The sequence below is a fragment of the Castor canadensis genome, chromosome 4 (assembly GCF_047511655.1).
Source record: "Castor canadensis chromosome 4, mCasCan1.hap1v2, whole genome shotgun sequence".
Lineage (NCBI taxonomy): Eukaryota > Metazoa > Chordata > Mammalia > Rodentia > Castoridae > Castor > Castor canadensis.
In genome coordinates this window covers 164,656,263-164,800,441 of record NC_133389.1, presented here as the reverse complement: position 1 = coordinate 164,800,441, position 144,179 = coordinate 164,656,263, and the positions used below count along the sequence as shown (strand labels likewise).

Genomic DNA, 144,179 nt, shown 5'->3' with positions numbered 1-144,179 from the left:
TAAGTTTTGGAAGTAGAATTACAGGGTCAAATAGTAGAATAAAGCTTTTAATTGCAAAAGAGAAAGCATGATATCAGAAAGATTAAATATGGCTCTTGCTATACTTGGTCCATTACACCAGTAAAACCCATGAAGGCAAGAATCCTTCTGTCTTATTTATCAGTGATCCTATCCTTGGCATCTAGTACCATGCATAGACCAGGGCCAATGACTAGTGGCTAACAGAGAGAGGGAGGAAGGACTGTCTTGAATGGAGGCTAGGCCCTGTATATTGTAAACCCCAGAGTCCTACCCACCGAAACCCTCTGATTCTGTGACCACATAGAATAAGAAATCATCAGGCTCTCAAAAAGTCTGGTACTTAGTTGTGTGGCTCAAGTGGTGGAGCACTTACCTTGCAACTTCAAGGGTTTAAGTTCAAACTCCAGTACCACCTAGAAAAACAAAACAAAACACTCCGAAGTACACCAGAAGGAAAAATAAGAGTAACTGCACCCCTAGGCCAAGTTGTAGGAGAGTGATCATACTTCTTTCTGAAACAAGCAGCCATGTTAGATGCACCGTCCTAGTGGGACTGAGTAAGGACAATGTGGTAGAAATCAGCCTCTCTCCACCCCAGGACAGGAAAAGTTGAGATGGAAAGATGGTCCATCAGAAGTAAAGATAACCAACCCTCAACCCTCATTTTAATTTTAATTAGATTCACATTTGCTCGCTGGCTTGGCAGAATGATGTTGACAAATGCCTGTCTTTCTCATCTAGATAGTCCACACATGGCTTCAGGGTCACTGAGTATCCTGGCATAAATCTACCCACAGGAGCTCCAAGAGGTCTTATCCCTAGGCAGATTCAGTAAAACAAACCGAAACAAGTCCTTGGAACTAACTGGAATTCTCTCCAAACCCAGTATTGAGGCCTGATGTACTTTTCAAAAATGAAAGCCACACGTAGGCCCTCAGTAGAATGTGTTGAATGAATTAATGCATGAAGGTAGAGCGTTGAGGTATAGAAACAGTGCATGAAGGGTTTGAGAACCTGTTTCTTCCCAACCCAACAAAACCAACCAGGTTGGAGAAGAGGAAGGACAAAGGGAAAGGTGAAATGGAGGGAGAGGAGACAGGAAGTGGGTAGAGAAGAGTTGTTCCTGACTGAAGAGAGGTGAATGAGCCCAGACGAGAAGCAGGAGAGTCACAAGGCGTGTTTCCTACATTCTAGTTCAGGGGATGGAGAGGAAAGGAAGGGAACAGAAGGGGAAGCAGAGGAAGGTTGGGGCAAATGGAGACCTACATGGCTGCTAAGCACCTTCTTTGTGGACTGGGAAGAAAGCATGCTGAAATCCCCTCAAATCTCCCTCATGGCAAAGAGAGGTCTTTCTGGGGGAAGATCACAAAAGTCCACCAACGGCTGCCTCCTGAGAGGTTATGGAAACTGAGGTTGTGGGCAGGCAACTGGAGAGGCCTTTCATATCAGTTTGCCCTGGTATGTGAAAAATGTGTCCTGCTTGGATAGCTGGCAAACATTTTAGAGGCAAAAATGGAATTTATTATCAGAAAATATTTGTCAAGGATTGTTTTCTCTTCCCCTCTATGTTCTTTTTTTCTTCTTCTTTCTTTCTCTTGTAATCTTCTTCCTAGGGTGGAGGACATCAACAAGATTCTTTCATCATTCTTGTGGTTTGGATACTTGAGCCAGGCTTGAAAGAAGAGAGAGATGGCTTTGGCCACACCCAGAATGGCTTCCTTCTCTAAAGGCAGGTGTCAACTTTCTGCCCTAGGAAGCGCTTGGGTGGACAAAACATTGTCTTTCCAAAGGAATTCATTTTGTTCACCTTGACATGAGCTTAGGATCTGCTGAGCAGACCCACAGGTCTGAGTCTGAATCCATAATCCACAACTTATCAACAGTGTGGCTTTCATCCTTTTAAGATTCCATTTCCTTAGAAGGAGAGTGAGGAGAAACTAATACTGAACACTCACCATTGTTGTGGGAGTTAAATGAGATAGTATATGTTCAATGTCTTGCATTGGGTCTGGCCCAAAATAAAACTTCAATGGGTGTCATTTCTGGTCCTTCTGATAGAGGACAGAGGCCTGGTGATAACTTGCTCACAGTTGCTCAGCCAAGGATTAGGATGTGGCTATTTTTGGCATCACTTAATCAAGGCAAGGAAAGAGCCCAGCCTTCGTGAAACCTACAGTTAGCCGGGGGCAGTGAAAATAGATGACGTTCATTGAGGGTTTACTAAGGATCAAGTGTTCTAAATGTGTTACCACTATGACCTTACTTAACCTTTGCAAGTCTCCTACTGTTACCCCTACTATTATGCCCAAAGCAGGAAGACAACTGAACCATTACTGGAGCCCAGGCCCTCTGGCTCACCAGTCAACTTCCTTAATTGTAGTGAATACTGCTCCACTGCTCCAATGAGAGGGAGTCACAGAATTGAGCATTTTAGAAATGGAATGGGCTGAAGAGGTTGCCTTTTCCAAACCCTCATTTTGCAACAAGCGAAAGGGAGCCCAGAAAGGTTGGGTAACTGGTGGTGGTAGGGCCAGCTTCTAGAATCTCAGATGAGATCTCCACACCAAGGAAGGGAGGAATGGCCAAATGTGGGGGTCAGCCACACTGCCCATAAGAACTGCAGTTCTTCACTTAAATTCCCAAATGGAGTTTCATTCAAAAACCAATCTTTTTTTTTTTTTTTTTTAACCTCCTTCCTTCCCCTGACACCTTGAGGAAAACATCAGAAAGTACCTGGACCATAGGGGAAACTGAACACAGAGGATCCCTCATTTGTGGAACTGGAAACATGCTCTGGGTCATGTTCATCCCTAATGAAGTGGAATATGGAGATTGCTGGAACACAACTCCAGAAGCCAATGTTAGGCTCTGCATGGAGGTGTAGCAGAAGAGGAGCCTATACCATGCCTCTTAAGGTATTGGGAAAAACAGATTTGCAATAGCCTTAAGAAACCATAGGCAGGGCTCCATTTTTTTTTCCCAACCAGGCAGAGACCCAGTCATGTCTGTATGAATCAGTATGGCCATATCAGTTCTTAAAAATATTGGCAAACTTCTGTACCCCTCAGGAAATACTCCCTACCCTGAGCCACTAGTACCATTGACCATCCACTCACTCTCTCCTGACTTCTTCAGACTGCCCTAAATCCAGTAACTGAAGAGGTGACACCTGTCCCCACAGAGACCCTCTGAAAGTTGCTCCTGTCTTTTGTGTTGGCTGTCAGTTCAGATTGGTCTAGGACTATATTCATCCTTAGAGTCTTTAAATAGCTTGAAGGTCACCCTCAGGTGAAGCTACCCACATGGAATGAGGTATCTAAACAGAGCCACATGGGGTGCATCTGGGGGAGCCTCCTCACAGGACAAATCATGCAAAGGAAATCTGAAGGGATAAAAGATGCAATTTAGTGGCAGGAAGAATGAGGGTTTGAACAAAAATTTTGGTTAAGGAACAATCCTTCTGTGTCGTGCAAGGGTTTAAACACAGGGTTCAGAGTGGCATGCGTGTCCCTCTGCCCTCGGCTGCCCTCTGTGGCCCTTCCCTGCCATCAACTTCGAGGACAAGTCTAGCAGCCAGTAGCCACATTAATTGTCCTTGATCTGCTGGACACCCTGTGGTTTCCCCGCCAGTGTTGACCTCCCTCTCCTTATTGCACATGCTCAGTGCTTATGGTTCCTAGAAGGGATATGCTAGAAGAGTACAGGTCAGAAGAGCCATGAGGTGCTTCCCAGTAACCCATGAAATAAATCTTCTGCCCAGTAGGGTCCCAAAGGTCATTCAGGCAGAGTCAACTTCAGATGTGGAAGGGGAAGCTTCACCCTGATCCAGACATTTTATGGGGAAATAGATCCACTAACTTCCTGTGGGATGTTGTCCCATATCTTGTGACAGTTGGGGAGGTGTTCCTTGTCTTCATCTCAGTCACTTCTATTAAGGCAGGAGAAAGAGAGGGGAATGCCATTCACTTTTCTCTGTATTGCTATAGAAAGGTAGGGGCCATACTAGTGGTTTGTTTCATTGCCTCTATAACTGGACAGTCCTGGTCCCTCATCTAGGGTCCCCTCTTAGCAGCTGTCTAACCCTAGACATGTTATTCAACCCCTCAGAGTCCACTTTCTTATATGTAGCACAGAAATCATCATAATTCATGGCCCTTGTGTAGATTAATGAGGTCATGTGTGGAACACATCTATCCATGTGACCATTGTTAGTTGCCTCCTTTTCCTCATCTTATTAGGTTGGAAAGATAAAAACAAAATCTATTTCCTAGGCCATTCAAATATTTGTAAACTAAGTTTGGAAGTTTGCTTTGCCAGCTACATACATTCTCCCACATGTTTACCTGGTCTTTTCTTCCCTTGGATTCCCCATCCCCTGGTCCTTTCCTGCGAACAAAAGAGTAAGAGATGCCTGGTGATAAGGAAGGAGATGATTCCTGGAGACAATAGATATTCAGAAAGGCTTGTTTCTGCCATTTTGTACCATGTATCAAGAATCGAAGTGAAGCAGCTGGGTATGGTGGTACACACCTGTAATCCCAATACTCAGGAGCCTGAGACAGTAAGGTATCGAGTTCTAGGCTAATCTAGACTACATCTCTAGTTCAAGGCCCTGTCTCAAAAAAAAAAACATATCTCTATCTACCTATCTATGTATACATATGTATATATGTGTGTGTGTGTGTGTGTGTGTGTGTATTATAATCTAAATGTCAAATTCTGCTAAATACAATACTATATACACCAGGTCACTATAAGACCATCAAAATAAGGCTTAAAGCCAGGCGCCAGTGACTCATGCCTATAATCCTAGCTATGCAGAAGGCAGAGATCAGGAGGATTGAGGTTCAAAGCCAGCCAGGGCAAATTGTTCACAAGACCCTATCTCAAAAATGCCCAACACACAAAAAAGATAGGGCTGGTGGAGTGGCTCAAGGTGTAGGCCCTGAGTTCAAACTCCAGTACCCCCCAAAAATAAATAATAATCAGGTTTAGGAAAGTATTTAGTGAAAGAGAAAGAGACTCCTAACATATAAAGGACAGTGAAAAGTATTTATGGCATGTATTTATGGCATGATCTCAAATATGCCACAGATGTTTGAGTATAGATGAAAAGTGAGAAAGAAATTCTACAGGATATGAACTCTAATGAACTATGAGCATTGGCATTGGATGGGAGTTTTATTTTCATCATTACAGAAGCAACCTATACCCATTGTAGAAAAATTAGAAAATGTAGAAATGCATACCCAGAAAAGGTTCAAAAGAAGAAAAATAGGTCTCCAACAGACCCACCCCAAAAAAATCAGTAATCACAATGATCAGTTTTCTATGACCTGCTAACAACCAGCAATGTCTGTGACACTGTCCTCAGCACACACCCCCACACACCCATGCATACCTGGGGATCCTACTGCATGCAGTGAGGTCTCTGTGGGGAGGGTTGCAGGAGGCTAAGAAGAAGCATCTGCTAGAAGGAGGAGGAGGAAAAACTTGGAGGGGAGGACTGAATGAGAAGGAGACAAGTGGGCTTCTAGGAGTTAAATTTCTGTTCATCACCATCTTCACTCAGAAAGAAGGACTGAGAGTTTTAGGGTAGAGTAAGACAATTTTACAGGATGGCTGGGTGGATTCTGTTTTAAGAAAAATATCAGCAGCCATCTTCTGGGCCTAGGGAACGTGCTCCACACAGCCAGGTGCTCCAGGTTTCTATTGTGGGTAACAAATCACCCCTGGATTTCATGGTTAGAAGGTAATAATCATCTATTTGTGCCCATGGACCTGAAACCTGGTTCAGGGTCCGTGGGGCAGCTCACCTCTGTTCCATGCAGAGTTGGGGTGCTTGACTGGATGCATTCAGAATGGCTGACCCCAGGGCTGGCACACCAATGCTAGGGTTGGCCAGGAGCTTGGCCAGGGCTGTGGGCTTTGAGTGTTAGCCCCTCTCCACGTGGGCCTTTCCTCCCCATGGGCTGCTTTGGCTTCCTCTCAGCATGGTGGCTGGGTTCCAAGAGCAAGCGTCCCAAGAGACAGGAAGTGGGAGCTGCCAGTTTCTGATGGCCTGAGCCCAGAAACTGGCACAGCACCTTTTCCACTCTATTCATCTGTCAGAGTCCTGAGGCCAGATTTAACGGGGTGGGGGAGAGACTCCCACTTCTCAGTGGGAGGAAGGTCAAAGAATTTGGGGGCCACGTTTTAAAACTGCCACAGAGGGGACAGGTAAGATGGATGCTGGGAAAGCTGCTCTGGTTCATGCTGCTCATATCCTGTGCTCATGAGGGACAGAGGGGATGAGAGGTTGGGGGTCAGCAACATCTCACCATACCCCATCAAGACATGGCCTGCTTTGACCAGGAAAGAGAAAGTCAAATTTCTCCCCAGCACACACAACATGGATACCTTCAGTCTTTCAACCCCTCCTTTCACTTCTTCTGTCCCTAAACTCTGAACAACCTCTAGCTCCTGAGGATTCCCAGACCTGTGTGAGCAAACAGAAACTACCACGACTCCTCAGAGTATCTCTGGCTGGGGCTCTAGGAGCAAGTTCTAAAAGCTGGAAGATGTCAGGGATCACTCAGACACCCATCTTGTTCAGTTCTCCAAACCATCGTTGGAGGGCAGATGTAGGCTCAGAAAAACTACCGGATCACAGGATGGTCAGGGGCCACATTGTGATGTGATCCTGGGAATATATGTACTTACAGCCCACTCTGTTTCCACTATGCCACCTTCTGTAAGGAAGGCTTTTTATTTTAGGGAACCGAGTCACTTTTACTTACTTGCAGCTACTGTACAGGACACATTGTCTGACTCATTATCCGATCATGATAAATGCCTACCCTTTGGTCATCAGCCTTGACAAAAGCAAACCACAAAGACTCACTCTTACCAATGAACTGATCCCTCACTTTCCCTTCTTCTCAATGCCCCAGAAGGGCTGTGGGTTTTATGAGATAGTTAGAGCCCAGAAGAGAGAAATAGTACTTCAAGGTAGATCTATTACCTCACCTTCTCAGGTTCCTGTGACTTTGAGTCCTCTTTTCCTTGGAACCAAAAAACAATGGACTGAGAAGACACATACAGAAATACCCAGGGGCTAAGCATAGCAACAGGTACCATTATAGACACAGAAAGCTCTGTGTAAGTTCTATGGTTATGCCCTAGAACTGTTTTCTGGAGTTAGGGCCATGGGGATCAGGTTCAAAAGACCAAGATTTCCTAAAATGGAATTACTTCACCATATCCTCTCTCTTCCCCCTGCAGTAGAGGGACCAAGAGAAGGCCCGAACTGCACAGAGACTGGCAAGGTAGAGCTCAGGTCTTGACCTGTCAGTCTACAAGTTCCAGCATGGAAGCAGAGAACACTGACCCACTAGCTCAACCTAAAGCCCAAACCACCAGGCCCTGCATCCACCCTGCAGAAGTGTAAAAAAGGATTTGAGGAGAGTTAGTGCTTAAGACAAAAATCACCTTCCTTTCCAGTTATGAAGATTTGAGACATGTTTTTCATCCATTTAATAGAGGAAACGTCTACCAACCTTTCAGCCTTCTTCTATTCCTTATCTGTATTCTCTCCCTCTTCCTCCTCTCTCCTTCCCCCCTCCTTCCTCTTCTCTACAATCTAATACAAAGGGATATTTTTTGTTCGGGGGTCATGGGGAATTTCTCATATCTGAGCCTCTGTCTTAGAGATATGTATTTATTCTATCTGATTTCTTTTTCTGGAATTTGCTTCATGACCCTGATCCTTTTATTACAATCTAGTCTTATGCAAGGTTGAGCACATTTTCTGCTGTGGCATTGTGTTAGTAAGTTTTCTGTTACTGTAACAAATACCTGAGATAAATCAACTTATGAAGACAAATGTTTATTTTGACTCACAGTTTTGGAGATTTCAGTCCATGGTCAGTTAGTCCATTGTTTGGGAGCCTGTAGTGAAGCAGTACATCATGGTGGGAGTGTATGGCAGAGGAAGCTGCTCACCTCATGGCAGCTAGGAAGCAGACAGAAAGAAAGAGAAGGAGCCAAGGTCCTAGTATCCTCTTCCAGGGCACACCCCCAATGACCTAACTTCCTTCCACTAGTCTCCATATCCTGAAGTTTCCACCACCTCCTAAGGCTTGGGTACAAAGCCATTCACACATGGACCTTTGAGGGACACTTATCAGAATTACAGCAGGCACCAGCCTTGAGGGAAAAGCAGCACCATCTTTCACAGTTTATTCCTTGGTTGACCAATACAGAGAATGCTGTACAGGGGTGTATCAGATATCCCTGGGCCATTTCTAAAAGCAAGATTTTTAGAACTCTTCTTTTAGAAAAATAAATAAGACATGTTAAAAGAGATATTAATCATAAAATTTGTCTGTAGCTTTTCTGGAAAAAGAAATGAGCATTAGAGTACAATAGTCTAGGATATAAGCTTTCAGAGTGTGATCAAAATAAACACAGAAGAGTTCAGTGCTAGCAATGGTTCTAAACACACATCAATTTCATGTCGCAAACTGTTTCTTCTTGGTTGGGTTCATTTAAGAATACCCTACACCCAACCTTGGAATAGCGGCATGGAGTAGTGAAAGTGCTTTGTTACCAAGCAGTCCTTGTTTCCAGTTCTAACTCAGCTTCTTAGGGATGAAAAGATACTTCTTAGAGCTTCAGCTTCCTCATCTGTAAAATAGTGGCAAAACTATTGAACTCTGAAAGTTGAAAGGATTCTTGATATAATGACTTAAAAATGTTAATTTCCCGCATCCCCACATCACTGCAGTGTGGTAGCTAAGATGATGCGAACAGATGCTACCAGATTCCTACCCTCAAGAGTACAGCCTTGTGGAAAATATGACACTTAGCCATATATAATAAATGACTTAGCTGGTACTAGTTTGGAACTAATCAACACAACATCAGTAAGGGCATTATAGAGATGGCCCTGAGAGTAAAGGCTTTCAGAGGAGATGGGCCTCCATGGACAGAGAGCATGGAGCAGAACTGAGGCTGGCCAGAGTTGGGGAAGGCTCAAGTCTGGAGGAAAGAATCAGACTGACATGTTTGTAGGACATAGGAAGACAAGATGAGACTGATCTGAGAAGAGAGACCACGGAGGAGAATAGCACAAAGTGATGCAACAGTGAAGGGCACTGGCATGGTGTGTGGACACTAGAAAGCCAAGCAGAGGATGGTGGCCATGATTTCATTGGAATGTGGTTAGTTATATGTTCTGATATTATCATTAGATCAGAGTTTGATGGAATAGAACACTAAAGGCCTCCTCTCTCCCCAGACAAGAGGCAGGCCAGAGAAGCCAGAGAGAGAATCATCAATAGATGAGGGAATGGTGAGGCTCACCAATGGATTGGATGTAGGGGATACAAATGAAAATGAATCAGGGATGCTTCCTGGTTTGAGTCATAACAGCAAAGATGTATATGGACAAAATTAGGAACTGAGAAGATAGAAAGGGAGTTTCCAGAAGAAAAAAAACATTGAGCCAGTTTTGGACAAGTTTATGTGAGACACCTGACTCCTGAATCAGAGCCCTCCATGTGGTTGGGAGACTGCATACCGCAGAAGGGACAGAGCCTGGCTCCCCTTCTATCCCTGCCTCTTACTTTATTCCTCTATCATCTTTCCTAAAACCTCAACTAAATTCATAACTAGATCTTCCTGGAGGCAGAGAATTATGCAAGCTGTCCAGAAGAAGGAGGTGTGCTCAACACCTGTGTTTCCTTTAGTCTGAGTCAGATTCCTGAAGCCATTAACTAGTGAGCCCCAAATGCTCTGTTCAGACTCCTCTGTCTTTTTTCAGAAGAGTAAGTGAGCAAAATCTCACATCTTAGGGGAAATAAATACTATAGAGAATATTAGAATCATTGAGTCCAAAGATAACACGAGGTGCTCTTTATATGCTTTTGGTAATACTGTTTCTGGATTATATGTATTTCAAACAGCTTCTCCTAGTTTGCAACTTGTTCTTTCACTTTCTTTAAGGCACTGTTTGATGAGCTGTCAGAGGTGCCATGGGTGAGTATCCTCCCATGCATTTTGCCACCAGGGAAGCCTACCTCTATCTGGTGCTGCAGTTTAGTAGGGCTTTGGCTGGCAAAGCTGTATGGGTTTCTGGGCATCAGAATAGCAAGCAAGTCTGGAGGCAGCCAAGAACAGGAATTGAGGAAGGAAGTTCCAAATGGAAGCAGTGGAGTATGGAAGATGCTTGACTGCAGGCCAGCCCTGAGATGTGGAGAGAGGTGCAGGGGCTTGGAATGCCCTAAAAGATTCCAGACCAGTAGAGAAGCAGCTAGAAAAGGCAAAGTGTATCAGTGTGCAATTACAAAGGAACGGCTGGTATTTAGCTCCCATGTTAATAAGATTGAGGGAATTACAGACTTTCCAGGATTGAAATCACCTTCACCATAAAAATATCATGTCCACCAACCAAAGTACTGTTCTCAAACAGAGATTGTAATCTGATTCATTCAGATTCCTTAATAATTCTACTACCTTCTATGCAATGTTGAGAAGGAAAGGAAGCCCAACTTCAGACTTTTCTGGACAATTTGAAGGAAACAGACAAACAGAGAGGAAGTAGATACAGCAATGAAATAGATGAAAGATAGAGAGCAGAAAGAATTTCTTGGGAGTCTGAGACAATGTGAGACAGTCTCAACAGTGAGTCTTGGTGTTCTTCTGTGGAAGAGACAACTACTTGGGACCTCTGTTTCCTCATCTATAACATGGGAAGACCATTCTCTGACTTGCCTTACTTAACATTACAGGGAACAAAATTTATTTGAGATGCTAAAGACCATGGTACATGGTGGAAATCTATGAACTAAGAAGTTGAGTAAGAGGTTATCCAACAAGAGATAGGAAAATGTGAGCTCTTTGCCCCAGATCATCTTCCAGAAGCCCTCTGCAGATGAATGGGGCCAGAGCCCTCTAACATGCCATCAGACTATACTTATCTTTTTAGCTGCCAACACTCCTTCTGCTTTCAGATAATAACCTACTTTCTTCCCACTAAAAGAACCATGACTTAATTGCTCCCAGAGCTTGGTGACCCCATGTACTCTAAGACCATCTCCTACCAGCCTCCACAAGAGCTCCCAAATAACAGGCCAGAACCAGTCACATGCCCAAATGGAGGTAAAGAGAGAATACCATGACACTGGTTTACCTCCAGGGAAGCCTGAAGCACCATCTCAACCTGTGGATTTCAACAGCAGCCCCAGAGAGCCCAGGAGTCCCACTAAGATGAGCCAATTGGGGAAGGATAAAGATTCATTTGGGGTCTCCCACTCCTGCATCAACTACAGTAGCTCTGATGTTATTGGTCTCAAATATCAGGTGCCATGTATGCTTTCGTTTGCGAAAGGGGGTTTTCCAGCTGTAAACTATTTATGAAGCATTTATATGCCCTAATAAATTTTATAATGAAACCAAAGCCTAAAGAGGAAAAGCTAATCATACTTAAAACTTCTTTGGAATCAGCTATTAGATCCAACAGAAGAATTCTACTGAGAAATGCACCCAAGCTATTGACCCCAAGTTACTGTAACATGTACATAAACCCCACCTACTCTTATGTTCTTATTGTTTTTTTTTTTCCTCAGCTCTGCCATTCCTTTAATCCCTAAGCACTTCTAGGACAGGTAGAAATGTTGTTATTTAGGAAAATGACCTCGGGTTATCCTCCCTTTATTATACTGCATACCCTCCTCTCAGCTCTGCTTTGAGCATCTGCCATACTTGGTACTCTGTACTGCTGGTAGAGCTAGACTGTGAATATCTTGAGGACAGTAGTCATGTATAATTTCATTAGTCTGAGTGGTCACGTTAAACACAATGCCAATAATAATTCACAGAGCTCGATGTACACATACATGAATGAATGAATGAAGACAATTCTGCATAAACACAATTCTCTTCCCAAAGTAAGCCAACATTCTCTAGAGTTTTTTCCTCTAGGTTGCAGAGGACTGGTGCTATAAGCTCTCTCTCAGGGGAATGCTGGGCAGATGTACTTGGGAACATTTTAAAAACTAGGTTGGCATTGGAGAGGAAACAGCCAATATATTTAGCCACCCATGGCATGCCAAGGCCTTATTGAGACAGAAATAGGCACTGTAGGAGGAATCTTAATTAAATATTTTTCTAAGCAGACAGTTCTGGGCTTTGCCTGAACATGGATACAGAGCTGGGGTGAAGCATGGGACTGAAGGCCAAGAGGATTTTGAGTGGGGCTTCTGAATCATGGGGGACTCTGCTTTTTGCAATGCAAAGCTGGTGACCCCCTGGGGCCACAGGTGCCACTCCACAGTCCAAAAAGGACACCCTCCTTGCAGGCACTTTTCAGGATCTCCTACATTTGGGAGACCCATTCTGTGACCCCACACAAACTCCCAAGTTGCGCCATATATCTGAAATATTCTTCCTACAAGCTTCACCCAACCATTTCTATTAGTCAACATTTCTTAAGAATCTTCCCTCATCCAGAAAGTTTTTCTGAAATTATTTGAGGGGAAACAATGACACTTTGGGCATGGAACTTGACCACGCATCATGCTTCTCTTTCTTTTGTTAAAACATGGAGCACTTTGAGCCAGAAGCATTGGAACAACCACTCCAAACTGAGGGGGGTGGAGAGGCAGGTGCGTGAGAATGGGCTCTCACACTAGGCAGGGTGAGGTGGAAGATGGCACCCGATGGCGATATAGTACAATTCATCTGCCAACATTTGCACATGTGAGTAATTAAAAATATCTTTCTTGTATCATATTTGGGCTCATATTGTTTGGAAAATAGCATTTCTCACTTAAAAATACATCATCCACATTTTCCCATGTCATCAAGTATCCTTTTACAAGATGAGCTTAAACATCTATATAACATGGTTTTATTAGGAAATCATATTGTCTTCAGCCAATCTCCAGCTGTTAAGCATTTAGGTTGCTTCCTGTTATTACAACATTAAAACGAACATCCTCAGGGCGAGGGTTGTGTTCATTTCTAATCATTTCCAGGGGCAGGACTGCCTGGTGGTTAAGAACAAGGGCCTTGCAGCTGTTCTCCCTGATCTCAATCCCAATGTCACAACTCATTAATTCTTAGATTTTGCTCAAATAACTGAGCTTCTCCATGCTTTAATCTCTTTATTTATAAAAAGTACCAATAGTCCTTACCTTATAAGGTTGTCTTAAGGATTAAATAAGGTAACCAATGTAAAGTGCTTAAAACAAGACAATCCTTAACACTGTGTTATTGGTCTAGAAAGTACTTAATAAACTTTAATTATTACATCTTTAGGGTTATGCTTCTTGAAGAATTTCTGGATCAGCAATTTTGCACATTTTTAAGGCCTTTCAAACATATTGCCCAATTGAAGAATCATGCCAATTTACATTTCCAAAAGCAATTTATGAAGACATTCGGTTGTCCACAGTTTTCTAAATTCTTTTAAAATATCCAAAATGTTTGCTTTTGGCAGCCTTGACTTCTGTGAAGCAATAGGATTTCACCCTTCTGACCCCTTTTTCCTCAATCTCTCAACTCCCTGGTGTCTCCCTCCCTGTCTTGTGTGTTCTCCTTGTATATCTCTGACCTCTCCTGCCTTTCTTTTCTACATCCTCTTTCCTGTGACCCGGTTGATACTGCTGGTTCCTGAATTCAGACTTCAGTAGTCTTCTCTTTCTCATTATCCCCTGTCTCGCAGAGTTCATCTACTCCACTACCCCTCAGCTTCCTAACTGGTGCCTCTGGTTCTCTCTTGTCACTAATGTCTTTATCCTACACTTCCACTTAATTATTAATTCCAAGTGGATGTCCTGTCATTTCAAATATCCAAATCTAACATAAATCTACCATATTCTGCTCCCTCTCCTCCATCTCCCTCAGACAAATTTTTAGTTTCCATCTTCTTGTCACCAAAGCTTAAAACTTCAAAGGCACTTTGCAAGACTTCTCTAGGATCTAAGCAGTCATCAGATCCAATGTGATATCTCCTGGTCTGTCTTTCCCTTTCCATCTCTAATCCTATCACGGGGTTCAAGCTTTTTGCCTAAGGCAGGTCCTCTTGCCAAAAAGTTCTCCCTCATACTCCTCACTCTTTCCTTTGATCATCTTGAAGATGGATCTCTCCACACATTCAGCACTCTTGCTCAGGGATCCTCCCCAGATTTCATGGCCTGAATAAAGCCCATACTCCTCCATGTGGCTCTCAAGGACTTCAAAGGCCTGACCCCATTCTTCATTTCTAGTCCTATCTTCTGAACCTGACAATGTCTATTTGCTTTAAATCCTATCCATCTTTCAAATAATTTTCTTCCCTAAAGGCTTTTCTAACCACTCCAGCCCACGATAATAACTCATCGTAGTTAGGAGAGTTGAGAAACACTCAAACTGGCTTCAACCATGAGGATATCTGTTGGCCCACATCACAGGAAATCTATAAGCAGAAGATCCGAAGGGGTAGATTGTCACAATGACAATATAATCAGTATCTATTTCCCCTTCCTCTTTCCTAACAGAAATTCAGTTTTGTTCAAATCTACACAGGCTTGTGCTTCAGGGACGTTGACCCCATTCCTAGCCCTACTGAGAAGTTAAGGACACCAGTGCTGGAGCCAGAGTTCGAAACATAGTTCTGCCGCTTCCTAGATGGGAGTAGCTCCTGGACAAATTATTTAAACTCCATACTTCAATTTCCTCAGTATAAAAAGAGGCCATGAATAGTACTCCTTCTGGAGCCTTATTAAGCACATTAGATGATATCATATGCATGAAGCACTTGTAACAGTGCCTGGTATATAATCAAAGTTGGATTTATGGGTATAAACAGTTTTTACTCTGACTAGCCTAGCACAATCACATTCCCATATACCTTGGCTTTGCCTGGTTCAGTATAACCATGGATTCACTGCTGGCCATAACTCATGAGGAGAACTGATGGGGACCTTCTTAAGATATGTCCTAACGCTTGAGAAAGAGACTAGAGATTATCTGTTCCTTTTATTTTCTGAAGTCTGCACACAGTGATCAGGTGTGCAGCCTGGTAGAGCATGATGTCATCAGGGACTGAACTCTTTCATCTCTGCTCATCCTCTTCTATGAACTAGCTTCTTCCTAAGTTGGCTACACAGTCCCAGCTATTGTGTGCCAGGCACAAAAGCAGAAAAATGGAGTTTGCCCTTTCCTGTGTCACTCTTTAGGAGAAAGAGTTTCCCCATGGGCTGTTCAGAAGGCCCCCATTCTTCCTTATTATTTAGAATTATGTCACATGCCTTTCTACAACCATCAAGTGGTGAAGGAACTACAGCCCCATCAGGGCAAGAGGAGCACTAAGAGTTGGGTTATTATTTCTGGATACAACAAAGGTTCCAGCAGCTTCTCTACTGGCACCTTTGTCCACTGGCAGTGATGTCAAGATGCCTAATTTCCATAGAGAACACAAGAGACCTGGGTTCTGGCTGGCACTGCTGCTAGCTACCTGGGTGCCTTTGAGCCAGTCATCCAACTATCTGGGTCAGTGTCTGAATGTCTAAAGTGAGAATGGTAACCATGTCTTCTTATAAAAATCTAAGAAAAAGATGCAGAGAGCACCTTGTCAGCTTGAAGTGGATATGCAAATATAAAGTGCTGTGAATGTTGAAGGGCTACACTCCTCCTTTGGAGGAACCCGATTTCCTAGGCAACAGCTCTAGAGCCAGCCCTAAGCAGGGAAGTGGATCAGGAACTCTGTCCCCTTCCTGAATCTTGCGCTCAGGGCTGTCTTCTCTCAAAGACCACTCTGGGATCAGCAACCTCACCATGGGTCATCTGGCCTTCTCCACTTTCCATAGCCGCAGGCCTCTTTTGACTGAAGATTTTTTTTTTTTTGCAGTACTGGGGCTTGAATTCAGGGCCTGCATGTTGACCCACTCCACCAGCCCTTCTTTATGAAGGGCTTTTTCAAGATAGAGTCTCACTGAACTATTTGCAAACCAGGATTCTCCTGATCTCTGCCTCCTGAGTAGCTAGGATTACAGGCGTGAGCCACCAGCACCTGGGTTGACTGAAGAATTTTTAGGGAAGAAAAATGTCTGGCCTTCCTCGGATGCCCATGCCTTCCTGCATCAATAGTCCCTGTCAAGAGAGCTGGAATGCTGCATTTTCATCAAAAAGTTTGAGGCCATCGGTTTTTGACCCAGTCTCCTGAGGTCTATAAAGATTTTAGAAAACAATTGTTAAAAGCTTAAGGTACAGAATCAGTTTGAGTTAGAATCTGGATTTCATTTGCTTTCAGTGGTTGACCTAAAGCTAATTTATCCTTTGAACCTCCATTTACCAATCTTTAAAATGGGGATCAGGATGTCTACCTCACAAGGCTGCTCTGACATGAGATAAAACATAGGAACAATTTAACACTGTGCTGGTCTTGGTGAGCAACAGCTCACCAAGCAGAAGCCAGGTTCTCTATCTTATTTATAACAACTATTGGAGAAAACTTAAGAAGCCTAATTCTAGCTCCTCCCCAACCCTTGCTAAGGTAGGAGCCTTGGAAAGAGAATAAGGAGACCTGGGTTCTAGTCCTGCTACTACCACCATGAACTGTGTTGCCTTGGTCACCTTGTGACCTTCCATTTCTTCACTTATCAAGTGGCAGTATCTGCATGCAGTGACCTTGAGGGTCTTCTTTATACTGAATGTTCACAAGCTTACTTTTGTGGCCTTTTAGTTCTCTCATGACAAGACTTCTAGAGTCTCCTCCTGTCTTTCTGGTTTTCACTAGTGGCCTCGTGGTTGTCCATCCAGGCATTTACTCCAAGGGGTTCCTTGCTATTTGTTGGTGGCTGGGGGAGAGGAGGAATATAGACACTTCATCTCTGGATCAAATTATCATGCTGCTGACCTTTCACTTCCACTTGGGGCTCCTCCTAGATTTCTGGGAAAGCCACCCCTCCTCTACTTCCCATTCTGTCCCCACCAACCCCCCTCCCTCCCAGGCCTCTGTGTCCTCCTACTTTCTTGTCTCTTACCCAAATTCCTGGTTCCCTAGGCCAGGTAGGAAAGCAGTTTAGTTTGACCCAAGCTGGCACTTTTTCAGAACCTCCTCTGCCTCTGGCACATTCCTTGCATTTGGGCAGGACCCAGAGAGCTGGAGAATTCCTCTCCCTCCTTAGCGTGGGTCCCCGTGTTGGCATGCCAACAGCCCCAAATATTTAAAGCAATCATGAAAATGAGCTCAGAGTCCCATGCCAGAGTCTTGAAAAGAATTAGGCTAAAAACAGGACAAAGGAAGAGGTGAGGCCAAACGGAAAGTGCCATGAAAGGCACTGCCCAGCATGGCCAGGGCCCAGAACTCTCCTCACTGGCTTCATTCATTTGTAGCCAGTCACTGTGCTGGGCACCAGGAGGCAAAGTTGAATGAATCACCATCCCGGCCCTCGAGGAGCTCCCAGTCCAGCCAGTGAAACCATATAGACAACTGCAGTGCAGTGCACTAAGTATGACTATGAAGCCACCAAAGGCACAAAGGAGCCCTTGAGATGGAGCCAGTGGCTCTCCTCCAGGGTCAGTGATACATCTCTGAGGGCCTTGGTACAGGTCTGACTTAAGACTGGTCTTCTGCCTTCCTCATGGGGACCAGGAAGAAGACGTGTTTCCAGGCAGAGAGGAGGCAACAGATACAAAGGCACAGAAGCATAAAATGGGGTTCAAGAGAGAGAGGAAAGTGCTCAGGTATGGCTGCTTTCTAAACTGTAAAGACCCAGGCTCTTCACTGAGCATGTCTATGCACATCATACATAGAACAGAGAATGGAATTCGACCCAGATTTGGAGACAGAAGCTAAGTTTTGAGCAGAAAGCTTTTATCACAAGGTGCTCTGACTACAAGCCAGACATCCATGATGAGGAGAGGAGGTATGACAGAGTCGTGTGCCTGAACAACAGCACCTTTCTGCAGTTGATCCAGGGAGACACTCTACTGGAGGAAGATGGGGTTTCCTATGTCACCCGAGTGATGGAAGAGTCAGCTTGGCAGGCTGGGAGGCCTGGCAGTACCTCACGCCCCTGGCATAGCATAAGGGAGGAGCCAAGGTCAAAGCAGATGCCTCTGGGAGAGCGAGCTCTGACTAAGGGAGCCCCAGGGCCTCCTGGTTACCTCATAATGGGAGAGGAGTGCCTGGTCCTATTAGAATACATCACAGTCCTTCTTATGGCAGGGAGTGGAGAGTAGCTTTGGCCTGAAACTGGGGTGCTGGATAGCCAGTGATAATGACTCCTGGAGAGAAATGAGCAAAATGAAAGTGGCACAAGTCGAATGATCACCAGGTGCTGTAGAAACCCATTTGACCAAGACATCTGCTCTGAACAGTGGTGTTTATCATCCTCTTTATTGCCATTTTTATTTATTTAAATACTTCTAGCAATTACTAAGCTCTTATGAGCCAGGCTATATTAAGCCTTACCTGCAACACTTAATCTTCACAATAACCTGAAGTGATCAAAATTCTTATTAATCCCATTTTACAGAGAAAATGTTCTCCAGGAAGGCTAAATTAAGCTTCAAAATGCCCTAAAACTAGATAATGTGCACTTAACAAGTAGAGAGTGTGAGGGACTAAATTGTGTCCCCCACAAAATTCGTATGTTAAAGTCTGATTCCTGGCACCTCAGAAAGTGATTGTCTTGGAAAAGGGGTCTTTAAAGAGGTGATTTAGATAAATGAGATCATTAGAGTGAGTTTTAATTCAATCTGATTGGTGTCCTTACCGAAAGAGGAGATTAGGACCCAGACCCACAGAGAGGCCATGTGAGGACACAGTATGCAGGTGGCATCTATGCACCAAGGAGACAGGCCTCAGGAGACACCAGTCCTGTGACACCCTGATCACAGAATCCAGCCTCCAGAACTATGAGAAATCTCTTTCTGTGTTTAAGTCCCCAGCCTGTGGTGCTCTCTTATGGTGATCAAGCAGACTATTATGAAAAGCAGTGACCAGAAGGGCATTAGAGAAACAGGTCTGCCGGGAGCCCATGGTGCCTCCCACTAAGCAGGGGAAGATCACTTGTGTCTGTGCCCTCACCTCCCTGTCAGAAACCTGAGGACCCCTTACCATCCTCAGCTGAGCTCTGAGAGAGAGGAGCTCCTGAAAGCAGCAGTAGTGAAATTGATGATGTCTTCTTTGACAGGCTCAGAGCTTGAAAACAATGAACTTAAAAACTGAGGTTTAAAGAGATTAAGATGAAAAACCAAAAACAAAGCAAAACCATCATAACCTTTCCACTTTATAGACCTGCCCATGAGAAGTAGGGTCAAGGGGCAGACCAATATTTCCACCTGGCTTGAGAAGCAAAACTGATGCCCCATTGGAATCTGGGGACTGAGCCTGAAGGATGAACCCTCATGGGAGACATCATTAGGAGGGGTCAGTACCCAGGTCAGCAGCCACTGAGTCTGGGCTCTTAGATTCCTCGAAGCCAGTTAATCATTAAAGGGAACAGGCAAAAAATAGAGTCTTGAGGCTGGGTTAAACTAAATTTGGTCTAGACAAAGAGTTGGGTGGAAAGGGGATTTTGCGAATTCCACTTTGGGCCCCTGCTGCGGGTACTGTGGAGAGCCATGTTGCCCTGGAATCAGCAGTCGATATGGAAATCACCAGAAGTCCAGAGGAGTGAGGGCTTAGGCCTGGATATACAGAAAAAGGCATCTGGCTACTTTCATGAACTTGCATTTCTGTGTTGAAAATGGACTTTAAAACAGGTACAGGCCATTAAGACAGGCAGAAAGCTAGCCACAAGCAGGGTCTGAAATACGCACTTTCTGGAGAAGGTGCCTGGGTTGCTGAGCTTTGAGGAGGAAACACACAGAGCTCAACAGATAGAGGAGGGTAGCTTGTCCCAGGGAAAGTGTAGGAGAGGAACTCGAGAAGGCACAGTTGACAGCAGGCAGAGGAGTTTAGAGCTGGATTGGAGTCTGGGCAGCACCTGTAGGGCATATGTGTGCATGCGTGGTTCAGTGTGGTGTGTGTGCACGCATGCACATGTGTAGCGTTTGATGTATACGATGCGTGCACACACAAAGGTGTGCATGCATGTATATGCAGTATGTGGTGTGTGAGGGCATGTGTGTATGTGTGTAGGTGTGAGGTAAAAGTCATGTATGCATGCATGTGATGTGGTATGTATGTGGCAGCTGTGTATGTACACGTACATGTGTGGTATGTATCCTTTGTGCACGTGTGGATGCATGCATGAATGTGCACATGTCCTGACACTTTACTGATGAAGATAACTTAGTCAAACATTTCTGGTGAAGAGAAGCTAGGGTAACACAGCCAGAGCTAACAACAGTGGGATTTGGAGCAAGCTGTGGGAGTCCAGCAGGCGCCTTCCATGGCAAAAGGAGAAGCCAGAATACAGGGTCAAGACAGAGGCCTGCTGGATTTTCAGTTAGATCCATGGTGTCAAGTTTCAGCTCAAGTGATATTCAAATGCCTCGTATTTCTATTTTATCATTTCCATACTTACTCCCAATAAGCAGAGTTTACCATCTGCACAAGGTCCAGCCAAAGAAATAGAAACCAAAAGGAAATTGCACTACAGTGCAGCATAATCAGTGTGCTCTGCCAGGATATTGGTAGAGACATGTGTGTCTTCATTCATCTGAGTAGTAATGTTCTGATCGTTTCTCAGCAGGAAGTTTCCCATTTGGTCTGGCTGAGAGGCCACTCCAGAATGAACCATGGAGAGGCAGCTTTCCGGTCTCACCAAGCTTCCCTCCCCTTCTCCTAAATCCCATTGCTCCCTAGTGAGCAAATGATTCTCACGTGTTGACAGGTTATAGAGTTCACGACAAGACATCTGCAGGAGCTTGGATTTGAGCAAGAGCCAAACAGTACAGGAGAGGCAATGTGAGGTGGATGTTAAGTGACAGGGGCAAGAGGTGACCTGCCTGCTCCTCCCAGTTCTCTCCCTTCTGGCCCGGTTGACACGTTCTCTGTAGCCATTGAGGGCAGTGACACATCTCAGGCAAGTCACGTAAGCTCTGCAGATCTTAGCTTCTTTGAATGAAAAGCAGGCTCAGTACTGCCCATCTTGTAGGGCTATAGGGAAGATTAATGTGTCATATAGGGAAAGCTGCTCACACAGCTCCCGGCACACAAGGAATGCTTTGAACAATGATAATAATAGCAAAATCTTCCATTGTGTTCCTTACATGCTATGAGTGGTTTTGAGCACATTAGAGATATTAACCAATCCTCACAAGCATGTAAGTCAGCCTTCATGGGCATGCTCATTTTACAGAAGAATGTAAGGCACAGAGAGCCTCTGTAACTTGTCCATGCTCACAAAGCTGGGATTCAAATTAAGACAGTTTGGCTCCAGAAGCTAGGTGTGAATAAATAAATGAATGAATGAAAAGTTGATGCATTGCAGTTGGATGGACAAAGAACACAGATCCCATGGGCATCAACAAGAGGTAGGAGGTTATGCAAGCTGCACATTGGCCACTGGAAGGCTGGGAGTGCTAACTCCCCTCCCCCAAATGTGCAGTTAATCACTCAGTGCTGTACACCATGGCCTCACCTGTCCTAAGCCGGACTCAAAGACTGCCTCCCTCACTCAAACAGGCTGAGTCTGCCATAATTTAGACTCAGAGGTCATCTAATTCCTAATTTCGCACTTGAGGAAACTGAGGAGAGGGCCAGGGTCACTCAGAGCCTGCCAGGACAGGAGCCATGTCCTGGTGTGGTTTGCACCACACCACTCCGTCTTTCCTTCACAATCAGAAAAATTGCATCTGGAAGTCGGGGAGGAATTATGAACCTAAAATCAGGTTTAAGGAGGCCATGACCCTATATAGCAAATTGTTTCAAAATGAGAAGGTCTTACTTTGTTGCAAGGAAGTTCTTATTTATGTGCCTGTGGTGAAGTCATTGGACCTGCCTCTCCCCCACCTCTGCCTGAATTCAGGCCCACAGAAGACAGGACAGAGGGGGCACTGCTGGCGCATACCCTATGCATTGGCCAAAGGGCTGCTTGCTGTTCCCCAAACACTTCTAGCACATTCCACATTCCTGCCAAGGGATATTTGCTAATGCTGATCCTTGAGTCTATGTCCTCAACCAGCATCTAGAGAAGGCCTTCCCATCTCTGCAGGGATAGCTGGAAAGCTGTCCCCTCTCTCTCAAACATCCCCAGCCACCAGGGCCAGAAAAGATTCTCTGAGCTCCAGGAGCACATTGAGTAGCAGGTGAAGTTCTGGTTCCCCATCCGCCAGGCCCATACTCTGTCCTCTGCTCACACAGGTGTGACCTTTGGCAACTACCTTCACGGTCTTCCCAGTTCCATTTTCCCACTTATCATAATAACATTCCCTCGTGTGGGCTTATGTAAATAAGATTAACATTTGTACAGGAAGACTTTGCACAGTGCCTGCTGCCAAAAAAATGGGAGTCACTGTTGCTTCCCTAGGAGGTCTTATTGCACATGCTGTTTTGATTTATGCTTGTTTGGGTTCGAATCTTATTATCTTATTTCCCCTCCTAAGGAGATACCCGTCTGTTGTCAGGGACTATGTCAAGTTCATCTTTTCCTTCCTGCTGCACCTGAGCCTGTACAAAGTCCATACTCTGTGAGGGTGTGTTAAATTGAAGTGATCTAGAAACAAAAAAGATGAGTTAATTGCAGCAAAGAGCAGAAGGCTATAGTTTTGGTTAAAAGCATATTGTGTCTGCCCTTATAAACAGACATCACAGGTTCTGGGTAGAAATGGAGAGTGGAATATGAGTTTCCACTCTCATGACTAGTGTGCTCAAAGGCTCAGCTGAGAAAAGCAATTATAACAACATCTAGCTATCGAGGACTTCCAATTGTCCATGTCAGGGTATTTGTACTCGTTACTTCATTTATTGCTTACTAAAATACTAGGAGGCAGATATTATTATCCCTATGTGTGGATCAGAAAACTGAGGTGCAGGGAGATTAAAGCATGAATCAAAGGCCAGATGCCAAGTGTGTAGCTAAGCCCAGGCCTGTCTGATTCCCATATCTAGGCTATATGCTATGGGTATGCAACCTACCTCTGTTGTCTGGCTGGGGACTGCTTTGGTATGACAGTAAAACTAAGATGGATTTTACATTTTAAAATAATTTTTAAAAGATTAATATTTTATGCCACATGATATCAATTTTTTTTTTTTTGGTGAAGCTGGGGTTTGAACTCAGGAGCTTTCACTTGCTAGGCAGGTGCTCTACCACTTGAGCCATGCCTCCAGTCCTGAAATCAAATTTTAATGTCTATGAAGTTTTATTAGGACACAGCTATATCATTGAAACAATGTCTGGCTGCTTTTGTATTCCAGCAGGCAAAGTGGAGGCTCCTGCCCCTCAAAGTCTGAAATCTGTGCTCTCTAGCTTTTAACAGAAAAGCTGCCCTGCTATATGTCATGCTGACTCTTACAGAGAGACTTCCTGCAAAGAAACTTCCTTTTCCCAAAAACTTGTGCTACAGAAAGAGCACCTGGCCCCATAGCAGTAAATCTTTATGTTGAAATTCTGACTTTATGCCATCCTTGGTTCTAGCTGTCACCCAGCTCCCAGTACAATTTGGAAGGCATTGCTGAGGGAAAGCCACCAGCCTCAGGGATGACAGGCCAGAGCAGGCCTGGAAGCAAAGAGAAAGGGATTTAGGCCCAGAAGCCAGCTCGGCTTCACGACGTCCTTCGCCCCCTTGATTCATGGTTTCCTGCCACATCTTGTTCAGCTGTAGACGTGCCTGGGCCCCAAGCAGGGGTGGGTAGGCTGGAAAGGATGAAAGCACAGGGCCTCCAGGCCCTGGATCCTATATCCGGCCTCCATCCTGGCTATGGGATGGAGAGGCCCGGCTCACAGATCCCTCCCCTCTGGAGTCCTCACTCTCCTCATATGTAAAATGAGAGGTTGGCGCAGTTGTTCTGGGCTGGGTGCCTCTCACACCTGCCCAGAACAGGCTTTGTCCTTTAGCTGCACACATACTCCAGGGACTCTGCAATACCCTTTGTCCCTCCAAGGTCTCCCTGTAGGGTAAATCCAAAGAGCAGAGCTGGCTCTGTGGCATTCCTTCATCCAGCAAGGGCTTGAGCACCTGTTCTGTGTCCAGCTCTGTGGCGATATGAAATACGTAAAAGTAAGAGAGGAGCTTTCTATTTGTTTCAGGATCCAAGTTGTTTAGATAGTGAGCTACAGAACAAACTCAGCAAAGTCAGATTCCCAAACAAATGCTAAGCACTAGGTATAAGCTGGTTATGGGCTCTGTATATTCCAGGTGCCTTCACCTCTATGCTTTTACTAAAGCACACCTATGGCCCAGACTTCCTTAGACCTATTTTATAGATAAGAAAACTGAGACTCTGGGAAATTGCCGAGAGATCAATGGCTGTTGACTTGTTCCAAAACTGATGTGTCTAGGCTGTCCCCTTTATCAGGATGTCATCGGGCATTTCTGTGGGTGCCAGATAGAGATGTTAAAACAAATTTATTGGGGGGGGGGAAACTTATATAAGCCCTTACATAAGAAAGAACAAATCAGCACTCAAAAATTCTTCTAGAAACAGCTCGTTTAATGAGCCATGTATCTCTGGGTGAATATTTTTTCTTACCTACGTCTTAGTTTCCTCAAGTGTAAAACTACAGAGGAGAGGTTGGAAAGGTGATCACAAAGATCATCAGATCTTGATTTGAAATACCTCTGTCCAATCAAAAGAACTGGGGACATGTCTGATTCTAATGCAACTGTGGCAACAAATAGGCAAGATAATTCTGGAGTATCTTGTAAGCCAGAAAGTAAGGAAATATTTCAAAAAATAGAAAAATAAATGTAAATTTAAAAAATAACCTACAACAAAGGAGAAAATATCACAGAAAAACAAGAGCCAACCAAAAGAGCTCCAATGGACAAAACTGGAAATATTTGAGCAGCAAAGTAAAGTACTAGGGCATAAAATAAATACCCATGAATTCATACTGGTAAAAATAAATGACTGAATAAATAAACGAGGAGGGACCAGAGGAGTGGCTTAAGTGGTAGAGTGCCTGCTTCACAAGTGAAAAGCCCCAAGTTCAAACAGCAGTACCGCAAAATAAACAAATAAATAAAATGAAATTAAATAAAAAATAATTCGTAGAAGAAGGAAATCTCTCATAGGAGAATCCCAAATAATTTATGTGGACATTCCGCCCTGCAGAAGGAAATACTCTCTAGTAATTCTCTAGTTCTTAAGTAAGGGCCACACAGATTGACTTCTTTCCAAAGAGAAGGGAAGGGAGAGTGACCTTACAATGGAGAATCCTGAAAAACACCATCTCACCTGGGTGATTAAGATCAACATCAACTGTGGTGAGTCATGTTGATAGTACCTACCCTTGCTAGCATGTGATAAAAATGGTACTTTACCTCTGTAACCTTCCTCCTAAAAACCCCAAACTCAAATCTACTCATGAAATAAAACATCAGACAAATTCCAACACAGGGGCATTCTACAAAGTGCCTGACCAATGCTTCTCAAGACTATCAATGTCATTGTAACATTATGATATATATATATTTTTGTCTTTTGTCTATGGTTCCTGGTTCATAACTCCCTCTTTAAGGCAGACCATAAAAACTAGAATTTCTCTTCCCCAAAGCCAGGTCATAGAAATCATAATGTTCCCCTGCCTTTCTGTCTCAGAGGTGGCCATGAAAAGAAATTCTTTAACCAACAGCGTCTGATAGTTGGTCATAAGACCCGTAATTCAAAATGGGTCCTGTCCCATACCCCAGAGGAAAGAAGACTGCATAAGTGACCAAGAAGAACCTGAACAGATCTTCCCAGGTTTCTCCACCCAGTCTATTACCACTGGATCACACCCTTTTTGTCCAACCACATTTCTACAGGGTTGTCTGCTTTGATCATGCTTATGCAGTAAAGGCTCTGTAAAGGATGGGGTACAGAAAGCTTTCAGAGAGTTTAACACGTGGAAGTACTGGAGGGCGGCATCCCCAAAGGTAGCCTCTATTCCTTACCCTGTGCATCTCTGTGTCCTTTGTCATTAATTGGTAAATGAGTTCTGTAAGCTACTGGAGCAAATTAACCAATCCTGAGGAGGGGTTGCAGGATTCCTGATTCATAGTCGGTCAGTCAGAAGCACAGACCACTCTGGGGCTTGTGACTGGCATCTAAAGTGAGCAGGCCAGTCTTTAGGACTGAGCCCTCAATCTGTGGGATCTGATGCTGTCTCCAGGAAGAGCGAGTCTGAATGGAACTGGATTAGAGGATGTGCAGCCAGTGTCAGCTGCAGATGTGATGGCTTACTTGTTGGTGGAGAGAAGTCTCCACACCTTCAGGATTTCAGAAGTGATCTGTGTTGTGAGTGCAGACAAGGAGAAAATGAGTTGCCATCAAAACAAGGCAAGTTGGAGAAACTCACAATAAGAGTCTGAGTAGGTATGACAAGTGAATGTAACATGATTTCCTGGATGGGACAATCATGCAAAAAGGAAGAAAAAAAGTCAATGCCAGAAAAATCACCTGTACTGCTTTGCTAGTTTAACATTGTTCCTGGCTGGGAGAAATACATTTTCCTGCCTTTTTTTCCATGGCAAAAATCCAGTTATTTATACTTTGCTCAATTGTATATGTATAATTGCTAACAGATGGAACCCATGAACAGAAAAAGACAGATACAAAACTAAGGAAATCTGAATAAACTATAGACTTCATCACATAGTAATGTATCAATATTGGTTCATTAATTGTAACAAATATAGTACTCTAAGTAAGCTGTTAGTAATAGTTTGAGAACTTGGCATGCTTATCTGCTCAATTTTTCCTTATATCCAAAATTGCTCTAAAATATAAAGTCTACTAACATAAAAGTGTCTTGAATCAAGAAGCTACCGGTGGCAAGCACTTTGTCAGAAACTTGAGGTTCTTGCCCCTGGAACTGGAGGCATACACCCGCTCCCTACCAGAAGGACAAAGCCGGCTGGTATGAGCCTCAAGGCTGCTCCAGAGAGCCTGTGGGCAGATCAAGCCTTCTTTGTGTCCATGCAGACAGCCTTGTGCAGAACTACCTAACAGATGCCCCACACCACCTCACTTAGCCATTCCTAACCCAAAACTCTAAAAGTCTGAAAACATTCACAATCTGAAATTTGTAGAGCGCTAACATGATGCCAGGAGAGGACTATGCCATACCTGACTGCCATGGGATGAGTTGCAGTTAAAACGCAGGTGCACTAAAACTCACATATGCAGGCTGTGTGCATAAAGTATGTATGACACATAAATGAATTCCATGCTTAGTCTTGGGCCACATCCCCAAGGTAGCTCCTCATGTACTATCAGCAAATATGTCCAAAATACAGAAATCTGATACTGGAAACCCTTCTGGTCCCAAGCATTTCAGATGAAGGATATTCAACAACTGGATGGCCTTAGCTACACAACAGCAGCTCGGGTAGGAAGGTGGAAGTTAAGAGTCTGGGACTAAAGTGAGGTCCACAGACCTCTGACTGATTGCATCAACAGGAACCTTCAGTTTGGGCCTACTTTCAACATCCCTTTAAACTTCTTGATCTCTCTCTCTCTCCTGGAAATAGAAATAGGACACCCATCTCCTCCTGCCATTGATGTCAGAACATCAGTCTCCTGCTCTTTAGACACTGGAACTTACATGTAGCCTACCCCAGGTTCTCAGGCTTTCAGTCTTGAACTGAGTATGCAAACAGCTTCCCTGGTTCTGAGGCCTTCAGAATTGGGCTGAGCATGCTATTGCATTCCAGGGCCAGCCTCCCTAATCACATTAGACAATTCCTTCAATAAAGCACCCCCAACACACACTTTTGGACACTAATACACGGGCTAATTCAGTTCTGGGTGAGGGCATTGTTCCTGGCGTGCCTTCCCACTGAGGCCTCACAAAGAGAGATCTATGATGTCTCTTCCTTTTATAAAAGCACCAGCTCTGTCCTGTTATAGCTGCACGGTTATGACCTCATTTAACCTTTATCACCTCCTCCTTACAGGACCTATCTCCAAATGTAGTCACAGTAGGTATTAGGGCTCTAACATATGAATGGAGAGTAGCACAAGCATTCAACCCATAAGACATGTACAAACCAAATGACCATATTCAATTTTATGGGCTGAAAAATGCAGTGATAAAACTAAAAAAAAAAAAAAAAAAGCCAGGCACTGTGGAGTGCCTGTAGTGTCAGCACTCAAGAGGCAGAGGGTGGGGGGGTCATCACCCAAGCCCAAGAGTTCAAGTCTAGCCTGGACTACGAAGCAAGACCCTGTCTCAACAAAAACCAAAATAAATTTATGGTCACTTTTAATTCTTGGGTGTTTATCATGTGTTCTTTGGGATTCCTGCAAAGTCTGAAAACCTCAGCTAAAAGTTTTCACAGGATTTTATGCGTTTGTGTGTGGGGTGGTGCTGAAGTAAATACTCTAGCCCCAGCCCTTCATAGGAAATTTTTAAATACTAAATTTAATAGTTAATAGAGGTATATGGAGAAGTGGAACTAGGGTTTGAACTCAGGGCTTTGTGCTTGCCGACACATGAGCCACACCTCCAGTCCATTTTGCTCTGGTTATTTTGGAGATCAAACCTCTCAAGCTATTTGCCTGGGTTGGCCTTGAACCACAATTCTCCCGATCTCAGCCTCCCAAGTAGCTAGGTTTACAGGCATGAGTCACTGGCATCTGGCTCAACATTAATTTTGTCTTGCAGTTTTCTTTTGCTACTTTCTTTCTTCAGGACTTAGAAGTTTTCCTCAGCCCAGTTAAGCTCATAAGAAACAGGTGTTATGCCCAGTGACAGCAGAGCCCACACCCACTATCTCCCAAAACAAGGCACCTCAGAGAACATCAGGAAAGGAGGATACATACACACACACACAGAGGCACCATCAAAGAGACGGCTTCCTGCCCACCCCACCTATACAGATGCTGTGCGCTGGAAGTGACAGGAGAGCAGAGGGTCTCTCCTTGCCCTGCTCCAGGTTCTGAACTAACCCACTAGGGAAGGGGTCACCCCTCCCTCTTTAGCACCTCACATTAACATTCCAGCAACTCCATAAATCTCTAGGGCTCTGCCCAAATCCCTTTCCAAGTCTTTCCAAGGCTTCCAAAGAGAGTCACTAGTTAGTAAAGCAAATGGGGAAGGGATGCTTCTCAGAAGCAGATCCAGGCATAAGTAGAAAGAAGTTGTTTTTAAGCTAAGGGGTGCAAACTCACGCTAACCCAACTTTGTTTTCAAGAATACAGTACAGCAGCTTTCCAGCAGCATCATTCTCATTTTCTTTTGGGATGGGCAGTAGGAGGAGGGACATTGAGAGGGCTTGAAGCTGCAAATACACATATGGATGAAGATGAGTCAAGGCTAGAGGTGGCTGGACGGCTGGTATAAAGTGCTTGTAGTCACTCCTTCTTTTTCCCTCTGTGGAACCAAGGGAGGACTGCAAGGCCAGCAGTCTATGTTATAGGATGTAGCAGTGCATTTACTGCTGTGTGACCATCCCTACCCATCCGTCTCAGAGAGCACACAGGAAACAGAGCCACTCAATCAGATGTGCACATAGCCATCCGTGGTATGTACAAGAATCAATGCATTATTCATTGATCACATGTGATTATCCAGCTAATTTATTCTGTCCTGCTCAATGCCTAGCCTGTGCCTGGCAGGCCCATCTAGCATAGGCCCTGTGAGCATGGAGAAAGTAGTGTCCTTTATTTAGTCTGTGCAATTTAATGTAATATTGATGATAATAACAGCCAATACCCATTGACTTTGCTGGGTATTCTGATGAGCACTCCACTTGTCTTATTTAATTCTCAGAGAAACTCTTAGAGATGGAGACTTTTATGATCTCCATTTTACAGATAGGGAAACTGAAAGTGAGAGGAATTAAACATCTTGGAGTCACAGAGCTAGGGAGAGTTAAGAGTCAGGATAACCCAGGCAGTCTGGCTTAAGACCACCCTCTGAATCAGGCTCCTCTTCTGCCTTATTGTGTATCTTCTGACTGCTTGATAGGTAAGCTGGTGACCCCTACTCATGCTCATCACAGGAGGAGACAGAAATCCTCCACTAGACTCACTGTTGTCATTTATGAAGACTAGTACTGAGGGACTCCTCACCTCCACTCTGCCTCTGCACACTTCCCTTTGGGACTTTCACACTGTGCAGCTGGCACTCATTTGGCCAGCTGTACATCTCCTTTGTGTCTCATAGCCACCCTATGGTGTGGGCAGGACAGGCTTTGTATCCCCACTCAACAAATGAGGGAATGGAGCCAAACAGGAATGAAGAGACTTATTAAAGGCCACTGCAAGCATTTGGTGGAGTTGGCATTCCAGCCCAGCTTTCTAAAGCCACAGCCATCTCTGATTAATGGTAATGCAACAAAGGACATGAAAAAGCAAAGGAAAGTATTTCTTCCTCTCATCAGAGGTCAGAAAACAGTTGTAGGGAATTCTCTCTGCTAAGATCTGAATGTTTGTGTACCTTCAAAATTCACAGGTTGAAAATATAACCCTCAAGGTGATAGTACTTGTGGATGTGGCTTTTGGGAGGTGGTTAGGCCATGAGAGTGGAGCCTTTATAATGGTTATTGTCCTTATAAAAGAGACCATAGAAAGCTATCTAGCCATGTAAGGATACCACAAGAAAGTCCTATCTATGAGCTGTAATCAGGCTCTTACCAGGCAGTATATTTGCCTTGATTTTGAACTTCCTAACCTCCACAACTGTGACAAATAAGTTTCTGTTCTTTATAAACTGCCTAGATTATGGTATTTTGTTTTAGCAGCATGAATGGACTAAGACATTCCCTAGTGACAGACAACAGCGATTCCTTTCTAGTCAAGACTTTCCCCCAATCATCTGCTCCTTTGTATTATGCAGCTCCCAAAAGAGGCCCTGTGCTCAAAGCAAGAACATGCCCCTGGGAAGAGCAACATCAGCTCCTTGATTTTTTTCCACGTTGAGAGAGTTTACAGCTCCTTTGGTAGTCAGGTGCTGGAAGAAGGGTGAGGGAGACAGTTGTGGGAATGAAGTTTTCAGACCATATGAAACTGCTTTATAGTTTTTCCAACATTGGTCCAGTGGGCTCCAGACAACCTGCTGGGTTTAGGTAGGGAGAAGAAAGCCTCCTTCTTCTGACCTTTTCTTCGATCATCTGTTCTGCTTTATCTCCCTCACACTCACCAGGACAGCCTCATTTTTTGCTGATCTGTAGCAGTGCAAAGGGATGCCAGGATCCAACAAGGAAGATCATTTGATCAAGGTGGGGTTGTGGAACTTGCGTGAAGGAGTGTCTCTCCCATTCACTCAGGATCATTAAAGACAATGAAATAGTCCCAAAGCCTGAGTTCTCAAAGAAGCCCATCATTTAGCAGCACAGCTAGGTTACCAGCTACCTTACATGACTTTGGGCAGACTGTCCCTCCACATCATTTGCTTAACTGCAAATTGAGGCTAGTAAGATGAATATCCCCATGGTATTGAGTAAAGATCAAATGAGACAATTTAAGATCTTTGTAAGCTCTAAGCCAACAGAGAGTTGTCATTATTCCTCATTCACTAATCACCTTTCCCTTAATTGGCTGTTCTACACAAAGCATGCACCAGATTCTGCCATTAAGTTGTTTTATTGGAAGAGATGAAAGGGATGAAAGGCAACAACTTAAAAAAAAAAAAAGAAACACGTAGGCATCATAAGGTAGGCTTGGAGAGATGGTGCTGAACTGAAGTCAACAGCAGCCCTGGAAAGGAATGCCAACTTCTCCAACCTTTGCACAACACTACCAAGGGCATTGGCCCTGACCCATAGATAACACAAATATTTTTTACTCCAATGTATTTCTCTGTTCCATACACTCATCCCATTTCTCTGAGTCCTCTTCAATGCACCAACATTATAGCGATTAAGCAGTGACTTTTTTTAAAACCAACTCTGACAAGTTTTATTAAAGAAAAATTCTGCATTGTTTACTTTTCGCTGGTTCTGGCATGCTTTGAATGATATCAGAATCACCTGGATCAATGACAGCTGTGTACCTACTCTGTAGTATTTTCCACATGCTGTGCCCAATTCAATATTATTGCCACTGTAGCAATGGACACAGGTTGGTCAACATAACATGGTCATCTATTTCAGATTTCCTCAAAGCCAGGCAATTGTTGGTGAGGACAGCCAGTTTCATTTAGCCCATCTGGTCATCTTCAGATTCTGCTTATATTCCAGCATATACTTTCCTCAATAAATTGGAGCATAGAGTTGATTAGTTCCAGAGACTTTTTCATCTTCTTTGCAGCCACCATCTTCCTGTTTTAGTTGTGGAACTGCCCCCAACCAACAGCAGCTGGCAAGATGGCCAGGAGTGAAAAAGGAAGGAGTTCCCATGATCTTAAGCAGTAACTCTTAAACTTGGAGTATGATGAAAACATCACAGGCACTTGATTAAAATGCCAATTTCTGGGTCCCACATTTAAAGATTCAGGCCCCACAAATCTGCATCATAAACAAGCTTCCTGGGAGATTCATCTGTTCTTTGGGATCATTCAAGAAAAACCTATTCTTTGAAAAAAAAAAAGTCCTTAGCCTCAGCTAAGTCCAAAAGGGTATTGACTGTGTCATTTAACTGCTTGGTACATCACCAATGCTCAACATGTAGAAAAGATGCTGTTAATAAGTAAGAAATATCAGTAAGCCTGAACACTTACTTATTAAAGAATGTACCTTTTTGTCCCCAATATCATTTCATAACTTCAACCAGTTGCATAATTCCACCCCTTCTTAAGAATGAAATTCCAGCAACCTCAGCTTTTCCAGATCAAACTTTTCTGACACTCCCAGGCTAGATGAAATGACATTCCTCTGTGGTTGCATAGACCCAGCCCACACCAGCGCTCATCTTCCATCTATTTGTTCACTTTGCTGCTTGCCTTGCCCCGCTAGAGAGGAGTTTCTCCCTTCCCTGAGGATAGGGGCTATGTACTCTTCTCTCTCGTGTTTCCACCATCTAGATCTTGGGCTAGCACTGCACAGGCAAAGTTCATAGAACGAACCATGAGGAAGACGGAATAGCATGGAATACTTGGGAAGACCTTTGGGATGGGAGAAGAAGGTGAGCCCTCCATGATGTCTTTTTACTAGGACCTGTTCATCCTACAGTGAGACATGTAACTATGAGTTTGGTTTCCAATGGCCACACTTTCGAGATTTTGAGAAACTATTTGAAGAAGTGAACATCAGAAGACACTCCTTTTAAAGCTGGGGAAGAGGTTTCTTTAGTACTTTGTACTGATTTTGACATCTCATCGCTGGTGTTTAAATTGGTTCCTGTCACACCAAGATCATTTTTGCTTATGCAGAAGACCGTCATAAATCATATTACTCTTCACCAATACCTGGTTACCTCCCTGTAAGAAAATCATGCTTACTCATGCTTTTGAACTCACATATGGCCATGTGGCTTTCTTTGGCCATGAAATGTGGGCAGAAGTGATCTGAGTCACTTCATAAGGATTGGTTGTAAATATCATCTGATGAGGTCCTAGAACAAGGACAATAATAACACTGGAGCCCACAGCTGACAAACATGGACGTGGAGTATAGGCAAGAAGTAGATATTTGTGAGTCATTACTGAGACGTAACCTGACCTTTCCTGCCTGGTGTCCACATGCCCACCTAGCCCCTTACTTTTAATCATTGAAAAAAATGTTCACACACAACTAGGTTGTGTGATGGCTGTCAGAAATATATATATATATACACACACATAATCTTTTGGGGCCTCAGTTTGATATCTATGAAGTGAGGGAAAGAATAACAACACGATAATAATAATAGTATCAAATAGTAATTTAATGTTTATGGGTAAAGCTAAGCACTTTAGAAAAATTATCTCATTTTTATCTTTATAGCAATCCACCCCTTTATAGCAACTGAGGTGAGTATCTTTATTATACTGTTTATAGACCAGGAAACAGAGGCCTGGAGGTTAGGAAACTTGCCCAAGGATACTACAAATACTTCAATACTAAGAATAATCTAGGATACTGAGAATTATTGATGGAAGGCGAATGGTCTAATACTAGAGCCCCATCTCTTGACCTCAGCACTGCACTAGGGCATCTCTAAGACCTTGTCTACCTGGAACATGCTAAGACACTGTCACGTTGCCACCCAGGCACAATTTACCACATATTCAATTTTGTAAGCAAGATCTGGTTTCACCACTGTCCTACTCTCGCAGGGTGAAGAAAACCACATGTGGTGTGCTCTGAACACCTTGGAGGAAGGCTCTGGAGAAACAGAGTGCCTGCCCTGGCCCACAGAGGAGGCTGGGCCTCCCTGCTGAGGGCAGAAGTCCACTCCAGCTACATTCCTCTCCAAAGTCGCTGTCTCACTGTGTGAGAAATGTGCCGCCAAAGCAGAAAGTCTTCCTGCTCTTGCCAGGGGCTTTTTATAACGGGTTGAAAATCACTTACTCAAGAAGTGGGGGAGGCTGGAGTTTAGAAGTGTGGTCTCAACATGGTGCTCTAGGCACAGGTTTGCAGACCCTGGTCACAAGGAATTTATCCTACTAATCCTCACAACAGGTGTTTCTCAGCCCCCTAAGAAAGGACCAAGGGACAAGAGTGGCCCCAGGTCCTGCTCCTTTCCCAGAATAGTACTGGTGGATCACGAGGAGACTTCCTGTATCTATCTGTGCAGCTCCCCCCCTGTGTTAGGCAGAAACCCAAGATATTTTTAGGAAACATGTTCACTCTCCAGACCCTCTCCCTTGATGAGCCATCTCTTGATAATGAAAAAGATTTGAGTCCAACTGACCTGAGAAGAGACTGCTTACTTCAGAAGAACAGAAATGTCAAACCAAGAGCCCCAGGAACTCTCAGTCCTGGCAGCAATGAGGCCCTCATCCTCAGCCCTGTGCCCAAAGCAGCCCTGAACTCCTCTGAGTCCTATTGCAGATTTGGTCCTGCATCTGGGCATGGACAGACCCCAGGGTTGAGGCTCTAGCATCGTAAGTTGTATGACTGCACAAGTCACCTCATTTTTTTCAGCATGTGCATCTTTCTTCACATGATAGCACTGGATGAGACCATCTCTGACTATGTCCCCAGAAAAATGAGTCTAGGTTGCCTTGCAGTCTATATTGGCTTAACTGTCTTGCCTGGTTGTTGCAAGAATAGCACCATTGGTTTACCTCTTTCCATTCAATCTTTTCCTAAATGTTATTGGAAAGGGTGATTTCTCTTAAATCCTGTCCGTCTACCTATCTTCCAGGCGTACCCAGTTCTCCTCTATCTCCTATACCCAAGGATACAACCTGTGGATGTGGAAGTACAGAAGATGCCAACAAATGATATCAGATACTTTGTTTTGATCCTTAGCAGCCCTGGCAAAAGGTCATGGCTGAACTACTTTGGGGTGTATCTGATAATTCCACTCATCTGCCTTCTCCTTGTTTCCCAGCAGCATAGTTCATAGAGATCCGTTCCATTTTATCTCTCAGAGGTAGAGTTAAAGCATGGAAAGAACATGATTGGAATATTTTAGGGCTCCTAGCAATATGATTTGAGTAACCTCTTGTATTTTCCTATCAGAAAGGGTTCCACTGACACCATAGGTCAGAGAGGTTACGTTTCTACTCGAGCCCTTTGGTCAGTACTGGCCCTTCATTTGGAGACTCCTCATCATGCCTTTCTTTGAGCTACTAAGTTCTTATTCCCTCCCCAGTTTCCTGCAGTCTTTCCTGGGCCCCCAACTGACCTTGGCCCTGTTTCATTGGTGCTGACTCAACAAAGAAAAGCAGACCCCTCAGGCAGCAGGATAGTGGACTGGGGCCAGAGCCTGTAGGAGTAGGCAAGAAGGCAGGCAGAGGCGGGGAATCCATCAATCGGCTTGTCACCAAGTCTTTGCTGAATCCCCCTGAAGACTTGGTCCCATGCTGAGCTGCACTGCGGGGGTCCCAGAGAAAGTAGGAAAAAAGACAGGAGCCTTTATTTTGTGGTGGCTAAGATCTAGAATTAGAGCTCCTTGACTTTGGGGGTCCTTAGTCAGCTTGGTCACATTATGATATTACGGACATTTAAAAAGAATTTTGCACAGCATAGCCTTACCGTATTGCAGTAGTGGTCAGCCCTAGTGTGCTTAGGGAAGGTTGGAAGATGGCGGCCAGGGAAGAGTTTTGAAGCTGTGTTTGCAAAACTTTGGACATAAGATTATGTCAGTTGTTTATGAGATAGGAGAAAGTTGAATGGAAGTTATGGGGAGATTGTAAATTCCCAAATTCACACCCTGGGTCCTGCCATTATCATGAGCCTCTACATTTCTCCCTTACAGGCCTGCTGGGTACAAAACACATCCTTGAAGCAAAGCATTGTGTTTCTACAATGTCTCTGCCAAAATGAAGCTTCTATGTTACTGAAAAAAATGTCTTTTTAAACTCTATTTGCATATGCAGAGGGTGTAAGGGACCATAAAGATGTGGGGGCATAGAACATGGGGGATGAGAAGGTTGTACTTTGGGACCTATAGCCCTAAGAATTGGAATCTTGATGCAACTACTTACCATTCATGTAACTGAACTTGGGGGGGGGGGGCGGTCATTGCATTCCTGGCCTTACTAACCCCATCTCACAAAAAGGAAGTCAGCAGCAACCTCACATGGCATTGTGAGAGGCGGAACTGCTAGTACACCATGGCCACTTCTGTTAGGGAATTAATATGTGGTCACTGCATAAGACAACAGTGGGGAGAAATAAGCTCTTGATCAATGGTCACCAGAGAAAGTCATTTTTCTCACTCTGAGTCCATCCAGACTTAACAGCTGAAACTTAACAAGGGCTCCCTCTGCTGTCCATTGCCTATACTACTCCTCTTATGTAAGCTATGATGCCCATCTTCCTTAGTTTGGAGCACAGAATGAGCATATGCTCTGGGCTAATCAGCAGAATCCTGTTTATACTTTAACATTATCTAGTAAGAGCATCATTTCCTTTCCATTCTGTTGTTCTTCCTCTAATTTTATGCCTTCATCACATGCCTGGGTTGACCCTCCCATTATCGAAGTCTACCATATGTCAGTTAACGCTTCAGTCTCCTTATCTGTAAAAAGAGAATAAACCTCTGTTTTTCTAGCTAGTGAACAACAGAGATAAGTTGGATAACACAACTCCTGGGTCTAAACTTATCCTTTCTCCACATTTATTATCCCTCTCTGGAGTGCAATCTTAGATATGACATTTAACTCTTCCCTAAGTGTTTTTCCTTATCTGTAAAATAGGGAAAGCAATCATATTAATCTCATTAATTTGGTATGAGAAGGGGAGAGAGTGCAGGAGAAGAGATTTGGCACCAGAAAGAGCACTATAAATACTAGCTATAATCTTAAAGCACAGAATGTTCGAGTTCTATAGGACGTGATAATAGATGGGATTATCAAGGTAAGCCAAGAATCAAGTTATAGAGTCTTGTAAAATATGGTTCCACAGTTACCTAGTGCAGGACTGTTGTGAGGATGAAATTAATTTACATAGTTCAAGTCCTTAGAATGGAGTCCGGCTCATGGCAATTGTTAGGTATTCCTAATAAAACCCTCACCAAATTAATCATGACAGGGAAGTATATGAGCAGAAGAACCCCCTTGAGTTATTGGGCTAAAAGAATCGTTGCTTGGGGGGAGAAGGGTATAAAACACTTAGAAGAAAGAACATAAAGAGAAATGAGGCACACATCACCCCTATGACACTGGTCTTTGATCTTCGCAACTTTCACCACTTCATGTAAATGCTTGTGCGTGTGCACATGTACAAAAATGCAGAATCCCCCACTGACAGAAATGGCCCCTCTCCTACTGGCTCCCTTCAGAATTAGGTTTCCACTGTCTCTACCCAGTAGTGCCACTAGTGTGTCTCCCTGCATCAATGTAACCTCTTAGAGACCCACTGTAGGGGGCCAGGCTCTTACTTAGCTTCCCCCATTGCTCATATATTCATTTCTCTAGTAGTTACTCGATTACTAAGTCCAGTGTTTACGATGGTATATTTCAAACTTTCCTTCTGTTATTTATTTATTTTTTTTGGTTGTATTGGGGACTGAAGTCAGAAACTTCTGCTTGCTAGGAAGGCATGCTACCTCTTTAGCCACTCTGCCAGCCCTGTACTGATCTTTTCTTTTAAAAGGGAAAAAAATCTTGACGACCTCAGCAATAAGGTCAGAGACCAGCACATTCCAATTTGAAACTTGACAAATAAATCTTATTCAATTATGTGTATTTTAATGGTGCATTATCACTACAGAAGTGTTTTGTTTATAAAATTTGCAACAATAATTTCTAATATTATTAACAAATAAAAACTAGAAATTAATTTTTTCCAACTAGCAGATACTGGAAAATATACCCAAGTTCATCTTAATTATGCTTTTAATAGGGGATTTGTCCCAGAAGGCTTAGAATTATTAACTCCGTTTGGTCTCTTTTCTTTACCTTAGTCGGGTTGGTTACATTATGACATTAATTATTAAACCGTACTTTTACACATGTTGTTAGCTATTTGGTAGATGCCCTCAAGATAAATCCTCTAATACTTATCCTTGATTACCAACAGGCTATGTTCCTTTCTTTGGCTTACACTGTATCACCCCCTAGTGTTATGTATGATGCTTGCAGTCAATACATATTGACGAATTTCTCTGCTTTGTTGAAGGAATCTGTAGATAAACACCTTCCTGGTTTACAGATTAGGATCCCAAGAAATTTATCTAAATTCATTAGATTCCAAGGTCAAAGGGCAGTATACATATAAATCTTCAAAACATAGAGGAGGTATCGATTATACTATGACATGTTGTAAAGGTAATTTTCCAAAGTCAGTAGACAAAACAAATTCTGAATATCAGGATACACATGTGATAATTATTGTTTTCCTCTGCTGAACTTTTTAGGCATACATCAATGTTTAAAACAATTCAGTAAAAAAAATGGAGTAGCAAATCACAAAGGAGTCAGTTCTAGTTCAGTGTGCTGAATATTTCTTGATTATTTTGTTTTGCTTCATAAAGATATCTATGGTTTAGAAGTTAACAAATTTGCTTTTTAGCATATTGTTTATAACAATTCCAACTTGATCACTTATCTGTTATTTGACATGGATGTTGCAGATTTTATCAGTTCTTGATTTTCCCTAGTTAGTGTTTCTCTAAGTTTTATCAATTAATTCTTCAGTTTGTTCAACAACATTTTTGGAAACATCAATGCCTACTTATCCAGTGTTCCACATCTTCATGAATGCCCCAGAAGTGCTGAAAACTCATGCACACACTTCTTTCTAACAATATGAGTTTCCCTTTGTCATTAACTTTTTTTTTAACCTTAAGGTCCTCTTTGTGTTTTGTTTTGGCAGTACTGTGTTTGAACCCAGGGCTCATGCTTGCTAGTCAGGCACTCTACCACTTTAACCATACCTCCAACCCGGTCAGATAGTAACATAGGGTTTCATAGATTAGTATTCACGTTTGGTATATCATTTTCCGTTTCTTTAGTTTCAACCTTTCTCTATGATTTTGACATGTCTGTATCCTTATATTTTATTATTTATGTCCAATTCCTTATACTTTAGATCTTTCTTTAATCCTTATACTTTGGGTATATAATCCAATCTATCTTTATCTCTTAATTGTGGCATTCAGTCTATAAATGCAGTTATTATGACACATTAATACAATGTATACCTGAGTGTATAAATTGGCATGTCTAATATAACATTTTTACTAAGTCCCATCAGTTGCTTGCTTCCCTCTTTTCTTTTCTTTTCCAGTGTTGGGGATCAAACCGAGAACCCTGCACATGCTAGGGAAGTACTCTACCACTGAGCTACATCACCAGCCCTCTTTCCCTCCCTCTACTGATCTAGTGCTTTTGTTTTTGCTGTATTGAGTTAGTTTCTATTCTTTTAATCATTACCAGAGATTATATGTTTGATTTGTAGTTTGACTTTCTAAATAATAAAAACCTTAGAGCATTTAACACTATTTTCCCCTTCCCAATCTATAGGCTGCTGTTTTAGCACATTCTAATATTACCCCTCCAAAGTTATTACTATTATTCATGTATTCAATATGCACTTGTATTTACTTATATATTTCCCCCTTTTGTTGATTTTCATTCCCACCTACAACTTCCAGTGTCCTCCATGGATTATTTTCTTTCTTTAAAATGTGAGTGTGGTAGTGACACATTCTATTTTGTTATTGGAATTTATCTCATATTCTACAATCAATGAATATAGAATGTGAAGCGCTTTCAAGATATAAACCTATCATCTTCTAGATTCCATCATTGTTAAGGAATCAACAGTCTGTCTCAGTGCTGCTCCTTTATTACCTGCATTTCAGCTATTTCTTTTTAGTATTCAATAATAATATGATGTTCTTTGGTGCATTCTGAATCTGTGGCTTGACATTCCATTGGTTTTGGCAAACTCCCAGCATTACAATTTCTTTTTTTTGCTGCACATGTATTAGAATGCCCCACTGTAGCTCCTATGTCTCTTACACTTACATGTTCTTTTCCATTGTTTTTGTGTTTCTGGGTTTCTTTAACCTATCTTTTAATTCTATTTGCTTCCCTCTTACACTGCATCTAATTTCCTGTTAGATGCATCCATGGAACTCTAATTTTTAGTTATTAAAGTTTTCAATGTAAGGATCATTGTTTTTTAGCAAGGAGGAATAAGTACTAGTATTTTATAGCACACCTGGTGACTATAGTTTACAACAATTTACTATGTATTTTGTAAGAACTAGAAGACAAGTGTTTGAAGATTCCCAAAGAAATGCTAAATGTTTAAGGAAACAGAAATGCTAATTACCCTGATTTGACCATCATGCAGTATATACATGTAGCAAATTATCACTGTACTCCATAAACTTAAAACAAGAACTGTCACCTTTGTAGTGAAATTCTTAGTGTCATCTTCTGTTTTTTGACCATATTAAGCAGTTTATTTTTAAGTCAATGTCTGATAACTCCATTACTTGGATATCCCGTAGGGCTGTTTCAATTACCTATTATTTCTCTTGATTTTTAAATCAAATTTTCTTGTCCCCTTGTATGCTTGGTTACTTTTACTTGGGAATCGGACATGGTATACAGGATGTTATAATTTGAAATTTACATTTTATATGTGTTACTGGAGTTTGAATTCTGTGGGGACTTGTGCTTGCTAGGCAGGTATTCTACCACTTGAACCAGTTATTTTTCAGATAGTCTCATTTGCTGGCCTCAGAATGTGATCCTCCTAGCTAGGGCTCCCACATAATGGGGATCACAGGACCAAGATGGAGTCTAACTTTCTGCATGGACTGGCCTCAAACTTTGATTCTCCCAATCTCTGCCTCCCAAGTGGCTGGTATTACAAATGTAAGCTACCATGCCTGGTCGAATGCTCTCTTTTTTCAGAGAGGATTTACATTTAAAATATAAATATAGGCTGCTAGAGAGCTAATAATTCTAGATTAACTATATCTAATCATGGTTTAAGATGTTTTGGAGCCCATCTTTAGTCCAAATGAGGACATTTACTTCTTGTTCACTCCTACTTCTAGGATGTAACCTCTGGAGTTATAGCCATACTAGTTCTTCATACTAGTTCTCTCATCAAATCAAAGGGAGAGAGAATACCCAGCCAAAAATCAGGGCGCAACCTTAGAGAATCAGATGCTTTGAAACATCTGATTTGGTAAGGCTTCTGGCAGAAAACAGATGGAACACTCAAATGGATTAATTGAGAGTTCAATGGTATGTAAAAATTTCTGTCATTGTAACAAAATATTCAAGACAATCAGTTTAGTAAGGGAAAAGGTTTATTTTGGTTCATGGGTTCAGTCTATGGTCACTTGGGCCCCATTGCTTTTGGGCCTGTGGCAAGGCAGTATATTATGGCAGGGGCTGTGTGTAGGTTAAGAGCTGCTCACCTTATGGCAGCTGGGGGGGGCAAAAGAGGAAGAGAAGGGGTGAAGATCCCAATACGCTCCTCAAGGGCATACCCCAGTGACCTACCTTCTTTTATGCCCATCCTCTTAAAAGTTCTACCACCTCCCCAAAACATCACAGGCTAGCAACCTAGCCTTTAACACAGACCTTTGGAGGATATTCACCCAAACCACAACAAACAGTGTCAGCAAGGTTAAGAGAAATCAACAATGGATGAACTCTTTAGGACAAGTAATGGGGAGTCATTACCATCACTATGGCTGAAGGAATAAAGAAAGAGAATGGCTACAAAGTTCTCAGAAAGCTGGTGGAGTGGCTGAAGTAGTACAGCACCTGCCTTGCAAGCGTAAGGCCCTAAGTACAAGCCCCAATACTGGGAAAAAAAAAAAATCAGTTTCAGAAAAAAGAGTAGCTGTAGATAAAGGAACAACCTTGTGGCCTTCTATAAAAATCTCCCTAAAGCAACTCTGCAAGGAGGAACAAAGGAAATAAATGACTCCACTTTCCTCTCATCTGCTAGTCCCTGTGCTGGTGCTATTTACTGAACCTAACAAAACCAGAGAACAAGGGAACCCATTGGTACAGTCCATAGAAGGCAGAGAATCTCCTGGAGTTCACAGTGGGAAAGACTGGTAGACCTCCTTTTCTGTTGGTTCAGTGGTATAATGGGCCCAAATGATCAGAAGACTCTCAATATTTCAGTTTAAATGTAGCAAAGTTATAGTGCCTAGGCACTGCTTTCTTAGGCACTAAGACCTCCAAGCTCATCGAAATCAAGATTGCAAGCCAGGGAAACAAAAACACCTTCAGTGGGTCAATTGGTGTAATTCTCAGTGGGTTGAGTCCCATCTCCATCACTTGGTTTCTTGACACTTGAATCCTGGATGTGGTATAGCACCACATGCTGGTAGATTTAAGGTACATAGTGTATCTGCAGGACAGTACCTTATCCTCAGTGAACTAATTCCCAGCTGGTGCTGTAAATGAGCTTTTAGCAAAACATTAAGTCTACAAAGCAAGCTGTCTGGATGTTTGGGGTTCACAGTAAAAACAAATTATTTCCATGACAGTGAGCCTACTGTTGCCATTCCTTCACTTCTTTACTGTTAGACTGTAATACTGCAGGGAATATCACAACAGTGGATAAAGCATTCTGCAGATATACTGCAGTTAAGACAAATACAGTAATATAGTTCAAACACTTTTTTTGGCAGCAATGAGGATTGAATCTTGGGGATTTACACGTTAGCTGGCACTCTACCACTGAGCTAAATACCTGGCTCATGTTTACCCTTAAGATGATATAATGAATGGATTAATAAACTACAATAGATATACATGTGTATGTATATACATATATACACATGTGTGTGTAATGGAATTCAGCCATAAAGAATGAAATTGTGTCATTTGCAGGTAAGTGGATGAAACTTCAGATTACTATGTTAAGTAAAGTCAGGTTCAGAAAGACAGAATATGTTTTCTCTCATATGTGGAAGACAGACCCAAATACAAAAATCATGTTTGCAATAATGGGACTGTTAGAGGAAACTACAGGAGGAAGGAAAGAAGAAAATGACAGAAAGTGAATACAAATACATACCATCTGTGTAGGAACGAGACACAATGAAACATGCTGTTGGACAATACAGGGTAGAGGGAAAAATGTGTAAGGAAGAGTATAGAGGGGGTTATACTGATTAAAGTTCAATATATTTACAGGTGAAATACCAAGGCAAAACCCCACTGGAAAATGAACCAAGGCACTAAAACAATGGACAGGAATGTAAAATAGGTCACGTTAAGGGAGCACACTCATAAGACGAAGAGGGTAAAGTAGCAAACAAGAGCTACTTTTGAAATGGTTACAGAGCAAGGCACGGTGTAGATTCCTGTAATCCCAGCCACTTGGGACGTGGAGATAGGATCACAGTGTAGACTGGTCTTGGGCATTAACAGGAGACCCTATTCAAAAACTAAAGCAAAAAAGGCCAGAAGCATGGCTCAAGTGGTAAAGTGCCTGCCTAGCAAGTGTGCAACCCCAAGTTCAAAACTATGCTGCCTCTGCCCCTCCCCCACAAAGACAGAATAGGCCACTAATTAAAAATGCTGGTTAACAACAAATTCCCAGTGGTGTGGTTTGAATGTCCTCTCCAAAACTCCAGTTGAAATTTAATTCCCATTGTGATGGTATTGGCAGTTAGGACCTTTTATGTTTTAAGTCATTAGGAATGACAGTTCCTTTCCCTTCTGGTCAAAAGTATTCCAGGCTTCAGGTTGGTGGAGTGGTTCAAGTGGTAAAGTGCTTGCCTAGAGTATGAGGCCCTGAGTTCAAACTCCATTACCACCGAAGAAAAAAAAAAAAGAGAATTCCAGGCTTCCTCAGCCTGAACCTCTTCTTTTCCCTGATACAACTCAAGTGTTTGCTCGTTCCTCTAATTCCTACCTTGGCCCTCAAACACCACTCCTCACACACCCTTCACCAAAACACAGCACCAGTGGGTCCAAAATATTAGTTCTCTTTCCTTTCCAAGATCCAGGGTCATTAGATCTTGTGAGTGCTCTAGATCCAATTTTAATTTGTTTGGGGGTAAAATCTATTACACCCTTTTTATAGATGAGAAAACTGAAGTTCATGTCACCACCACAATGTATTTAATAAGGGAAGCAGACTGCAACAATAAAAACAATTAATTTGCAGCACTGGAGACTGAATGATTTCCTCTACGAATATTTGTATTTAATCTGTGTGTAAACTGGATGGAAAGATAAATTGCCTGTTTTGCATGTTCTTGCTGAGGATGAGATATTTAGCACAATGCTTGTCACATAAAATAGAATCAAATACCAATTCCTTCTTTGCTAAACCAGATAAAATTTGTAAAGTGTCTTATAACTTATTGGTCCAGATTTTTTCTATAATTTAACTATTAGTAAATTATTATAACCTACTTCCTGAATTTGATCCACTTAAGATAAAAAAAAAAAACTAAAGTTTAAAAAAGGCTTACCTTACCCAAGATGACACAGCTATAGTGTAACAGAGTAAGAAATTTGAACTCCTACTTCACTCCAGAAACCTGCCCACTATTTTTTTTTAAGTGCTGGGGAGCTGAACCCAGGGCCTTCTGCATGCCTAGGCAAACAAACACTCTACCAACTGAGCTATATTCCCAGTCCCCAGACCACACAATCTTAGCCACTATACTACAGTTTTCTTATTCTTCTCTCATTTCCACATGTAATAGCTCCCCAATTTTATAAAGACATTTTGCAGTTCTAGAAGGGAAAAAAATCATTTTGATTGGAAATGCCTCTTACCATAAACCTTCCACAGCCAGTTTTCAAGTTTAAGAAGGCATGCTATTTCATCTCTGCTAAACTGTACTTTTAGGACAGTAATCAAATTCATACTACAGAGGATAGTCAACATACACTGGCCTATGAACGGTATCCACCTTCAGCTAATCCCTTTTGTTTACTAAAACCCACAAGAACATCTATGGGTCCTTGCTATTAGCCATACCATTCTCTCTCCTTACATTACCCTCAAGACCTAGAGTCAACTGTGACATGATGTTAAGTTTGACCACTGACTCATGTTGACTGATGTACCCACACATATACAACCAGTTTCCCTTCCTATCACAGATTTTGGCCCAAAATGCAATCAATAACAAAATGACTTTGTATCCCAAAGACAGTAACATTAAACTGTTTAACTTTCTGAGTGCTGGTTGCAACATTTCAAAATTGCTTGTTATTTCTGTATTTCCAATCTTAATTAGGTCCTTTTTTTTTTTTTTTGCAGCACTGGGGTTTGAACTCAGGGCCTCATGCTTGCTATGCAGGCGCTCCTACCACTTGACCACTTGAGCCACTCTGCCAGCCCTTTTTTGTGATATTTTTTTGAGACAGGGCTCGCAGACTATTTGGGACCATTTGCCGAGCTGGCTTCAAAAAGCGACCCTCCTTATCTCTGCCTCCCAAGTAGCTAGGATTACTAAGCCACCAGCACCCGGCTTCAGTTCCAGTTCTTGACTATAGAACTTGATCTGTAGTCCCCATCAAATATCAATATCCATCTCCACACCTAGAACAAAACATGCAATAAACAAGATGCACTTTTTGGCTGCATCCATACAAATATTTAGGACACAATGAGAGGAACTCTTAACTTATAGTTAAGAACACAATGCCCATAAAGCTCTCACACATGACTGAGTCTGGGTGGCATGAAGAACTCTTGCCTGCTCAATGCCAATCATTGGGCAGAGAATAACATTTTGGATAGCACTTAATGCATAAACTTTTTAATGCTGTAAAATATAGCTGAAAATTAAATGGTACTTTTTCAGGGGAATTAAGGGACAGTCTATCAAGTCCAAAGCTTTTTGATGTATGCAAGTTTTCAAAAAGAACTTTCCAATCGATAGGCAAAGTATAACCAGAACCTGTCTAGATAATATGAAATTTCTACACAGGTCTGTTTACTGAACTGAATACCAGTCAGGAATTCTGGTCTAAAAAGGAACAAAGATTCTTTTTGACTGATGTCATTCTCTTGATTTTGTATTGAAATATTAACTTGTTTTGGATTTAGATGATATAATCCAGTAATGACTGGGGAAAGGGAAACCAGGTTTTTGAGATTCATCTTGAACCCAGGCTAGTTTTGAACTTCTGGGATCAAGTAAAGCTTGCATTCAGACTAATCTTACTTAGAATGCAGTAAATAGTTTCTGGAGGGCAAAAAAACCACTTTTCTCATTTTAAAACATTGATATAATGTTCAACTAAATGACTCAGAACCAAAGGTTCAGAAAACCCACTGCAAAAACAAGCCAGTAAGAATAACACAAGATGGGTATCGTTAAAATGGGAAGTCGAATAAGGACTGAGCCCTCAGATATGAGGCAGCTTAATACAGTTAAGAACAGAGATGGGGAGTCTTTGTTTCCATTTCCTGCATGGGGAACAGGAAATGTTTCTCTTTCCCTCCCCCATATCTTGTCCATACTTTATTCACTAAAATCCTTGCTTAAAAAAAAAAAAAAACCCACAGTAGAGGCATCACTTGTTATAAAAGCAAGATCACATTTGCTGATATTCAAATGTACCTACTAGGTACAAGGAATGGTCCCAAGTACTGAGGACACTCAGTAGTATAATGAACCAAGCTGTTCAAACAATAACTCAAAAGAAGAAACCACATTCTAATCCAGCAAGAGCTTGACCCAGTAGGGAATACTGCTCACAGGTGATATTTATTCTGGAGCCAGCACTAGAGAACAGATAAAGGCAAACATCTTAAGAGCAAGAAAGCCAGTAAAGGAAAAGGAAAGTCATGTTTTTACCAGTAAGAAATAAGTCTTTGGAATAGATGATAAATACCACTTCGGAGGCTTCTGAAAGGTCTACACAAGATGATGGCTTAGACATGGTTAAGTGAAACTGGCAAAATTGGCAGATTTAAACAAACAGAATAAAGGTGCTAAATCAAGGATACTGTTACATAATCATAGAACTAATTGTAACTCAAATTCCTCCAAGAAACTTCATGTTACTCACTTGAACTCAGTCCTATAAACCTTTTTGCTTAAACTGAAAAATGGATGATGGCAAACATCTGCAAAACCTGTTGTGCAACTGTTTCTGCAGACTGTATAATGTAGTCAAACAAAACATTAAGAGGCAGTTTAAGTATTTCTTTAGAACACAATCTTGTACAACATGTATCAATGGACACACACCTGACCTGTAAGAGACCAGATTATGACAATCCCTCTCACCAAACTTCCAAATCAAATTAGGACTCCAAGGCAATTTTGTTACATAAATTAACCCATTTTATTGTAAACCAGGGATGTCTCAAATGGTAGAGCTTCTACTGGTCTTTTAATTCCTTCAGTCTTCTGATGGCAGACTTGACTGTGACTGCTGAAGTGGTGCTGTTAAGAAAAATGCAGTTTCCAAAATAACTAAGTGTGTTAACCTATGAAACAAGTAAATGTCTTACTACTTACAATCCTAGTCTTTCTGAATTTCTCCTGGAAAGAATTATACTGACAGGTTGCTCTAGTAATACTTTGCTACAGTTAACTCAAAAGACTTAAAAATAAGACCACTGTTCAGAAGTTAGTGGTTCATAAACTCCATGAGAGTACCCTTTCAGAGCCATGTCTTCAGGCTCTTACAGAACCAGAAAGCAACCTCATGCTTCTGTTTTTCTTTTTCAGGGCACTGGGATTGAACTCAGGGCTTTGTGCTGAGCAGGCAAGCACTAACATTTGAGAGATATCCCCAAGCCCTTCACCTGATTTCTCATACAGCATTAAAACAGGATTGACTGCTCAAGAGGGTGATCTAGACTCATTCAAAAGAATGGGTAGATCAGAGTAAACCAGTTATTTTTATCAACATGGTACAGTAAGATAGCAAACTTTTCTAAGAAGTCAGGACTTAAATGATAATGACAAAGTTTATCAAAGGGCTGGGTGTAGCTCAGTGTTAAGAGTACTAGCAAGTGCAAGGCCCTGGGTTTGATCCCCAGCACAAGGAAGTTTTACCACAAAATTCAGGGACTACACCCAAAAATCAAGTGACTACTCTGCATGCTACATGTATGAATGTTCACTTGCTTTACTGTGAGAGGTGAGCACCCTTGCCCATTTTCCCTTTTGCTACTATAAAACTAAAGGTGCTTAAATATACACCTATGTTATCATTTTAACATTACCCAAACTTCTGCAGTTGTCAGTTGAAGTGTAAACTAAATTTAAAAGCAATTCCCGGGCTGGGGATATAGTGGTAGAGTGCTTGCCTATGATTTACAGGCTCTGGATTCAATCTGCACACACAGACAAATCAACTCCTTCATCACACCATGTTATGTGCCAGTGGTGTTGGACAGCGTATGTCTACAACACTGGCTGGAGGAAGGCAGATTCTAAGACTTCAGGGACAATATTAGAGACCGTAGAGGGTGGCTTTAATTTTTCACAAACAGGGTAAGGTTAAGACTCAAAGCAACAGATAGGCTGAGATAAGCAAGATCACTTAACCCTGTCCTAGTCACAATGCCGTGAACAATATTGTTTAGAATGACAAAAGTGTGGTGGTACAAATGGCCTGTTTTCCATATCCTGACCTCTGTAACTATCTTTATAAAAACAACCTGCAGTGTAAGTCAAGAGTACAAATTCAGAGCCCTCCAATGGACTTGCACAACGTCATAAGGTTCACAACAACCGAATGACTATAAAATTCTAAACATGTGAATAAGACTGCCAATTTTTATTTCAGTAGCTTCATTTCTATTATTTGAGTAACTAAAAGTAAACCAACTCTGAAGAATTTAGCAGGTGAAAGAAAAAGCCTAAGTATCTTTACTTTCCTAGTCTTCTCCAAGGGTTTAAAAACTAAACTATCCTGTGCCAATCTGTATGATCCATGGATTTCCAAATACCACAAAAAAAAAAAAAAAAAAAAAAAAAAACCCTCACTTGTAAGTCCAGGCACCACCAGCCACCGTTTTCATGCAGGAACCACAATGCCAGATTCCCACAGCCCGTCTCTTCATCTTGGTCTATAAAAGAAAATTAATTTTAACCATAAACTTCACAAAAATCTTTTCAAGTTTTCAGGAGTGTAAATCATCCGAGAAAAATCAACTTTTGCACGGTAAACAATCAAACACTTATTAAAGAAATCTCTTGCTACCCCAGTAGGATGTTAGGAGCACAAACTAGACCTCTTGGGCGCCGACACAGAAACATCAGTAAAAACAACCCGTTAAACTCATTTTCTAGTTTAGGGTGCGGCTCCCCGCCCCCCGCAATCATTTTTCTTTTAGTCCCTAATGGTTTTCAAGTTACCGACAATCCTACCTCAAAACTGATCAACAGTGTGCGCAATTCCCAGTTCTCACCAGCTCTCAGCGTCTCCAAACCCCCTTAAAAGAGGCCTCCCCCACCCCTATCAGAGACCATCTTACTTTGCCACAGAAGGAGCAGGTGTACTTGGCGTGCTGGCTGATTTCAATTTTCTTCACCATTTTCCGGAGGGAGGCACCATAGCGAGTCCCGTATTTACCAACGATCCCGACCTTCTTGGTGCGTTTGGCCTGTTAACACCGAGGAAAGGGACAGAACAGCGGTATTTACAGTTGGGACCCCGGTCCCGGCGCCTCCCCAGACTTAGTTTTCCCCAAGGTCAACGTCGCAAGACCAGCGTCCGGGGGGACCAGGTGCACCGCGGGCCCGCACAACGCCGGCCCGCTGACCAGGCCCCGGCAAACCGCCCCCGCCTCGCCGCCTGGGCTGCGTCCCAAGGTGGAGTCTCCAGGCGCGGCGAGGGAACGAAGGCCGAAAAGGACACTGGACAAGGCAGGCGGGTAGAGGCCGCTGCGGGCGAAGAACCGAGAAAAGAAGAGATGCGGATGGATAGAGATTTATGCCGCAGAAAGACCAACACTCACCATGTCGCTGCGATGGAGGGCCGAGCCAGAGAGGAAGAAAGGCTCTGCGCAGGCGCGGTTTTAGGCGGGCGAGCGGAAGTGACCCCGGGGGCCTAGCTAGGAACTCAACTCTATGGTCTGGAGGTTTCCCTGCACTTCACTTCACTTACCCCATTCACCAGCCATAGCAACCAACTATAGCAGGAGCACATCTACGTCATTTTACACTGATCACTGAAGCCTACAAAGCAGGGGCGAATTTCTCCATGCTGCCATTTATAGCGGGTTTTAAGTGAAAAACAGGTTTTAAGTCACTTGCTTACTGGCACTTGGCTTAGAGGAGTCATAAATCTTTTATCTTTGTGATTCTGAACCTCATTGCTTTCCCCACGTCGTACTTTCTATGTCCTCAGGCCTTGTGCAGGATGCTGAACACAGTGGTGACTGAAATCCAAGACTCCACTCTCAGGACTAGTTGCAGTCCAGCTTGGATGCTGTCATGGGGTCACACTGAGGAGTTCTGAAATTTCACTGGTCAGAGCTCTGGAAGAAAGGAATTGGTTCCACCAATTCCTTCAATAGCCTGAAGTTCTAGAGAAAATCTGATTAGAAGGCTTGGAGGAGTTAATAGTCACATGGAGTGTGGCCTTTTAGCTTCCCCCTGGGGCTCCCTAGTTCCCTTGGCCTGTTCCTGCCTCATTTCAGAATCCACTCTCTTGGCCCTATCCTGTGCTGTCAGGCCAGAAGCCTTAATCTCCAACATCTCTTTGTAACCACAGTCTATTATCTGTCCTCCAAGCTCTAGCCAAAGGGTCAGCAGGGAAAATTCCGTTTCTGATTCAGGCCAAGAAGGGACTAGACAAATATTTCTTCATGTAGAACACACACTAGAAACTTACTGACTTTTCTCAGGCAACACCTTTCTCAGGGGATGACAAGAGGAGAGGAAGGTCAGAAAACAATGGAGTAAAAGTGTAAAAGAAGGCTAGGGAGGTAGTGCATTGATAAGAGTTCTTGCCTAGCATGTGCAAGGCCCTGGGGCTTTTGAGCTTGATAGGCAGGAACTATACTGCTTGAGCCATACCTTCATCCCTTTTCTGTTGGGTTATTTTTGTGATAGAGTCTTCTTTGTCCAGGTCAACTTGGACCATGATCCTCCTATTTTAAGCTTTCTGCTATAGCTGGATGACAGGCACATGCCCCCATGCCCAGCTCTTTCCATTGAAATGGAGTTTTGTGAACTTTTTGCCTGGGCTGGTTGAAATTTTGATCCTCCCATTCTCAGCCTCCTAAGTACCTAGGATTACAGGCGTGAGCCATCAGTGCCTGGCTAAGAATCCATAACTGAAGGACCAAAAAAGACTGTGAGAGCTGCAAGGCATTGTGGGATTACTTGGACTTGTTTCAATCAGAACTCTGGTAACAAGTAGTTTCACTTCACAAAGGAGAATATTAATGGTGTCAAATAATTTTGCATGTATTCACATTCCCTTACAATTATACTGAAAGCAACTTACAGATAGCCACACACATCATATTGTCACTTCCTCAGAGAAGTGACTGATTTGATACCATACAGAGAATCACAGGTGCTCAAGGACAACAGAAGTGGCAATAACAAGGTCAGCTGGCATTGTTGAAAGGTAATGCATGGTAAGCACAGTCTGAGTGTTTTCCATGTATGTTCCCATTTAATTTTCATTATGATCCTTCAAGATAGGAAAAATAATTATTTTCATTATTAAGATAAAGAAGTCTCATGTAATGGTTAGAATAAGCTCTAGAATCAGATTGGCCTCAAAGCAGGACTCTGCTACTTGTCAGTTGTGGGATCACTGACAAGTTATTTTATTTTTCTAGATGTTGGTGTCCTCCACTATAAAATCTGGATAATTATCATACCTAGTTCATAAAGTTGTTGTGAAGAGTGAATGAGTTAAATGTATGGAAAGTATTTAACACAGTGTCTGGAACATAGTAAATACTGTACAGTTGTAACTATTGCTATTATTACTCCAGATAAAGAATCTAAGGCTCAGAGAACTTTGCCTAATATCCCACAGCAATAGATGGTGGAACTAAAATGCAAGTCTAAGTTGTCCAACCTCAAGTCAGTTCCCTTAGTTCGTGGTGTATACTAATACAAGTCATAATATTTATTACACTGAAAAGCAAAATACAAAATGTACTTGTATTAGAATCAGGTCCCTGGCATTAAGTTCAGGCCAGGTTCTATAACTACCTTGTGGTATGGCTTTGGGTGAGCCACAGTCCCTGCTTACAGAACCACTGTGCTTGTTTACATTGACCAGATGACCTCCAAGTTTCCATTTACTTCCTCTCTTCCAAAATTTGGAAGCAAGAAGAACTTCCAAACTTTGAGTGCTACTGGGGCAATGACTGACAATGCAATTTGTATTATCACCTTCTTACACATTTCTATGTAACAAAAGCAGCTCTATTTTTATTCTCCCCAATCTGTTACTCCAGTTCTGGCTGTGTAAATCCAAGGAGGATAAAAAGCAAAAAGTCTACTTTATGTGATAACAAGTAGTAACTATTTCCACTAAATTCATTTTTATCTACACATATTTCTGTAATTTTTAATAATTTTTATCATGTACATGGATTAATTTTATAATCTGAAGAAATTACCATTTAAAAATAACTCCAACAACCCTAATGGCAATCAGGACCTAACTCCTAGATCTTGGTTTCTCATATCTTTGTCCAATAAAAATAACTAGTGCTCATTGGAAAAGTGATTAATTCCAGGACCATGGTAGAAAATATGAAGTATGAACACCTTTAGTGTCAGAAAATAAGGAAATGTTCAAAGAAACCAGAAAGCCTTACATTGATGGGGGTATGTCAAAGAGACACAGGAGCCAAATGAAAGGCTCCCAGTGAGCAAAGTTAGAAAAAACTGAGCATGAAATAAAGTAGTGTTGTGTTATAAACCAAAGCATAAAATAAATATATGTGAATCCAAACAGACAGAAATAAATGATTGAAAAAATGATAGAAGAATCCCAAATAATTTAGATGGATTTCTTGTTTGAGGGGACTCTCTGTTAAAGGAGTCCCTAGTCCTTGAATGTAGGTAGTGCAGTATCTTCCTTCTAAAGAGGACAGACAGCATGAAAAGGGGAAAAGAGTGATTTTACAATAGAGAATCCTGACAAGCACCACCTCAGCTGAGTGATCAAGGTCAACATCAACATGGTGAGTTGTGTTGATAGTATATATACTACAACTTTATAGAATCATTAAGTGCACCACAGTGTCCTGAAACAGAAAAAAAAAAAAAAAAGAAATTTGGTAAAAATCAAGACGATCTGATGGACTAAACCAGGGGATTAACTTATAATAATGCATCAATATTGGTTCATCAATTGTAAGAAATTTATATGGTACAATGTATGTCAACCATAGGAAGACCTAGTGAGGTATATAGCAATGTTCTGTACTACCTCCTTAGTTTTTCTTTTTGGTGGGACCAGGGTATAAACTCAGGGCCTCATGCTTGCAAAGTAGGTGCTCTATCACTTGAGCCACACCTCCAGTCTCAGTTTTTCTATAACTCTAAAATTGTTCTAAAAATTAAAGTTTAAAATCACCACCACTACCCAAGTTTACCACAATTGACTTCACAAAGGCAGGGCCTATGGTATTGATCGCTGCATCCCAGGACCTAGCACAGAACCTGACATGTGAGGGGTCATAAATAACAATTCCCCATTTGACAAATGGTACCATTCCTTGGTACCATGGAATAATGATGGCGGGTTCATAAAGAGTTTTATATATTTGGGTTTCTCTGTCTTAAAGATCAATCTACTTACTCCAGAACTAAAAAAAGACTTGAGAGATATTCTAGCCTAACTAGGAACTGAGGCCCAGGGAAATCTAGTGACTTGCCCAAGGTCACACAGCCAGTGACTTCCATATCTGTGTTCTTCCTAATGTATTACAAGATTCAGGTGTCCAGAACGTAGAATAGCATAGACCTCCTTAGTGTCAGGAGGATGAAGTAAGTTTCACAAAGTGGGCGTTTGTCTACGGTGGGGATTATTAATGCCCATCTGATTTCCAGGTTTTCTGATATCTTGTCAATCTGTCTACCATGCTCAAGGAACAGACTATAGCAGGTCTTCTTTCCACTTTCCTTAAAAATATGTTTATCTCTTTTCTTCTTAATGTCTTTAGCTTTGGTACAATGAAACCACTACAGTCATGGCAACTGCCACTTGAGGCCCACAAAGGGAGCAGATATTTTCAAGGTGTCTTGGAGCAATTACAGGCTTCACACCCCTTCTGCCCCCTTAGGGTAGAAAAATGGTAGAGGCTAAGGGAGCAGCCCCTCCTCCCCAGAAAGGAAATGATCTGCATCCCAAGGATGACATGTGCAAAGCTCTCCATTAAAACTATACCTGTCTCCAGAAACTATACATTAAAACAAAAGCAGTCATAGAGGACAAACAAACAGGACTGGAGTGTTGAGAGACAGGCACTCACAATAGCCACCCTGTTCCAATCTGGGCCTCTCAGCTAAGCAGGAGTGGTGCTCAGCTGTCCCAGGCATGTGGGCAGTTACAGCAACCTGGTGCTGGGGCAACCCAGAAGAGCTCTCCATGCTGGCTCTTGAATCTAATTCAGATTACCCTTAGCAAATTTACCGCCTCCCCTGCATAGCCTTCTGTCTCTGGCATTTAGGGAGGACTAAGAAAGAGAGAGCAAGAGAAGAGAGAGTGCATGAAGAAGAATGCTACAGAGCAGCTGAAAATGAGACATAATATAATAGGAGGAAAATTGTTCATGTTCAGAATAATTTTGTCAAAACTGAACAATTCTCTTTAAATAGCAAGCTTGAGAATGTACAAATAGCACTCTCATGAAATCAGCCCTAAGTGACTTCAGAAAATTGTGCCTTTCATAAAGTCTCAATTTGTCTTATCTATGGGCCAGTAAATCTCCATCGCCATTAGAGGACCATCAGATGTATAGGACATTCACTGCAATGCGTCCCTGTAAAAGTCTCAGTAAAAATCTCTTCTGAGTCACCCCTGCTCTTTAGGAGCACTCAAAGTTCACTTTTTGCCTCTCAAAAAATAAATAAGTTTAAAGTCACCTCCAGAGAGATATCTTTTAGCTTCAGAGAAGAATTCTCTTGGGACATGTGGAACATTTTATTCTTTGAAGAAATCTGAGACACGTGTCATGCCCAATTCATCTCAAGCTGGAGACACAAAGAGTTTATCTTGGAGTTTCAGGCACCTGCTGCCAGGTGGCTGCAGAGAAGACCCAAGCCTGCACAGCATTGTCCAGAGCCCTCTAGACCAAAGGCCACAGGCAAGAGCCAGCTGAGTAAGAGGAGGTGAGGCCTCCACAGCCAGTCCTGGACACTGAGAAAGAGCCAGGGTGTGAATTCAGGTGCAGGTGTTCTTTCCTTTCTTCCTTCTCTCTTCAAATTCTCTTTAAAATCAGTGTAGTTGTTGTGAGTGGGCATTTTCCAGAGCTCTTACACTGGTAATGCATTCAGCAGGATGGGAGCAGTTTCTTCGCCTCTCTTAAAGGTAGAACAATATGAAACAGTGGCCAATATATCATGTGAAATGAGCCAATTCAGTATGACAAATGTGATACAATTTTTGTAAAAATAAGCTCTGTGTATACAAGGAAAAAGTCACAAATGGCTCCATCCCAGATTATTTATATTAATTAATACCTCTAGGAAGGAGGGCTGGAGGTGAGATGGAGGAGAATGCAGTACTTTCAATTTTTTTTTTGCTTATAATATACATTTCTAGGTTATTTTTTGCATCAAATATATAATACTGAAGAGAAGACCCTGCAGAATAGAGAGTGAAAGGACAATCTTTTCAATAAGTGGTACTGAGATAAATGCATCTCCATATGGGAAAATTAACTCACCCCAAGTATGTAAACAAACGCCAGGTGAGTTGTAGATCTAAACATTAAAGGCAAAACCACACAGCTTCCAGAAGACAGTATTTTTTATCCTTGGGGTTGTGGTTCCATGACCATATATATTTTATAATATTTTGTTAAGCTGCATATTGTTTTTTTAACTTTTTGCATATTTCATCCTCAAAAAGGAGGGGTTAAAAAAGAAGGAGTGATTAGCCCTCAATAAAATCTATTGAATGGGAGTGAGATGGAATGTGGGCAGAGAAAGCTGAAAAATCAAAAAACTGTTGGCTGCCATAATACTCAAATGCCTATGTCCCACAAACTTCTCCATGCTTTTTGTTAAGATTAGGAATCCCTTTCTTTCACTGAGACCCCACAAGTGAAAACAAAACCAAAACCAAACACAGATATGCAGGTGTTTGGCTCCAGTTAAGCCTTTCCAAGCCACTTCTTCTGTTGGTAATCCTGAACTTGGTGAGAAGTGAGAGGATGTGTAAACATAAAGTCAAATTTGTTTCTTCAAAAAGTATCAAAATTCCAACAGACAGGCAAAGACCAGGATGGTACCTTATGCGGTAGTTCTCAACTCTCCCACTGACTGAAAGAAAGGCTCCTTTATAGCCAAGAAGAAAAAAGACATGATGAATTCTAGAAAACAGGATTAAGAAGTGCAGGAGCCCTTTTTTCCTTTTGGAAGTATCCTTGCCCAGCACTAGAGGCAGACAACAACCAGGGTCACTGAGCAAACAAGACATCACTTAGTGACCCTGGTGAGGGAAAGCAGAGTGAAAACATGGGTCAGAGGGGGACTTTTAGTAAAATCCTTTAAAGGTACAAATGAGGCCAGGCATGGTGGTGCATGTCTGTACTCCTAGCAATTGGAAATCTGAGACAGGAGGATTTCAAGTTTGAGGCCAAACTAGGCTACATAGGGAGTTCCAGGCCAGCCTGGCTACATAATGAAACCCTGTCTCAAAAAAACAAAAAACAAAAAAAAAAAACCACCCTGATGGCAGGGGTGGGAATGGGATGAGAGGGCCCAGAGTTTCTTCATTCCAATTGGCATTTCTAGAAAACATGGTTCTAAGAGCCTGGGCTGAACTGCAAAATGGAGGAAAAGGAGTTATTGTGGAAATCCTTTTTAAAATGTAAAGGTATTCACTTTCTATCTAAATAAATACAATGCCTTGTATTAATTTATTTAGAAATGGCTCTTGAATTTCAGAGGTATTATCTAACTTAAAATATACAAACTATGTGGTATAAATAAAATTTGCTTCGGGAGACCATAATACTCAAATGCCTATGTCCACATCTCAAAAAGAGTTTTTCTCCGGCTGCTGAAATAGGGCAATGAGAGGCCCCTGATGGAAGCTCCAAGGCCATATTTACTATGACTACAGAGGAATGTGGTTTCACATATGAGTACTGCACTGCAAGGGAGAAGGGCAAACCCTTCAGTGGCAGCCACTGACCCAAGACCTCGAAGAACAAGGGCCACTCTGTGCTTCAGGCTTCAAGGTGAATACTGCAGGGATTTAACAATTTAACAATGGATAGTGACCCTCTTAAGCACCAATGGTCTCCAAAAGCACCTACAAAATTCACTTTTATTTATGAAGCATATGCATTGTACCCTAAAGTATCCCTGGAATAAGGAGAAATGATGAATAGAACAGAATGAGAACCTAAGAGACTTAAAAAACTTGACCCAAGTCGGGGCTGGGGCTCACAACTGTAATCCTAGCTACTTGGGAGGCTGAGATCAGGAGGATGGTGGTTCAAGGCCAACCTGGTCAAATAGTTCGAGAGACCCCCATCTCTAAATAACCAGAGCAAAATCAAAATGGACTGAAGGTGCAGTTCAAGTGGTGAAGAGCCAGCTTTGCAAAAGTGAATCCCTGAGTTCAAATCCCAGTCCCACACACATACACACACACAAAACCTTGACCCAGAGAAGCTCACAGAAAAGCCACACCAAAGCATGACAGATAGTTTCTGGAGATATCTACAGATCATGACTGAAACAAATGCACAGGGCAGGGGCTATGGGTAGGTACAGAGCAAGTGAGGAAGTAATGCTCCTTTCTGAAATTCTCTCTCAAGATCTGTGATCCAAAAAGTTTCTGCTTCCTAAGTCTTAACTCATTCCAAAGATTTTTCCCTAATGGAATGACTGTTGTTTCCATTTGTTGGCTGGGTGGGGTGCCTGCAAGTCTACCAGTGATTATCTACCAGACATCTCAAACTTAGCAAGTTCGTTACCAAACTCTTCATTTCACCCTGCTCCCAACCCACACTCTCTCCTCTCTCTTAGCTCTTACCACTTTGCTCATGTAAAAATCAAATCTAGATTCCAGCCTCTCCTCCTCACCTGCCCCATAACCAATCAATCCACAAACCCATCTTTTCAGCTCTCCTTTCAAAATATATTCCGAATCTGGCCACCTCTTTAGCTACCCATAGTCAACCACACCCCAGTATCAACCCTAGGAGGGCTGTCAAGCCTCCTACCTAATTTCTCCCTCTGCCCATCTCTCCTGGTCTGTTTTCTACACCCAAATTGATGTAAAATTGTTTCATATTTTAAAAATATAATCAGATCATTTTGAGGCAGGCTAGATCAGGGAAAGCGAGGCAAAGGAAACAGCAACCAGGAACTCAGAGAAAAACAGTGGATTAATAAACAGTTTTATTAAAAGCGCACAGATACTATTGTCTTTACTCACACCCCCTCAATAAGCTGCAACATTTAGTAAAAAGAAAAAAAAAGTGGTAGAGGAAGAGCAGTTCTCTCCCTCTGACCAAATAATCAGTGTGCTCTGGGAACTGAGTAAGGTTATCTTCAAGATATTTATCCTGGGAAAAACCACCTGAGAAAATGACTCCTCTGGGCACAAAAAGTGTTTACAAAAGAAAGTACTTACACAAAGATGGATACCTGTCATCTGGCAGAATCCATCCTTTATTTAAAGGGATGCTTAGACATCTATGTCATAATGGCCCAAATTTAATAAGCAGGCCAACCTTGAAATCTTTGAGCCCAACTGATAAGACAGTATAACAGCAAAAAATGACTAAATATACTGGGTATCAGAACAAAGGGGACCACTGTTCCTAAGGTAAATTTGAGCCAAACTCCCAATCTACTTTTTCATTTTATGTTAGAGTACTCACTGCACCTGTTATCAGATGTGCCCATACTCATGTCTGGACTGTGTATTATTATGTTTCTATCTTTCCTTTGCCTTGCTTTACTAATAAACTTCCTTGGTCTCTACCTTGATGTGTCCCAAAGTTCTTTTTTTGAGACAACATCAAGAACTTGGTACCCAAGGGCAGGGTGGAAGCCTTCTCCCTTTTGGAGGCCTCCTCCCTAGAGCCTTGCTGATTCCAGTAACAGTTGTTTGGTGACTCATGTTGCCAGAGTTTGCTAGCCGAGATACAGGACTCTTGAGACAATTAGCAGGAACCGACGTTTTATTGTGCCAGCACAGACTCAGCGGACTCATATCCAAAGGCTGAGCCTTGAGAACAAAGGGGTATCACCATATATACCCTTGCAAGCAGGTTACAGAAGCAAAAAGCAAGGTCTAATCCACATATGGTTATATTTAATTTTATTGGCTACTTTACCCTAGTGCTACGTGACCTTCCTCATGTTCAGATTTCTCAGGTTTTATCTCTCTGCTGTGCCATTCCTACCTCCCTGCTATTCTCTCAGGACTCAGGCCTACTCTGTTGGGTTCTTTTGATCCTCCTCCCTGTTACACTTAGGGACATCATCATCATGAATAGTTCTACTTTCCTTTTTCTCTCTGCTCCTTTCTCTGTGTGCTGATGCCAAGCTCCTCAGATCTCACTCCTCTCTCCCTTGCTTCTCTCTTCTGCATGCAGAAACTACATATCAGCTTTCCTCAAATCTTTCTCCTTCATGAGGTAGAAGCCAAACTGCCACACTCTGTGGCATGAGATGAAGTAAACAGACACTAGGTCTCCCCAAACCCTTCCTCCCATCTTGCAGATTCTCCAGCTAAGATTTTTGTTAAATCTTCATCTCTGCTGCTTCTATTTGGAAGTTAAAAAACCAGGCTTATCCTGGCTGCCTGTCTAAGTCTTATAAAGTAGGACTCATGATAAAGAGATGACTACTCAGGAAACCTTCAGGACACTTGGAGGGATGTCACAATCTGAGGCAAAGGCTTCCCTTACCGAGTTTTAGTGACTGGTACTCAGGAATATTTAAATATACTGAGGTGAAACTTAAAATTCAAAGGAATGAGTATTCTGAACTTTCTCCTTCTCCCTAGACACAAACACAGGGCCAAAAAAATGGGCAGAGATTTTAGTATTTCTAAGATGTATTAAAAAGGAAAATTTGGAGGGAGAAGGAGAAAAGATGAGTCCTGCATCCACTAGTCTCTAGGCAAGGATGTGATGCCGGTCTAGTCAACTCTCGGGTCTTAGGAGGCCAGCCAGGCAAAATCAAGAGTCAAAGATGCAAAATTCTGCCATATTCAACTGGAAAAACTGGCAGCTTCCTTGTCTCTGACTCCAGTCACACTGTTTATGTGGGTTTTGCTTTCTACCCAACACTGTAAGTGCTAACAAATACTTAACAAATTTTCATGCAACTGTTTTTTTTTTTAATTCTTCTGCTCTTCTATAATGATTCACATGTATGCTTTTGTTTTTTTTTTTTTAAAGAGCTTGCTTTGGATATATAATTACGAATTGGCCAAGTTCTTTTCTTAGGGTCATAAGGGAATATTTTCACATTGGCATTAAAATATTTAAACACATGCCTGTATCCAAAACTGCCATCACAGTGGTTAACACATAGGCTTTTGAATTTTGGTATATTTTTCCCCATCCGCATATTTTTCTTGCTTGTCCTACGACAGTTTTGCTGTGCAAGGTCAATTTGAAGTTTTGTTATCTTATCAGTTTTAATTGCAATGAAACAATCTATAAGTCTTAGACTCATGTAAAACCAGAGGAAAAGAAAAAAAATTATGCAAAAGAGCCTTCAAAAATCCAAGTAGCAGGTCACAAAAAAAAAGTAGAGGATCTCATGGAATGGGAGAAGTAAAGGCTGTACAAGACAGCCACGACCTTAATTAGTTTCTTTTTTGTAAATATGATAAAAAAAAATCAAGGATACAAATTTAAAGTGGGGACGTGCTGGATTCAAATATCCCTTAAGGTTAACTATCCAAGGTTTATGCATCTATTTGATTCTTTCCAGGGCAACTAAAAAAGGTTAGAGTAAGTTCAAACAAAGACAAAATTCTTACCAGTGTCAAAGACAAACTCATCTGTTTTAAGAGTGCTTTTACTTTCTGTTCAGTAGAGGAAATACAAAGTCAGCTCCATTCCTTATCTTCTTGGGACAGACACTGAGAGAAAGAGATTGCCCACTGGGAGGCAGAGGCCCCCTCATCAGGACAACGCAGTAGGCCAGTTTTGTCTATTCTGGGCAGACTGGGTTTGACTGCCCCAAGTGGTTGGATGAGCCTCCGTGCCCATCCTAAGGAAATGTTTCTATTCTCTCTCACTTCTTTTTTCTTTCAGGTGGACAATGTAATCTGACAGTGGTGTAGTAAATACTATTAACATTCCTGACAACTCTCCCTTAGGATATATATTAAAGAACTGAAATTTTAAAGGAAAAACTCAAGGGACAAAGTTAATTTTACTTTATAAAAATGAATGGCCAAACCTGATATATTAATTCCCCCAGAGTAGGCCTCTAGTCTGGGACTCCAATCACAAATTTGGTAATCTAAAAATAATCAGATAAATAAGCCCATTGGGCATAAGACAGTCACAGTAGGCTGGTTCTGGATAAGGGGGGAAGAAAAATGGTCCCATATAGCTGCCAAAATGTCATTCATTTTGGGGTCCCTCACTTTCTTTCCCTATTGGACTTACATCAACTGCTTCTTACTAAGCCATTTAAGTTCATTTAACTAACTCCAGCTTCTGCCTTTTGTCTAACAGGAAAATTTGGATCCTGTAAATTTGTGTTAAAAATTAACAGAAAAGGGATATAAGATGCAAAGTGACCAGGAGATTTAAGGAGGCCTAATTTATATAAAATTAAAAAGTGCTAACTCCATCTTGGTGTCCCCCCCAAAATAAATTCTAAATGACTATTCAATTCACAATTATAAACCTCTAGAAAATAAATGATTTATCTAAAGTCACACTCTGAATTAATACAGTTGTTTTTCTGTGTGTGTTGTTTTGTGTACATCCATTGGTCTGTGTCTACAAAAGAATCTTAAAACAATGTTGGGCAGAACTTAATATGCCCTGGAATTCCAGAAAATAACGGACTAGCTACCAGTGGACATTTAATCTTTACATTTTTTGAACTCATTATAAGCATGATTAAATTGATTCATGGCATGCCTAACTTTAAAAAAAATTTGTGTGTGTCAGCTTCTTTAAGATGATTCTTGAACGATAATTAGAGGGGCTGTTGCCTTGGTCTAATTATCTGGGTTTTTCTGCTGCCTCACTCAAGGCATTTAAGAGTTAACTTTCAAGCTCTGGACCAAAAAAAAAAAGGGTGTGGGGGGGTCATTTTAAACTCAAGTGACCGCCATGATTGCCTAATTTAAGGCTTACAAAAGGGAGCCTAAAGTTTGGTTATTTAAACAAACAATCTTAATCCATTTTGTTCTACCCAAAATATAATTTTGATTCAACCCTCTTTTAAAATATATTTGGGTATATTAGTAAATTGTGTTTTTGCAAATTACTAGTATATACAAAATAATTTAAATTGGTTTCTTTCTAGGTCTTCATTAAGAATATGACTACTAAAATTATTGTGTTGGGTTAAAAAAAGTAATTTTGCCTAAATTCAAAAATGTTGTAAAATACAGATAAAAAAGGAGCTATAAAAGAAGATATGGTAATGTATTCTTTTTAAATGATAGGAAAAATATAAGGAAAACCTTATATTTATAAAGTATGGCTTTGGTCTAAAGAAAAGGATTGTCCCAATTTGGGGGAAAAAAAGGGGTGGAGAAGGATAAGGACAGACCCAGAGGGCCAGAGCTTCAAAGTAACTATATCTTAAACTGTATGAGATGGAGCTTCTTAAAAGCTTATGTATATAATTAAGTTGGCTATAATTAAAAAGTTATCTAAAGGATTTTCTGAGGTCAAAATTTAATACACTAACTCTATGTCTAATATTACAATGCTTTCTTTAAAATGCTGTACTTAAAAACTGAATCTTAACTGAGTCAAGAATCATTTGAATGTCAGTTTATGTCAAAATCTTTTAAATAACCACTTTACAAACAATCATTATTTTAGGTGATTCTAGTACATCCTATATGCCTGTGACTAAAAATATGTAGAGCTGGATGTCTGAACTTTATCTCAATGAAACACAGAGTTAAAGATACACCAACTTAATACATACAAGGTAACAAGCGCTCTCTATTGTACAATATACACTACACTTGGCCTGCATCTATTTGCCTTCGCTAAATGACCATTTTTGTATGTATGATACACTTCTATATTAAAAAGTCTATTTAAGGTAACACTGTTCCCTAGTCTTATAAGAGGCCTTTGATTTTTGTCAATGCTATAAACCTATTATCCTACTGAGCCAAAGATTCTAAATTTGCTTCAAAAATAAAAACTAAGTCAATATGTAAAGTACTTCTGTGTAGCTATGATAATTGTTACTGACTCCTTGGTATGTTAAATGTTTTTATGTTCCCTAAGTATACAAGTCTTGTAAAATACAAAGCTTAAAAAACACTTCAACAAACTAGTGTCCTCCACACTGAGATAGTTAATGTTGCCAACTTTTATGGCTTGTGTTCATGTGCTGATATGTATCATGACTTCCATCTTTAAGCGAAGTTAATTACACTCAAAGCAGTGCCACTCAACTAAAAGAATTGGATGTTTGTCACCTAAGAGTACATCTATAAACAAGCACATTGTACCTTACTTAAAATTCACTTATTCTTTGTGTGTTTGTGTGTGACTGGGGTTTAAACTCAGAGCTTCATGCTTACAAACCAGATACTTTACTCTTGAACCACACCTCCAATCTATTTTGCTCTGGTTATTTTGGAGATGGGGGGGCTCTTAAACTATTTGCCTGGACTGGCCTCAAAGTGCAATCCTCCTGCTCTCAGCCTCCCAAATAGCTAGGATTATAGGCATAAGCCACTGCACCTGGCAAAATTCATTTATTCTTAAAACAAAATTAAATGGGGATATATATATATATATGTGTGTGTGTGTGTGTGTGTATATATATATATATGTGTGTGTGTGTATATATATATATATACACACACACATTTATGTGTATGTGCATGTATAGTAACCTTTGACTACATCTATACGTATATATAAAATTATTCTTTATAATAAAATAAAAACTTAAAGGTATCTTTAAGAGGGTTAAAATGAGAAATTGATGAATCTGAGATAATGCTATCAATCATTATTATCTTTTTCTAACAGAGGTAAATAGACTTATTTGTCAACTGCTAAACTTTCTTCAAAATTCTAACCATGACTGTCCTTTAAGTCTTTTGTCATCCACAGTTTGACTCCTTCTCTAAAGCATTTACAATCAAGGTCATGGAAAATGGCTCTAACAAATACTTATTTTCTTCAATGTTGACTGTTACCTGATTTGGTTCCTATCGTATTTTTTCCTGTAAAACTTTCTAACTGTTGCCTGTTGACGTCCTATATATTTATGCTTATAAATCCTATATATTTATACTTACAAATTCTAACAAAACAATTCTGAGTAACTAAGACATTACCTACAAGACAAACAAAAATAAACTTAAAAAATGGACTCCAGGTAAGCTCAGCCTAAGAGTCATTTTTTCTAAGCCTCTTAGTTGCTTAAATTTGGCCAAAGGTCTGTCACTTCTCCCCTGACATGGGATCACATCAGTCCATCCAGAAGAAATCTAATACTGGCAATGAGACACAATTAGCCACACAGGATTTCTTCAGTGAAAGCTGTTCGGAGTCTAGGGGAAAAATGGTGTCACTTATGCCAATCCTTCCAAAGTAAATGAAGCCAATGGGTTAAAAAAAAATGTTCTTATGCATAATTACCTGACTCTAAAGACAAGCCCTCTCACCAAACACCTCTAAACCAAACTCATGTCTTGACAAATGGCTTCTATTTTAAAAAATAACTATTTCCACCAATTCCAAACATAATTTAATAGTCCGTGTTCATAGTTATTTCATATCAAGGTGCTAATCATGCAGTCCTTCAAGACTGACATTCACCAATCAAAACAATGTCAGATCCTGCCCCTTGAGTCTTAAAGGTTTATTAACCTCCTAGGTCTTTAAAAGATCCTAATACAAAGATTATTCATATGTGGGAAAATATTACTCTGTTGATTTATGATACTTTTTTTTTTTTTTATAAAATATTCCCTAATTTCTTCTGTGGTTTCTTTTCCAGTTCAGGACCACGTGATACTCCTGGCACCATCTGATCCTGGCAGTCTGACAGCTGAACTTCTCATGTCATCCCCTAGAACAGATAGGGCACAATTGCTGGTCCCTCATTAAGGACAGCTAGAAGTAATCACAGAAGACTGACCTCTCTCTACCCATCAACTTTCCTTAAGATTAAGGGAATAAAGCTGTTTAGGGGGGAAATGAGGCAGGATACATCAGGAAAAAAGAAGCATGAGAAACAACAGCCAGAAATTCAGAGATAAACACTGAATGGCTTGATTAAAACCACACAGGCACTATTTTCTTTGCTTGAAGCCTTACACCCCCTCAATAAACTGCAACATTTAATAAAAAGGAAAAAAAGGGGGAGGAGGAAAGAACAGCTCTCCCTCTGACCCTGCCTGCTTACCCAAATAATTAGTGTGCTCTGGGGAACTGAAAAAGGGTATCTTACAGAAAGGCACCTGGGAAAATGACTCCCCTGAGCACAAAACGTGTCTACAAGGATGGACACCTGTCTTAAAGGGAGCATTTGGCAGGACCCATCCTTTGTTTAAAGGGATGCTCAAACATGTGTGTCATAATCACCCAAATTTAGTAAGTGGGTCAAAATTTTTTTTTTGTGACACCACCATGAACTCAGCACCCAAGGGCCAGGTAGAGGCCTCCTCCCTTTTGGAGACATCCTTCCTGATTCTGGTAACAACCTCATAGCAATGCTTGGAACAGTTTGGTGGGCATACATATAATCCCAGCACTTGGGAGGCTGAGGTGGGAGGATGGCAAGTTGGAGACCAGCCTGGGATACCATGAGCCCATCTCAAGAAACAAAAGCAAAAACCAACCTGCCTCCCCAAAACAAACTATTTGATTATATTTATTCATACTCAAAACTAAGTCCAGATCCCTTACCATGACCTGTGAGTTCTACATGACCTTGCTCTTCTAATAATAAAATTACCTATTATTCTTTCCCCATGGCATTCCATTCCCTTTATCACTTTCTACACTGGAGCATCCAACACAAAAACCACCAGTCACATGTGGCTACCAAGCACCTAAAATGTGGCTAGTCCAAATTGAGATACTGTGTTACACAAACACTGGATCTCAAAGACTGAGAACAAAACCAATTACAAATTTCTCAATTTCTCTTGCCTTTTTTTCAGGCTTGGGAATGTGGATCAGTGGTAGAGAGCTTGCCCAGCATGTATAAAGCCCTAGGTTTGATCCCCAGCAACCTACACACAAAAACATACTATAAATGTTGAAATAATAATATATTCAGTTAAATATATCATTAATTTTTTTTTAAAAATGCTTATTAGAAAAGTTAAAATCACATAGTGGATCATGTTGCTCTAAACCAGGGGCTGTCAAATATGGACCATGTCAGCATTCAGCCACTGCCTGTTCTGCACAGCCAATGAGCTAAGAATGGTTTTCTCACTTAAAATGGCTTTTAAAAAATCAAAAGAATAACTTGGGACACATGAAAATTAAAGAAATTCAACTTTCAGTGTCCATAAGCAGATTGGAAGAGGGTTTATACATATTGCTCCTCCACCAAGACACCCAATTGTCATTTTTTTTAGTGAAGCACTTAGGACAGTGACTGACACACATTAGGTACTCTATAAATATGTAATTATTAAAATATAGATATTGGGGATTGTTTGCAGTACCTCATTATTTAAAGAATGTGAATTATCACTATTACAAGCCATTGTCTCTTTCTAAGCCAGGAAAGACTAAGGTTAATTAAGCCCTGAAGCAAGTTTCTTCCTAGTGAAGTAGGAATGGAAATGCTGGTATCCCACTGGGCTTGAAGACAGACCCAGGTACTGCTACATGACAAGAGGAATACAGGCCTTATAAACAAAATACCTTGTTTTATTTTATTTTAATGAATTCCATGATTTTTATTTTATTTTATTTTTTGGAGGGACTGGGAATTACATGATCTAAAAAAAACATTATTTTTGCTCTTCTTAGAAAGGAGAGGTAAAGCTGTCCCAGTTATCAAAAAATTCAAATCTCCCTTTCTTTGGTGGACTGGCCGTCAAGGTGCTTTCATCCAGGTTGTCTCCAAGGTCCTGGGAACCACTTCCAGAGGTTCCTAAAGAACTCCCTGGGTCAAAGGACTCTGCTGCCTCCAGGAGCTCCATGTCACTTTCATTTTCCTCAAAGGACTTCTGGAATAGGTCATAGATCGTCTGCTGCTTTGGGTCCTTCATCAAAGAAAGAAAAGAAAAGGTAAAAGGAAGAACCTTGGCTTCAACACCAACTCTTTTCCACTGTGGGTGGTGAAAAAGCTCAAAGGTGAGAGACATTTTATGCTGTCAGGAAGCGACATCTCAATAAACGATTTACCACTAAAATGGCCTTCCTGCTTCAGTGTCTGACATCTTTTCTGCTACTCTTTGGGTTATAACTAAAAAGAAATAGTTGTGACAGCAACAAAGAAGCTGCTCTTGCTCTGTACTTTATGTTGGAAATGTTTTCTCCCTTGTTAACTTCCAAATTAGTATTTCAGTACTGAAAAAGTTCTAAGATCACTTCCTTCTAAGCCTTTCCAAACTGAAGAGTTAGTTAAGCTGTAATTCACCTCTCAAGTCTCTGTTCAGTTATGAATTCGACCTCATTTTCAGAGTGGATACCTACCTGTCTCTGTGTCTGATGACACAGATGATCAAAATGCCCACCAACTGCATCTGTCCATTGTTCACAAGGGTGCAGTGTTAAACACCAGGCCCAGGAATGACAACCATCACAAATGATGGGCTAACTATCACCTCTCTGCTGAGCTCTCCTAAGTTACTTTCCAATCCTGACCATCGTTCAGTCCAGAAGTACATTTTCAACATCTCCATGGACATCCAAAATTCCATAAAACTAAAATAAAAAATGATTTCTCAGTTCACATCCCCAAGCCAGTTTCTCTCCTCAAGAATGGTATTTTTGAAAGTCTACCAACATTCTTATGGTTTCCTGCTTGAAAACACCACACCATGGTATCCTTAGTATAAGTTTGTTCCTTCCATCGCCCTTTCCTATTAAGGCACTCTCCTGACTTGGCCTACACCTCTTGGTACCTACAAGGATTTGCAATAGTTCAACTGTACTTTTGCCTCAGGTTTCTTCCCATCTCTATCAGCCTCTAGGTCTCTGCTAGTCTGATTTTATTTTCAGGCAGCCCTTTAACAATTTCCTGTTGTGTTTTGGGCTCCTTGTGTCTAAAGTTGCCTGGCTTTTCCATCTTTTGTAATTAGGTTTCAACCTAACTGGACACTATTTAACTGAATCCTTCCACACTGATGAAATGAAGTTTCCTTCAGGGAAGCATGCCATGTAAGATCTCCAGATTATTCCATTGACCTATACCCCATGTTTCCTAGCTTTTCAGAATCTAGCCTTTTGGAGCAGAAATTGATATTAAAGTTCATTAAGTTTGAACCTAACACAATCCACATGTCCTCCCAAAGGATATCAATGTCTTTTGTGAAGCTTTCATCAGAGAAAGACGTGCAAAGTCAAGAAAACAGTACCCTAAAAGGCAGTCCTTCCCAAGAAGAAATACCTACTAATGTGTATTTGATTATGGTGATGGCAACACTATATGCAAACTTGGAGCATGCATAATTAATTAGAAACAAGGTTCCAAGATCAGATTAATATTTCATTTCCCTTTTCAGAAGGAAGGCTATCTTACTGAGACATAACCTTTTTTGCTTTTGTCTTCTGTAAAGGAGGCGACATTTTCTGTTGTTAATGAAAATTTCAGCCCTCTTTTTTTATAGTGATAAATGATAACAGAATTTATTAGGAGAGGAGTACACTTTCAATAGACTGAAAGTGGGTCATCTCTAGAGTGAGAATGAGAATAACCTCAGCCCTATCTTAATAAAAGTAAGTTGATAAAATTTTAATCAAAATATTGATAAATCTCATTTATGTTATCTTGTATTTTAGGCAGAAATTCTTTACTAATCCAGAGTAACTGAGGGAAATGCCAAGATGAAAAAAAAAGTTCAAATGAGAATGTTTCTTTTCAAAGAAATATAAGAATATATTTATATTCACCATTCAATTGAATTAAGAGTGTATTCAAAAGCTTAAAAATAGGTTGCTTTAAGATTGGCATAGTAACTGTTTTTGTCTAAAAGGATTATGTATAGTAGACACTTAAAATATAATCTGAGTCTTATTCCAATAATTACATTAATAAAAAAGGATTTATCTGCTGAGTAAATGTAAATGATCAAATCCTCAGATTCTTAAGTCTTAAGAGTTACCTATAAGACTTTGGTGATTTAACTCAACTTCTGATGCTTAGCAATTCCACATAAGAAGGCACCTCAGTTCTCTGATGACTACACCATGAAGCCACCTTCCTGCATGAGGTACAGCTTCGCCCAACTCTCTCGCTAAGAACAATTTACCTATGAGTCACAGGAGCCAGTATCCCTTGAGTTTTCATTTTTGTTGGTTAACTGCCTGAGTGTTGAAAGAAGATAGGCCCTTAGTGGTCTCTGAGCTTCTGCTCTATGGTGTCTCACTGAAATGGAGAAGCACAAGTCCAAGACAGCCTTTGGGCTAGAGTGTGCAGCCAGAGCACGCATGGAGGACCTGGGACTGTCCTCTCCAGGGCCAACAAACCTCCTCTCAACATCTCTGACATGTGTACCTGGTCATGGGAAGATGTCCTCTGACTTCTTATATCCCTTTATAATGATGCCTGTGGCTGATGCCACAGAAGGAATGATAGGCCAAGATGCAAAGGCTTCAAGTTGGTCTAGTTTAACATGCCCTGTGACTTGATGTCATGTCTCAGTTTATTCCTCTATAAAATGGGAAGACACTGAGAATACAACGAAATGAGATAGGGGAAAATGTTCATTGAAGCAATGCCTCCTTTTTTTTTTTTTGGAGGTACTGGGGTTTGAACTCAGGACCTCATGCTTGCTAGGCAGGCACTCTATCACTTGAGCCACACCCTCACCCCAAATGCCCTATTTTAACACCCTCCAGTTCTGTGCTGGAGACATTCCATGGTAGCCCTACTGTGTGGTTGGTGCTGCTATTATACTTTTTGTGACAATTCAACAGTTGCCACGGGAAGTTTTCCATCAGTTTCTCATGGCCTGATGGACAAAGCAGCATTTGGAAGCCTTGGTTTTTAAGAATCTCTTGAGACATGTAAGAAGCATTAGGAGTCAATGTCATCGCTTCCCATAAAGGGCTGCATGTGTGGGTTGCAGGCTCTTCATTTTCAGCTCCAGGAGCAACTCACACCCCACTCAGGACCCATGGTTTGGCAGATGGCTTGCTGCTTCCCTCTGCTCCAGTAATGGGGAGCCATGTGCTGCTGTTACCTTGTACAAGTAATCCGTAGCTTCTGTCATTTCTGAGAAATTGGTCTCAGAAAGCCCAGCTTCCCCCAGAATTTTAATCTTCTCTTGAATCAGGGGCCTGTGGGGGAGAAATGAGCTGCAGTGAATACAACCTTCCCAGAACCAGCAGCCAATTAAAATGAAACCACCCTCCTCATTACTATGGGACGGTGATGTGGTAACTGTTTCACATCTATACATCTCTCAAGGCACAAACATCCACCTGAAATATGTGTCCCCATCAGTTGAACAACTTCCAGTTGAAGGCTCGTAATACCAGGTTCAAAGTTCTTTCTAATGGAAGATGCGTAGGAAATAAATGCTACCTCACTGCAACAAAACTTTGAGCCTGGTGACAATTACAAGCTGCCCAGTGAATAAATCCACTGAACACATAGGGAAGTAGGGTGATACACAGTATTTCAGAGGTCAGACAACTTGGTCGTAAGGCTGGACACACATGAGTAGTTAACACTAATGAGACAATCAAGAAACTTAATATTAGGAAGGGGAAATGGGATTGAGAAGGACCATTTGGGGAATTTTTGCTTAGGTAATAGACACAAACTACCAGGGTTGCAAATGGGCTCCCGGCTCTGTTCATGAAGCACTGCATGGCCCAGGGCAAGCCGTTCCCTGTGTGTCCAGCAGCAGCATTGTAAGATGTGGCTATCACACCATACATCATAAAAGGAGAAAGGAGGCCATTCTCTGTCCTAAAGAGTGTCTTCATGGCTGGGAACACAGCAACTTACAAACTGAAACCATCTATGTCATCACAACCAGGTCCTAACCAGCAACTGTCCTAGTATTAGACCTTTATTCCGACAAGATTTTCTCCTGCACCCTGCAAGTCCTCAACAACATGGTAATCACTAAAGAAGGTTCTGCTGTGCAGGTCACCAAATGCTTCAGCAAAAGCGGAATCACTCAAGGAGCACAGAAAACACATCCCATCTGACTGTCCTTACTTAGCTCCACATCCAGGCACCCAGCCATGCATACCAAAGGTAGTCATCTGCTGTGCCTTTCGCCACCAGGTAGTGAATACCCACGGAGTTTGTCTGTCCAATGCGGTGCACCCGGTCCTCAGCCTGGATCAACACCTGCATGCCCAGGAATCAAAACAGTTAGATAAAGTCCTGAAGCAGTCAGCCCACTGCAGCCTGTGGCCTCTTGTCCCCAGCCCCAACTTGCCCCTTCCTCCTCAAAGGTATTTCACTATCTTTCAGACCTGCCAATTTAACAAGAGAGAGACAAACACAACCCTGGTTTTGGACCTAGAATCTGCAGCAGGACATGTGTGGGTGGTCCTCTGGAGTTGGGCACTGTGCTAGGTGCAGAAAGTGGAGGGTGTGCATAGGCTTAGCCATCAGGCTGAGGGAAAACTGACACGTTTACATTTCTTCCTTTCACAGCACTAAGGACTATACCCAGGGCCTTATACATGGTAGGCAAGTGTTCTACCACTGTCCCATATCCTCAGAACCCTTATCCCCCTCTTTTTTTGTAGTGTGACGATTGAACCCAGAGTTTCATGCATGCTCTACCACCGAGCTATTCTCCCAGCCCATATTCCATTTCTTGTCTCTGGGAAGTTAAAAGTTATCTTTTAAATAGCAAGGTGGTATTTTCATATGGTGTAGACCCCATAATAAGTAAAATCAAGAGCACTGTTTCTATTATGAATGGCCTCAACCTTGAACTCCACACATTATTAAAATAGTCACTGGGTGAAAGTCATATATCTATAACATCAGAGGGGTTTTTTTTCCTGAAGCTTAGGAGAAAATTTTTATGTGTTTAAATAAATGTTCTACACCTGCTGCTACAGCCCTCAGTTGATCAGTAAGATTGGGGGCACATGATATCCAGGGAATATACAGAGCTGTCGCTTGTGGGAGGCCTCCTTGACTAAGGCAGCTCTTGGTGATGGCTAGTAAAAAGGGCACTAGCTGGAAATCCAGAGCCGGGGTGCAGCCCAGTGCCACCACATGTAACCTAAAAGCATAGCTTTGCAATCCTGGCTCACCATGTGGGCTTTCTGCACCCAGTCTCCTCATAGGAGAGATGAGGTCTAGGATTCTACTACAACTGTGATTTTCCCATTGATGGGAGTCAGTAATCCTACAGGTTGCTGTGATGACCTAAAAACTAGTCAATGGACATGCAGTGCTTAAAAGAAGTGAAAACTGACACATAAAACATAATGATGAGGGCAAACAGAAAGACAAGAGAGACTGCAACCTATGTCTCCCTTTACTCCCCGGCCATGAGCATGGCTGGGGTCTCAGTCCACTGTGTCCCTTACCCCTGGGTTCCAAAAGAGCTCAGCGAACACCACCAAGTCAGCCGAGGAGAAGGTGAGGCCCATGTTGGCAGCAGTAATGGACAGTACTGCCACTGAGTGCCCCTCGTACAGCTGGAACTGCTGGCACAGTGCCTCTCGATCCGCTGAGGGGGTGCAGCCATCAATGCGGATGTGCTGCACGTGCTGCAGGAACAAGAGGGACACTGAGGGGGCTATAATAATGCCCAGGGGCCATCAAGCAAGCACAACCAGGCATGGCCTCAAGGACACAGTCCTCTCTACTTTCAGGGTTTTCCTTATATTTCTTTGTGTGGTAGTACTGGGATTTGAACTCAGGGCCTTATGCTTGCTAGGCAGATGGTCTACCACTTGAGCTAAGCCCCCAGCCCTTTTTTTCAAACTGGGTCTCACATTTATGCCTGAGTGGACTTGGACCAGTCTTCCTATTTACACTTCCCATGTAGCTGGCATGACAGGCATATACTACTACGCCCAACATTTTTGGATGGCATCTCAGGAACTCTTTGCCTCTGCTGACCACAATCCTCTGACCTCTGCCTCCTGAGTAGCTAGGATTACAGGTGTGAGCCACTGCACCTGGCTTGTCTTTCCATTTTTTATCACAGCCATTGTATCACTTTGATACAATCCACCAATCTTCAGATTTCCCATCCTGCATGCAGGTGAGTTCTACACATTTTTATCAGTAATGTAGGTTTTCATGTATTCACCTCCACAGCTGAGATACTGAATGGTTCCAGTGTTGCAAAAATCCTTTTGTATTTCTTTTAGAATTAAACTCACTTCCCTTTTTCCTCCCCAGTCTTTAACATCTAGCAGCCACTAATATACCCTGCAGCTCTAAAATGCCTCACTTCATGAATGCCATATAAATGTCATCAGACAAAATGTAACTCTCTGGGATGGGCTTGTTTCCTTCTGCCCCATTCTCTGGAGATTCAAGCTGCTGCCTAAATCAGTGGCTGTTCTTTGTTGCTGCGAGTGGGACTCCCAAATATATACAGACCATACTTTAACCTCTCATCTACTGAAGGATGGCTAAGCCCATTTAGTTTGGGGCTCCTACAAATAAAGCATTCCTGTATGGGTTATTGTGTGAACATAAATTCTCATTTATCTGAGAAAAATGCCCAGGAGTCTTTTGCTGAGTTACATGGTAATGGCAAGCTTAGTTTAGCTGTTTTCTTTTAAAAGGCATTTGTCCATTTTTTTTCAAATGATAAATGCTGTAAGAAAAACAGAAGTATTAGTAATCTTATTAATTTGTTTTTGTCACTCGTATGTGTATGGCATAACTTTTAAATGAAAAGTTCAATTTCCTTTTTTTCCCCAATAAATGTCATATTATAGAGAAGCTACTGAAAAGTTTTCTAAAATATCATTTTTATTGACTGTATTTCATTATGTGGCAATAACATAACTTAACCATTTTTCTATTTCTGAAGATTTAGGGGGCTTGCAATTTTCACTAAAAAGGCCCATCAACAGGTGAATGAATATAAAAACCTATGGTATACAATGGAACATTACTTAGCACTGTCGACATATACCAGGATGCATCCCAAAATATGATGTGTGAAGGAAACCAGACCCTCTTTAAAAAACTATATACCAAATTATTCCACATTTATATAAAACTCTTAAAAATGCAAACTAATCCAGAGTGAATGCAGATCAGAGAAGCCTGGGGATGGGAGTGCAGAAAGGGGCAAGAAGAAGTGATGACAGAGGGGCATGAGGAAATTGGGGGGTGATGGAGGTGTTCACTTCTTCTCATCAAATTGTACCCTTTATGTACAGTGTGCTGCATGGCAATCATACCTCAATAATGCTATTGGAATAAAAAAATTTAAAGGATGAGTTTGCCAACATTTGGCTATTTCCTTAGACTATAAAAGTCAAAGTACCAGCCAGGCATAGTGGTACACACCTATAATCCCAGCACTTGGGAGGGGAAGACTGGAGTTTGAGGCCAGTCTGGGTTGCACAGTGAGACTCTGTCTCTAAAACAAACAACCCAAACCAAAGTACTATGGTAAAAGGGAAAAATTTAATTTAAGGCTTCTGATATTATTGCTAGATTGCTTTCTAACAAATAATGTCCACACATGTCATCTCAATGCACTTTATCAACAGTGAGGAACACACATTTTTAAAACTTTGGCTGATTTGATGGGGTTAAAAAAAATCTTGAAGTCAAGATCATCTCAAAAAAAATAAAAACAAACAAAAAATCTTTTTACTTATTTGGTTACCAGTAGAACTGAATTTTTTCATATCTTTTAATTAGTCATTGGTGTGAATTCTTTGATAAACTCTATTCATAAACCTTGCCCATTTTTAAATTTTGTTAGGGAATTGGTGTTATTTTTACATGATGTAATTACCATTATTTACATATCATATAGGTTGTTATTAGTCTCCCTAGATTAGCTCCTTATATTATTTTTGTTTTGCAAAGTCTCCTTTATTTTATGTTTAGAAATAGCTTAGTCTTTTTTGACCATAAAAATAATATAAACTCATTGCAAAGCTACAGAAAAACTAAAGAAGACAATATAGACAACTTAGATAAAATCAACATTAATATTTTGATATATATAATTCAGTCTTTTTTTTTTTTTCTCTGCAAGACAAGTTTCACAAATGCTCCTAGCCCTTTTTGGCTCTTTATTTTTCAGGCAAGGTTTTAAATTTTTGCCTGGGGCTGACCTCAAACTGAGATCTTTCTACTTTTGGCCTTCTGCGTTGCTGGGATAATAGGTTCGAACCACCATGCATGGCTTTTTTGTTGAGATGGGGGGGGTGTCTCACTTTTTGCCCAGGCTGGCCTTGAACCATGATCCTCCCAATCTCTACCTTCTGAATAGCTGGGATTACAGACATGAGTCACTGTGCCTATCATTTCAAGAAATTTTGATTCATCTGGAGGTAAAGTTGCATTTAAATCTTCTTCCTGTCTTAATTACCTGGTCCACTAGCTAAACTTTATTTGTTAAAAAAATTAAAACCAAACTGTGATGATTCCTGGATTATTTATTTGTTTTTCATTTGTACAAAAGACTATCCATTCTAGTTCCCCTATGTGGACTCCAGTTGCTGGGCCTGCACGATGTGACTTTGGATACTGGTGCTTGTCATAGACTTTCCTGTCTAGAGGGAGAAGTCTTCCAACACTCCTCCTCCTTTTCAAAGTTGCCTTCAGTATCTTCCCATTTATTTTTTGAGCCGCCCTTTAGGACAGTAGTATAACATTCCCTTTTAAAAAAAATCCAATTTACCTTTTTGTAGAGTTTAGTTAAACTTATAAACTAATTTGGGAAGGAATGACTTTTTATACTTTTTTAGCCTTTTCATGGAAGAGCAAGGTATGAGTCTTCCCAAATCTTCATTAGCTTCTATGTCTTTTTTGTGTGCGTTTATTAAAAACTTTTTGCTGTTATTGTGAACTTTACATTTACTAACTAGTTATGGCTGGTATTTTAAGTAATTTATTTTACTATACTTATTTGGACTCTGAGCAACCTACTAAACTTTTTTTTTTTTTGGTGAGACTAGGATTTGAATTCAGGGCTTCTCTCTTGGAAAGCAGGAACTCTACTGCTTGAGCCACACCTCTGGTCCATTTTGCTCTGATTTTGGGGAGAGTCTTGTGAACTATTTGCCTGTGCTGGCCTCACACCATGATCTTCCTGACCTCCGTCTCCCAAATAGCTAGGACTGCAGGCGTGAGCTACCAGTGCCCAGCTCCTACTAAACACTTACACATTCTAATAATATTTTAATTAACCAGTATCTTGGGTTTCTTAAAAAGAGCAACAGCTCTTAAACACAGTGGCTTTTAAATACAGTGGCCTGCTTCCTACACCATTTAATCCAGGAGGATTAAATATCCACCTCTATAACAGACAAAAAATACAAGACAAAATCTTCATAACTTCATGTAGGGAAAGACCCCACATGGGAAAAAACTGATAGACTTGAAATACAATTAAAAATTAAAATGGAAAATTAAAATGTTGATAGAAAAACTTAAATGAAGTGAAAAATAAAAAAGATAACTGACAGATTATTAATAATCAGAATTTACAAAGAATTTTTCTAACTCAAGAAGAAAAAGACAATTCAACAGAAAAACATCTCACTTCTTAACCCTGACTGAACCCTGCTAAGAAAAAATTGACACACAAACAATGAAAGCGCCTTGGAAAGGTTCACTCAGGACCCTGTGTTAAGTGTCAAAGGCAACTTACCTTTCTCTCAAGTTCCTTAGTAACTGCATCCAGAACCACCTTATGATGTGCAAATACGAGAAATTTCTCTCTTCCACTTTCTAGAAGGTCCAGGATATATTCACTGCATGTGACAATGACAACAAAATAGATTATATACTCATTCAGTTGAGGTTAATTTCCAAAAAGTGACCACATCCATAGCAGACACATTCAAGGTACCTGTCTTCCCCAGCCCATCCACTCCCTTTGAGAGAGGACCTCTCTCCTTTTCCCTCACACCAGGTAATATGAACAGGAGCAAAATGAGGAGCTACACAGAAGCCATCCTCTGCCATGTACAGAAAAAGTTCTAAACTTTGCTGTCACCTCATATACAAACAAATTGAAGGGTCCTTATATAAGTTTTATGTGCCTCTGGTATGTTACTGATATATTCTTCTGGACTGGGATCATAGAAGACAATCAACAGTTTTCACTTTGGTTGGTACTATAATTTGCTTTTAATACAAATTGAAGTGATTTGATACCCTGAAGGGAAGGGGTTCAGGAACTCCTGACAACGTACAAATTTCTGGCAGTTTAGAGTGAAGAAATCCGTGATAATACACAAGAGACATTCAGGGAAGGCCCTCCAACTCTATTTCCCTCCCACCAGGCCTCAGGAAACAGAGCCCATGGTTAAGTCAGTGGTGACTGAATTCTCTTCCAAGGCAAAGGAATATGGTGGGGGGATCTCACTGGCTTGGTCTCCCTTGAATTTACTTCTTTCCTCTATCCACTGTGTTTTTTTCTTAACTTCACACTTCTTATCTGTAAGCCTTGGGCCTTAAAGGAAGACCACTACTACAGGGGAGCAATTGGATGGGGAGTCACCCAGTCAGCACATCCTTGCTGTTCCTCTAGATTCTAGATTAGCTAGAATCTGCATAGAGATTCACAATTTTTCACAATCCCAAGGAAGAGATAAACCTGTATAGATAACCCGCTGCTCACCAAAACACTCACCTTGCCTGAGGTCATCCTCAGGCATGGCATATCTAGGCAGAGAGTAGACAAGGCCTTCCTTAAAGGATAAATCTCAACAGCCTCTGATTACAGGCAGAGACTGGAAAGGTAAATGGACCATTCTTGAACATCTAAGAATCAATCATTTTCAAACATTACCACTGACCAAGATATCAGATTTGAGTTCAATCCATGAACTGCTCTACTAACAAGATCTACTTTAATGATTGTGAGAGACATAAAATTTACCATGATCTAAGTGAAAAAGTTTATTGCTACAGCATCAAAAAGTCACGGGCCACAAAATTCACTTGGTGAGCTCATAGAGACTTCTGGCCCCAATTTTCCTACTGCCTCCTTCCCTTTCACATCTGACACAGCTTTACTCTTCCACCCATTACCAGGCTGGAAATACTTGCCTACCACTATAACCTTGGCTGTTATACTAAAAGATGTCCACTGAAATGAAAACAACCAACCAAAAAAAAAACATCTAGCAAAGAAAGTTGGGGTTTTTAAGAGTTACAGTCCAATTTCCACTAACCAGATGTGTGACTTAATTTCTACTAACTAGATGTATGAGGTCCAGAGATTCATAGATTTTCTCATTGTCTACATTTTAGAAATGGAGCCAATGTGACTTCTACAGATTTCACAAAAGGGCTGCAAATATTAAATGAACAGAGGCACTACACAATTTATCATAGAATTTTGTAAAAGTATGTCTAATGTGACAAAAGTTTATGCATGAAGCAGCAGAATGGTGAAAACTAAGGGCTGGGAGAGGGATGCAGCTCAGGGGCACAGAGCTTGCCTAGCATGTGTGAGACCCTGGGTCTGATCCCCAGCACTGCAAAAAAAGATTCATCTAATGGTAACACTTCAAATTCTGAAATTCTAAAGGACATGGGGGCTGTGGGCCCAACACCCAAAGACAGAGGAGCTCCACCAACACTGGATTTTGTAGGTCATAGGCTAACGGAGCGAGGCAAAGAACTTTGCCATCTGTTCAACAGCATCTAAGAAATGGGTTGGCAGAGTCAATTCAGATTTGTTTCTGAGAAAGAAGTTTCCAGGCCATAAAAACCATGTCTGGAGTTCAAGTCCCTTAAGAGTATAATAAAAGAAAAGGGCAGTGCCCAGAGGCTGAAGTCAATAGTCAACAGTATCTCTGTGGTGCACGTGGATTTGAGTGAGGCAGGACTCCTCTCACAGGTAAAGGTGGGAAGGAACAGGTTGGTGGGCCAAGGGACCTGGGGGCTGAATCAGAAAGCAGTGCAGGGCATGTGTTTCTCAATTTATCCACCAATCTCAGTCTCACAGCCACTTGGGAACCACTTAGCTCTCATAAAATTTATTTTCATTATGATTGAGTCACTTGGGCCACTGTCCTGCCATAGCCTCACACAAATACAACAATCAGGCAAAGTACACATCATTAGGATTGCCTACAATTCCAACCAGTGAGTGGAACACGAGTGGGTTTGTCTTTCTTTAAAAAAGGCAGATAGGGCTCAAGTGGTAGAGTGCCTGCTTTGCAAGCAGGAAGCCCAGCACCACTGGGAAAAAAAAATTTTTTAAAAGGCAGATAATTGAGGATTTTTAAAATCAGCAAATAATACTAAGAATAGAAATTATTACTTCAGCTTTAGCTTAATAAGACAGAAAAAGAACTAAGTGTGACAATGGCTACTTGCCCATTTCTTTTGAACAAACTTTGACTTCTGCCTTTCTATGTAGGTAAATAATAGCTAAAACTCCGTGTGTTGGAGAAGAGCCAGTATCCCTATAGGCAGCTTTCTCCCTCTAATTTTTTTTTTTTCCTCTTTCTTAAAGGCAAGTAACTGCAGTTCTTTTTGCCAGAGAACTTTTTTTGTGTGGGTCAGGCCCACACAAAACTCGGGGCCTTGCAGCATGCTACCACTTTAGCCATGCCCCCATTCCTTTTGCTTTTTAGTTTGTTTCCAGATATCATCTTGTACTTTTACTCAATCCTCCTGCCTTTACCTCCTAAGAAGGTGGAACCACTGTTGTTTGCCATTATACCCAGCTTGTTTGTTGAGGTGGGGTCTTGCTAACTAGGGCTGGCTTTGAACTGTAATCCTTTTATCTCTGTCTCCTCAGTAGATAGGATTACAAGTGTTGGTCACCATGCCTGGCCCCTCCATCCTCCTTTTAAGTCACAGCAGCTCTAGCCTACTTGAATTGAGACAGGCTCTTTCAGGGACCCTGAGCATAGCTTGGCAGTGGCTCCATTTATAGGGTGACTTATGACTAGTGGATGATAAATCCATGATAGCCAAAACTTATTTTCAAATCAGCTATGATTCTAATCTCTGATCAAATTTTAAAGCAATAAAATCATTCTGGCAGACTAAGGTAATAATTTTTCCCCTTTTTTTTCCAATATGAGAGAGAAAAAAAATGACAGGCAGACACTTGCTGGCTACTTACATGACACATGGGATTTTAGCCTCAGCTGTTCTGTTGAAGAAGACAATGAGGGCTTCTTTCTGCTGCTGTTTCTGTTGAAAGAAAAGATGAGAGCTGAAATACCCACTCTGAGAATTCTGTGATAAGCTGACCCAATTGTCACTACTCTGAGCTTTTCCAATCTTAGACACCAGTCACCAGAGTTGGGAACCCTGGCACTGACACTAACTTATCTACTCAGTTTGGCCAAGTCATAGAAACTGCTCTGATTCTGTCCCTAGAGTCTGCATTACAACTCTGTAGTCATTCTCTGAATACTATTTTAAGAATCTAATGAGTTAAGGAACATGAAACCTCTTTGAAAGACCATTTCAGGTAGGGCTTCTCCACATACAACAAATTTGTGATCCACTGAAATGTGGCCTTGGCCAAACACACCTATTTATTGCTCCTTGGTGACAACTTAAACATAACATTTGCCCAGTTTGAGTGTTGCTTCCTCTTTTCTTCTGCCAAGTTGTGTCAATGCCCGACTGACCAAGCTCATCTCTGTCTGAGACTTAGTGAATCAATTCCATCTGATCTTGACTATTCTAGTATCACTTAAAACCATTACTCATGGAAGTGGTAGAGAGGCTCAAGTGGTAGAGTGTCTGCCTAGCAAGTGTGAGGTCCTGAGTTCAAACCCCAGTACCACCAAAAAACAAAACAAAAACACCAAAAAACCAACAATAACAAAAATAAAACCATTACTTGTGTTTTCAGCCTCTTCCTACATATAGGAATTAACTTCCCAAGGGAAAAAAAAACATGCTTTCCCTGTTTTGATCTAAATTAATCCTAATAAAGAATGTTAATGCAAGAGATGCTCGGCTAGTTTCACAGAACATGGAAAAATATTTATGGCCACTCTGGCTTCTGAGATGCTCCTCTTTCTGTTGCAGGTAAGGCAGGGCTGTGGTCGGAGTGCCTGTGTCCCTCCAAAGCTCATGTGTTGAAACTTCATTCCAGTGCAGTGTACCAGGAGCACCTGGGAGATGACTGTCATGGGATTAGTGTCCTTTACAACAGAGGTCTGAGAGAGGTCTGTTACCTCTTCCACCACATGTGGTTAGAGTGAGAAGATGGCTATCTACAAGGAAGTAGTTCCTTACCAGACACCAATCTGTTAAGACCTTTATGCTGTACTTCCCAGCTTTCCAGAAGGTGAGCAGTAATTTTCTGTTTCTAAATTACCTGGCTTATAACTTTGCAAATTAAGGTATTTTGTTACTGTAGCATGAGTGGACTAAGATGGCATCTCTTTCCACTAGCAAGCATAGGTTTATAGATAAACTCACCTCCTTGTACCTGGGCCCTTTGAGACCAGTGACCAACATGACAGCCTCCTCATAGAACAAAGAAATGACTCAACATGCCATGGTCCTGAGCTTGTTATTCCTAGGTTCTCAACAACTCAGGAAGGCAGTCATAGCTAGATCATATGTACAATTATTGATACCACAGTGGCAGAAAAAACTGCCTGGTAAAAACAGCTCCTAGCTTTGAACAGTGTCTCTCTCCTTGGACTCTATAGGAGAAAAGAAAGATCCTCAGGACCCACAGGAATAGGTAGAGGCACTGACTGGGAAGTGGGTCCCTTTTGTTTTCTACATGTGCCATGGCAGTGACAGCACCAGCCCTCCTCCTTTGAGGCAGTAGTTCAATTTAACATCTCAGATTTCCTGGAAACTAGGGGTGAAGACACAACTCCACAGCACTGTGTTTTAACTTCTGTCTAGGATACAAGCCCACTTTTGAGTCTTGTGAAGCTCTGGACACATGACTTTTTGCTTGTGCGGTGACCTCATGGACTTCTAAGGGTCCCCTGCAGCAGATTAAGGCTTCTGATCTATGATTCCTAGGAGGATGTGCCAAAGGGACAGAGCAGGCTTCATCTGGAGACCTTGTCCATAGCATGCCTGCCTTAATCAGGCTATCTCAGTTGCTGTCATCCTTGGTTTATCCTTACTCCTGCGTCTTTCAGACTGCCCATGCCTCCCATCTGTACTTATTCACTCACTCATTCCACACCTCCTGACAAGAAAGGAAGGGAGCACATACAGCTGGAGAAATGGTGAAAAGTGCTTCCAGAAACGTTGCCTCAAGATGAAGTACCCAGAGCTGTGAGGGCAAATACTTTCATTACACGGGTGGGAGAGCACAATGAGCTGACCCTTGCAATGACATGGTGACGCATACCAAAAATCTCTCTCTAAAAATATGCCCAAACGGCGGTTCAGCAGATAAACCTTAAAATTTATCCTAGTGCTATAATCAGATGTGCACAAATTCATACATAGGCTACTCTTTCCATTTGGTATTAGTGATTGAGTGAAGATAATTTAAACTAAAAAATGGTTGGCAAAATTACATTATTGTCATGTAAAAAAAGACTATACAGACTTAAAATACTATGTCTTAAAAGAATACTCAACATGGAAAAGTCTTCATCACATGGTTTTGCAGCCTGTTTTCTTGCCCACTTGATGCATGCTTGTATGATCACAATTCTTCTTTTAAAATACATGTTTATTATATACTTGTATATAGCAAATATATTTTATATAGAATATATTGTTATATAGTCATATATAACAATATATTCTATATAGAAATGCTTATTTGTAATTATGTAAGTAAATACATTTTAAAGCAAAATACACATATATACATATGTAAGTATAGAAAAATATTCAAATGCTATATGCCAAGATTATATGATATCAAAGATAATATTTTTTATAATACAGTATAAAAACTAACACTATGCATAGCTTATTATAGGCCAGACAGTGCTCTAAGAAATATATATTAACTCAATAATGAAGACTGCCATGAGGAAGGTACTATTTTCTCTATTTGCACAAATGAAGAAACTAAGGCAAAAAAATTTGAGTGATTTTGCTTGTCACATTGCTTCTAAATAGCAGAACCAGAAATTGTAGCACTTCTGGTCTGGAGCCCAAATACCTGGGCTTAGACTCTGATGGTGAGAATTAATGACTAATACACATAAAAGCACAAAGCCTGCCATGTAGGAAATGTTCAAAGTGTTATTCATTGTAATACGTGTTACTTTTTATAAGCACTTTTCTTCTTTTGTTGGGGGAGGACAGTAGTGGGGCTTTAACTCAAGACCACTCCTCCAGTCCTTTTTGCCTTAGGTTATTTTTCAGATAGGGTCTCTTGTTTATGTCTAGGCCAACCTGTGACTGTGATCCTCCTACATATATCTCCCAAGTAGCTGGGATTACAGATGTGTACCACTGTGTACAGTATATTTTGTTGAGATGGAGTCTTGCTAACTTTTTGCCCTGGGTTGGTCTTGAACTGTGATTTGCTCCACCTACCAGTAGCTGGGCACAAGCCACTGTGCCCAGCCCATTTCTTTACTGTTTTTTTCCAATGCTGGACATCAAACCCAGGGCCCTGCATATGCTAAGCAAGTGATTGACTACTGAGCTACATCCTCAGCCCTGTGTACTTTTAATATGAGATAAATCAATGATTTTATCAGAAAAAGAAAAACTATACCAAACTGGGTAGTTATCATATTATTTACTAATGATCTCACTTCTTTTGCCAGCTATAGGCAAGGAAAATTTAAATAACCTGCATTCCTTGTTCCTGCTTCCTAGACTCTTATTAAATTAGACCCACTGCAGTTTTCAAATTTATTCTTCTATGTTGGAAATTTGAAAAGACTGACAAATGACTTGGATGAACTCATACTGTCACTGGGAAGTCAGCATGGACTTGGTCTATTTTTCTGCTCCCACTCTTTTTGATCAAAAAATGGCTTTAGACAAAAGAAGATTATAGTCAGCTTTCCTTAGCCTTTGAAGAGATATCTATTATTTCAACTGAAAAGTTCAGAAGATGTTTTCATTACATTATATTTTATAAACTGGCTACTTTGCCTTGGCTTCTGTGATTTAAAGCTTTTTAAACTAGTCTTCTAGATGGAAAGGTGGCAGGAACAAAGAATCAGTTCTCAAGAGGCAGGTCAGGCATGCTTGGCAGAGCCACCATGATGTGTGCAACTGCAGGGAAACTTGGGGTTAATAAGTAAAAACTAGGGGAGGAGTACTTTCTGTAGAGCCAGAAGGCCTCCTTATTTCACTACAACCATGAAAACATGATTCTCCATTTAACTTTGAACTCAGGATTTCACAGATAGTCAGGGTTTGGAAGCGGTATCTTTGGCCATCTAGTTCAATTCCCAGCTGATGCTGGTTCCTTACAGAATGAAGTTAGCAAGATGCTCTTAACGGGATCCACAGCTTAGAAACAGCTTTGTACTTACAAGTATGAGTTTTGACGGTTCAAAGCACAAAGCCCACAAATTCATATTCTACTTGGATCTTCTAGCATAAAAATGTATTTACATTGAAGAATACAAAAAGGCATCAGGTTTTCAAGGACTTATCCTAAAGAATTTAGTATCTGGCTACAATGAAGTTACCTGAACCAACTCAGTTTCTGTCTTTTAGGGATAAATGCTTAATTTGCCCAAGACTCAAGGGAAGCAGATAACAACCCTCAAGTGCTGGACTAAGCATTTGTCTGGGCTCTTTCTCAGCTGGATTCTTCAAGCATTACACTACAAGTCAGGCTTTATTTTCATAATGTATGAAAGTGTAAAGACTCCAGGGTTTTAATAGATGAAGATGATAATCACCCAAAAGGCAGATCTCTAGGCAACTGGCCCTATCCTTATACCCTTTTCCAACACTAAGGCAGGATTTGGCTCCCTTTTTCTGGATATGAAAATGTTAAAATATCTCCTCCAAACTTAAGGGATTTGCATAGTTACCCAAAGTTATAAAACACATAACATTCCTAATTTTCATGGCTTATCTTAGTTAATTTCATGTCACCAATAAACTCAGAAATCAAACTCTTAGGTTACATGTGAAGGCATTTTAGGAAAGAGTCACTCATCTAACTTGCAGAGCTATGCAAGTTGGTAGAAATTTTTAAAAGGCTTTCAGAACTTGCTGTACGAGTATAAATCCCTAACAATTCTATTTCTTTCTTTTTCTTCTTGGCTGTACTGCACAAATCACAATTGTTGCCTGATTAATAAATGTTGACTTTTCTCCTCAATTCAAAAGGCCACAAATTGCTTTTTTAGTTAGTTACATTGGCTGTTCTCAGATTGGTTCAGGAAGTGGACAATGTATAGGGTAAGAAAGACTGATAGACTTACTTCACTGCACACACACACAAGGAACAACTTTACTAACAAAAATAATTTTATAAACAATCAAATCACTGCATCCAAAGCTACTAAAAATACTGCATGCCTGAATTTTTCTTTCTTTCTTTTTTTTTTTTTTTGTGTTGCTGAGGATGGAATCCAGGGCCTTCCACATGCTAGGGAAATGCTCTACCACTGAGCTATACCCCCAATTTTCCTTTTAATATTATATCTGCTGTCCCTGTTCATTGGTTTTCTTGTCTGATGGTGTTCAGTGTAGACAAAAGTCAACAGATATGAAAGATTTAAAAAAAGGTTGTAAGAAAAACTTGAAGTTGAGAAAAGTTTTTCTATTCACTGAATTTTTATCTCTACAAATCAGAAAGGACCCCCAAGACTGACTCTAGTAACAAAGCCCTGGTTCGCCTCCATTTCTAAAAGTTACAGGCTAGTCTTGCTCATCACATGCCAAAATAACACTAAAAATGTTATACACTTTCTCTCTTATCATTTTTATTTATTTCATAATCTCCAGAAGACTGGGATTTCATTTGTATTTAAGTTTCTTGGTATGGGATAATATCAGGCCCAGATAATGCTTGTGATAATGTCAAAAACTATCAGTGATCGTTATTTTCCTGCTAATGAAAATTACAAGGTTTTATCCAGCTTTTCTGCGCCATCATATTTGGTGTCCGGATCCACAGCTGAGCAAGGCTCCAGGCGTCCCAGCCTCAAAGCCTCTGTGTCCCCTTGACTGCAGCAGCCTCGGGACGATGCCAGCCGACGCAGAGAATCTCCACTTCACGTTAAACGGAGAACCGAGGAGGCCCCCGGGCCGCCAGTGGCCGGCGCCCATACGGCTTGGGAAGAGGCGGACCAGGTGAGCTTCGCGGTACCGCGGCCACAGACAAGCCTGGGCCAGAGCAGCCTAGCCCCCTGGACAGACTGACTGCCACCCGGGAAAAAAGAGAAACTGAGTACTAAGCAATAAGAACAGTTAAGACACGCTGGAAAGAGGGTGGGGCGCCCTGAGCGCTGAAGATTGGGGGAAGGGACTCCTTCCCGGGACTGTAAATAAACAAGCCAGGCGGGCCGGAGAGGCTCTGGCGGGAGCGGGGCGCGCCCAGCAACCAGGAGCCGGGACGCTTGTGAGAGGAGGGAAGACCCACTTCCCACGTGAACTGTAAATAAACACGCAGGCCTGACAACGCGGGGCAGTGTCGCCTTTCCCAGTGCTTGGAAAGGGAAAAGCCTGTGGCAGAGGCCACCGCACAGGAGAACTCTGAGCAAACAAAGCCTGTGGGACCAGGTGAGTGCTAAGCTCACCCCAGAGATCTGCATAAATAACGCCGCCAGCTACAGGCTGAGAGCAGCAGGCAGGCAAGCCACAGTTGCAGATACCACTCTCAGAACTGCCTCCAGACGCTTTTTTTTCTTTTTCTCCCTACCTTTGATGAGAGAACAACCGAATTACACCTGCAAGCCGAAAAACTTACTGAAACTGTATTGCATTTGAACTGGGGACACTTGGTGGGGCTTTTTTTTTTTTTTTTCTTCTGTGTGTGTGTGAGTGTAGTTTTGTTCTACTTTATGCATCCCCTTTGATGAGACAACTACAGAACAACATCTGAGGCACCAACTCCAGGACTGGAGATTGAGACGGACATCCAAATTATTAAGACTGAAATTGCATTGCATATAAACTTGGAAGTTTTTTGGGTTTTTTAAATTTTTTTTATTTTTTAATTTTCTATTTCCATTTTATTTTAATTCATTTTTATAAATAGATATTACTTTCATATACTTATTTTTTATTTTTTTTATCTTTGATTTTCAATCCTCTCTCTGTCACTCTATTGTCTGTTCAGCTTACTGTCTATTAGTACACTAACACTCCCTGTTTATACCTTTGAAACTCTCTTGTCTGATACCTTGTTCTGCTTTCTCCCTCTTGTCTGTATATTTGTTTTCCCCTTTTCTTTAACTTCTTGCTTTCCATCTCAGCTCACTCTTCCATTCTCAATATTACCATTGTTATTATTACAAGCTAGAAAATACTTAATTACACACAGTACAGGGACAGTAACAACACCAAGGACAATGACAGGAAGACAGAAAAAACAAGGAAACCAGTTTCCCCACAGCAAAAAATTAGTACAGGAACCAGAGGGGAATGAAGAGAACAGAAACTCAGAGCCAGACTCCAACAAAATGAAGATAAACTATGCCAAAGGACCCAATGAAGCCCACAAGAATAATTTAAAAGAAGACATACTACAAGTACTCAATGAGAATTTTATAGAGATGATACTGGATAGGGTCAACCAAAATGTACAGGAGACACTCAAGAAATTCCAAGACAATAAAAATAGAGAATTTGAAAAAGCAAAAGAAGAAATAAAGGAAACCATAGAAGCACTGTATAAACACCAAAGTGAAAGAGAGAACACAATGAATAAATGGATAAATGAACTCAGGACAAAAATAGACAACAATAAAGAAGAAAGCAGCCAGGATATGGAAAACCTCAAAAAAAAGAACGAAACAGAACTGCAAAACAAAACAGAAGGCCAATCCAGCAGAATAGAACAAACAGAAGACAGAATCTCAGAACTTGAAGATGAAATGGTAATTAAAGGAAAAACTGAAGAACTATTAATTAAACAACTCAAGACCTGTGAAAAGAAAATGCAAGAACTCACTGACTCCATCAAAAGACCAAACTTGAGAATCATGGGCATCGAAGAAGGAGAAGAGGTGCAAGCGAAGGGAATGCGTAATATATTCAACAAAATAATAACAGAAAATTTCCCAAATCTAGAGAAAGATATTCCCATACAAATGCAAGAGGCCTCCAGGACACCAAACAGAGCAGATCAAAATAGAACTACTCCACAACATATCATCATTAAAACAACAAGTTCAGAAACTAAGGAAAGAATATTGAAGGCTGCGAGAGAGAAAAAACAAGTAACATACAAAGGTAAACCCATCAAAATCACAGCAGACTTCTCAACAGAAACATTAAAAGCAAGAAGAGCGTGGGGTGAGATCTTCCGGGCACTGAATGAAAATAACTTCAACCCCAGGATACTCTACCCAGCAAAGCTATCATTCAAAATAGATGGAGCAATAAAAGTCTTCCATGATAAGCAGAAACTAAAACAATATGTGACCACAAAGCCACCATTACAAAAGATTCTGCAAGGGATTCTGCACACAGAAAGTGACACCCAACTTAACCATGAAAAGGCAGGCAGCACCAAACCACAGGATAAGAAAAAGCAAGACAGAAGAGAGTAACATCAAGTTAGGTACACACAATCAAACCTTCAAACAACTAAGATAACTAAATGGCAGGAATCACCACATACCTATCAGTACTAACACTTAATGTTAATGGACTTAATTCACCCATCAAAAGATACCGTTTGACCAAATGGATTAAAAAAGAAGATCCAACAATTTGTTGCTTACAGGAGACTCATCTCACCGACAGAAATAAGCATATGCTTAGGATGAAAGGCTGGAAGAAGATTTACCAAGCCAATGGCCCCCGAAAACAAGCAGGAGTAGCAATACTTATCTCTGACAAAGTAAACTTCAAACCTACATTGATCAAACCAGATAAAGAAGGACATTCCATACTAATAAAAGGGGAAATAGACCAAAAGGAAATAATAATCATCAATCTGTACGCACCCAATGTCAACGCACCCAATTTCATCAAACATACCCTGAAAGACCTAAAAGCATATATAAACGCCAACACAGTGGTTGTGGGAGACTTTAACACTCCATTATCATCAATAGATAGGTCATCCAAACAAAAACTCAATAAAGAAATCCAAGATCTAAAATATGCAATAGATCAAGTGGACCTAGTAGATGTCTACAGAACATTTCATCCAACCTCTACACAATATACATTCTTCTCAGCAGCCCATGGAACCTTCTCCAAAATAGATCATATCCTAGGGCACAAAGCAAGCCTCAGCAAATATAAGAAAATAGAAATAATACCATGCATACTATCTGACCACAATGCAGTAAAAGTAGAACTCAACAACAAAAGTAAAGACAAAAAACATGCAAACAGCTGGAAACTAAATAACTCATTACTTAATGAAGAATGGATCATCGATGCAATAAAAGAGGAAATTAAAAAGTTCCTAGAAGTCAATGAAAATGAAAACACAACCTACCGGAACCTATGGGACACAGCTAAGGCAGTCCTGAGAGGAAAGTTTATAGCCATGAGTGCATATATTAAAAAGATTGAAAGATCCCAAATCAATGACCTAATGATACATCTCAAACTCCTAGAAAAACAAGAACAAGCAAATCCCAAAACAAATAGAAGGAGAGAAATAATAAAAATAAGAGCTGAAATCAACGAAATAGAAACAAAAAAAACCATACAAACAATTAATGAAACAAAAAGTTGGTTCTTTGAAAAAATAAACAAGATCGATAGACCCCTGGCAAACCTGACTAAAATGAGGAGAGAAAAAACCCAAATTAGTAGAATCAGGAATGCAAAAGGGGAGATAACAACAAACACCATGGAAGTCCAGGAAATCATCAGAGACTACTTTGAGAACCTATATTCAAATAAATTTGAAAATCTAAAAGAAATGGACAGATTTCTAGATACATATGATCATCTAAAACTGAACCAAGAGGAAATTAATCACCTGAATAGACCTATAACACAAAATGAAATTGAAGCAGCAATCAAGAGTCTCCCCAAAAAGAAAAGTCCAGGACCTGATGGATTCTCCGCTGAATTCTATCAGACCTTTAAAGAAGAACTGATACCAACCCTCCTTAAACTGTTCCATGAAATAGAAAGGGAAGGAAAACTGCCAAACACATTTTATGAAGCCAGTATTACACTTATCCCAAAACCAGGCAAAGACACCTCCAAAAAGGAGAACTATAGGCCAATCTCCTTAATGAACACTGATGCAAAAATCCTCAACAAAATAATGGCAAATCGAATTCAGCAACACATCAAAAAGATTATTCACCACGACCAGGTAGGCTTCATCCCAGGGATGCAGGGGTGGTTCAACATACGAAAATCAATAAACGTAATAAACCACATTAACAGAAGCAAAGACAAAAACCACTTGATCATCTCAATAGATGCAGAAAAAGCCTTTGATAAGATCCAACATCATTTCATGATAAAAGCTCTAAGAAAACTAGGAATAGAAGGAAAGTTCCTCAACATTATAAAAGCTATATATGACAAACCTACAGCCAGCATTATACTTAACGGAGAAAAATTAAAACCATTCCCTCTAAAATCAGGAACCAGACAAGGATGCCCACTATCTCCACTCCTATTCAACATAGTACTGGAATTCCTAGCCAGAGCAATTAGGCAAGAAGAAGGAATAAAAGGAATACAAATAGGTAAAGAAACTGTCAAAATATCCCTATTTGCAGACGACATGATCCTATACCTTAAAGACCCAAAAAACTCTACTCAGAAGCTTCTAGACATCATCAATAGCTATAGCAAAGTAGCAGGATATAAAATCAACATAGAAAAATCATTAGCATTTCTATACACTAACAATGAGCAAACGGAAAAAGAATGTATGAAAACAATTCCATTTACAATAGCCTCAAAAAAAATCAAATACCTAGGTGTAAACCTAACAAAAGATGTGAAAGACCTCTACAAGGAAAACTATACACTTCTGAAGAAAGAGATTGAGGAAGACTATAGAAAGTGGAGAGATCTCCCATGCTCATGGATTGGTAGAATCAACAGAGTAAAAATGTCGATACTCCCAAAAGTAATCTACATGTTTAATGCAATTCCCATCAAAATTCCAATGACATTCATTAAAGAGATTGAAAAATCTACTGTGAAATTTATATGGAAACACAAGAGGCCACGAATAGCCAAGGCAATACTCAGTCAAAAGAACAATGCAGGAGGTATCACAATACCTGACTTCAAACTATATTACAAAGCAATAACAATAAAAACAGCATGGTACTGGCACAAAAACAGACATGAAGACCAGTGGAACAGAATAGAGGATCCAGATATGAAGCCACACAACTATGAGCAACTTATCTTTGACAAAGGAGCTAAAAATATACGATGGAGAAATAGCAGCCTCTTCAACAAAAACTGCTGGGAAAACTGGTTAGCAGTCTGCAAAAAACTGAAACTAGATCCATGTATATCACCCTATACCAAGATTAACTCAAAATGGATCAAGGATCTTAATATCAGACCCCAAACTCTTAAGTTGATACAAGAAAGAGTAGGAAATACTCTGGAGTTAGTAGGTATAGGTAAGAACTTTCTCAATGAAACCCCAGCAGCAAAGCAACTAAGAGATAGCATAGATAAATGGGACCTCATAAAACTAAAAAGCTTCTGCTCATCAAAAGAAATGGTCTCTAAACTGAAGAGAACACCCACAGAGTGGGAGAAAATATTTGCCAATTATACATCAGACAAAGGACTGATAACCAGAATATACAGGGAACTTAAAAAACTAAATTCTCCCAAAACTAATGAACCAATAAAGAAATGGGCATGTGAACTAAACAGAACTTTCTCAAAAGAAGAAATTCAAATGGCCAGAAAACACATGAAAAAATGCTCACCATCTCCAGCAATAAAGGAAATGCAAATTAAAACCACACTAAGATTCCACCTCACCCCTGTTAGAATAGCCATCATCAGCAACACCACCAACAACAGGTGTTGGCGAGGATGCGGGGAAAAAGGAACCCTCTTACAGTGTTGGTGGGAATGTAGACTAGTACAACCACTCTGGAAAAAAATTTGGAGGCTACTTAAAAAGCTGGACATCGATCTACCATTTGATCCAGCAATACCACTCTTGGGGATATACCCAAAAGACTGTTACTCCAGAGGCACCTGCACATCCATGTTTATTGCAGCACTATTCACAATAGCCAAGTTATGGAAACAGCCAAGATGCCCCAGCACTGATGAATGGATTAAGAAAATGTGGTATCTATACACAATGGAATTTTATGCAGCCATGAAGAAGAACGAAATGTTATCATTCGCTGGTAAATGGATGGAATTGGAGAACATCATTCTGAGTGAGGTTAGCCTGGCTCAAAAGACCAAAAATCGTATGTTCTCCCTCATATGTGGACATTAGATCAAGGGCAAACACAACAAGGGGATTGGACTTTGAACACATGATAAAAGCGAGAGCACACAAGGGAGGGGTGAGGATAGATAAGACACCTAAAAAACTAGCTAGCATTTGTTGCCCTTAACGCAGAGAAACTAAAGCAGATACCTTAAAAGCAACTGAGGCCAATAGGAAAAGGGGAACAGGTACTAGAGAAAAGGTTAGATCAAAAAGAATTAACCTAGAAGGTAACACCCACGCACAGGAAATCAATGTGAGTCAATGCCCTGTATAGCTATCCTTATCTCAACCAGCAAAACCCCTTGTTCCTTCCTATTATGGCTTATACTCTCTCTACAACAAAATTAGAGATAAGGGCAAAATAGTTTCTGATGGGTATTAAGGGGGGGAGCGGGAGGGGGTGGAGTGGGTGGTAAGGGAGGGGGTGGGGGCAGGGGGAGAAATGAACCAAGCCTTGTATGCACATATGAATAATAAAAGAAAAATGAAAAAAAAAAAAAAAAAAAAAAAACAAGGTTTTATCCAAAGAGACAGAAATGGAGCTGGTACAGATTACTTAATTGCACTAAAGATAAGTATGAAATAAAAGTGTTTTGAAAAGATAAAACCACCATAGTAGAAGTGCCCTAAATTATAGGGGCAAGAGACTTGGTTCTAACCTCACCTGTCATGGAACAGCCATGATAATCTGGGCAAACTGAAATCTCTGTCAGCCTCAGTTTCCCTCTCTATAAAATCGGGATGCCAATGTCTTGCCAACCATAAACAGTTGCAATTAAGGACTCCTAAGGCTAACAGGGTTCAAGAATTCTGCTTTGTGGCATAGATGTCCATTTGTTATTTTGACTAAAGCAAATGACTAGATGTGGTTTAGAGGGATAACACATGTACGAACTACATGTAGGACTAATTGTCTAACAACTGTTACCGTACTGAGGCATACTCAAAGTACACTAAGCATAAATCTCATCTTTCTTTGAGGGATTCAGAATATACAGTACCATCCTGCCTTTGCCCTGAGGTTATTTTTTATGACTATCTGTCAACAGCAATCCACCCAAGTATAAAAACGAGAATTAACAAGAGATTTTTAAAACAGATTAGGGACACTGAGAAATAAAATGATCTGGCTGTTCTTGCCCAGGAAGGTAAAAAAGGTGATGGAAAGGCAACTTGAGAGAACTTAGGGTCATGTGCACAGAGCACCATGTAGGAAGTAACACCTACGGACGCGTCTGTCTCCCAGCCCATCTCCAGGTCAGCACTCACAGTTTTGTCCTTGGTCATTTCCTTGGCTGCAGCATCCAGGGCAGCCCTGGCCCTGGCACTGATGCGTCCTGGGGCGACCACCACCATCTTGCGTTGCTTAGCTGGCAGCTGAGAAAGGACATCTGATTTGAGGCGTCGCAGCATGACGGCTTCCTCCAGCAGGAGCTTCAGCTCTCCCAGGTTTGATGAGCCTGAGTAGTCCCAGCCCCAAGACAGCTGAAGGGAAGTGAGAACAGGTTAGATCGTTCATGGGCTGTAAGCTCCAGGCAGGAGTTCTTCTCATTACCACGCTGGCTTCGTCAGCATAAAGTCACTTGAGTGACTTTACAACGATAAATGAACCCCAGAGAAGACAAATGAGGCAAGAAAGGAAGAGGAAAAAGATAGCCACATGTCAAGAAGTTCTATAGTCTGCACTAACCTCTTTAGCTGAAAATTCAGAAAGTTAAGAGATTTGGTATTTATTTTATTAAACAACAAAAAATTCTGCTTGTCAAACTATTCCAGCCATACTAAATACAGAAATAAATCTTCCCCAAGGCTAATCCTATAAGGTCCATTGCACAATGCAGCAAACAATGTCAGTAACATCTTCCTTTGATAAAATTTACAGAGATTAAAGAAGAGTTGCTTTTTAATATGGATCACAAGCAACTCAACCAAGTACAGTATAACAAAGGAAACTGCAATGTTATTATAATTGATGCTGGCTGGGGTTGGCAGGAGGAGACAGAACACAGGCTTTCACCAGTTTGGCTGAAAGCAGAGGAGGTCTTTGGAGGGCCAAGCCAGCCCCTCATAACCATGCTTCCCTCAATTAGTAGCACCCAGGAGGCAGTGAGCTCAAATGCCTATTCCCTGCCACATGGCTAGGGAAGATGGGTATAGCTCAGAGGTAGAACACTTGTCTAGCATGTGTAAAACCCTGGGTTTGATCCCGGCACCTCAGTAAATGAAAAATAAGCAAACAAATAAATAAAATAAAAATTCTACCCTTTATCAACAATCTTAGTGGAAATACGACTGATTTGCACAGTCTTGTAGAACACCAGGGAGCCCATGTGTCTGCTGCTTTGTACTTTCAGCTGCTCAAATCCCTCCAATTTCATGCTGTCCCCTGGACTATGAGCTGCCTGAAGATATTGGCTAGGCTTGCTCACTTCAAAGGCCCAGCTTAATGGTAGGGACAGAGCAGGCATCCTGTAGAACTTTGTGAAATTGAGAATAGAAATAGTCAAAGGTGAAGAAATAAAATTATGCAAAACTGCTTCTTCTTTATAAAAAAAAAAAAAAAGACTGAAATCAACCGGAAGTTCTTAGAAAATGCCTTTGGATAGTCACTGGATAGCAAATGAGCTCAGCATGGAGTTGCTTCTCTTAATTCATGAAGCTGGAAAAGACAAAACAAAATAAAACAACAACAAAAAACAAACTCCAAAACAAACAAACAAAAAAACCCTTTAGGCTGTATTAAAAGAAAAAAGCAACATGTTAGGAACAAGTGAATATCATAATTAATTAATTGGGATGTCATGTTCCTAAGTTTAATATGGTAATGTCTTAACCTTATAAGGGTTAAAAAACCAATAATCCCAAAGATTTTAATTTTAATTTTGGAATAATCAGAATTCAACAAGCTTTCATTGAAAACTGAGAAGGTCTAGACACTGGGCAAGGTGGAAGGAAGGATATGAAAAAGAGAAAGGCACTATGGGTTTTGGAGACAGGAGTGAGAGAGTATAGAGAAGGAAGAAAAGGAGAATTCAAGGATGATGGCTTGGTTTCTGGTATGAGAGACTGGGGAGGGAGCGGCCTGATAATGGGAACAAAGGAGAGACAATCTGGGGAGTAATGACGATGAACTCTACCTTTAACCTCTTTTCTCATTAGCTATAGATCCAGTTAGTTGAGGGAGAGATCCTGTTTAGAAGATCATTTGCAAAGAGAACAGAGGTACAAATCACATACGAAACCTATACATAATCAAATTAATCTGGATATAACCATGGGGAAAGTGAGTCACACTCTGTGTTAAACAAGTATATGGCAAGAACTGGGTATAGTAGTACACATCTGTAATTCTAGCACTTGGGAGGCAGACATAGGAATATGGAGAGTTCAAGCCCAGTCTGGGCTCCACAGCAAGTCCCAGGTCAGCATGAGCTACAAGAGAGACTTTGTCTCAATACCCCGTGCCCCACCCCCCTCAAAAAAAACAAAAGTAGTATATGGAAACATAGCAAGATACCCAAAGAAGTGTATGGTTTTTAAATACATTTAATAATTGAATATTTTTCTGCAACAACCAAGCTAAAAACGGTTCACCATTAACTGCAAAGCACTACAATTTGCATTGTAAGTACTTTGCATATAAATGGAATTTTTAAAATCTGAGGTTTCTTTCCTTTTAAAAAGTTTTTTTAAAAACATGGCAAACAATCATGAATTTGCATAGACGCTTGAGAGCAATCACAGCCATGTCTCGAAAGTATCTGTGGCTTTGGTGCAAATAGGGGCTCAGTACATAGATGATTTGATCACAAAATAAGAATCACTAAGGTCTGAGGTTTTACAATGGTGATACTGAATGCAATGCATTTCAGATGGTATAGCTTCTTCTACTCTCTGGAGAACTGAAGCTGTGCATACTGCAGGTCTAGAGGGGCCTGCTCTACCGGCACTGTATTCATATAAGTAATGTGAGGGTCAGAAGCTTCTGGCTTATTGACCAAACAATGATTCACTGCGAGTCATCACTTAGGAACAAAGACTCTTGAAGAAAAGCCTCCGCAAGGCAGCTCAGGATCAAACTCTCTGCTCTTCCTGCTCAAAGGCTCTCTTCTGCCTTTTTTGCATAGAGAGGAGTTTTCCAGTTTTACTTCAGATTCCTCCCATACCAAGCAACCCTTGCTACCTCATCTGCTTTCTTGTCTCTACCTACATCTTCCCCTCTACCTCACCTCGGTGCATTCTCTGAAGCCAGAGTCTGGCATGGACTTTCCTTCTACAGTCCCAGCACCCTGCCTGCTGTGTAGGAGCCGTTAGCTCAGGCCAGGGCTGTGGCTCTCAGAGCTGCACATACCTGCACAGTGAGACTCTGATCCCTTTCCTGGAAAATGCTGATCTGGAATCACCACCAATGCTAAAACTCGAAGGGACCAACTTCATCTTGCTTTTGAAAATACACCAAGGTCAGAATTAAGGATGAGCTGGAACTAAAATCTCAGTCCAGTTTCCTCAACCCTATTCCTCAACTCATACCATGAGGAGCAAAAAGATGTGCCAAAATTGGGGTGAGAGATGGGAACTGGAGAAGAGAGAATAAATACCCGTTTGGCATCACAGTAGCGAAGTCCAAAGGCATGAAACTGAGGGAAGAATGTTGGCTTGACAGCGATGATCTGTGTGTAGAGCTCTGCAGGCCGGGACAAGGCTGGTGTGCCTGACAGTAAGATCACCCTCTTGGCAACCTAGAAGACAAATGGCAAAGGTTCTCTGAACACAAAGAATATCCAAAATGCCCAAGTGAGGCAGGAGCTAGGTTTCCCCAGGAAAAGCGATATTCCCTAGAATTCAGCATGATCACCTTCCACTTCCTGGGTGCTCTCACTGCTGGCTTCTCAAGTTTAAACAGCTCAGATGTCAGGGTATAGCTAGACTCCAAAGTTGCAAGAATCCAGCCTTACTCCAGAACTCTGTGTGACTGAAAACCTGAGATTTCTAGGCAACAGTACCATGACCAGAAAAAAAGACCACATTAGTTGTGAGAACTTAATGGCACTGCTAATGCAAGCAGTTAGATGTTACCTCTTTTTCTTAAGTTCTTCCTAGCTGCCATCACAGCACTTAACACCTTACCCTGAATTATCCTTTCTGTCTCTCTTACTAGACCACAAGCTTCTTGAGATCAGGGACTAGGCTGTGTTCCCTGTATATTCTGTAGCACTTTGTGTCTGGCACAATGTAAATAATCAATAAATGTTCACTGTATGCTGAGAAAAATTCAGAAGCAAGCTGGTTAGTGTTACAGGGAACACAGAGTAAACTCAAATAATACAGAATTGAAACAGGAAGTGGGGAAAGAAAGTAACAGCTCTGAACTTCTTGCAGAACGGATTTCTGACATCCAAGTTGAATTTACTGTCAGATACCGTCAGATAGGACACTGGTAGAACCAGGAGGAAGTGACAGGGATTTCAATGTACAAGCCTCCATTGAATTTTTTTTTTAAAGAAAAAAAGTCTTTACTAATTTCACTATGGTCCAAACCTACGACCCCTGACTCAAGCTCATTTTGGTGGGACCCGGATCCACTGATTCTTGGTCAATTCAGCCTTGGCCCGCAGCAGTCTTCTTAGCAGTAGGCAGGATAGAAATAAACAGTCAGTCAATTCCAATGAGGAACTCCAAGTTCTTCACTACCCCAGCACCTACTGACCAAAGATCAGACCCAGATCGTACCTCTAAAGTAAGATGGGAAGGAAGGTGAGACTAAGAGTAAACAAGTCTTACTGTATTAGAGCATAAAGTCACCACAATTACTGGAGGTAAAATTCACTTTGGCTCTGGCAAGGGACCCTACCCTGGAGCTCAGTTGTCTAGAAACAGCTTGCTAACCACTGAAACTGTGAGCTAATGGTAGTAATATAAGGCAATGGCATGAAGTAAATCTCCTAAAGGAGGAAACTGGGTTTTCAAATGAATACACTGCCTAATAAAAATAAATAAATAAAGGTGTAACAGCAGGAAGAAAGCTGATCCCTCATAAATATACAATATATACAATTCTCAAAACATACTTTTGCCCTCTCAGCCACTGCCAATACCTAGTTCCATTATGATAGCAAAGCTATGAATTTCTCCAGCTGTAATTTTCCACAGTTCAATTACTCTGGCCTTCTAATTTCCTGCACGGTTTAATGCAAACTCATTAAAATAACAATAGGCTTCTTGAATGATATCTGTAGCATGTCTCTACATGGCTTTAGCTATTTCACGAAGGGAATAAAATGAAGAGTTCCATTAAAAAAAGAAAATCTGCCTATCATCTCAAACCAGTTCTCCATGTCACTGTTTACCTGAAATAGCTCATGGACCAAGTGATGGAAATTAACTCCAGGGTCTTCTGTAGGATGTTAATAGGATACATTAATTTTGAGTCAGTTCTCTCGTGTACTTCCCAATCTAGAGTAATGGGAGCAGGGCAACTGGACATGTGTGGGTGTTCAAAAGCAGAGATAGTATTAAGGAAAAAGAAAATAGCTTTAAAAGAAAACAGAACAGAAACTCATCTGCTATGGAATGATTTAGTGTGCTTCCTGCTCCGTCCCAACATGTTTTAAGTGTCATTACTGTCATCTGTAAGCCCTTTAATCTGTGCCCAGCTGCAAATGATTTATATGTCTACACCTTGGAGAAGTTCTAACCTAGGAAAATATAAATCTATAAAGCTATGTAAATCAATACTAAATCAAACACATTATAAATTACCACTCCTGGCTAAGGAAAGAAAAGTAGCACCTAAAAAAGCTACAATGAAACAATGTAAAAGAATAATTTGTTTGGGCTGGGGTCTGGTGGCTCACAACTATAATCCTAGCTACTCAGGAAGCAGGGATCAGGGGGATCAAGGTTTGAAGCCAGCCCTGGGCAAACAGTTTGCAAGACCCTATGTTGAAAAAACCTATCAGACACAGACACAGACACAGACACAGACACAGTGTCTGTGAAACAAAAGACAATGTGTTTCATTCAGAGCAGACACTCTGAGGGCAGATGACCTTCTCAGACCATCTTAGTTTCCTCATGGGTTGAGAGTAGGAAAATCCTGCACAACAGGTTGATACCAGAAATTGATACATATAATTTACCAAGAAGAATCCTATGTAGTTATTCAAAGTAGACACCTTACACATATGTTTTAAACACAAGCTCAGAGAATTTAAGTTCATGTAGAAATTTTTCATCATTTTCTGTCATGGCCTCTTTTTTCCAACCGAGCCAGTAACTTAGGCCAGGAATAAAATCATGCTTCCCAAAGCTCAGTCCCATACTTATCCCCAATATTATCCTAACAATATTCTAAATAAAGCTAACGCAAGATACACAGTTTCAAAGGAGAAAATGCAAAAGGCAGGTAACATCAAAGAGACCACATCTACCCCACCCAAGCGTCCCAACACTCACTAACCCAGACCTCACAGGTGCAAGGGAGCTATTAAGTTTTAAATAGGTCAAAAGTCATTATAGAATCTTTAAACATAAGGACAGTGGCAGGCATAGTTTGGGAGTAAGTGACCAAAAGCACCCAAATCAACACTCAGCAGACTGAGGCAGGAAATCAAGAGTTCAAGGCCAGCTTGGACTTTGGCAGGGAGGAGGATCAGAAGAGAAAAAGATAAAGTAGTAGAGAGGTAGGGATGGCATAGCACAAAGATACAAAGAAATCCAAACATGGAGACAGTCACATAGCACTGGGGGGGAGGGGGGAGAGTCACGTAGCACTAAGGTAAATTAGCCTATAGGACTGCATTAACCATATAGGGGTTAGACCTTGATTTATGCTTCTGTAACCTGCTTGCAAGGGTATATAGGGTGATCTCTTTGTTCTGGGGGCTCACCCTTTGGATACAAGTCCAATGAGTCTGTGCTGGCACAATAAAACGTTGCTTCCTGCTAAACTACCTCAGCTTGAGATTCCCACAACATTTCTTCGGGGCTTGCTACCAGGATTGTGGAGATGGTGGGGTTTTCACCTCCCTTGTTGTCGGGGTGCATCCCTTGGACCACTGGGAGAAGTGCTCCCAGCAGGCACCAACAGACAGCTTGATCCAGATGAGGGACTTGTCCTCCCGGCAAGTTGGGGTGAGGGCCTCAGATGCACAACAGAACCCAGTGAGGTGCAGGAACCAGCGAGGGGAGGGGACCAATGCTTGTCAGACTGGTAAGAACCCTGCCTCAGGAGGCTGAAGGGGAGCCTGATCAATTTCCAGCGAGACACTCTAGTATATGCCTTTTGGGGTGAAACCGTATCTCTCAGGTTCAGGGAGCAAAGTGAAAGTACTGTGCTGTGTAAGAGTATGTGAAAGTGCAAGCCTGAGTCACAACCCAGCTGCAAAGCGAGTGTGGAGTCCCTATCTGTGGGTCCAGCAAACTCATATGGTCAAGGGTAAGCCTTAACAGGGCCTCTGGACTGGGGTTTATACAGACTCACTACAGTCAAGAGATGCCTAAATCCCTGAGAGGGGAGTGGCTAGAGATGGACAAAGCAACTGAGGACCCCGTGTAGGTGCATTTCCTGGCTGGGCACCACATCCAGGTCACCGATAAGGGGCACATACTATCCTTCCTTGTGTGTCAGAGAAAAGGGCCCCCTTTACCTCTCCTCCAAAACCCCTACCCCTCTGTGTCTGTCTTGCCATCTGGTAATTGGAGGGATGGATAGAAATCAAAGTAAAACACTGCCTTGGAGCATATGGTTAAAAACTTTAAAAAGGGATTTAATAGAGACTATGGAATAAAGTTAACTCCTAACAAGCTTAAGGCCCTTTATGAAGTAGATTGGCCTGCTCTTGTTGTAGGACGGCCCCCAGAAGGGTCACTGGATAAAACTGTGGTTAATGAAGTTTATAGGGTAATTGTAGGAAAGCCTGGGCACCCTGAACAATTTCCCTATATCAGTTGCTGGCAGGATGCTGTCCTCAGCTGGCCCACATGGCTAAGGCCTTACCTAGAAGAGGCCTGTAGGATTATGGTAGCTAGGGTGGCCACAACTTCCAAGTGTAGAGAGAAAACAAAGGAGCCTATACTGGCTGGGGAACCCAAGGAAGTACCACTTTATCCTCCTCTGCCTCCAATGCTAGATGGAGAAGCTCAAAGGACAGTCACGCCTGTAAAATCTGGTTCAGAAGCCTCAGGGGCCTCGACTCCTCTAATTCCCCTGAGTCCTACAGATTCCATACCCACTCTGAGTCCACAAGTGCTCACCCCACATCCCCCACTTGATCGAGAGCATCACACCAGTTTCTGTCAGGACCCCTCCTCTCCTCAGACTCCTGTTGCCTTGCAGATGCCCCTGAGGGAAGTCCAGAGCCCCATGTGTTATGATCAGGAAGGCCAAATACAAAGAGCAAGATGAGTATTTGCCTAGCAGCCCTTTATCACCACAGACCTCCTCAACTGGAAACAACATACCCCCTCCTTCATGGAAAAGCCTCAGGCTCTGATTGTATTGATTGCAGTCTATCATCCAGACACAAACCCACCTGGATAGACTATCGACAGCTCTTTCTGACTCTATAATACTGAAGAGCAATGCCATATAACATTGGCAGCTCTAAAGTGGCTAGAAGATCATGCCCCTGAGGGCACTCTAAATGCCCAAGCATACACTCAGGCCTATTTCCCCAAGGAAGACCCCCACTGGGACCCCAATAAGAGCCAAGATTACCAGCGACTGAACGATATCAGGAGGCATTACTGGAGGCTATGAACAGGAGCAAAACATCAGAGGTCCTCCAAGGGCCAGATGAGAGTCCCAGCCAGTTCTATGAGCACTTGTGTGAGGCCTTCCATTTGTACAACCCCTTTGACCGGGAAGCCACAGAAAACCAGCAGATGATCAATGCCACTTTTGTTGGCCAGGCCCAGAGGGACATAAGGTGAAAACTGCAGAAACTGGAGGGATTTGTTGGAATGAACACTAGCCAGCTTCTGGAGGTAGCCATAAAGGTTTTTGTTAATTGAGATCAGGAGGCTAAGTGGGAGGCTGACAGAAAGATGAAAAGGAAAGTGGACCTCCTTGCAGCAGCCCTTGCTGGATAGTCAGGTGGGCCCCAGTGAACTAATCCAGACAGAGGCAGAGGCAATCCCCGAGGGTGACGACAAATGGCCCCAGGACACCCTGTCCTAGGGAGGAACTAGGGCAAAACTAATGTGCCTGCTGTTATCAGGAAGGGCATTGGAGCAGAATGAATGACCCCAACGGGCCAGGGACTCGAGGGAAAGGCCAGGTTGTCGAAGGAAAATATCAGCCCCCCTGCAGAGGAGTCAGCCCCTGGGAGGAAAACAGTGTCAGGCCTGGAAGGCTGAGTAGGACTAGGACAGACAGGGCTCCATTCTACCTAGCCACCAGGAGCCTATAGTCCGAATGAAAATAGGGGGCCATCCCGTTGACCTCATGGTGGACGTGGGCAATGAACATTCAGTTGTGACCCAACTAGTGGGTCCTCTTTCCAACAAGCATGCAACTATTACTGGGGCTATGGGGGACCGGGTCCACCACCTCTTCTTAATGACTAGATGATGCAATCTTAGGAGTCATGAAGTAAGGCATGAATTCCTTGATCTCCCTGATTGTCCTGTGGGCCTGTTGGTCAGGGACTGGCTATGCAAACTGAGGGCGCAGATAACTTTTGATTCAGATGGCACAGCAGCATTAAAGTTGAGAGGAAGTAAGGCAAAGACTCTAATCCTCACGGTTGCACAAGAAGAAGAATGGCGACTCTATGCCCCTGAAGGGAGGCCTCTTGAGATTCCTGAGCCTCCCTTCAAGATTCCAGGTGTATGGGATGAAGATAACACCCCAGGTCTGCCCGAAATGTGCCCCCAGTAGTGGTAGAACTAAAGGTGGGAGCCACCCTGTCAGTCAAAAACAGTACTTCATTCCTTGCAAGGCCCAGGTCAGCGTTCAAAGACACTTTTACACGCTTTTAAAATATGGGGTTCTCCAACCTTGTCAGTCATCCTGGAATACCCCCTTACTACCAGTCCAGAAACCAAGAACTGAGGATTTCAGGCCAGTTCAGGACCTCCAGGCAGTAAATTCAGCAACTGTCATGTTGTACCCTGTTGTCCCAAATCCATACATGTTTTTTGGCCTTGTCCCAATTGAGGCAAAGTTTTTTACCTATCTAGATCTTAAAGATGCATTCTTCTGCATCTGCCTGGCCCCACAGAGCCAGTCTATTTTTGCCTTCCAATGGGAAAATACTAAACACTGGAGAAAAGGGGCAACTAACTAGGACTTGGTTGCCTCAAGGCTTCAAAAATTCACCCATTATTTTTGGAACTGCCCTGTCATCCAACCTAAAAGCCTTCTCAGATGAACAGCATGGTTTCATACTCCTCCAATACACAGATGACCTCCCAGTGGCTGGACCAACTCAGGAGGACTGTATGGAAGGGATGCACCTTCCCCTTTCTCTTTTATGGGAGGCAGGATACAAAGTCTCTAGGAAAAAGGCCCAGATTTGCCAAAACACTGTCAAATACCTCAGCTTTCACTTGTCCTGGAGCAAAGCAGGCTTAGCCCTGAAAGGAAACAGGTTGTGTATTCCATTCTAGCCCCAAGACCCACTGGCAAATTACAGAGTTTTTGGGAGCTGCAGGTTTCTGCCAAATTTGGATTCTTAACTACTCCCTCATGGCCAAAACACTCTATGAAGCTACAAAGTGGGGAGAGCAGGAGCCTTCAGTATGGGGAAGAGAGTCAGACAAAGCCTTTAAGGAAATCAAGAAGGCACTCAAAAATGCCTCTGCTCTGGGCCTGCTGGATGTGATGAGTCCCTTCTTCCTGTATGTCCATGAGCAAAAGGGAACAGGTACTCAGTTACCAGGCTCCTGGTACTGGCTTACTTGTCAAAACAACTTGATGCCGTTTCCTGAGGCTGGCCACCTTGCCTGCGTGCCCTAGCAGCCACTGTTGCCCTAGTAACAGAAGCAGACAAGCTCACCCTAGGGCAAGAACTCACTGTCTGGCTCCCCACTGTCCTGACACCCATGGAGTATAAGGGAAATTATTTGCTGATTAACTCTAGTCAAATACCAGAGTATGCTATGTGAAAACCTGTGCATCCAGCTGGAGGTTGTTAGGACTCTAAACCTGGCCACTCTATTGCTGATTGACTTAGGCCCCCTGGAGCCTGACTGCCTAGAGGTTACAGATGAGGTTTTCTTGAGTTGGCCAGATCTAACTAGTCAGTCAATTGGCAGTCCGGACATTGAATATTTCACAGATGGCAGCAGCTTTGGCTGGGATGGCACACTTTGCCAGTTATGTAGTAGTGACTTTGGCCTCAGTTATTGAGGCTCACCCAGTACCAGTAGGGACTTCTGTGCAAAAGGCTGAACTTATTGTCCTCATGCGGGAACTCCAGCACACAGCAGGAGTGCAAGTAAATACTTATACTGAGTCTAAAACTGCCTTCACAACCATTCATGTCCATGGGGCCTTATATAAAGACAGGAGGCCTACATAACTCAGGAGGAAAAATTATCAAGAATGGGTAGGAAATCCTTCAACTGCTAGATGCTGGTATGGGCTCCTAAACATGTGACAGTTATATACTGCCAAGGGCACCAAAAGGGAGATGCAACAATTGCCTGGGGAAACTGGAAAGCTAACAAAGAGGCCAAAACAAGTGGCCCTCACAAGGGACCAGCCTCCTGTTCTGATGGCTGCCTTGCTCCCATGCCCTTTAGCTGAATGGGACTCATGGTACACACCACAAGAACAGACTTGATTCAAGACTGAGGAGGGAACTTTTCTACCAAATGGATGGTGGAAGTTTGCCAATGGCCACAATGATCTCCCTGAGTCACTGGTCCCTACATTTGTCAAGCAAGGAACTCATTCAGGGTGAACAGCCCTCAAGACTACCCTGGCCTAGCAATTTTATGTCCCCAAGATCCCCAGCAGAAGTAAGGCAAAATGTGAGAGATGTAGCCTATGTGCCAAAAATAACTCTAGACAAGGGCTAAAAGTACCTCCACAGGCGCAGTGTTGGTGGGGAACTCCTCTTGAAAACTTGATCATGGACTTCATGAAATGCCATGAGTTCGAGGATGCAAATATCTGCTGGTGTTTGTTTACACCTTCTCAGGATGGGTGGAAGCCTTCCCCACATAGACTGAAAAGGCCCGGGAGGTGGCCAGATGTTTGTTAAAGGAAATCATCCCTTAGTTTAAAACACCTGTATCTGTCTATTGGGTCAGATAATGGCTCAGCCTTTGTGGCAGGGGTGGCTAAGGGCTTAGGAATCTTCTGGAAGTTACATATGGCCTACTGCTCCCAGAGTTCAGGAAGAGTGGAGCACATGAATAGGGCCCTAATATTACAGTTAGGGAAACTGTGTCAGGAGACCCATCTGCAGTAGGATCAATTACTACCCATAGCATTATTAAGGATTGGATCCAGTCCCATGAAATGGACAGGACTCTCTCATACATTGAAGTCCTTTATAGATGCCCAACCCCCTTAATCAAGGCCATAGGGGGGACCTTAAGGAAATAGGTGACCTCACCTTGAGGCAACAAATGCAAGCCTTCAGGTTGACTCTCTCAAAGATCAATGACTGGGTCTAGGAGAGACTTCCTGTCAGCCTAACAACTCCCACATACCCTTACAAGCCAGGGGATACCATCTGGGTAAAGGAATGGAATGTCCAACTGCTAAAGCCTCATTGGAGAGGCTCTTTTGTTGTTATTTTGTCTACCCCCAAAGCAGTTAAAGTAGCACAGACTGCTCCTTGGATCCACCACAGTTCAGTCAAGCCAGCTTCTCTAGAGTGGGAGAGCATCCCTGATCCAGCTTTGCCATGTAGGATCACCTTCCAGAATGTCAGCACCCTTCCTTGGCAGGACTCGGCTCCCCAGGAAACATGAGACCACAGATGACGGGACAACAGCCCTGCTCTAGTCACCCCTGGAAGCTGACTAGTCTATGTATGGTAGAAGCTTGAGAAGTCAACTATCCACTGGGATAAATGGACTGTTTTCTATAACGGTTATTTTACTGTAATGCATTGTCACCCCTTGTCTGTTATCAGTTGCTGTAGTTCTCACCCTAGTCTTTGCCATAGGTTTGGTGGAAACCACCCCTGCCGACTGGACTCATGGCAAAAAGTTTTTATTAGCTCTCTTCTACCTCTTTTGGGCAGGATGCATAATTACTGTTTATTGTTACTGATCTGGTTTCCCTTCATGGTTCCAGAAGCCTCATCCTGTCACCTTTGTATGCATACTACTTGGGCAGGAAGTGTTGTCACTAGGACTTTGCTTTTCCATACTTACTATTCCTGTGCAGGCTCTATCATCGGTTCATGCACTCACAACCGTACCATGCATCTTTGATGCATGTGCAGCCATAGATCTAGGTGGATGTGGAGGTATAGGCTGAGGCTGTGGGGGCCTGGCTTGGGAAAGAGCCTATATGTCAAACATAAGTATATGTGCCGGGGAGGCAACTCTTGGCCATGTGATGATGTCGATTCTTATTATTGCCTTTATTGGGGTTGTGATTCATGGGCTACATGGAAAAGGGCAAAACACGCAGCCCTCCTTAACTGCACCCCTGGCACCTGTAACCTTGTAAATTTCACCAAATTCTTAAGCCATCTGATTGGAACAGGGACAGAGTATAAAGGATAGATGGAAAGGGCCTTGACCCTGGGACTCTGATGCACCTTAAATTAGTAACTGATACCCATGAGTTTTTCACTCCTTTTATGAGGAAATGAGGAGTGAATTTTCTATCTCTACCAAGGCCAAAAACATGTTCCTCTCGTTGGCGGAGTCTACAGTCCTGACACTGAATGTCACATCATGCTATGTTTGTGGGGTGACCAACGTGGGAGACCACTGGCCTTGGGAAACAAGGGAGCTGGAACCATGGGTGCCTTTTAATAAGACTGCTTTCCCAAAACACAGGAAAGGCGTCTGGCTCCTAAAAACTTCCATCATCAGAAATTATTTTATCTCCTGCCCAGAAGGTCAATTTTCCACCTTGGCCGGGGATTTAACTTGTTTAGGACAGAAGTTTTACAATGACACTGCCCAAGAGATCCGATGGTGCAGAGCTCCAAACCACACAGAATCCCAGCCCTATGCTGGTCAACTTTTCTAATCTCCAGAAAGCTTGGAACAGCATTACTGTAAACATAGATTGACAGGCACAAAGGGGGCTGTATTGGATCTGTGGGAAGCAAGCTTATACAGTGTTACCTGACAGCTGGTCTGGGTCTTGAGTGCTAGGCTCAATCACACCATCTTTCTTCTTGCTTCCCCTCAAACAAGGTGAAAAACTGGGAGTCCCCATATATGAAGAAAGATTAAGTAGACAAAAATGGGGTGCCTTACAAATTGGCAAGTGGAAAGATAACAAATGGCCTTCTGAGCAAACCATCCAGTACTATGGTCCTGCCACTTGGGCAGAAGATGGGTCCAGGGGCTATTGCACTCCTATATATATATATGCTCAACCACATCATCAGGCTGCAGGCTGTTGTTGAAATTGTAACTAGTGAAACCGCAAGAGCTCTCAATTTGCTGTCAAAACAAAGCACTAAGATGCGCAATGCCATCTATCAGAACCGTTTGGCTTTAGACAACTTGCTGGCTTCTGAGGGAGGAGTTTGTGGAAAATTTAACCTAAGCAACTGCTGCTTACAGACTGAAGAAATCACAGACAGAATGAGAAAGTTTGCCCATGTCCCAGTGGTATGGTATCCCAATGACCTGTTTGGAGGATGGTTCTCTGCCTTGGGTGGATTCAAAACCCTGATAGGGGCAATGGGCCTAGTCCTAGGTGCATGCTTAATATTACCCTGACTGGTTCCCTGCAGTCTATCAGGACTATTATGGAGGCTAGTATAGAAAGAAAAACAGCCGCATATGTGATGATGCTATGGAAATACAAACCCCTAGATCAAGATGATGCTCTTTGCCCTTAGGTAGGTCCGAGCATCAAAGGGGGGTATAATGTAGCAGGGAGGAGGATCAGAAGAAAACAGATTAAGGCCTGTGTTCTGATAAAGCAGTAGGGAGGTAGGGATGGCATAGCACAAAGATAAAAATAAATCCAAACATGGAGAAGGACACATAGCACTGGGGCGGGGGGGGGGGGGTGGCGTCACATAGCACTAAGGTAAAGTAGCCTATAGGACTAGCTGTAAACATATATGGGTTAGACCTTGCTTTTTGCTTCTGTAACCTGCTTGCAAGTGTATATTGGGTGAGACCCCTTTGTTCTCAGGGCTCAGCCTTTGGACCTAAGTCCACTGAGTCTATGACAGCACAATAAAACATTGCTTCCTGCTAAACTGCCTCAGTGTCCATATCTCAGCTTGAGATTACCACAACAGGACTACATAGCAAGACCCTGTCTCTGGAAAAAAAAAAAAAAAAGCAGGATCATAGACACTCCCCAGGAAGAAACAGAGGAGTCCACACTTACATGTAAACAGAAGGTCTGAGAATGTTCTTTCTGAGTCTCTGGTTAGGTCAACATACTTTATATAAGCAGTTTCTTCTAGGTCTTTGCCTGTGTTCCAAAAGGCCTGAAGGGCAGACCTTACTAAGCTGATTTGCATGGGAACATGGTGCTTTCAAGCTAAGCCACTACCACTGTTCTATTATCAAAAATTCTAATGCCACATGTAAGGCAGTTCTTGGGTAAGAAGAGACAGAATGAAGACTGTTACTACTGATGTATTAATTCAAAATACCAAGATATTATAATAAAAATAGAGCAAGTGGCATAATTATAGCTGATTAAAGTTGTATCATTCTGATCTTTAAGGAATGCAAACCACTTGTGCATAGGTATTATTAAGATAGTGTTAAAATTAAATACTAAGGTGAAATTCTTTTTAATCTGGAAGACATAGTGTATTTTTCCTTAAGTATTAGACTCCAATAATTTCCTTTTAAATCTGGCTCTGCAATGAACTTAAGGAAATAAACCAGAATGGTGTGACACAGGGACTTCTGGATTTCACACCAGGGGAAAAACCAAAACCTGCCATTGGACACCCTTCTCTCCTCTGGCCTGAGAGAGACAAAGAGTCATCTCTTATGGACACAGAGAAATGGTTTTCTACTCCCCACTTCTGTATCATGTGAAAGGATGGTCAACTGTAGTGTTACACGTAAAAGCACGATTCGGTTACAAATCTATCAAAAGCAGACAGAGGATGCGTATTTTGATAGATTTATACAACTGGATGCTCTTTATAAGAGCCAGTTGGAGTCATTTGGAATGAGATGGAATGATTTTCAGGATATGTGATTGGGGGAAAAGGTAGGCATAAAACACTGGTTGTAGAATACTCTGGAAGGAGGAAGGAAACAAATACATTCAAACTTATGTGGGTGTAGGCTAGCTCATAGATATAAACCGGAAAATCTAGGGATGGTGGGATAACTGAAGTGGTAGAACACATGCCTAGCAAGCATGAGGCCCTGAGTTCAAACTCCAACACCACTCCCTCCCCCTCCCCCAAAAAAGAGAACTTGAAAATCTAGTAGGGATGGCTACATTTGGGGAGAGGGAAGAACTAGGGAATTATCAGGGTGGGAGAAAGATGTATTGTTCATCCTAGTATAATCTTTTGTAGTATATGGATTTATTTTCTATTTGAACAATTTTAATGAAAATGGAAACAGAAAGTCTGAGGGTTTTTTAGCCAATATCTCATCTAGCCAATTGTTAGGGACATAAAAAGCATTCTACTCACAGAAAAAGAGAAGCAGATATTTATTAGGAAAGAATGTGGAATTCTGGGGGTCTTTTCCCTTTAAAAATGTTTAATTTTGCTACTATACTTGTTTAGGAACAAAAAAAAATCATTGTAAATAAAACCAAATAAACTAAACAAACAAAAAACTAAAACATATACCTCGATGTTCAAAAGAGTGATGGTATCTTCACTGTTAGTGTCATGTGGAGGTAAAGGCATCTTTACACCAGCTGAATAGGAGTGAAATAGTATGCCTGGACAGACTGGATTTCAGAGGCCTCCACCAGAAGGAAACATGAAAACTAACTCAGAAAGTCTGCTTGTAGGAATGTGTCCTACTAGGATAAGCAAGTAAGTAAGTATGGATGGATGATGCTCACTTGCAGAATTATAATAGCAAAAAAGGGAAACGACCAAGTGCCTAGTGCTAGTGTGCGTTACATTATAGGATGTGTTTACACAGTCACTAAAAATGATGATTTTTGCCCCACAACTGCCATGCTAAAAAAAGAAAATGTTAAAGTGATTTTCAGGAGATTTTAACCTTATTCTTTCTGTCTTCCCTACTTTCATACATTTACATATAAAAATATACCACCTTGCTTAGTGTTGGTAGCTCAGGTAGTGCTGTGGAGAAGAAAGATATCTCATTTCCTGGGGGACAATGACATCAGTTTCTTTTGACCTAAGAACACGTCCTCTGTAACGCTGAGTGCTGTTGTCATTTACAAAACCCACATTTTCTGGACATGATTTGGCCCTGTTATCTCAATTTGTATGATAAAATCTAATTATCCCTTGAAGCACATTTGCTGGAAATTTTCTGTGACATTAACTATAAGATGTAGTTCTATATTAGAGGAATAGTCAAGTGGCAACTGTCCTTTATTCCAAAAGCATTCAGATTAATTTCCTTAAAGTATTTATATCAGTGGTTCTCTGGATGTGGGGGAGTGGGAAATGGGTAAAGAGTGAACTGTCCCCTACAGGGGATATTTGGTAACATCTGGACACATTTCAGGTTCCCAACTGGGAGTGCTACTGGAATATAGTGGGTAGAGGTCAATGATGCAGCTAAACATCCTACCATGCACAGGACAGCCCCATAGCAAAGAATCATGGGGTCCCAAATGTCAACAGTGCCAAGGTGAAGGGTTTCATTAACAGCATAGGACAGAATGACCCACCCAACTCTCTCACCACACTCCTTCCACAGCTGAGCACTAGGTGAAGTCAACACTATAGAAGAGAGTGACCATGATATGGCACCTTCATAAACAGTAGGCCATGATCATGGATCCTATTTTAAAATATTAATTTGCTGAAATCCTTTGGTAAATGTAGAGTAAAACATACTAGAACACAGTTGAAAGATGTAAGTGTGCCACTTTGAAATATGTCCAAGATAGAAAAGATGCATATGCTGCTTCCAAAGGTCTGGCCAGAGGCACACATTTCAGAGCCCACTATGTAGCAATATGTGCCTAACCAGGCAATGACTATGTCAACAAGGCGGTTGCTAAGAAGCTTTCATATTACAACTTTAATGATATAATCTGTATACTATGCTATTTCTTTTGCCTAAACAATCAAGGGTAGAGATTTAATTTTACTTATGGCCATAATATTAGAACCAAGGTACCAAGGTTGATTAATATTTTTCTAAGGAAAACATATTAAAGCCTCCCCCAAAACAGGTCACTACCCTAGAAAAGACATTTCATTTATGTGTGTCCATAAATGGCTATTGACATATAAAAATTTATAGGCAATATTAGCAGAGAGCCAAGGCTTTTAAATAGAAGATTTATTTTTAGGTTTGAGGCACATGACATAACCCTGCTTTGGAAGATGTACTATATTACCTATTATTCCTTAAGAAATTAAAACTTAAAATGAATAGACATTTAATTATGTTTTGTGGGGAGATGGGAAAATTAAGTTAATTTTCAAATGCTAAACTTTGCCAAAATTTAGCAAATCTGTTTTCCTTAGTTCAGGCAAAAGCAAAATTTCTTTCAAGGAATAAAAATGTTGCAGCTTCAAAACACCCATGTGACACAAAAGCTGCCTTAATACAGCAAGCACAGGATGATCCTAGGCTTCTGTCTGCTCTGGGCGTGCCAACCAAAGTGGTTCCTCCAATATCTTCTGTGAGAGTGCTAACTTGTCATGAGAAAAATGCTACTTTCCTACTCCCCACACACTAATTTTAGGGGAAAAAAAAAAGGAAAGAAATTTGGGGGCCTACCTTCTGTGAGGGTAGGGCTAGGACATAGAACATAGATACCAACCAGCATTCTAGGTGGAAGATGGACAGTAAACTCCTTGTTAGAACACATGTAGACAAAGACTTGATCCTACTCCACAAACCCATCCTTACCTGCTCTGAAGCCACAACTCACACTAGCCCACATTTCGGGGACAAGTGGAGACCCCATGGAAAGGAACATGGATAGCTGACCCTCCAGTTAACTAGCCATTTTGGGTAGCATAGAAAATGGAACAGCTTACAAAGCATGTCTCAGCTCTGCCAGTGCTTCCTGCTGGTGTCCAGTGGCCCTAGCTTGTTTCTAAGTTTGGGTAACTCATCTCCCTTGTTCCTAGCACCTTAACAGCTTTGCTGTGATGAGGGACACGGTTTCTTCCGGGCTGACAAGCTATTGCAGGCTCACTCCTGTCCAGGCAAGAAGACAGAGCAGATTTTGGAGTCCAGTCCCAACCCAGTCCATGAACTACTTAGCAGGATGTCTTTAAGAAAAATGTGACCAGCACACAAGCCCTAAAGAAAGATCCCTCACGGAAACACCGAGCACTGCCCACAGCTCACAGGCCTGTGCGGCAGAATGCTCTAGCAAAACTCCCTGGGAAAATACTGTGGCTCTCAAGACCCAGTGGGCACAGGCCCCAAGCCTTTTCTCAGCAACACTCACCTTTAGGATGGGCACAGCTGCTCGACAGCGGGCAGTCTTGCTGTTTTTGAGGAAGTGAGATTCATCCTGAAAGAAACAGCCACATGGGTGAAAAAGGCCCAGTCTTGCGTATGAGAAAATGCCCACCTAAAACTTGACCCCAGTCAGGCATTTGGCATGTGGTCACCTCACTTAAAACATTCTCATTCAAGGAGATTGAACAGTGGGCCTAGGGAAGGACCCAAGGCACTGGGACAACTTTTTACTATATTCTGGGCAAGTCACTTCATCCCTCTGGGGAGTTCTCCATCTATAAAGTGGGGTTGGTGAACCCCACCCCACCCCTCTCAGAGGCTGCTTGGGTAGAGGTACTGCTTTGTAAGAAGCACCTCACATCTATGTGGCATGAAAGTCAAGTGTACTGAAGATCCACTGTGTGCTCTACACTGGTGTGAAGCTCTGGGTTCAGCACCTGCCCTTGGGGCTTGACATGCAGCAAGGATGTCAGACACAATAACAACCGATCGGACTATTAGTACTGCCAATGTGGCAGGTGTGCACAAAGCACTGCCAGAGAAAAGAGAAAAGAGAAATGAGAAGAGGATGACGTGATCCTTGTCCTCCAGGGACTATTAGGTTGAAAACATGCAGTTTGATTATTTACAGCTCTGTATTCTGTGTGTAAACAAATATAGAACTTGTCATATTTTCTAAAGCCAAATGACTAACCAGGCAACTAGGTTGGTACATTTAATTCCTTGCTATGTGACTCTAAACCACTAGCTAACCTCTCTACAGTGCTAGTTTCTTCATCTGTAAAATGGGTGTAATATTATTCTTAATGTAACAGTTTGCGGAAAGTCTTAAATGAGCTAACACACAGGCAGCCCTAAGAACTGTCCTACCACTCAGGCAGCGCCTGATGGCATCAGCCACCCTAGACTGGGGATACCAAAGAGATCTCACTCTGTCTCTGAAGATAATCTGTAAGCCCCTCCCCAGCTCATTACATTTCAGCTCTCAAAAGCACAACAGAGGGGAGTGTGAGATAACCTCCAAAATATCAAAACCATATCTAGCTCCTGAAACCCGAATTGCTACATTCATACTTCTATTTCATGATAAGTCCTCACGACAGTCATGAAAAAGGACTTTGTAGAGGGAAATTGCAAAAAATGTGAAGGATATGAAAAGGAATGGGTCCTTTGGACAATGGGTAAAAACACAGCACCACTGGAACAAATCAAAAGCAATGGCTTAAGACTGAAGCCTCTTCTAAGAAGTGTGACATCTCAGAGCTGTCACTTCATTTATTCCTACAATGAATATCTCAAGTCAGAAAAGGACAGGGCCTTTATTTAATTGAAAAACAAACCAACAGTGGTAGTAAGCAACTTGCCAAAGATCACATGGCAGGTACATGATAAACCAGAAACAGAAAAATACGAATTCCGAAAATAGAACCAGCTTTAGTCAATGATTCTCCAGCTTGCTAGCTTTTTGTCTATAAGCAAATGATGGACCCACTCTCACTGTCAATTTTCATCAGCAGTGAAGTGGACAACTCCAAGAATAAAGGCTAATACCGCTTAGGGGGCTGGGATGATCTGTGGTTATAATGAAGCATCTAATAGATAATAACAAACAAGAAATGAAGGCATTGTTTTCCCCTCACCCTGGAGCCATCACCACTATCCTGGGATATTCTTTGAATGTTTTCATTTCACTTGAACGGTGACATTTTTTTTTCAAAGTCATACTTGAATTTGTGCCAAATCAAAAGTGTGTCCCCCAAAGACTCGTTACCCATGTAACTTTGGGAAAAAAATATGTACACTCCTATTTACTTATCCTAAGAACACAATGTGGTAGAATACAGTAAGAGACCCCCTGAGATCAGCAACTGTGTCTTCCCCTTTCCTCCTCTTGAGCTCCCGCTATGTTTTTATTTGGGAATTATTTCGACACATTCAGTACTGACAGCTGGCTGGGCACCAAGCCTGCCCAGGCAGTCTCATGAAATGTGTGAGGAATGAAATGAAGGAAACCAGTAACTGAAATATGTACTGTCAAAACTGGGAGCAAGGCTCCAGGATAACCTTCTTTAAAAAAACAACATGAGAAAAAAGTTCTTTTTTTGTTGCAGAGTATGGAGATGTCTTCGTATTGGCTGGACTTACTATTTTTAAAAAAAAAACCAATCCATTTTTAAATTGGTTAATCCATTAACCAATCCATTTTTAAATTCTTAAATCACAAAACTAAACTGAAATTTATTTTCATTTCACTCTTAATTTATCGACAAGTGAAAATAAAATCCATCAGCCAAAAACTGAAACAAAACAGGGAAAAGCTTATAAGACTAAATACGGATCCCAGCATTAATAGCTGAACAGAGAATGTGATTTTTAAATTCTTAGCGGATGATAAAGTACAGAAACTGAACACTTACAAATTATTTAAAACCTGGAATCACTGACCAGAAATTACACAGTTGGATCATGGGAAAACAGCAGAAGGGGGTTATGAGTAAACCTACACTGTTCTAGCTGCACCCCATGCCTTTCTCAGAGGAAACCCTAGCATGATTAGATACTGGGCCAGACTAATACTGGCAGCCAGGCTAGTAATAGTAACCTGCCTACCAGAGAAGCCTTCCAGTGGGTTGGCAATTTGATCCGGGCCCCAGACATCAGGTGGATCTCACTGATGTTGGTGCCTTGGTGCACAATTATGCAGCCAATTAAGTTATTTGGAATGGTGAATTCATGGGTGGTTTGACTAGATGCAACCAAACTTGCCCAGTAGCCTTTCACCTCTGGAAAGCTGGAGTCAATTCTGGTGAATCCACTCCTGCCATGCATCATGGCAAAGTGAGACTGCTGTCTTACCACCTAATTCAGTTTGGCCAGATCGAGTGGAGAAATGGTATGTTCTGGACTTACTACTGACCTGTGCCACTCTGACAAATGACACTGATGAAGGCCACACCCTTGCTGAACAGAATGCAGTCCCTGAAGCCCTGGATGGTCAGGGATCCACATGCAGGCATCCATCCCTAACTTCACACTGCAGAAAAGATAGGCTAGAAACCTCAGCACAGACTTAGTTTAAAAATCTCCCTAGGAGATTCTAATATACAGCCAGGGTTGAGAACTACTATTTTAGAGAAGTAAAATGCCAGTTCCCTGTGAAGTAAAGAAATTTCTATTCTCTAGGAAACAGAGTGAGGCTTAATGAGACTGCAGACACCATATTCTTGGAGCTTCTAAGAGTTAAAAGTACTTCAAGACTTTGCCAAATCACTTACAATGATGACAACTTTGAAAGAGGCTTTTAGTTGTTTTTCTAACTTGCTAAGAAGGTCAAAACTGACAATGTTGATTAAACCAGCTGTCAGGCGGCCCTTCCCAGTCACCACCACATTGATGTCCTCTGGGCTTAGTGACGGCAGCCACCGAAGAAAGGCCTGCAGGTGACAGGGAAGAACAAAACAGAGCAGTTGCCGACTCTGACTCCAGCCAACTCATCAATAGCATTCTGTCCATGTGGACCCATTTTAACATTCCCTGAAAAACAAACTCAGTCTCTCTCCTTCCACATCCTCCTTCATCTGCCAAAATCTTGTCATTCCCCCTCCACCCATGTCCTTCACTGTTCCAACAGGACACTCTTCTCCTATGTCGGCAGGTCTGTTGTGTCTGTAGGTTTTATCTTGGTGATCTCTTGCTAGACAGCAAGTTTCTGCTACAGCAGAAAGTGATCTTATTTTTTTTTTTTAAAGGAATGATTCTTTTTAAGAAGAATTTTATAAAGGACCTAGAAGAGTCACCTGCCTTCCCCAATCTTACCATCTCTAGATAAACCCAGTAATCTGCTATCTCCACATCAGCACCTGCATTACCTGGGCCACACTGTTGTGACGCTGTGGATGCTAGCCTTTTCTCTATTCTTGGTCTGCTCATAACCACCGATCTGACTCTTCCCTGGAATTTCTGAGGGTACTGAGGGAAGCTAACACACACAAGAGTTGCATTGTATAACTGCTTTCTACTAGCATTAGCAGAATCCAGATGATAAGGTCAGGAAAAGAACAAGGTATTGTTCTGATGCACATTAAAATTTTTTCCCCCTTTTCTTTGGTTAAAGTAGTACTTCTAGGCATTAGGCTGACCAGCAGCAGGCAGAAATGCTTCCTCTGCACCACGGTTAAGAAAAGGCTAAGAAAAAGCTAAGCTGTGAAAAGGCTGAGAGTCAACATCAGTAGCATAAAGCCAGGAAGATCTATGGACAACAGCTAGTACTTCCTTCTTTACTGGTTTGCTTACAGGGGCTTTATAACTCAATATTCATGTCAGGTACTCCATCCACTAGGTTATCTGTGCAACAGTGGACATAACACCCACAGTGCCCTCTGTGCTAAGCCAAGACATCAGGAGGGTGACTTCAAGTCCTGCTCTGCTCCTCATTAGCAGGAAGCACAGCACTTAACCTGTGAGATTCAGTTTGCCCAATCATAAAGGGTGTTGCTGCCAATGGTATCATGGAGTTAAGGGAGATAAAGGAGGTGAATAGATTCTGGAAATGAAGTGTGCTACAGATGGAAGTCATTATTCCCAGAGGCCCAGAGATACTGGAAGAGTCTGCTGAGGGACTGACATGCATCCCTAAGCTGGTGACTCCTTGGCTTATTTCCCTGACAGTATAACCTGACTCTAATTCAGAAAACCATCAGCTTACCCTGAGGGGCCAGTTCATCTCTCTTCCTGCCTTCACTTAAAGAATGGACCTTCAAGGATCCCAGGCCTTGTCTCCAAACTGTTATTTTGATACTCTAATCATGAGGAAAACATTTCTTAAGCTTCCAAATCAAAGAGAATTAACCTGCTCCCAGGTGAAGCGCACAGAGGATGGCACCACTACCAGGAGTGGCCACTCCTTCCGGTAAAAGGCTGCTATACAGATGGCTTGGATGGTCTTCCCCAGGCCCATGTCATCCGCAAGGAGCAGGCGGCCTCTTTTTGCTATGGCAAAACTGCAAGTAGACAAGAGAAAAGTGAGCAGCACAGTACAAGTCAAGTCAATTTAGGTAACCTGCCCCCCATGTAGAGTGGAATGGCATCACTAGGTGCCAGCTACTGCACCAGCTAGCATGGGGCCTGTTTGCAAACATGCTCCCTGAAGAGACTTAGCAGGAGCCAATTAGGGGGCAGAATAAAAAGAGAGAATCAAGATAGGGAAAATGAAGAATGATGGATTAAAAGTTAGGAAGAAAATCACACAATTAGATCATGAGAGCCGAGGGAGGAGGTTTCAGTGAGAGACATATCAGTCTGAACTGAGCACAGCCCAAGAGAACATGAAGGAGGGCACAATAAGCTGTCCACAAGGACAGGGCTGTTACTTACTTGTAGGGTGTGCTCAGGAAGGATAGAAAGAAGAGGTAGTGGTGTTACAAATAAAAACATTCTGAAGATCGGAGTATCTTCAGAATACTCTGCGCAGAGCAGAGACAGAAGTTGCTGAAGAAATCAGACAAAGGAAAGGATGGGAACCCAAGTATTTGTCTAAGAGGAAGCACAGTCTCAGCCCAAGCTTTTTCATGAACTAACAGCCTCCAGAAGCCTGAAGCCCTTAATTGCACCAAACCTTGCTAATAGTCTGTGATGAGGATGGAGACCACTATTTGGGGGCCAGACTGGCCTGAGTTGGAATCCCAATTCTGTCACTCAGTAGCTGTACACCTTTATGTACCCCTCTACAGTAAGATGGGGAATAATAACAGTACCTGTTCCACAGAGCAGTTAAAAGATAATATGCAAAGTGATTAAGACAGTGCTTGGCAACTTCATAAACACTAATAAGTATTTCTACTGTAGCCATTATCTCACAAAAAAAGAAGAGAAATCATCAGGACACGAACTGTAAAATGATTCATCCTGAGTTGCAGGATGAATTAGTGAGGAGTCAAAAAGGATCCTAAGCATCAGACATCTGGTACCCTGCTCCAAACCCTAGTCCTCTTTCATCTAATTCCTGAAAAATTAATCATTTGCTTGAAACTTGGTAATAAGTCAGTGGAATAGCTCTTTTTCTTTCCTCTAACACAGAAAGTAATGTCTTCTCATCAGCAACTTGGAAACATTGTTTCCTAAAATGGAAAACTGAGCAGAAGCTGTCTGGGGACCAGAAGCCAGCACAACCAAAGCATGTGGTCCAATAGGCATCATATCATGTAACTTCCAGCAGCAATAACGGCCACATAGGTGAGAGGAGCACCTCTTCCTACAGTGTCCACCTTGGCCAGCACATCCCTCTACTAGGGAGAACAGAAGCCCGGAAGGTGCTACCTCTCTCTCCTGAGCAGGCCTGGTCTCCTGCAGCATAGCTGCCTCTATGAAATCTTTCAGACCAATTCTAGGTTCAACCCACAGTACAGACAAATGGGGGATGGTAAGTATGAAAAGATTCATTTCTTACCATACTTTAATTTGAAAAATTGGTGACCTGGTAGGACAAGAACCACCCAAGAAATCCACAGAACACCCACATCCTTCAAGTGCCTTTGTCTCAGCTTTCTCAACTTTGCTACCTATAGCTTCCAAATGGTTTGATCCATTTGGTCTTTCTCAAAGCAGAGTGAACCCCCTGAATTGTACGTTCTTTCCTTTTCCCTGCATTGAAGTGCCCAACTAAGGAACAAAGTGTCAAAAAAAAGAAAAAAATGACATCAAAGAAAAGACCAGTGGTAGAGCACTTGCCTAGCAAGCATGAAGTCCTGAGTTCAAATCCAGTACTGTCAAAAAAAAGAAAAAGAAAGCAAGCAAGAAAGAAAAAGCCTGGAAAAAAAAAAGAAGAAATAAAAGCCAAACATATCTTCTATTCTTCTATAGTTTGTTATATTATGAAAGGGAAAACATGCTACAAAAACCACAGATCTAAGTTTCAGTTCCATTTTTGTTGAATGGGACCATTTAGATATTAGAAGCTGATACTTCTAAGAGTTCTCGTCCATAAATTTAAAGATGTGTCCAATTGTAGTTCTTATATTAAAAAAAAAAAAAGAAACCAAAATATAGAACTGTTAGTCCTCTTCTCCCAATACCAAGCCTCTATATTTTCAGTGGCCAAAAGTTAAAAACTTAGAAGAAAAGCCACAAGGACCATTAGTAGTTTCGAGAAAAAGATGGAAAACTCCTGGTCATCTTCTAGTTCTGTTGCTACAGATGAGGCCACATTCACCCTGCCTGGGTGTCTTGTCCAGCAGAGTGAACTAGCAGCAGAGTGAACTAGCAAGAAGAGCATTCAGCATGTGGGCCCAGGGATCTCTAACAGAGCATGAAGAACTCAGATACAGCAGATGGGCATCCCAGGGGTAGGGGTGGGGCTGGGCAACCTGTCTCGGTTTTAGTGAAGAAGCCAGAGTAAGAAAGAGCAAAGAAATAAACCATGCTAAGCCTGGTAAAAACAAAACATAAAGGAGATCTCAAGAGATGAAGGATTAAAATGACAAAGCAAGATGAAGTTCTGCAAAGTGTGTTATCTAAAAGAGAAGGAAGATGGAAGAGAAAGGAGGAAAAAGGTGGTAGACACGGGATAAGGACCATGGGAATGGAAAATGTGGTAGTGCCCAAACAGCACAGAGATCAAAATCCCACCACAGCTGTAGCCAAGCTTTCAGCAGAACACAACACTCAGGCGTTAGGTGGGCTAGCTTCATGTTTGTCAGTTCCACTGGTAACTGAGGTCCGTTCCCTTACATGGAGCTCTATCTTCAACCACACTGCCTACTAATAGCTCTAACTCTCAATATTCTGGACAAACAACCAAGAACTCCTCTTTTCTTTTTTTTTTTTTTTTTTTTTGTGGTACCAGGGCTTGAACTCAGGGCCTACACCTTGAGTGACTCCGCCAGCCCTTTATGTGTTAGGTATTTTCAAGATAGAGTATCGAGAAGTATTTGCCCAGGCTGGCTTCAAATCATGATCCTCTTGATCTCTGCCTCCCAAATAGCTAAGATTACAGGCGTTAGACACCAGTGCCCGATAAGAACTCATCTTTCCTCTCCTTCAACTCTAGTATTTTTATGAGAAGGTAGGTTTAAACCTGTAATTTTGCTTCTTCAGAAACTCTGGAAAAGCTGGGTGTCAATAGCTCATGCCTATAATCCTACCTACTCAGAAACTGGAAAAAAATGACAGGTCAGAATGTGAATTCATCTTTTATCCTTCTATAGTAAGAGCACCCTGACTTTCTTTTGGAGAACCACTCTCAGTCTTCCATTTGGGTGGGGCAGGCCCTGCCTCTGGTTCCAGGGAAGGACCTATCTCTGGGTCTAACCAGCAAGACTTCAACGCCTTAAGTTTACACAACATCACCATCAGACCTAGGCTGTAGCAATGTCAGGTCTGTCAGAGAAGCAATGCTTGGGCTAGATTGTTAAGCAGAAGAAAAGCAGAGCTGAGAAGGGGAGAGTTCTGATGAGATCTTTGGTGATGTTAGATTTTTCTATCCATACACTGAGAATTCTCTTTCCTTAAGCTAGTTTGAACTGGTTTTCTGCACACCTGGAATCCAGAGGCTTGGTTAACTCATGGAATTTGAAATTCACAGTTGTAATAAGGCCTTGGTAACAGCACACCTGGCTGTTTAATGCCTAGATGCTTCTAGCCATTCATGCAAGATTGAATGTTCATAAAAAAGCATTTGAACCCAGCCCACAATGAGCGATGAAATTAGAGCAAGAGAAAGATCAAGAACCTACTTAACTCCAGCTCTCTGAAAGGGCATCAGATTAGACACAAGCTTGAAATCCACTCCAGAAAGGTCAGCCTCAGGGACATCTGCTGTGAGATGGAGAGACGTCTTCTCCAGCTGAGAAGCAAATGCCAGGGTGATTGTCTTGGGCAGAGGATCCAGCTGAACTTGCGGGAGGCCACGAACCCTTGCGACTGGAAAGAAGAACAGAGGCATGTAAGCCAGTGTTCACACAGTTCAGTAAGTGCCATTCTGCTACACACCATCTTCTCAAGAATGCTAAGAGCAGTGCACGGCAGGGGCTGACAGCTGCAGCCTTGCAAAGCACATGAACCAACAGAATGAATTTTCTCTATTCCTGAATCTCTGCAAGTAAGAGGGTACCTGATAATGCAAAAGTGAAGGACTGTCAAGTGTTTTTGTGACTGATTTTTTTCTTTCTTTTTTTTTTTTTTTTTGCAATACTGGGGTTTGAACTCAAGGCCTACACCTTGAGCCACTCCACCAGCCCTTTTTTATGAAGGGATTTTTTTTCGAGATAGGGTCTCGTGAACTATTTGCCCAGGCTGGCTTCGAACTGCTAGCCTCCTGATCTCTGCCTCCTGGGTAGCTAGGATTATAGGCATGAACCACCGGTACTTGGCTCATGTTGATTTTTTTTTTTTTAACCTCAAGTAATCTTTAAGAAAAACTGTCCCGGTATTCCCATTCACACCAATAAAGGCTCATATTCTTAAAAAGTCAGCCCAGAAAGACCCCTAAAAAAGCAAGTCCTACACAGAATGAATCTTATTTCTGTTCTTCTATTTTGATAGTTTTGATGTTTGAGGAGGCAGCACCTGCTGTCAACAGGCAGAAACACTGTGCTCTGGACAGAGGAGTCACTAGGTGCTCCCAAGAAAGATGGGTAGGAAAACAACAGTACTTACAAACAAGAACAAAAGGCTACAAATTGATAAAAATGCACATTCTTGAGGTTTACAGTAGCAGTTTCTGGAGCGAAGCAGCTGAAGTATGTATTAATCTGGAGGTGACTTGATAGTTCAAGATCTAGTCTCTGTAAAGCAGGGGCTAGCAAGCTAAGGCCCATGGGTCAGATCAGCCTGCTGATTTTTTTTTTTAAATGATAAATTTTACTGGAATAAGCCATGTCATTTGTTATGGATTGTCCACAGCTACTTTCAAATGACAGTGGCAGTGAAACAGCTGGGACAAAGACTACATGGTCCACAAAGCCTAAAGTATAATCTGGTTCATTATTTAAAAAATTTATTGAGCTGGGGGTGTAGGTCAGTGACAGAGCCCTTGACTAATATGGAAAGTAATGGGGTCTGATCCCCAGCACTATAAAACAAGCAAAGAAACAAAATATTTTACCAAACTCTAATAAGCTAAGAGTCTTATACTGACCATTACTCCAACTCTTTCAATTTGGGGCCCTTCACTTTCCTTCCAAATGTGCTGATCTTAAATACCTATATAATGGTATAGGCCTCTTCTAGTTAAGGGCCATTAACACAAGTGGGAAAAATAAATTATTTGAGAGCTACATGGAAATGAATTAATTGCACTGAGTTGAAAGAATTAAGTCTCACCTGATTTTAAAATTAAGAAAAAAAACCACCTTTATTCAATAGAGAAATAAATAAACCAGAGATTAAAAATTAGACAAAAAAAAGACCTAGAGATTTCTGGAAGTAGAATTATCATGAAACTACTAATCATAGCCAGCTGTCCTATGAGCTGTAGCTTCCAAGATGTTTCCTTTTATCATTTTTCTTTGAAAAATCTAAATAGAAAAGTAACTATTATTTATAGATCTTCAATTTCTCTTTTTCCTTTATTTTTCCCAGGGCACCCTGGGAGTCATGTAACACACCCAGGGGCTAATTATCCTCAGGTACCTAGTAAAAGGAAACATAAAGAGACACTGGGTATATTTCATTTCTACCCAAACTACCTGAAATCCTAAAGTTGTTAGCTCTCTATTCCATAGTCAAGCATGATCAAATGCTTTCTTAACATCTTCACAATGTGTTTCAAAAGTCCTCTGCCACAATCATCAGTTGGTTACCAGGGCAAACACTGATGTGACTATGGAGGACTGAGCCATCCACTGCTACCTTCAACTGCTTTGTATTTTTAATTACTTTAAATCCATTTTTGTCCTTGACTAAATATAAGTACAAGTTATTTCTGCAAATAGTTTCTACTAACAGAAACACCCCGACAGTAATTTAGGAAAGGCTGATAGCTTTAATCTAAAACAGGCTGTCCATATTGATGTAAAAATACATTTTTTATACTCCAAATTAAATCTGAACATGCTGATTTCTACACACTTCAGGAGGTAAGCACTCCATGTACTTATAAAAATAATTCTCATTTTAATTCTAGTGATCTTCAGAACTCAAATACCTGATGAAATCTAAGGGCTGATGATCCGGCTGGGATGAAATGCAGTATTTTATAAGCACTATGTTCTTTCAGCCAATTAGAAGGGAAAAGAAACCCAACAACCACTCTTATCTCATACCAGCTACTATTTCCAAAATCCTATGCTGTTAGTTCAGCCCACTGGGTGTTTCTGAGCATGGCACCATTCCTTGTTAACAGCTGTCTATTGTTCTTTCCCTTTGCTGGGAGATGACAGCTTCATGAGTCATCTAGAAGATGTTTCTGTAAAAAAAAGCTCTTTGGCAGAATGCTACTAGCCACACAGCTGGGAGATGCTAATATTTTCAATTAGCAGCTAACAAGACAAGATCCTCAAGAACCCTTCGGGACTGTGACAGCCAAGAGAAAACAAAGGGCCTCATGCCAATTTCACTATGGGCAGAAGACCTCAAGTCACTTAGAAAGGAAGAGAGGAGAAAGTTCTTAGATTTGTTTTATTAGAGAAAATAACTCTCATCACCTTATAGATGAGTATTCATATACTCAGGTCTAATTGCCATTTTTTAATTAGTTTCATATGCACATGCTCACTAGCTCAGAATCAATAATCTAATTTCACACATAAAGAAGACCTCAGAGTGAAGACAGGTGTAAATTCTCCAGGTCTACAATGTTAATGGTGGAATCAGAACTAAATTGGGAACTGTGCTATAATTTGCAATACCTTTCCTCCACAGCTTCTTGGTTCATGGAGCTGGCTTCTAAATTTCATAATGGATCATGTTAAAAATGTAGATGGAAATGTTAGTCCCACTTCTGTCACTGACTTTACTATGCCCCTGCAATATTTCCTTCCTCCAGGTCCAAGCTTTTATCCATCTACAAAATGGGGGAGATCAGTCTTATTTTCCTTGAGACACTGTAATGAGGAGAAAGAATGTAAAAGCTCTAAATTTAGAATTTCTAACTCAGGATTCATGGAATTATTAATGTCAAATGCAAACTTGCATGTATGCTCAGAACATGCATTTTTCTGGGTGAAGAACCCATCGTGCTCATTAGAGATTTTAAGGAGCGTAGGTCCACGAAAGATTTACAACAACTATGTAATGCTGTGAGTCATGAGTTACAGTTCCCATCATTACATTCATCTGTGAATGCTGTAAGTACCCTACTTTTTGTTATTCCAAGAGTCAAGGCCTTTGTAGTAATATATTTATATGTCTTTCTTGGTTGAAAGACTATGAGGTGAAAAGAGAAAATTAATTCCTATTTCTTAGCAAGAAATTCGGCTTTAGTCAAACAGTTCCCTCTGAATCACAAGCTCCAAACAGCAACAGCCAGAGAGCTTCAGATCAACACAGGTTATGCTTTCTGCTTCAGCCAGCTTTTCCTGACACTGAATAGCATTCCCTCACATTCAAACTTAGTCTTGTAGTTTACAGCAAGTCCTTTCTCAAGAACTGAAAGCTTTCCCTAATATTTAATTCCTGTAGGAGTAAGGCAACCAGGGATCAAAGAGCCTTTTTGAGGGGGAAGGGACAAAATGGACTCAAATGTTAAATTATCTAGTTGATATCACACAGTGGGAGACATAGGGAAGGAACCCAACTCTTCTCTTTTCTTTAAAACCCTAACCTGACCGGCAAGATTGCCAGTAGCTCCCACTTCCCCAAGGGTCAGGTCTCTGCTGGCTGGTTGGTACCAACACACCACTCTTCTCACTGTCTGGGAGACCTAACAAGTCCACAGGAAGCCACACAAGGAGAACATAGGCTATGCTAGGTGCACACCCATTGCACAATCAGCACAATTTGGAAGAAAGGTAAGACTGGCATTCCAGGATAGGCTGAGCTATGAAGATGGCCCCTTTCTCTTAAACATATTAGAATTTATAACCCCATCTAAGCAGAGCACACAGAAGAAAAATGATAAGCCAAACTGGCTTCTCCTTCTGTAGCTGTTACCTATACACACTTCCCCTTCCCTTGACAATCTCTAAAGTGCCTGTTAAAATGCTTAAGTTCCCCAACCTGGACTTCTGCATCTCACAGAATGCAGTTCATAATGAAGCGCATAGCCACTAAGACTCTCCTACCTTCTTGATTACCTGGTTCTAGAAGTAAACTGAGAGCCTAATCCTAGAGGTCATGTAAGGTAGCTGCCATTTGAGCTAAGCAATCCCAGAACACCTCTGATTCCTCACATCCACGTCCCTCACTTTCAACACTTCTAACACTTGGAAAGGTTTCCCAAGCCCTCGGAATTTTAAGAGCACCATTTCAGCCTTATGATAAAGGGCCCTGAATTGACACAGGCTATCACACAGTCACAGCCAGTGGACCTGGACAAGACTTCCTGAGAACATCCCACCTTTACCTACCCTGTCCTCAAGCATCTGAATTACTGCAGCAGGGGGAGGAGGAGACTCTTTTCAAAGGCATTATAGTTAAGGCAGACTATTAAAGTTTAACAGAATGATAAAAAAAGAAAGAAAGAAAGAAAGAAGCAAAGTAGGCTTCTCACTTAGCTTATTGTATTCTTCCAAGAGAAAGTTCCACTTCCTGGTCTTCACATCTGTAATGAGAAGAAACAGATTTAAAAAAACAGGACATGCTGCCCTTATGCTACATCATCATACCTGCTTATCTGCTCCTTGACTGTATAACCCTCCAGTAAGTTCTGAGACTGTGGTTGATCCTGTACTTGGCACTGGGGATATGAAATTAAGAGCACTTGCCCTTGAGACACCCACAATTTACAGGGAGGAAGGACAAGCAGAAATGGTGACAATTCTGGGTTATGAGGGTTGTGACAAAAGGTGCTACAGGGACATGTGAGTGGGGACGGCCCAGGTCAGAAATGTCCAGGGTATCCAAGACAAGGACAACAATTACAGCTTACACTTATTCAGTCCTTACTTCAAGCCAGGCACCTGTGCAAAGGGGACACTCACACCATCTCATCTGTCCCTCACATCTCTATGAGGTGGGCTCTGTTATCAGCTCCATTTTATACACGGGAAATGAGCTGCATGTGGTCAGAGTGGTCAAACCAACTATGCTCAAGTCCCATCTTCCTCATATTAGCTGCATAACCTTGGGCAAGTTACATACATCCTTGTGCCTCAGTTTCCATATCTTAAAAATGAATATACTATAGGGTTATTGTGAGGATTACATGAAATTTAAATGTAAAATGCTTGGAAAACAATGAACACTCAAAAAAAAAGCTGGTTCTTATGATTTACTTGTATTATTACTATGTCATCTGGTAATTAGTACAGTGTAGCATAAATTACATACAGTATTAATTAAGAAGGGTGAGCATCTTACTATAACAGTGACTAATTATTTAAACAGAGGAGTTTTTGTACTAATCTACCCTTTGAGACAATCAAGAAAGCATGGACTTGATAAATACTACCTGGGTAGCAACCGTCAATTCTGTAAGGTCATTTCAAACATAGGTGGTCAGAAAAAAGCACCATGGACTAACATAGAGTTTCAGGAAAGAGTGAGGGAGTCAGGGTGTAACTGATGACACTCTGGAGGACCAGATATAGACAAACAGTTATGAATGCTAGAACAGCACAAGAAGCCTCTCCTAACCACAGCTTGTTCGGACAGTGGCAGAACAGCGAGCATGAAAATCCATGAATAATAGCTGCGTCAAAGAATCAGGTTGTGTGGTTTCTGGAAGTCTGTGGACAGGATTGTGTGTTGGTATTTTAGCCATATCCAATCGCTGAACTGCTTAGCAGACCAGATTAGAAGTGTGATTTCCAAGGCTGGTTATAAACACAGATCATGATATTTTCCTTTTAAGAGTCACTCTATGTCAAACTCCAGTACCAGAAAACAAAACATAATAAAATAAAACAAAGAGCCACTCCATGCTGAAGCTGAACATCTGACGAGGCAAGGAGCGAAGAATCTTGGGCCTCCTGTGAACAACTGGTCTCAAGGCCAGGCTGGGCCTTGCTTCCTCACCTAAACCCTGGTAAGCAGCCTGTGTTCATAAGTTAAAACTCACCCAGCCAACGGATGACTAGTGGTCAGCATCACCCTCTCCTTGAAGGAGCACAGGCCCTGATAAGTGAGTGCTCTCATGGAGCAGGTAATTCTATGAGACAGCCCCTAGCTGAATGGGAGGTCTTGAAGGCACATCATTTTAAGGATTTGCTTTCTACTTGCCTAAGAAAAAAACTAAAACCCTTTCAAGAATGATAAAACATGGATCCATAAAAGTCACATCATTTTTTTTTTTAAATATCACGGGCCAAGCCAGGTGCCATGGCTCACACCTGTAATCCTAGCTACTTGGGAGGCTGAGATTGGGAGAACTGCAGTTTGAGGCCAGCCTGGGCAAATACGTTCAGGACCCCATCTCCAAAAACTACCAGAGCAAAATGGACTGGAGGAGTGGCTCAAGTGGTAGAGTGCCTGCTTTGAAAGTGCAAAACCTTGAGTTTGAATCGTAGTCACACCCAACAAATATATACATACATATACATATACATATATATGCATGTATATATACATTTATATATATGTAGTATATATATAGTATATATGTGTGTGTGTGTATATATATATATATGTATATATATATATATATATATATACACACACACAAAATGAGCCAAGTTGAAGACAAAACCCAGTATGAAGCTGCCTGTGTCCCTTATTCTGACTGGGCAGCTTTTGAAGAACCTCACAAAAAATAAAGTAAAATTGGCTCTGGTTTGGCCAATGTTTTCCAATCCTAGCTAATTATTTATTAGGCTCACATGAAAGTTTTAAAAAATACCAATGCCCAGGCACCTCAGCCCAGCATCTCTAGGTGAGAACCAGGCATCAGTGTTTTTCAAGCAGCTCCGTGAAACTCATGAACAGCCAGAATGCAGCCCCACCAGCATGTTCAGACTGTGTACCTGTGCTACCTAATCAGCAGCAGCAGCAGCACCACCACCACTACCACCAGGAAACCTGTTAGAAACACAAGTTTCAGAACCAGAAACTGGAGCCCAGCAACCTGTGTTTTAACACAGGTGGTTCCCACACAGGCTCAAGGCATGTATTTTTATGGCAACCACTGTTTTTCTGCTAAGGCTAACCAAAAAGATGATGGTTTTAAAAGGTTGAGGCAGCAATTTACCATCTTGGTAAAAACCAAGACAATAATGACCAAGTGACTGGGGAAAATGGTGTGGTCTTGTCTTCAGGAGGTCTTAAGGATACTACTATATGTTCACTATCTGAAACAACTGAGGTGTCCTCTTCCTATAGTAAGAGAAGCAAAACCAGGAAGGTTCTATCAAGAGAGTCACTTTTTTTTTTCAAGCCCCAGTACCGCAAAAAAAGAAACATAAAAGAATGTGTATTACAGAAGAACCCTTTAAATGCAAAAAAATTTTTAAAGTGGTAAAATGTTCAATGTTCCAGTTATCTTTAAAGGTATAAAAGGACTGCAGAATTTTGTTGTTGTCATGCAAGTGATTAAACTTAGTGCTTTATATGTGTTATGCAAACTTTATACCTCAGCTATTTTCCCAGCCTGTGAAAATGCTTCATATGTAACCACAGTAAAAATGCTTCAATTTCCCCAACATCCTTCAAAAACATAAAAGCATTCTTATTGGAAAACAAGACCTCTGAATGTTTGATGGGTCACTTCCCTTCTTAAGTATGAAAGTACTCATAGTAGAGAAAAGCTCTATAATGTAAGAATGTGGGAAAACATTCAGTTTTTCAGATTCTTTTAGAAAACATAAAAAAATTCATACTGGTGAAAATCTGTATGTGTGGAAGAAACATGGTGGAGGCTTTACATGTTCCATTTCTCTTCCATCACATGAAAAAACTTACTCTGGAGGATATGAGTCAGGAATGTGCGAGAGCATTTGATGTTTTCAGTTTTCTCCAGAGACATGAAAGGAAAAGCTATTTGACTTTACGAAATGTGGTAAAGCCTTCAACTTCTGTTACAGTGTCTATCTTTAAGAACATACACAACAACAAATGTTAATGAGGATTCAGGGAAATGAAACCTTCATACTCTGTTGCTGGGAATGTAAATTAATACAACCTCTATGAAAAGCAATATGGAGTCTCTTCATAAAACTAAAACTAGAACTGCCATATGATCCAGCAATAATACCACTCCTAGGCATATATCAAAAGGTATGTAAGTCAGGTTATAATAAAGACACTTGCACACCATGGTTATTGCAGCATTATTCACAATAGTCAAGCTACGGAAATAGCCAAGGTGCTCTATAAGTGATGAATAGATTAAGAAAATGGTATTTATGTACAGTGGATGGAACTGGAGAACATCATATTAAGGGAAGTAAACCAGGTTCAGAAAGACAAAGGTGTCATGTTTTCTCTTTAGTGTGGAAGGTAGACCCAATACAAATACAAACATTGTATGTTCATATAAAGTTATACAGATCATTTTTCCAAATGTGGGACTAAGGGAGAAGGAAAGAATTATGAAAAGTAAATAATAATGAAATAGATCTATATAGGAACAGGACACAAGGAAACACACTGAAAACTTGAACAACACAGGATAGGTGGAAAAGAGTGAGGGAAAGTAGTTGAGGGGGTAGACTGACTTAAGCACAACATATTTACAGGTAAAATACCAATGCAAAATTCTCACTGAACAACAGTCACCTAAACAGTGATGGTCAGATCACCTAAACAATGATGGTCAGAAATGTAAAGGAAGTCATGTTAAGGGAAGGGCACCAGTGGGAGGGGGAGAGTAAATGAAGAAAGAGGGTGAATGTGGCTGATGTACTTTCTATGCAAATATGCATATGGAACATTGAAACCTGTTGGAAGTCACAATAAGAAGGGAAATAGGATAGGAGGTATAATAATGGAGGCAATGATCCATTTTAAGGTATAATATATGTATGTATGGAAATGTCATAATGAACCTCCTTGTATTGCTTTCATAAACTAGCAAAAATGTTCTTTTTCAATAAACGAAGGACAGGAAGATAAAACAGGTTCTGTCCAGAGGTAGGTACCAGTGGAAGGGGGAGTGCATAAGGAAAGAGTGAAAAGGGATGGTGAATGTGGTGGAAGTATTTTGTATTCATGTATGGAAACAGAAATGAAACCTGTTGAAATTGTTCTAAGTAGGGTGGGGGGATAAAGGAGAAAGATGGATGGTGTGAATCTAATTAAGATACAGTGTAAGCATTTGTGTGTCACAATGTTTCCCCTGTACAACTATAATATGCTAATAATAAAAAAGATACTCTTATAAAAAATAAATAAATAAATATTCAAAGATAGAGACAAAGACTGCTGAGATCACAGACCACTCCCTATATATCCTAGGAATCACACATAGACCAATTACTTGCCATACATCCTGGAATCCATCTGTTTAAACAGCACAACCAACAACTCTGAATAGCCGATGTCCACCTCAAAGCGGGCCCGGGAAATGAGCATGCATCTCCCTTTGACAAAGGCCAGGGACGGAGCTGAAGGCAGCCTGGTCTGTCCCCCACTGCTGCCATCGGCCCCTTCCAATGGTTGCAGGCTGACGGTGCACAGGTGCTCGGCTGCTTTCACTGTGGAAGAGGAAAAGGATAGAAGTGACAAGGTGGACACCCTTCACCTTCCCTGGGATGCTCAGGAAGGCAAGAGAAGCAGGAAAAAGTAGGGCAGGGACAAGGTCTGGAAAAATTATATTTGGTAGGTATTTGAGAAAAGGCACTGTTATATTAGAAAGGCTTGCAAGTGTTCATTAACTGGGGATCTGGACCTTTCAGTTATTTATTGAATTTACAGGGCATGGTAATGAGTACCTGTAGTCTCAACTACTTCAGAGGCCAAGGCAGGAGGATTGTTTGAGCTCAAGAGTTGGAGGCCAGCCTGGGAAACAGTGCCTCTTAAAAAACAAACCAACAAAAAAACATGTATGTGTGTGTGTGTGTGTGTGTGTGTATGTATAAAATGTAATTTTTGTGTTCCTTAAAACTGTCAAATAGAAAAATTAGAATTCAAGTCAAACATGGAGTTCATGCCTATAATCACAACTACTTGAAAGGCTGAGGCAGGAGGATCTCAAGTTCAACGCCAGTCTAGGCTACAAAGTAAGTTAGAGGCCAGCTTGGGCAACTCCAGGAGACACTGTCTTAAAGTTTAAAAAAGGGCCAGGGATATGGCCAGTAGTAGAGTAATTGCCTAGCATGCAATTACTATATGCAAATGAACTAGATTCAATCTCCAGTACCACCAAAAAAAGAAGAAAAAGAAAAACAGAATCACTGATGCATTTTGTGGACCTGACTACAAACAACTAAACTGTCAAAAAACACAAAATGAATTGAAAGGTAGAGCTACTGAGCAAAGAGATTTGCAAGAAACATAAAGCCTGTGCTCAAAAAATATTAAGACCACAAAATAAAAGGACAGAGATGTAACCAATGCAAAACAGGAGAAAAAATGAGTAGAAAACATTTGGAGAAATGTTCAACTTCACAAAAAATCAGAGAAATAAAAAGCACGTTTTAAAAATTTATTTATCAAAGCTGCAAGGTTAAAAAAAAAAAAACACCACTACTAACAAGGCATCCACATTACTAGCTAAATAAAACCTTTTGGAAAAACTTGGCAATATATGCATGACTGCTAAAAAGTCATCACAATGATTCAACTTCTAGGAATTTATGCCAAATAAAATCTGAAAATTGAGACATCAATTTGAGCAGAGGTGTTCCTTTCAGCTATAAAATAGGAAAAACTAGGAGCAAAGTGAATAGTAAGAAAATGATTTAAGCAACTTATGACACATTCATACAATGGACTGTTATGCAGTCATTAATTTTTTTTTAACCAAGAAACTTTGGAAAAGACAAAAGTAAAAAAAATATATGTTCAATAATATGAAGTCATCTTTTGAGGGTTACAATGGTTCATTATAGTAGTAGACATCCACATTTTCATCATTCAGAATTAACAGTTAACATTCATTGAAATAAAAATGCTTATGTTGGAACAGTGAATGAAAAAGGCAAGATACAAATTACATACAAATGTAAAATTTGTTTCTTTTAATGCATAGAAAAAAGGCTGAAAGAAGCACAACCAAAATGTTATTAGTGGCTGAGTGGGAAGATTACGGGGCAGTTTTTCTTCTTCACATGTTAATGTACTCTGTGTGTTCTACGAAAGTTAGGGATGTAACCCAGTGGTAGCATGCTGACCTACTTCGCCAAGGTCCGGGGTTCACTCCCCAGCACTGAAGAAAAAAACAAAGAGCAAAGGCCAGCGATATGCCTGAAGCATAATGACAGACTGACAGAGACAAACTTCATATGTTATACTGAAAATAAAGTAACTGACTGAAGGCATAGCTCAGTGGTAAAGCACTCGCCTAGTATACACAAAGCTGTGTGTTCCATGCCCAACACTGCAAAAAAGAAAAAAATAACTATAACCTACCAAAAAGACACGACAATGATGAATCTACATAAAACTTAGAAATATAAGGACAAATTCACAAATCCAAAATTGCTGCAGGCAATTTTAAACTATATACAGCAGCCAAACACCTTCATCAGTAAACTTCATCTAAAAGCTACATGGAGAATGTTGTGCCCAATAAACACTATTTTCAAAAAAATATGTGGATCACAAAAAGTCACATATATACACAGAAAATTAAATGAATATACAAAAGTAGGAGTCATTTACGTAACTAGGTACTGTGGTCCAAAAACAAGAATTAAAAAGATGACAAAACAAAACTGATACAGTGGACTGGTTTCAAAGGAGTTAACAATGACAATGCCAGGTGTCAAAACATGCGTAACCCAGAGCACAGAGTCTCCACCTTCCAATGCTGAACAAATTAAAAATGACTAAAAATGTGTTTCCTAAGCAGGGTATGATGGCACATGCCTTTTATCCTGATACTAGGGAAGCTGATACAGGCAGATTGTGAGTTTGAGGCCAGCCTGGGCTACAAAGTATGACCCTGCCAAAAAGTCTGTGTGTGTGTGTGCGTGAGTGCGTGCGTGCGTGTGTGTGTGTGTGTTGGGGGGGGCGGTTTGTCGTCAAAAAGATCACCAGCAGTGTCATGAGCTGAATTATGTCCCTCCAAAATTCCTATGCTGGAGCATAATCCCCAGTACTTCAGAACGTGACTGTGAGACAATCTTTCAAGTTAAATGAGGTAACTAGGGTGAACCCTAATCCATGATGACTATGTCCTTATGAGAAATTTGTGTGCTCAGAGAGGCTATGAGAGCACAGAGAGAAACTGGCCCCGGTGCAAGTCAGGAAGAGAGGCTTCAGGAGAAACCAAGCGTGCCAACACCTGGATCTCCGACTTCTTTCTTCCAGGACCATGAAGAAATATATTTGTGTTGTTTAAGTTTCCAATGTGTGTTACAGCAGCCCTAGGAAGCTAATGCACCAAAAAATAGGATGCTACCTAGCACCACACATTTCAAAGAAGTGGAGCCCAAGGAGAGAACCAGGAAACTCTGCAGGAGTTGGCTCATTGGCCCCCAGAAACTGTACTGGTGACTTCAGAGAATTTTATCTTGTGCCCCCAATCTTCAGAGAAGCAATCTGAGCATGCATCATCATCATTTGCAGTTTTGAACTGAACAGGGAAAACAGGTATAGAAGTGGCTGGTGGGAAGGCTGAGTAAAGTGGGAGATGAGAAATTCCAATATGTTCCTCTGACAGAGGTGTAGGCTCCAGGCACCAGGATAAGGAGATAAAAACATTGGTATAGGATAGCCAACAACATCTTGAAAGAGTGGTACACCCAGCAGCTGACACCAACCAGACTCAGCATAGGCTGGCCTGCCTGGGCAACCCCTCTTTGCACTCTGGAGTTCACTGGCCACACAGTGCCCTTGCTGACCTGTAATCTCCCCAGGGCCTGGCATAGCTGCCTGTCACTACTGCAGCACTCTGTGATTTGAATCCGAGTTGTGTAACTTACTGGCTGTGTGATTCTGTATTAGTTACTCATCCTCTCTGGGACTCAGTTTCCCCATCTGTAAAATGGTTGTTACAAGGAAGAAGAAAGCTAATGTAACTTACGTTTAGAATAGCCCGGTGCACAGAAGACACACTAAGTGCTAGCTCCTGTTAACCTAACCAATGACCTTTGCCCAAGGAGATGCCTCATTAGGTTGGCCACGGTGGGAAGAAGCATGGGGATGGTGTCATGGAAGTTTTCACCACCTATAAAGCCAGGGACACACAAGCTGGACTACATCTGCTATTCCTGAGAACATTTTCAATGTGAGGATCTGCCTCTGTGGGGGACAACAATGTGTCTACTTACTCAGAGCATTGTAGTCAGTCATGCTGAAGTCCCATGTCTTTGTGGCAGGATCTGAAATAAAATAGACAGCCAATGACTCGTTTTTAATTTTTACTTAGGCACTCTGTAACAGCTTATTTCTGAAAGAGTGGATAGATGACAAGTTCAAAACTTGACCAACAGGCCCCCACAGATTTACAAAGTCTCTGTAGAAGACAAATTGCAAATATAGGTATTTTTTGTTTGTTTGTTTCAAATAGAACTCAACTCAGACCCTGGGAAGTTATGGGCCTTACTTAAGTAGGCTGAGGCAGAGTTAGGACTAGAATGCAATTTCTCCAAATTCCAATATAGTCAGGCAAAGCAACATAACAAGGAGTGGCTCTGAGACATAGCACAGCCAGCAACAACCAGCTCTCATTACCAGACTAATTAACCCAAGCATGTCTCTTAACCTTGTTGAGCTAGCTCCATTGTTTCAAAAAAAAAGTATGTATTTCAAATGCTGTTTTTAGGCTTAAATGCTACAATGCCTAGAAAACACCTGGCAGAGGAACTGGCTTCTCAGTAAATACTCAACTGTTCTCCCCAGGGCCAAGCAGTTAGCTGCAAAATTTGGCATCTGTTTGAGACAATGTCTATTATTAAGGGAAACACCAGCTAAAACAGAAAAAATTTTAATAACTAGATGGACAGAATGTACCAATGCGTTCTCTTAATATTTATGAGAAAATGTGTGATTAGAAGAGGCTCCAAATATAGAAAAACATCTGCAGAACAAAAGCCTCATTACCATAACTTCTGCTGGGCAGACTCTTAAACACTGCAAGGAGCTCCTCACTGTAACCAATCTTCACCCTGAAACGATCTCCATTCCTTATGCACGTTCCCTTTTGACAGCCTACTGCTTTTTGGAATGAGGCCCCCAATTTCTGTTGGAGTCTTCCTTCTGTCCTGGGCATCACACCCCCCGAGTCATGAGTGTCATAAATGCTCATCCCTGAGGTAGAAGGTTTGGCTGTCTTGGCCTCTAATTCAGGATCCTTGGGAAGCTGTCCAGAAGAAGAAGCTGGTATCTCCTGGGAACTCTTCGCTTTAGCCAAAGGCTCATGATTTGTGTTAGCAACAGGTGTTGATTTGATCGTATGTGAAGCCTGAGGATGACCATGACCTAACTTATGACCCAAGAGCTGTTGGTTAGGGACATTTGGAGGACCTTGTGCCAAGGGTGGAGAGAGCCCTCTAACAGTCATTTGCTGTGGTGGGCTGTGGCTTGGGCAGGCAATGGACATCTCTTCTTGGCTATTCCATATTCTCTTTGCCCGCTCTGGTGTGCTGAGCTGAAAATGGTGGAAATTATGAGGTCCTTGGTCACCATGAGATGAATTACTGAGGTTCTGTTGTTTGAAAATGACACCATGGCCCACTAGCTTAGAAGGCTCCCTCAGGAGATTTTTGGAAGGGCCCTGCTTAGACTGAGAAGGGTTTACAGCAATGTAGGAGCTTGAGTTTGTGCTTTGAGGTTGTTCTACTGATAACTTCTCAGCTCTACGAGCCAGAGCCTTCTGTCGATTCTCTTCAATCTTTTTCCTCTGCTCCTCTGTAAGAGGCAAGGACATTTTAACAGGCAAATGCCTATGCAGGAATGTCAACCTTTAATTGGGAAGTTGGCAAAAGCTGTAAAACACAAAAAAAGATGAAATAAACATTAAGCTCACCATGCACCTACCTTGATATTAACAAGCTTTTGTCCCAGGAAATGCATAAGAACTACTAAAGGACAGATTAAAGTTTCTTTTACAATTAAGAAGAAAAACACACACACAGGGACAGTAGGTAGCATATGCTAAAATAATGATCATGATGAAAAAACATAGAGCAAATGCAAAGCTTTAGGTATTTCAACTGCAAGATTTTTCTCCTTCCCATCCCCCAGCCAAGTTATCAGTTTCAAGAAAGCTCCACAAAAAAAAAAAGGCAAGATTTTGAACTAGAATGTATAAAGGATTAGACAGAAATAGACCAAATGAACACATACCATGGTATGACACTTGCTAAAATAACCTCTTTCCAACCTGGAAGACGGAAAAAAGCATTAACCTCACATAGACTGCACACTAAATTCTAAATTCAATCCTCTTATCATTTCTGGTAAAACAATCCGGTACAAGCCAGAGCAGCTGGCCTCAGGGCCTGACTTGCAAAATGCAACTGCCAAGTGACTCTTTTGGAAAAACAAGGGGAAAAAAGTTATGTTCACTCTACAAAATCCAGATGCCTCATAAAGATGTTAAAAAGGGGTGGGGGGGTGGTGGGGGAGTAAATTTTAACTTAATCTCATCTGCCATAAATAACCACTGCTAAATCCGAGTACAGTAACAGTTGTGAATTTTTTCTATCACATACGTGGTAGATCTGAATATTTAGTACAAAATAGGATCATTCTGTACATTTTATTTTGTACTCCATTTTTTTCCCTATAAAGTCACCCTCAGACATTTTCCTATGAGCTAGACCACATTTACAATACTCTAGAATCGGGGGCTGACGCCAATTTCTGTGGCTAGGTTCAATCTTAGCCTTCACCCAATGTCATGTAATGTAATGCTTACAGCGATAACTTTCGAAATACTCCACTAAGCACTCTTAGGACCCTGAGAGGGTATGGAGGATTCAAAAGCTCCCTCCTTCCTACTGGGACTCCCTTTGGTCAGAACACCCCAAAACATCAACCCTCTGGGACGTTCCACTTTCCATCAGCAGCAGTTAGGAAGGGGTGCACAGCAGAAGCTCTGTCTTCCTGGGTAACACACTGCTGCCTAATTTTCCAGCTGGAGCTTTCCTACACTCCCAAACTCCCCAGGTCCAAAGCCTGTTAAGCTAATTGCCACCACTATCCCGAGAGGTGAGGCCATCGGATCAGAAGTCTCACTAATCGGTCTCAAACTACAAAGCCCACCCCATCACCTGAGAGACCCTCTTCCTCTCTTAGCTGAGACTTAAGCTCTACTCCATTTCCCCGGCGCGCCTCACCTCAACCTGCAGAGGGGACGCCACGCCCCACTCCGTCCCTATTGTTTTCCACTTGGATTCGCACTTCCTCTCGGCCCGCTCCCTCCTCCAGGATGGCATTTGGTTTAGTCCACTTCCGCCGCCTTCCTCCCAATCCACCCTGTGAGGCCAGAGAACACAAGGCGCCTTCGCAGCCTAGCCCAGGCCTTCTCCAGAGCCCTCCCGTGCCAGTTTGCACTTCCGGCTGGTAGGTTAGGGGACCTGGAATACAAGCGCTGCCTGCTCACCCGCCTTTTTGCCGAGGCCAGGCGAGAAATTTCAGTCACCGTCGAACTACATTTCCCAATGAGCAACGCGGCAGTAGTTCATTTTCAAATAAAGGGAGTGATGAGATTCTTGCTGCCGGCTCTTCTGGGACTTGTAGTTTGGGCCGGTAGCTTGGCAAGTGTTAGAAGAGACGTAATGACGGGGAGCGAGCGGGAGTGGTGCAACCTGGGAGTTGTAGTTCTCTACTTCCCCAAAGGGCTCTCCAAGCACAGAATCCTGAAAGTCTGAGTGTTGAGATTTCCAAAATTGGAGTTTCACTATCAGAGCTGTCTCCAGAGGGCATCCCAAACAGCCAGGCTGATTTGGTAGCTCTTAATGAAAGTATTTCTCTGGGTATCCGTTCCTAGTATTGCTAGCCTTGCAATTTAAGCCCCACCTGCTATCCCAACCTCTATCTTCCTGGAAGAATTAGCATTCTCATTTTCATTGTCACCGTCCTCTCAATGTCATCATCAGTCATTGTGCTGAGCATTAATATGAATTATCTCATTTAATCATCGGTACAACCTATGGAACACAGACTATTCTTATCCCTATTTTACAAAGCCCCTGCTTTTGTCAGACACATTCAGAGTTAGTTTACCCCATTTTTGAGCACCCTCTGGCCACCAGCACACTTTTCCCTCCAAACCAACTCCATTATTACATAAGTAATAAGTAAGTATAATATTCTTCTATCATAAATATACCCACGAAATTGCTATGATTCTGTTTTCAAACATTTACATTTTGACAGCAGTTAGACATGAGTGATGGGAATGTGCAAAGTGAATCTAATATGAAGAATCCTTGGTTCAGTGTGTGCGTGCTAAGAGCCTTTCTCTCTCTCTCTCTCTCTCTCTCTCTCTTTCTCTCTTTCTCTCTCTCTCTCTTACGCTTACTTACAAGTCGCAAGCTAAACTTTTCTAGACCTAAACATCTGGCTCCACATCTTTGTGAAGCACTTGTGAAACCACCATATGACTAACAGGGAGAAGGCCTGATCTGCTTAGATCCTGCTCAAGATTAACCTGACTCTGGAGTATATTTATGTCCCCAGCGCATGGTTCCAAGTGAAGAAAAACGAGATCTGGTCCAAACAGATTAAGGTAGGCTGCTTTGGGAGTTGCATTTTGTCTATTGCTATCTCATCCCATTGTACTTGAAAATTTTCTCCCCGCTCTAGGTTTTTCTTAGGTCGTCTTGGGTAATCACATGCACAGAGTGTTTCTGGAGACATGTAGTTCTTGCACAACTTTCATGTCAGTCACTGGTCTTGATACTCTTAATCCCCGAACTTCAATAAAGGCCTGGGCTGGGGTAGAAGTGTTGGGGGTGCTCCACCTCTATTTCTGAGGTGACCCACTTTTACCTCTAAAAGTGCCTCTTCTATTCTAATAAACTAAACTTTTCACTGTGTTTGACATCTTGCCTGAAATCTTCTCTCAGGATGCAAAAATGGTGATAACTGTTAATATCTTCTACCACATTTACAAAGAGGATATACCTCATTTCCATAAAGGTTTGGTCAAATGAGCAAGATGTAGTGAGAGGAAGCACAACAATGTGTATGTAGAGAGGAGGGAGACAGGGAGGGGAGGAGAAAGGAGAGGAGGAGAAGAAATCTTTCCCTGTATGTGCATGTAAAAGGACAAAGTTCTGGGAAGGCGCTGGGTAGGGCTACCTACATTCTTGAACCTTTTAAACTGTTTTTTTCTGAATTATTTGAATTTTTATGCAATAATAAAACAGAACTTGAGTGACTTGAAACTATAAATCATTCTTTAAATGATGAAGACATTAGCCTGTCTTACAGAATTTAAGTGAGGTTTAGTAGTAGCAAGTGTTCAAATCTCAGCTCAACCCCCTTTTGTTGGCCTCCTAAAGACTGAGATGGTGCCTTCTTTTCTTATGTGCAAAGACAAAAAAAAAAAAAAACCCAGCATCTTGTTAAATCTCCTTATTGTTAGAGTTGAAGAGGGATAATGTGGGGAAATGCTCAGTGAACTGTAAAATTCCAGAACAGATGGGAGAGGGATGTTATCACTCTTTGAGGTAAGTCTTAGCTCTTTCATTTCTCTCATACCCAACATCCATTTCCTGCTATATAGTGAATGGGTACTAATTTCTGAATACCTGTCCTGCCCTTCCTGTCCCCAACAGTCAGTTAATTAGCTAAGAAAGCTGGGTACTGTGCACTCTACCACTGCTTGGATTCATAGATTCATGACAATCACTTCACTCTCCTTGCCTCGGTTGTCTCGCCTATAAAATAACATCATGCCCTTTGATATATGTAAGAGCACATGTGGATCAGTGGATCCTAATCCTGGATCCTAAAATTCCTATAAATTCATGGATCTTACTCTCAGAAATCTCAATTTGGTAAGTCTGGAATTGGGCAAAAATATGTGATTACTTTTCTAGCTCTAACATCTTAAAATTCTAAGAATAGGGAGTAAAAATAAAAATTCAGTAGAAAAATCATTTTCAGAAAGTAACCAGATTCCATCCTTTGTTTTGTCAACAGCTTCACTTGTTGAGGTATGCTGTATTCAGGTGTTTTTTTTTTTTAATTTCTATACTTCAGAAATTCTTAAGGCAATTTATTATGAAAATCCTTTCTATATAAAAAAAAATTTAAAGGTCTGGAGGGAAGCCCAGGAGCCAAGGAATTGAAAGTGGAAGAGAAGACAGTTGTAGCAGTTGAGTTCCAAATTAACTCTGTGCTTCCTGGCAGTCAAAGCAAAAAAGTCAAGTCAGTGCAAACCCTTCAACTGAACAGCCCAGCTGAAGCTCCCAAATGCTAGTCAGCCTGGTTGAAACTTTACCTGGTTGACTTAGAAGTAAACAAAAAGACGATATGATGACTATTTTGCAAAGTTAAATGTTTTTTATTAAATATAAAAGTCTTTGCTTTTAATGTTTAATTGGTTTTTCATTTGTAGTGTTGATGATTAGAAGTACTTTATTTTGTAAAATAAAAAGTTGTTTCTCCCTCTTAAAAGAAATTCAATGGTGTTCAGCCTGTAAATCCCAAAATGTGGTAGGCACTATTGCAAGGTTATCCAGAGATAAGCAAGCCCAGTTGTGTCTCTGCATAGAGTTACACTATTTGGAGAATAAAGGACAAATAGCTAGAATTTCCAGATTTAGCAAATGTCCTAAATATTTGTTCCACATATTGTATGGCACATTCATATACTAAAAAAGGATTCATTGTTCAGCTTTAGCTGGGCATTCTATATTTTATCTGAAGCCATAAAAGTAATCCATTATTAACAGTAGCTCAGGACTAGATTGAGCAGTGAGCAAATATGAGTTGATAGATAGCTGATTCACAGTTACATGGAGACACTGAATGGTAAAACTAGAAGGGATTTCTTCCGTTTATTACTTACTTATTTGTTGTGTTGGATATTTCTTCCATTTATTACTTATTTATTTATTGTGTTGGAGATTGAACCCAGGGCCTTGTGCAAATGCTCTACCACGGAGCTACACCTTCAGCCTACAAAGGACTTTAGAGACCTTCTGGTGTCTCCCCTCTCTTCTCCTCTCCTCTTCTTTCTCTCCCAGGCTGGGGATCAAACCCAGGGCCTTGTGCATCTATTTTACCACTGAGCTATACAGCCAACCCTGTTTTTATTTTTAATTTTGAGACACAGTCTCAATAAGCTGCCCAGACTAGTGCTGAACATGTGGTCCTTCTGCCTCATCTCCAGAGTAGCTGGGATTACAGATGGGTGTTTACCAACACATCCAGGAGATGTGTACTCTAATCCCGTCACATAAGAGCCCACCTTTATGACCTCACATAACCTTATTTACTCCTTATAGGTCCTAGCTCCAAATACAGTCACATTGAGGGTTAGGATGTGAATATCTGAATTTTAGGAAGATGCAATTCAGTCCACAGCAGCTTTTTTTTTTTTTTTATTCATATGTGCATACAATG

At 41.5% G+C, this 144,179-nt stretch overlaps 2 protein-coding genes across 5 annotated transcripts; both read right to left on the bottom strand.

Annotated features, from left to right (window-relative positions):
• Positions 1-47,861: 47,861 nt before the first annotated feature.
• On the bottom strand, positions 47,862-50,660 carry Rpl37a (ribosomal protein L37a). The gene is made up of 4 exons (XM_020186372.2): positions 50,515-50,660; positions 50,032-50,160; positions 49,541-49,623; positions 47,862-47,986 (listed from the first exon to the last, which is right to left on the bottom strand). The coding sequence occupies exons 1-4, from the start codon at positions 50,515-50,517 to the stop codon at positions 47,923-47,925; spliced, it is 279 nt and encodes a 92-aa protein (XP_020041961.1). The 5' UTR covers positions 50,518-50,660; the 3' UTR covers positions 47,862-47,922.
• Positions 50,661-67,785: 17,125 nt separating this feature from the next.
• On the bottom strand, positions 67,786-140,283 carry Smarcal1 (SNF2 related chromatin remodeling annealing helicase 1). 4 transcript variants are annotated; one of them, XM_074071675.1, is made up of 18 exons: positions 140,203-140,283; positions 138,942-138,978; positions 137,697-138,580; positions 136,925-136,975; positions 132,971-133,183; positions 128,107-128,157; positions 123,191-123,377; positions 119,311-119,461; positions 117,737-117,895; positions 114,448-114,513; positions 98,327-98,467; positions 94,998-95,213; positions 81,333-81,403; positions 77,892-77,994; positions 73,618-73,800; positions 72,312-72,412; positions 71,289-71,385; positions 67,786-68,144 (listed from the first exon to the last, which is right to left on the bottom strand). In XM_074071675.1, the coding sequence occupies exons 3-18, from the start codon at positions 138,520-138,522 to the stop codon at positions 67,905-67,907; spliced, it is 2,856 nt and encodes a 951-aa protein (XP_073927776.1). In that variant the 5' UTR covers positions 138,523-138,580; positions 138,942-138,978; positions 140,203-140,283; the 3' UTR covers positions 67,786-67,904. The 4 variants fall into 4 exon arrangements, with proteins under 4 accessions (XP_073927776.1, XP_020025744.1, XP_073927775.1 ...); XM_020170155.2 differs by lacking the exon at positions 140,203-140,283 and adding an exon at positions 139,937-140,196; XM_074071674.1 differs by lacking the exon at positions 140,203-140,283 and adding an exon at positions 139,871-139,942.
• Positions 140,284-144,179: the final 3,896 nt, after the last annotated feature.

Bases quoted from the DNA above. Each gene is read 5' to 3' on its own strand.
- Rpl37a (XM_020186372.2), bottom strand. The intron at 49,624-50,031 runs GTAAGATGGTCT...TTTCTTTTATAG, and splicing joins CCTGCTCCTTCTGTGGCAAA to ACCAAGATGAAGAGACGGGC. The intron at 47,987-49,540 runs GTGAGGGTTTTT...TTTTCTTAACAG, and splicing joins GGTGGTGCCTGGACTTACAA to CACCACTTCAGCAGTCACAG.
- Smarcal1 (XM_074071675.1), bottom strand. From the start codon at position 138,522: ATGTCCTTGCCTCTTACAGAGGAGCAGAGGAAAAAGATTGAAGAGAAT. The intron at 136,976-137,696 runs GTAATGAGGCTT...ATTTTATTTCAG, and splicing joins TCTGCCCAGCAGAAGTTATG to ATCCTGCCACAAAGACATGG. The intron at 72,413-73,617 runs GTAAGGGACACA...CTGGGCATGCAG, and splicing joins AGCTCTTTTGGAACCCAGGG to GTGTTGATCCAGGCTGAGGA.